We start from the raw sequence: 139,843 nt of genomic DNA, 5'->3' as shown, positions 1-139,843 counted from the left end.
CAGGGAAAAGTTACAACTTGTATTTTATTCTACGAAAATAACTACAGTAGTTTTTATGAAAAATCATTATTTTAGGGATCCGAACCACAATTGCACCCTTATACATAGTACGAAATTTAAGATACAAGGTATGAAACACATTTATAGGGTGATTTCGTTATAATAAAAATAAATCTGATTCAAAATCTCTGGTTAAACCTATTAACGATACCGAGGGCGCTTGGGCTGATTTCTTAAAAAGAAATCGCTATTATTCCTTTCTAGTTTGTAGTGAGTCAGCAGAAGCCAGTTCGATGAAAGCCTCTCACTCAAGGATCCAGGATGCTCCGCCACGCCGGAGCCCTGCCCATATAAGTGTCGATTCATTAAGCGGTTATATATAGCTTATAACGGTTTATCTGCTTCCGAGGTACACTCATTTATACATACCTCTACTTATGCAACTATAAATACATCCTGGAATCGAATAAAAAACTATTTTCTGTTGACATGGGTATAATTTACCAGTATGCCTTTAAATTAGATTACAGAAGCTTTGGTATTGGATTTTATGGCATCTTGACTATTCTCTGGACTAATTCATTATATTATGTATATCTTGATTCTTAAGAGATAATATGTTTGTGCGTGAATGTTGATATCTATGATTTTCCCACCTCTTTATAGTGTAAGGAATTTTCAAAATGAAAATATTGGAATCATACTAAGGTTTACATTGCAGTACTACATGTGGTACCGTAGATAATATAATATCTACTGTATACTAACATAACAGTACATTTGGGACAAATAAAACAATTACCATTTAACTAATAATTACAAACAATGATTGTTTCAGATTGTCGCTTAGTGACCGAAGATTAATTCCAATGTAATTTCCATCAATTTGTCGCGCAGTTCGGGGCGGCCCGCCATTGTTGCCACTTGCCATTAATTTAAATTAAATCTGCGGTTGGAGTCAGCGAGTGTAACCACGGTACACAATGATACGAATTCCCGACGCTAAGTTATTGGGGATCACCAGCGTTAACATCTTCACGGTCGAAGATCACAATGACAGTGGTTTTAACTGAAACTGTACTCTTAACTATGGGTATTTGAAAAATTTTAAATAGTAAAAAATTCGATCATGAGGCTAGATAAGAACGCGCATATTTTCATCATAGGTATTATATTTGTGTTTTGTTAAATAGATAGGTACCTACATGTTATACTAAAACAATAATGCTGAGTAGTTTGTTTGTTTGAACGCGCTAATGTGAATTGAAAAAATTATTTTTGTGTTGGATACTCACTTCATCAGGGAAGGATACAATATATTATGATCACGGTACGACTAATAGAAGGGTAGCAGCAATGAAAATATTCCATAAATATGTGCAGGGGCGGACTTACAAGCGATCTCTACCATTGTGAATGTATCTTATCACCACAGCAGTCACAAGATAATACATGTACTCCAAGTCTTACACCTGATCCACATCAAATAGCATCATGAATCAGCAGTCGCACTCAGCAGTATGAGCGCGTTTCGCAGGAGCGCGCCGCGCATGCCAAGTGCGTGCGATGCTATCGGCAGACAGGCCGCCGCGCTGGGCGGTCGATGCGCACACGCAAATTGCTGACAATATATGCTAACACTAGCAGATTGGATTGTGAATACGTTAATTGTGTACGTAATAACTTCCAGTGCCGTCTTTAGGATCAACGAGGCTATGGGCCAAGGTACTGGCTGGGGCCTATGTAAGGGATGGAAAATCCTTAAATTTTAACTTTATCATTTTTCAGTTTACAATAACGCAATAGGCTAAATCGTAACCCCGTCTCTTAACACCCCACATATGAGAGTGATTTTGATGAACTCATATCTAATTTTGCTGCGAAGAAATCGAGAAAAAAAGTTTTTTAAGCTGTATATAATTACTGTTATTTTAGTGCAAAAATAAATTTTTAAACAAATTTTCTAAATCTTGTTTCTATTTTACCAAGTGTGTGATTTGATATTTTTCTTATTATGTTATAAAATTTGTTGTTGTATATCGAAAATTTTCAGAATTGTGGGGCCCCTGCCTACCTCGGGGCCTCGGGCCAGGGCCCTGCGGGCCCTGCGGGCCCTGCCTTAAAGACGGCACTGATAACTTCATCGATGGCTGAGGAGTGACTCTAGTTAGTTCTGTTTTCTTGGTACGTATTATTGAGCGTGAGGTAGTCACCTTCCAAGTCACCTTCCATAAGTTGACAGGTATCGAAATATGACTCAAATTCAAATATCTATGCAATAGTGCTTTGCAGCATTTTTAACACCTCACAAAACAGGTTCAGAAAGCTCTCTCGTGGCTTCCTTTATGACTCTTGGATGTGAAGCGACTTTAAAATCGCGCCCATACTGCATAATCCGATTATCCATATACAGGGTGTCCCAAAAAGTATGGATGAACTGAAGCCAGGAGGTAGAGGACCTAGAGGGCTATCCGAATCACCCCCATGTATGTTATGCGATTTTTCGTAGTTTCGGAGTTATGACTCTTTTTTCAATTTTTCACTTATCGCCGAGTACGATGAGATTTTGACTCATGGTGACGTCAATTATTGCGGTAGATGCTTGATTTTTTTTTGTGTGCTAAGCTGAAAGCTAGGCCATTTCAGTATGGTAACATTTACTGTCGTAAGATCTTTGAATGGAATAAAAAAAAGAATTAAATGCCAAGAAAGATAAAATCACCCAGTAAGTTCACAACTTCAAGGGCCCGTAAAAAAATAAAATCACATAAAAAAAGTTTTCCGTTTGGCTTTTAAAAACTTGCTCTATCCATCAGGTAGCTACCCTAAAAATTTTATTTTATTATTCAGAAGGCTTCAATCGAAAAATTGAAATCTAAATGTGATAAGTGCAAAAATTTAATTAACATGATGATTAATAAAAACAAATTAAAACCAATAACAAGGTGTTTAATTACCAGAAATTTTTAAAATAACCCCGCTGTTGGTCAATGCAAGTGCGACATCACCGTAAAAAGTGGTATTTTAAATGTCTGAATGCCCTTTTATCATTTTTAATGGTTTCTTTTGCTACTATGAATTTCGGGGTTATTTCGTCCAAATTGTGGCTTTCTCTCGTTTTTGTAGTATTCCCTCGGAAAAAAATCAATGGGATTTATGGGATTTATGTCTGGGGACCGTGTAGGCCAGGCTTTAAGGCAGGCGTCACCGACGCATGCGCAGGCTGCAACGACCAATCCATCTTTCAGGGTATCTTTGCTCTTTAGCCTGGCCTACACGGTCGCCAGACATAAATCCCATTGATTTTTTTCCGAGGGAATACTACAAAAACGAGAGAAAGCCACAATTTGGACGAAATAACCCCGAAATTCATAGTAGCAAAAGAAACCATTAAAAATGATAAAAGGGCATTCAGACATTTTAAATACCACTTTTAACGGTGATATCGCACTTGCATTGACCAACAGCGGGGTTATTTTAAACAATTCTCGTAATTAAACACCTTGTTATTGGTTTTAATTTGTTTTTATTAATCATCATGTTAATTAAATTTTTACACTTACCACATTTAGATTTCAATTTTTCGATTGAAGCCTTCTGAATAATAAAATTAAATTTTTAGGGTAGCTACCTGATGGATAGAGCAAGTTTTTAAAAGCCAAACAGAAAACTTTTTTTATGTGATTTTATTTTTTACGGGCCCTTGAAGTTGTGAACTTACTGGGTGATTTTATCTTTCTTGGCATTTAATTCTTTTTTTTTATTCCATTCAAAGATCTTACGACAGTAAATGTTACCATACTGAATTGGCCTATCTTTCAGCTTAGCACACAAAAAAAATCAAGCATCTACCGCAATAATTGACGTCACCATGAGTCAAAATCTCATCGTACTCGGCGATAAGTGAAAAATTGAAAAAAGAGTCATAACTCCGAAACTACGAAAAATCGCATAACATACATGGGGGTGATTCGGATAGCCCTCTAGGTCCTCTACCTCCTGGCTTCAGTTCATCCATACTTTTTGGGACACCCTGTATAATATATAAATACATCCCACTGCATTAAATTTCACTTGTTATTTGTTAACAACACGCTAGTCCTTATTAAAAACGTCAGTCAGACGGACCCGTGACTTCATTAAGAAATATTAAAAAAATAATAAGATAATTGCAATTGAGTATTTGAATAAAAATTTTTTTTGTGCTAAATGGAAAGATTATATATTAGTTTTATAACAAAAATGTTTTTTTAATTTTTTTTTTTGCAATAATTCAAAAGTTATTTCAAAATAAAAATTAGTCTTTGAATCCAGTACCGAAAACACACCGACAACTCCCGAAGCGTCACCCGAACGCGTGTGACGTCATAATGTTAGTTTTCACTCATTGCAGTTGATAGAAAAACGTATACAACTATAACATTTTGACGTCACATCTATCGTGACCAGTCATGGCGCGTTTATAGTCACGTGACTTTAATTTAAATTTCATCAATTTTTAATTGCTTATAAATTATAATTAATTGAAAAATATTTTTTTCGAGTTTTTTGCATTAAATATCAATATTATTAATAATAAAGTTTTAAAATACATAAAAAAATCAATATTTTTTTATTATTCAAATACTCAATTCTGGCATGTTAGATAAATTGAACCTGATTGATCTGTGAATGAGTGGTGACCGATCTTTAAAAAGTTTAAAGAGAAAAATGATTCAAGATTGAAATGTGTGTTTATTCATAGAGCTTTTAATTCTCCAATCTCCAGTCATCAAGCAAGTTGATTGCTTTTTGTTTGCGCTATATACGGCACAGCTACGTACGATCTTGTACAAGACCCTATATACATATAACGTCATCAATAAGAGGCTCGTCGTCACCCGTGGGATGCAGTGAAAATAGGTCATCCGTGCGAGTTGTCACGTAGACAGTAAAGTCTCTCTGGCACGTAACATGCATTGTGGCCCTACAGCCATAGCTAAATCTCCCGACTGCACGCGTGTTAGCGCTATTGTTGTACATTTACAAACTAATGAGTATTTAAACTAGCAACGCCCGGTGATCGAAATACGACCTTCTCGGTGTGGACTCTCACTCGCGTTCCGATATAAGACCAAAATGAAGTACGGCGCTGTTGTAATATGAAAACATAATGATCTATGTATCATTGCGATATGTAAAGGGACACTAGGTTAAATTTAAAAAAGGAACCGTAGTACGACTTATGGTATGATAGAGACTAGTAAGATTATATTATGGAGATCAATTATTGATTTATTAAATGAGAATAGGTTCCCACTAGACAACTACTTTAGAAGCATTTGTACCTATAATCATATTAGAAATTAGTTTTTCTTCAAAGTTTATACAGGGTTACTTGTAAAACACCAGCAACCTCGCAGGACAAGATAGCTAACATCATAAATAACAACATTTGTTCTACGACTTTTGATAATTTGTTAGATTTTATTTTCATGCAAAAATAAATATAAAATATTCATATAATTTTCCGTTTGAATATTACATATAAACTCTACGCGCATCCAAAAAATTACGTAAACAAGAAGCGAACGAGAGGGGAAAGGAGGCGTCGCGTCGTCCTTTCGATAATGAATAGAACATAGACTTACAAATGTTAGGAGAGTACAATAAAAACTTTAAAAAAATCATTTAAAAATAATGTATTGCGTTATGCCAAAAGTCGTAGAACAAATGTTGTTACTTATGATGTTAGCTATCTTGTCCTGAGAGGTTGCTGGTGTTTTACAAGTAGGTAACCCTGTATATTGCAACTTGAAATATGTAATAAAATGTAATGTAATAAATAATTAAATACCTACGCTAATAACAAAATGTAGTAACAACATAATATGCATAAATTATCTGGGAATTAAATCAATTGGAATCGTAAATTTTGCACAAATAACTTGCAGAGATCGATAATTTATGCAAAATCTTTATAACCTAACAGATGGATAGAAAAAAATAGGTACTACTAATTTTAAATAATTTAGTAACTCTAGGTATTTCAGTATGGACATCAAGCTTCATTAGCTCTATGTCAAAGTATTTGTTATTTTAATGTGAATTTTAGACTAAATGAAGGGACTTATAACACTTTAACGCAAAAGATAATTTAGAATTCAACATTGCTTATTAGAAAATTAGTTGAATGAATTTTTCGTATAAGATTTGTCAAGTTTGAAATTATTAATATTAAATTAATTATTATAATATAATTTTACTGGTCACTGTTCTTCTACCGGTCAAAAGTTCATCATTTTAAATAAAACTACAACTAGAATTAATGTGAGCTTTTGCATTAAAAATTATATTATTATTTAATCTAATAGAATAGTGCTGTAATGAGGAGTAATTAATTATGTGTTCGAGAGACAACTCGTTACGCTGATTTGTTTCACTGTTTGGTTTTGGAGAATTAGATTATATAAGGTGATCACTACTTTAAAATTGATAAAAGCTTAAGTTTTCTGTTCTGGGAATCTGGGATTATTTAACATCTTCGATAAAGAAAATATTGATATGTGAAATTTAAATTAAATATAAACTATTAACCCTTTAAAAAGATATTAATTAACCCACTAGGTTTCCGCCCGCGGCTTCGCCCGCGCAGTCAAAGAAAAGCCCGCATAGTTCCCGTTTCCGTGGGATTTCCGGGATCGCGTCATTTTCCCGGGATAAAAAGTAGCCTATGTCCTTTCTCGGGTATCAAAATATCTCCATACCAAATTTCATGAAAATTGGTTCGGTAGTTTAGGCGTGATTGAGTAACAGACAGACAGACAAGACAGAGTTACTTTCGCATTTATAATATTAGTACGGATTGAATAAATTTCTTCACAAAGCCACATATTACCGTAATATGGTAATAAAATACATATTATCTTTTATTTTCATAACTTCATTCATTACTATTCCACGCCTAACACGATAATATAAATATAATGAAGCGGGAACAATCGAAACCGCAACTGTTTATAAACAAGATTAGGTCAAAGCTCCGCCTGCGTCAAACGGACCGTCTATATCATGCGAGAGGCATGCCCTTCGTTTATTTGTATAGAACCGTAAGGCATGCGCCCGTTTCCGGTGTGTCATGCTCCCACGCCGGCAACCTTCGTCAAACTAACCATACAATGAACCCTCAAAACCGCAATTTACATACATTGAACGAACTTAACCAGCAATGGACAGCGCCCGCAATAAGTTCATCTATGTTTGGCATGTCCGGAATTGCACACGATCGGCCCATGTATTACCAAATACTTGTAACGTCTGGGTTATTGCATCGAACGGCTGCAGCGGGTGCATTGCCTGTTTCGTACACGTGGAATACATCGACGTTGATTAAAGAGCAGCGATGTATTGTAAAGAAGGGCTGCTAACCCTTGTCTCTAAGGTAGCGAGGCTGGCTGTGACCTGATTCGTGTTGAATTGTAGCCGTATCTGGTGAGCGGTGGGCGCGCCGCGGTGACCTCCCGAGCCTTCTTGGAAAACTCGTAGAAACTTTATGCGAAAATTTAAAAAATGCAGCACACGTAGATCTGGGAGTAATTCACACGGTTGCCAAATTTGTTTTACGTGGAAAATGATGTTATCTATAGTTTAAATTGTTAGCAGAAATTGTTAAAATCACAAAATCATGTGATCAGAATTTTTGAAAAGAACTTTAAGTATCATAAAAGCTCATTTAAAGCTTAACTAACTAGTAGGTAATAGGTGCGTACTTTAACACACATTTATACAGAAGATGGTGTTAATGTTCACTAGATCTTAATTCTAAGTTATGTGTTTTAGAATAATTTACATTTAAATATAATTTACTAAAAAGAAACATTAAAATAATTTTTGGTTCAAAGTACAATATGGTACCAATTGTTTACCATAAGCATAACCTGATGAACCGTAGACAGTTTAAATTTTTAGCTATGATGTATTTCTATTGCTTCTACAACAAATAGTGGTCATAAATTATTGAATAGTTGAACATTTGGATTTGCAGACCGTACGGAAGTACGGCTTAAACTTAGCAACATAACATCGAATTTTATTGTAAAAAAACCAACATAGGGGGTGTCAAGGGACACCCGGAGGGAACAGAGATACACACGCACGTCGCAAGGCTTACAGCTATAGCAAAAAGCTACAACTTTTCGTCTTTATTTCTACGAAGTTCCTTAGCGTGTTGCGTTGGGCTCTAGCCCCTTTTCGCAACGCGCTAAGAAAATTCGTTTCAAAAGAAAAATTACATATCCAATCCAAATGAAAACTAAATTAAAACTTCTTTCAGCCGTACGTCGTACATATAAAGACCTTTTCCGAGGTAAGTACATCGTTAAAAATCACTGCTGTAGGTTAACCGATATTGTATTGGCGGGACAGATAATTTAGCGAGACATGTCGGTGCCTTTGACGCGATATTCGCTGCGATTTCCATAGAAGCGATGCGTAAGACACACACACCTGCTTCACTTACGCTATGGGAATGTCCAATGAACGCCCTGGGATGGATCCGCATTGACTCACTCCTCAGGATCGCCTTTCACAGCAATTCGAGTCTGTCAATGTTGGTATAACTAGGGGAACGCTTCACGCCTATACGATTAGTCATAACACGATCGTTTATTTGCAGCTCATTAAGCTTACAAAAGCTTTGACGCGACCGATGATAATATGGTTTGATGTCTTATTCCCTTTTTATTATTTTTATATTCACATATTACACTTTACAGATAATATATAATATCGGTAGTATAATATAGTAATAGAGAAATAATCTACAGCCGTCAGCCTACAACTGCAACGATATTGGGAACAAATAAAGAAATCATGGTAGGTGCCAATTCTGCTTATTTTTTTAGCCATAAGTTAATTTATATGTAGCAAAATGAAAGATTTTCATCAATTAAAATTACATCATCTCGTTTTCTCTTCCACCTGGAGCCAACTCAGTTTATCAATTTAGCGCAATTTCCTCCAGTAATTGATTTCGTAGCCCCAATTTGTTGCAATATTTTCACAACAAAAAGGTTATTTTGGAAAATGTCTTTTATTTCGTGGTTTTAGACCACTAATATTATAAACCTGAAAGTTTGTAAGGATTTCTGCATATATGGACGTTGGTTACTGATTCTCACGGAACGGATTTCGACGACGGTAGTGATGTAGGTAGCTTATGGACCAAAATAACACATAAGCTTTAGAAATACTGGGTGAATAGCGTGGCACAGCTATTCGTTTATACCTAATAGCCTAATAATTCTAAAAGATTAAACCACCTTTAAACCTAATCAATTAGTGCACCAGCTGAAATATTAACAATGCGTTTATTGGTACTAGCTTACCGCCCGCGGCTACGCCCGCTTGGTCTAAAACCTAATAAATTATATACTAAAACCTTCCTCTTAAATCACTCTATCTATTAAAGAATTAAGAATTAAGCATAAAAAGGGACATAGGGACAGAGAAAGCGACTTTGTTTTATTCTATGTAGTGATAGTGAAGCTCGCGCGCGGAATAGCTCCCGCCGCGAAGCGCGTCAAACACACTGATACACAAAATTATAATCCTTATGGCATGATTTCTATACCGATTTACATGATTCTTTTTTTATTGAATAGGTAATAATGTTAACTTTCTTTAATTAGGGATGAGTGAGAGTGTTGTAAACGTAAGAGTAGACAAATAAAATCAGAAAGCTCCGAATTGCTGTAAAGCTATTGAAGTTTCACTTGTTATTGTGAGTCAATTTTAAAAGATAGACATATACTGTCTAGGAATTTATTTTTATATAATAATAATAATTTAAGAACATTTGTGTCGTACATGATTTCTATGTAGCTTTAACCATTAAGGCTGCACACGCGACGGAAGCTTAAAAAATGGAGTAACTTCTCCCGTTTTCCCAATATTTCCCTTCACTGCTTTGGTCATATTGATCGTAGCGTAATAAAAAGTATACTATAACCTGCCCAGTAGTATGAAGAAAAATTGTGCCAAATTTCGTTAAAATCAGTCGTGTAGTTTTTGTTTCTATAACGAATATACAGACAGACAGACAAAAATTTTACTGATTGCATTTTTGGCACCAGTAGCAATCCCTTATCACCCCTTCATAGTTTTTTTTAAATATATTTCATGTACAGAATTGGCCTCTCTACAGATTTATAATAAGTATAGATTAGATAGATTCATTGCAATGTGTGGGTTGCAACAGATTTTTCCCTTTAGACAGTTGATTGTGATTAAGGTCTATGACCTCATTGCTCAACAGGGTTTTTACTTTTTAGGAGTCCGAAAGATTAGTAACTAATACTAATTAACATAGTGAAAATATAATATTAAAGCTATTAATCAGCTTTTAAACTAAAGAAAAGCTATTATATTAGAAAACTTGGCGTTGCCTGGGGCAGTTCATCTGTTGACCAACTCTGACAAAATTAATAGTTTATTATGTTAAAGAGTTAAGATTAATATAAGATTTCAGTTTCTGTAGTGACTAGTGAATCAACCGAAAAAACTACTTACAACGATTTCAAATATTCCTGCAAAGTTCCTGCACTAGCAGATGATGATAGCTGAGTAGGTACATACTTTTAATATAATATATATTGTTGTCTTTGTTTCTATCTCGGATTTACCCGTGAGGATACGGTTCATAATAAGATTAATTATTAGCAATCTAGGTACCTAGTTATACGTATTATCAATCATAGACTGGCGAGCGTTATATTAATTATCTATGCCAGAAAGCATTCCATTTTACGATGCGTTGTAAAACTGCAGTTTATAGATTGCAACTTGTACTTTAAAATTAGGTGACACATCGTCTACGAACGTGTCGACATGTCGCTCATATTTAATTTATTTAATAGTCAAGTATCCTACACATATACAGGTACCTTCATTAAGTAATATTGTAAAGAAGTAGAGCTTGTCAATTCGTGTTTTATTATTTCGCCAGGATGCTACATCATTCTCGAGTTACATATTACAATTATTTACACTATTACTTAATACTTATAGTTTTCAACTGTTGCAAACTCTTTGAGATTGAAATTGGGAGAGATGGACCTGTAGATAGAACATGTGAATTTAGAATTAACTAAGTATTATCTAATTGTGTCTTTAGTCGAACACAGTCGCCATATAAGCTTTTAGTAAGTTATTTGGTAACTTTACAAAATTTTACGCCATTACCGTGACGTTCCTCACAGCTCTAACAACCTACAATTCAAACCACATTATTGAGGTTCAATAATAACATATTAGTGATTAATTTACACCACATTTTGCAAATAGCCACGCGCTTGGTGCGTGCCTTTAGACGAGGTGTGCGCCATTGCAGCCTGACTCAGCGGGGAACCCGAATATTGTTTTCTAATTAATTGCTAAGTGATAATACCGCTACATAATTAGAAAATGTAATGCTTATGTAAATGTCCTTGGATTATAAACATAGTACGAAGTATTATATTTTAGACGAGAGATAATTGATTGGTTTTATAAATAATTGCCAAGTTTTCAGACATAATGCAATTATAATATATCAGAAAATTTTAATAGTGGTCCTGAAAAATGTTAATAATTTTCAATGAAGGTTCGAAACATCATCTGTTATAAAAATTTTAGCACCTATTGACTATTGTATACGGACTTGTTGAAGTAAAGTCATCTCCTTAAATTAAATTAATTTGATGAATGAACATTTTCCCCATTCATTATTTTCTGAAAGTACCTAATTAAACTTTTACTCTAAATAAAACCAGATCTTTTTCATGTACCTACACTTATTTAATGAATTAGATCATAATTATAGCATTTCAAATTTCCTAAAAACAACATTAAAGGTAAAAATTATAGTCGAAACAAGCGGCAGGAACCTATTGATATGAATGAAAAGTACCTAATGAATGATAATAAATGCATCGGTATGTAGGAGTCAATGACTGTGCTCATTGCGATACTTTTGCCCGCGTATTGGTTCACTTACCTACATATACAGTATTGTATGTTCGATACTGACTCATGGGTTTCTTTGTAAATATTATGAAATATTTTGTTAATCTTCGCTATTATAGAACCGTTATGTTTTAGAATAAGATTTTCTTAAGGTTTTTTTCCGGTTATTTTTTTTTTACTGAGAAAAGTAATTGTTATAAGTAATTAAATTGACAAAAATTCATCTATGAAAAAAATAAGGAGCGTGAAGAGGCTTGGTGGTAAAAATGATTACTGATATAATATGATAAGTAGGACTTAGGAGGCCAATATTGAAGTGAAACTTCTTTAGGCGCGTTGAAAGTAAAATTTCAAGGTCGTGTCATGGCAATACCGTCACGTCATGGAGTAAGACGACGGTTTTGAATCTCGCCAAAGAAGTTTCACTTCTGACACGTGCGCTCGATCTTATTTTTTAGATACGGCTTAAAGCTTGAATTTGTTGAGCTTTAATTTTAAGTATAGGTAACCGTGACGAAAAAGCCTTCTATATCATCTATACGGAACGTGATATTTGTTTATCCTTAAATTTTATCCCACGATTTTAGCATTATGTCTCATTTATGACTAATTTGTGACTAATCTATAACTTTTCCGCTTCAATTTTTATGGGGGTAGCCCAAAAAAATGGAAAATTGTTTACAAAATAAAAGTAAGTGGAAATCACTTCACTTCCTGCCAAAAAGAAAGTAAAAACAGTAACTTTTATGATTATGTCAGTTGCCAGTTAGGTCATCAGTCATCTCGATGCTATCACAAGAAAAAATATACTACTGGAGGTCACGAACCCAATACAAAAACACCAATGATAACTTTTTTCCTCATTAGATCAGATCTGTTCAAGGTTGTGCAATCACAGGAGCTTACGCATATTTTGACACCGTTTTTTTGTAAACGTGTTACACACACACACACAGTTACCTTAACTGTGAAAACAAAAAAATTGTTGATATTCGTCAGTTACTCATTGAATTCCAATATTGCATCATGATATTTATGTTATGGTCCGGGAGCCAGCAGCAGATTTTATGACCAAGTTCCTCTCAAGCGGTAATTAGTAAAATGCATCAAAGTATAGTATTATGAAGCCTCGTGAACGTCAGCTGGAGCTCGGTTGGGGGGAAGAGCGGTTGTAGCCTCCCGTATCAGCTGACGGTTTTTCCACCAAGATACAGCCAGCTGACATATATATTTATCCACAGTTACATATAAGCTATCATCAGGTAAATTTTTGTTTGAGAGGAAATAACGGAAAATAAATTTTTCTTTAAATTTAACTTTCATGTTCGAGACACCAGCTGACGTATAATACACCATGTTGTAACCAGCTGACTATTTTTTTTCGTTGAGATATTGGGTTAGCTACAATTTGACAAATTTTTAGCTGAGAGGAAATGAATGAATGAATGTATTTTTTTTCCTATGTGCGTGGGAGGCTACAACCGCTCACCCCCCCAACCGAGCGCCAGCTGACGTTCACGAGGCTTTATAATACTATACTCTCATGCGTCTGACGAATTATCTCTTGAGAGGAAATAGTTAACCAAATTTGCACCTGGCTCCCTAACCATTATAATGGTTGCTCCTCGCGCGGCAGACACCGCGGCGCCGGCGCGTGACGCAACTCAACGCTTGCGATTAACCGCAATAGTCCGAGCCAATTTAACTTTTGTTTTGAATGTATTGAGGTCTAAATTAGTTTAAACTGACCGCATTTTAGGTAAAATATATAAGCCGGAGATAAATAGATAATTATACCATTACAGATCGATTGAACCGATGACAATATTATGTAGCTCAACAAAAGTGTTATGATATGATAAGCGACTTGTTACATAAATAAAAGCGAAGAGCAACTAACTCATCACAAAATCTCAGGAGCAAGCTAGTCGTAAAAAGTTGAAATTTGGTAAGAAGTAATTGTATGAATATTGTAAATTTTGCCAAGCCCCTTCTCTATCAGTTTGTGGTAGTGAAGCTTCTTTAAGCTTTGTAGGCGGGCAATTTTCTTTTCGCAGCGTAAAAATTATGTGTACCGATTTTGAGGGGTTCGCTTTTATTTTCCATCCAGTTCGTGACCGCGTTGTGACCTGTATGTAGAATTTTGGATGTAGCTGCCGGATCCTTACTACTTGCTAGAATAGCTGTGTCATCAGTGAATGTTGCAACTTGCAGTACATGATATTGAAGAAGGTAAATTAACCAAATTTAACTTCACAAAGCCATAATAGCATTTCGGGTTTTGTCGAACAGGTAGTTGGATCAACATGCAAAGCAAAATAAAAAACTATAATGATATAGTAAACAAGGAAAACCGCAATTATATCTTAATAGCGGCGCGTGCGACCATTTGCTGACAATGTCAAGGATCTCCAATCCGCTCGATAAACTGCCATAAACTGGAGGCATTCCTACTGTCACGTGTTGTGGAGATCTGCCTGAGAAATCATAATAAAACAACATATTTCTTTAAAGTATTTGCTAAATTATATGCGTTTATACACCGGTTAAACATTGGAGCAAATTATCTGATCGTCAGGGGAATAACCACTCTTTCATAGTGTATAATGTGTTGGATATAAATATTAAATACCAAGCTGTAACTTAGGAGTACCAAATAATAATACATCAATTTTAAATTTATGTAAATTATCGTCCAATATACCGCAACAAGACCCACTTTAATCTTAATTTTGTCTTATCTATTGCTTGGCCCTTAATCTTCTTTCATTTTTTTTTATAATTCATAAAAAGGACATAAATATTACAAATATAATATGAAGATATTATTTTTATTTCACACATTATAAAACTTTTATTTTTTTTGAAATGTTGAACCTAGTTCCACTTGGATACAACACAATAAGTTTATTATATTTAAAATGTCATGTTATAAATAAAGCTTACGTTCTTCTTTCTAAAATTTCAATTCAAATGATATTGTATAATGAATGGTGTATCTAGATTAATCGAACATAGAGCTAAAGCTAGAGCATGAGCATTATTTCGTGATTTTTTAGTGTAAATGAAAACTCGCATTCAGTGTTGTTCACAATTGCATAGAATCTTTTCGAACGCACTAAGGACAACGAAATAATGCTCTACGCGCCTGCTTACACTAAAATAATTTGCCATAGTTGGGTTAGAACGAGCATTCGCTCGTTTGTTGTAAATGCACCGTAAGATGATTGATGTTTGTATAAAATCTTTGGTAGGTAAAGGTCCCGAAAATATTCACTTCGAAATCTATAGAAAAACTTTAGGATTTAGAATAGTTGAGTTCATGAAAATTCCGATCTAATTTCAAGGTTATTAAAACAATATATTAAAACAGAAGATGTGAAAAAAAACAACCCTTTCGCAACATCAATTTGACACTTAAAATATTTTAATAGTAATAACAACAATATGCCAGACAATATTCATTATCGTTTATCTATATCGTAGTCATCCGCACTCCGCAGAATTTCCGCGCTTGGCGTGTGCTCAATGCATCATTGACCACAAGAACGGAACACACTTCCGAAGCACGCTTTCTCATGACTCATGTTCTTAGAAAACGTTTGCATCATGATCTATGTAATGGTTAATTAGGGAATTAGGTTCTGTTGGTAGGTGAAGGCCGCGATGTCGATGTGTTATGGATTTAATACTTTCCAACAACGGTTTCTTTGCGTGTTTCAGGATTTTCGCAATGAAACTCAAAACTTTGGACTGTTTAAATGTTAACTATATTGCCCTACAAACGTCACAGATCATCGCCAACATTGTATGCAGATATTGAGATACCCAATATATTTTTCCAGGTGAACCTACTAATTTTTTAAAGTAGTTATATCAATGTACACATTGTGTCATATACACTCATTGATTCGTAGGTACTAAATTTCAGATTTCTTTAGCAAGAAATGTCGTTTATTTTTTACTGTGTAGTAAGTGGTAGATTTCTGAACGATTTCGATTTTTTTTATGCAAAACCGACTAAAATAGTTTTTTTTATGTCTAACTATAATAGTAATGCGATTTCGTAGTAGGTACCTACAATACCTATAGGTTGTATTGATCGTAAAATCGAGCAAGTACTTGGTTTTCATTATAAAAGAAGTACCGTTCTCTTAAATCTGCTGTTTTGGGTAATACTCAAACTCAAACTCAAACATTTATTTATTCAATTAGACTTCTTCTAGAAGCACTTTTGAAACGTCATTAAGTACATATTTTTAACATTTAATAAAGCTAAAATGTTAATATGTACATAGAACTTATTTGTTTTCGTTTAACTTGCATATTTCAAAAGCAAACAGCATGTCCTATGTTCAGTGTAACAATATCCATATTCCATTTACATACGATTCACATGGATATAAATGTAAGTAACGTTAGATGACATACGCGTATGTCGTCACACGCGTCACACGGACTCGGGAACTAACCGATGTAGCCTTCAAAGTGAACGATACTTATTACGAACTTTATGGAAAACTTTTTTCAAAAATCTTAAGGATAAGAAGGACATATGGATAAAGTTTAAGCTATATGGTAAGCTATAAAAACATAGTCTGAATCCGTAATTTATAAGATGAATTAATAAAGTTAAATGACTATTTTTATAACTTATTTACTTACCTACTTAACTTTTTTGAATTACCTTTGCTTATGTAAGAAAGAATTTCGTATTTATAATCAATAAAATATGTAATCTTGTAATTTAAGAAGTTAAGAAACAAACCTCATTTTGCCTTACATTACTTACAGCAGATTCGTTTGTTATTAATAGATGTTATTAATAAATCTATCTCTCTATTTATGTTTTATTTTAATTAAAAATAAAATGTTGCCGTTTAACATTTAACATAAGCTGGAAACAAATAATATCTATTCTTAAACATAGACTTTATTGAATCAAGTTCATATTCAGCTTTTTCCAATAAATAATTAACAAAACACATATTTTTGTGAAACCAATGTTTTACAAGTAATATTTATCAAAAAATGATTTTAACCCATTCGTTGTTTTTTTGGAAAAACCGTCAAATTTGACTCTATATTATGACGTGGGCGCACGTGAGATCATTAGCAGGCGCGGCGCGTGCGCAGGTTGCAGCTGCCCATACCAACTCGCTGGGCTGGACTACGTGAGCACTGCAACGCGTTCATCTTCAGCTTTTTGTTGATTAACATTGTACTACGTGATGTTGGAGTGGTTATTTCGTTTTTTTCGTCAATCAACAGCTGGCCAGGGTTTGTGGAGACGTCAGAGGGGCTTGTACATGTTTGTGAATGCCTTACTGATGGGAAATGTTGAGTGATGTACCTACTTACTATTCTGTGGTAATGCTCTCTGTGAAAGCGGTGTAACGGTGACGTAGTGTGTAAAAGGAAGAATATAACGTCGTTTTTCGAATGCAAAGGATTTAGTTTTCATTATCTTGTATCTACATGAAACGATGTTATATTCGCACTGCAATAGTAGGTATCTGTGCCCTTTTCCCTTGTAGTTACTTTGTAACAGATACATTATTTTGTATAGATTGGTCAATAAATACATAACAGAATAAGAATGCAAATTATGGAATAAGTTCGTTTTATTTTTTGACTGAACATTGCATTCATATAAAATAACTTTGAATACCCAATAGGTACCTACATGTCCATAATACATATTCAAACTTCAAACGCAGGTAATATGGATGTTGATGTTATAAGCATATGTAACTAGTTGTAGACTACAAAGTAGGTACATAATTTATAACGTGTTATATATGGTAAGCCCCCAGCCCGTATACGCACTTCAATTACATAGTTCATAGTAGGTACATACATGCTTATGTTTAGTCATATTTCCATGTACCTGACCTACACTATGATATACCTTATTTGTCTACTAGAGATGACATTATGTGATAAAATCTAAGTATGTTGACGCTTTTAAATTCAGCATTTCACATTATTTCCAAATACAATACATAGGTAAGTATTACAATTACCTACATACATTTCGTTAAAACACAAATTATACAAGCATAATGTGTTTCTATACATTAATCGAAATAGCGAAAGTAAAAATACAAATGCAATGAACTAACACGAATAGATATTAGTATTCTTCTACGAAGTGTCCGCAGATCGTAGTTTGAATAGCAAACTAGAATCACACGTCATTATATTTTAGATGCATTACAGATCACCTGATAGATACCTACTAGCACCTAATAGCGAGTATTGAAGCTACGTGTCCTTTGGATTTGCTATGACTAATGTATGGATAAGGTTACCTACGCGAATCGTCCTATTAGAAAAATGACGCGCTACCACAGATTACGTGTATAGTTACAACGTGTAGTAACTCAATGAATTGATAGCGTAAGACCTCATTCGCACGAGAGTTAAAAAAGCGTTGCGTTAAAACCCGGCGTTGGCGCTTTTTAAACGTTCTCTCTGTGGTTGTTCATACTAACGCTTTAAAATCACTCATGTCTCGTCTCTGGCTTCAGTAAGACGTGGAAATGGTTTCTGCTAAAATAATTACGTAATGTCAGTTGCGTAATATCTTTATGATATTTATATTATTATATTTGCTTAGAATTCCTCGGAAAGTTTGTTCTTAATAAACCACTTGTAGGTACCTACTTAGGTATTTGTTCAGACTCGTCATCGATAAACATGTTACTTAAAGGAATATGATAAAAATACCTACTGTTTTAATTTTTATATGTTAGGTATATTTGAAAGAAAGAAAGAAGGAAAGATTGGCACTAGCGATTTGTGTTATTAAAAGACGAAAAAGAAAACAAAAGGCATTCTGGGTACATCCTCTGAATGAACAGAGATACTTAAAAGGGCAGTTTGTGACACTGTACGAAGGGTTAAGGCAATACCCCGGAATTTTTTTAATTATTTTCAAATGTCTATAACGATTTTGAATACAGGAACGGACGAGACTCCACATCTATAATTAATAGTTCGGGATCAACAATCCACGACATCGTATCGATTTTCTGATGATTATAAGCACAACAAACACGTGCTACCGCTGAGCGAGCGTGCGGCATACTGAACGCAGCGCCGGCGCTTTTTTAGCGCTCGTCTGAATAATAGTAAGAAGTTTCCTATGGTCTATTTTATTTAACGCCCAACGCCGAGCGTTGAAAATAGAACACTGCGCGATAAAAAAGCGTCGCGCTTTAAAAGCGCTGACGTGTGAACATATACTTGGGAATGCATTTGTTCTATTTGGACGCTTTTTTAACGGACGTTAAAAAAGCTCTCGTGTGAATGAGGTCTTAATGTGTCTTCATTACCTGTAAATCTAATTAACAACGTTTAAGTGAAGTCCCATGTCCGATCGATTTTCTTGAGGGACAAGTAGGTGATCAACCCTGTGTCCTGCCAGATCGAGGCATTTTTATTCTTCGTCTCCTCGGTGCTACGCTCACGCGTCAACCACTGTACCAAGGAGGCGGTCAATTAACAACGTTTAAAGTAATAAAATATTTATGTAGAGACTGTAGAGAATACATATCCAATTGAAAGAATGCTGCATATTATAATACTAAATCATCACTGGTATTTGAATGTAGACTATGCTATAATAACTTTTGATGCTACGAGTGGCAAATACAATTTAGTGTCTTAATTGACTTTAAATTTACGATTTTACTATCTACTATCCACAAATTCACAAGTTAGTCGATGAAAAACATTGTATTTAATAAAACAAACAATAAATTAGTTGATGAAATTGAAACAATCTATAGAGACACAGATAAATTGGTAAATATTCTGAACATAAATTCGTTTCTCGTTATTAAAAGTATCTTCATGAAAATAAAGACTCGAACGTTAACGGAATTAATCTGTCAATCCCACCCCGACAATATTACATCATTTGTGGCTACGGGACTTTACTGTTTTGTCGCTAAGCAGTAAACACTAGGCATGCACTAGGTAATCCGTAATGCTAAGGACACAGGTACGCACTCGCTTTGCTAATCTAGCTCACACGTGCTAGCCGTATCACTGAGGTTTACGACGCCACTGTATATGGATTAAAACATTCCAATATTTGTTTTACGTGGAATTGTTTGGTTTTTTTAATTTTATATTATTGTCATGAAATGACGATGCTTATCTACATATATTTAAATGAAATAATTTTTTTCATTGATTTTTTTTTGTGTGGTGTCTCTCAATGTTAGCCAGAAGGGCTTCTACATTTTAACGCGGACACGATTTTCATTAATTACCTAGTCAGTAGTTTTTATTTTATTCTCAAGCTAAAAATAATGTTACACACAACATATTGTAAATTATGTGGTTTGACGAGGAACAAGTTTATTTTTACTAAGTTCATCTACATTCTCCATAAAACCTAGACTAGCAACATTCCACGGCAGTTAATGGGACCCGAGCAGGCTCCTCTGACGTCAGCCCTTATTAGGACATCCACATAGGCCCGACGGCCGACACATGACACATCATAACGAATAAAAAATAAGTACCTACCTGTTTGTAATTAATAAAAACAAATGTGGTTAATAAAAACCAATTAAATAATTCAGTTTTGAATTAACGTAGGAATCGACTTATCAATTCTAACCCTGTTTATTTTTAAAACCCTGTTAATTTTGAAAATTATAAATAAGTTCACAAATAAAGCATGTACCCGACTTAGGTTACTAGGTTACTTTTTACTTATTAACAAAATAGATATTTTCACAAAAAAAAAAATAATCAGATGATGCCGCGAGCTAATCTAGCACGTAGGATGTATAAAAGTTAAAACCACACTGTAAAAATTTCACTGAGTTAATCCTCCAGTAAGTATAATTTAGAGTGAATCATTTTCAGTTAACACCGAGGTGAGTCAGCATTGTTTTCACTAAAGCTAAGGGGATTTTCTTCCGCGTACGTCTCATTTTCAACACACAATTTTTTGTGAAGACGAAAAAATATAATATCAAAAGTGTAGTAACGAAAGTGCATAATAGGCACCCGTTACACGCTCAATCTAGAATGTGATCCTTGATCATGATCATTGATCTCAATGCAGATTGACTGTGTAATGTAATTGATTGACGGATCGTAAAATCTGATCAGAAAATATCTAGATTTTTAGAAATCAACGATCTCGATCCTTTGATCGAGATCCAGATTGATCGTGTAATGTAACATGCTGTCAAATTACGTCAGTCTGCGTTCGGAGCGCAATGGTATGGGACGACAACACACAGGTGTAACCATTTTTAACAGATGATCAAAACATGCCTCCTTCATCCTGTAGTAATTTGCGTAATCCTCTTCCTCTTCCGTACTATAAATTTCATCTAACAAGTTCGAATGTGTATAGATGTTCCTTTTTAGTAGCCACGGCGTAGCCAGCGTTTCCTCTTCACGCGTTTTTTCAAATAACAGGCAATAATTATTGCTGCACAAGCTTTGTTCTTATCCAGATCTATTTATTTAGTGGTTGTGAATGCGTGTGCCTTTGACAATGTCGAACAGTGGACTGATATGATCTGGATTGACCATCTAATGTCGCGACGATCCACATAAAGATTCGTCAATCCGTCACCTGACTTGGATAGTGATCTGGATTGAGCGTGTAACGGGTGCCTTAAGAATTTCAAATATCCAATTATCGATATTTGTTACAGTAAATTTTTAGATTTGAAATTTAATGCATAGTGCAAAATGTGTAAATGCATTAAAATTTTCCACGCCTGTGGTCATCAATCTCAGAAGTGAGTCATTAAGCATCGAGCCGCGACGTGGAATGTAGTGACCGGTGCACGCCGCGCCACCCAGGACTCTTCCCAGAAACTCTTAGCTCCGAACTCATTTTATAATAGGTACATTATAAAAGTAACAATTGGTTTCCGCCACTTTCGGCGCTTACAGAACTATGGTATTTGCAATAAAAAATCCGAAAGCCGCCGCCCGGCGCCAGCGCCGCGATCCGACATAAATCTCATATTTTACAGCGCTCCATTCATAAATTCTACAAACTGCATACAAATATTTGGCTTGCATCCGTTCGGACACAGATTAATGGCTGGTTCACACTTTGATTAGTGTGAGTGCAGGTGATTAGTGCGAGTGCAGGTGTGTAGTGCGAGTAGTGTCCAATTGACTGCGAGTGCAGGTGATTAGTGCGAGTGCAGGTGTGTAGTGCGAGTAGTGTCCAATTGACTGCGAGTGCAGGTGATTAGTGCGAGTGCAGGCACGCTGCGAGTGAGGGGGAAGGGAGGGCGCGCGGGACGTGGCTACTCGCAGTCCACTCGCAAAAAAATAGAACACGCTTCTATTCACTTTACTACACAGCTTACTAAACACTCGCACTAAACAGTCGCTGTCCACACGTAGTACTACTCATCACCTGCACTCGCACTAATCAAAGTGTGAACCAGCCATAACTGTGAGGTGAGAAAATCGATACCTGCTTCACAGTTACTTGCGACAATAGTGTTGTGAACTTGTGAGATTTCATTCATTGTTTTTAACTCATTGAGAAGCGGTCACTTTATAGTTTATGACTAAGCGCCGGTACACGTAACTTGACGACTTTGTTAATGAACCTGACTATAGTGACTGATACGTGAAGTTTAGAAATTATGCTTAATTATTTACGATAAGCGTTTCATAGTTTTATTAATGTTTCTAACTGTTACTTTTGTATAGGTAACCTCACACTGAAATGTTGTTCCTTACTCTTATGTAATTATAATATGACGTCTATAGATATAAACGTGTAACAAATTATGATTTAGCCAAATCGATTGAATACACACATTTCGAAATAGCATTGAATGTGTGTTGATATAAACTATCAATGATATAAACTCAGTAATTGGTAAATCATCACACGATATCATTTCCCACGTGATTTGGCGCCAAAAGCCGGGTTGACGAACTAGTTAGCGGTCTATTAATACGTTTATGTGATATGATTATAATGACGTATTATATAATTGGGTGTATATCATAAATAAGATCATAATGTATATGTGCAGTTAGTACACTATAGAGTTTTTAATACTATTAAACTATTTTTTCAATCTTATCTTTTTGAGTAGTATTCGTAGCGCAGTAGGTATTTTTATTTTTGCAAATATAAAGTACTTAACATACTATATATCATACTGAACAAGGATTTTTCTATCAACCGTAATATTTGTAGGTAGGCACGGTTGGAATTTAAATTGTACCTCATTGTATAATCTATATTTAACATCTATGTCATATGTGTAGGTTGGTACAATAGATAAAATATGAAGGACGACGAAAGGCAGTTGTATCCTACAACTTTTGAGTATCTATACCTACATTATTAAATTATCTGACCAGTACCTATCAACAAAAATATATAAATGTAGCGATTATAAAGGATATAAATATGTTTACGACCAACCCAATAATAGTCCTGCCTAAAAACGTATGCACGATATTGCACAACGTCATTTATCAATGCATTTTAATATAAATAATGTAACATTTTAAATAAATAATCTTCAAGATCCTTGTACGTGTACGTTTTGTTAAAAACACAAATGAAATAACACAGTCCATGACTAATTTCATGCTCACATGTGTGTTATTAATTATTATATAGAACTTTTATATATTATTAATCTGCACTTCAAACTGAGTAAAATAATTTTATTAGACTTTCATTTATATAGATATATAATTAAAATGAATATTACTTGTAAAATACTGTTATCTTTATGTTCTGCAATCAATCAAATTATGTGACAAAAAATGTGTTAAAGAAAATGTTTTGAACCAAGAGTTACATAAAATTTTCTTTAAATGTCTGTTAGGTAGATCACAAAATTTTATTTTTATTTATGTTTGTTAGTTGCAAACTGCAAACAATGACAAAGACAAAGGGCTTTAATATGGCGCCAAAATTACTAGAATGACAAAAAATACTGAATGGCCTGGAAAAGGATACGCCACGAATAGAGAACTTTCCGTCGTTTTTGAGGCTTTCGACAAACAAAAATGTTACTTGTTAGCCTTATTAGTTATTATTCTTTCAAATAAAACATACATTACTATGAACAGCTATAGGTTAATATAAATGTGGATATTATAAGAATATTGATACGATAAATAGGATATAAAAATATAAGTGTGTAACGAGACCGCACAACGCGACGTGACGATTGCGTTGCGTTTATGCTTGTAAAAGAAGTGTATGATTGAATAAATAAATGTTTGAATTTGTTTTTCATGTGACAAATCTAGTGACGTTTCATATTTATTGCTTTTAATGTAAAGATAAGTTATTGAAATTATTTAAAAAAATATATTTTACAGTAATAAAACTTCGGAAAAGCCTAATGACTCGTTTTTTCAAATATAAATATGTATAATACTTGTGTAAAATCAAATATAATTAACAGTCTGTCAACATAAACTTCTTTATTGCGTTTTACGTCTTTCACAACTCACTAGTTTCTTGCAACTCGAACAGGAGTTAAAATATTACAGTGTGCTAGTGACGTCAATGTGCAATGTGTTACAATAGGTTCCTCCTGAATTTATTGAGAAGCTGATGAAATCTGAATCACGCGGTCTTTAGTTACGAAAACGATAATGAGCAGTAAGCAGGCATTGACCGACTTCACACACGTCCGGTGTAAAAGTGGTACAGCTGCGCTAGGGGTGAACGCAGCTAATAGGCACATAGTTATGGAATTTATTACAATTTCAATAGATTTAACACGGATACACGTGTAGTTTTTCCATTTCATTATTTCAAATTTTAATCATAAATTTATTTCTATGACTGCACAAAAAAATCAATGAACAGACGAAACGTGTATTCCTTTTATAATTCAATCCTGATAATCAGAAAAATATACAATCTATAACATAAACTTTATACATTGAGTGTGATAAACGAGTTATCACAAGGTAATGTCAATACATCGTATTGGCAGAGATAATATAATTGGCCAGGCCCAGCCCTAGATCCGCGACGCGCTGGGGGCGTGGTGTGACGTCAGCGCGCGTCAGCACACGCGCCTTGCGTCACGCACGCACCGACATCCGCACGGCACGCGGACACACCGCACCGTACATGCCGATGCGACGGATTAAGGCTAGCGGGACAATGAACTTGCCCTCAGGAGATTGTGAACAGCACAGATAATGTAATATGTACTATACTAGCTATAGAGACGCATATAATATGTTGATATACCTCGCTTCTTGACAAGCTTCGACCTACTGTTGTCAAGACTGTAATCTTTGTTTTTCATCGTGTCAAAAAAGTTATGTGGGCATTGGAACTGCAGTTACAATGCAAGACATCAAAAATTATATTGAAAATCACTACATATAGACTACAAGCCGGTATAGGAAAAAAATATGGGTCATTTGAACCACCAGGTGACCTATCTAGAACGATAGAAGAGCATAAAATAAAAGATTCAGCACTATGCCGTCACTTGTAAGCTGTCCAACTGAGTGCAGATGAGAATTCGAAAGTACAGGTAGACACAGTAAATTTTGGTCATATATTTTTGTACGGCATTCTTAACCACCGATAGATCCATTAAAAATAATAAGAAAACGCTCAGTGTCGTACAAAAACGGTGGTCCACACAGTCGGAATTTTTATTTAATTTCCGAGAGTTAATTTGGTCATTTGACCATGTACGGCATCTGTGTCATACTATTTCAATACTGCTTTTAATCCATTATTCCACAATGCCGGACATAAATCATGGGGACAAGGGGAAAAAATCGAGAGTTGCAATCCCCTCTCTTTCCCCACTCCAGGGGGTCATTTGACACAACTCGAAATAAATTTAGATCACCTGGTGATTCAAATGACCCATATTTTTTCCTATACCGGCTTTTAGTCTACCTCTATAATAATAATAGTATAAAACAAAGTCGCTTTCTCTGTCCCTATTTCCCTATGTCCCTTTGTATGCTTAAATATTTAAAACTACTCAACGGATTTTGATGCGGTTTTTTTTATAGATAGAGAGATTCAAGAGGAAGGTTTTAGTATATATGTAATTTATTATGTTTTAGACAATTTATTATGTTTGTAATTTATTATGGAAAGCTTGTACTAAATATAGGATACGATTCAAACACAAAACGTATCAAATATCAATGGTTAAAATATTTGATGTTAGGTACCTAGGTGTATGGAAACTTACTGGATAAAATATGTACTATGAACCGGAATAACAGTATGTCGTGTTCATTTAATTTGATGATCTGTAGCGATAGAAGCATGTGTACTTTTGTTTGTCGCCAAATTTATTCAACAATACGATATGTATAGCATTCAACTTTTCTACTTACACGTTCCAAATATTAAATACATTCTTGAACTTTACGTCTTTTTATCCAGGTCATTCAGACGATATGTGTAGAGTATAATTAATATGTGTACTTTATATATCTATACATAAAATATATGTAAGTTAACCACATAGGCATTAGGCATATGGAAAAGTAAGTACGTATTTTGCACCGTTTGTCACTTGTAATGTAAGAGAGAAATGTTTCCGACCGGGTTTTCCCTTTCTACCGTGGATTACCAACTTTCTTTACTTAGCGTCCTGATTAAGATTTATTATAGCTCTTTTATTAAACTTCTAGATTTATTTGAATGTCGAAGAGCCTTCATATGTACAAAATGTCAAAATGTCATATGAAAAAGAAACACACACTTACGTAGTTACTTACTTACGTAGTTTTCTATATCTATTAATTAATATTAATTATATTTAAATGACCACAATATATATACAATTTCTCTGTATTTCCATCAAGTGTGTCATAAATAGATAGTGTTATAACCTAAGTGGTATGTTCTGCCGTCTGCGCATTAAGTATTTATTAATTAAAAATATTATTACGTACAGACCGTGGTCATTCTTGCATACGAAAATTGTTTTATCTGCTTTATGGCACTGGTATAATTTTGTTTCAATGCTTGATTCCTTAGAGCATTAGTTGGTTTAATGCTCTAAGCTTGATTCAGTCTGAATAAGTAGTTTTATCGAGTGTTTTTCATTTTATGCATAAATTCTTAGTTCTAACTTCTAAGTATGATATTTAGAATTAATATTTTTTGAAGTGAAAACTTCTTTAGTGGCGTTGAGCACTTTTTCTGTAATGGGTATAAAATCTTAAACTCGCGTCAGGACACGTCACCTGCGAAAAAGCGTAAGACAGATGGATATCAAACATGCTCAACGTTAATAATCAACTTTTCACTTCTGCCGGCATTCACGGAGTGCAACCCGCCTTTTTTTGTTAAGTTAAGGCTTTACTTTGCCTTGGTTACATTACCTACTTCTATTAGGTATACTAGGCATATTTTCTATTCCCGGAATAGAATGGGGAATTTAGGTATTATGTAATGAGTAAGTATGTAGATTGTGGATATAATTTCACATTTCAGTATTTTGAGTGCAAGTAAAGATGTAGAGGTTATACCTACTTACGAGAGTGACAGACTAAATTGGACGAAATTTCATATACCTAGGTACCCATAATCTATATTTTTATTCCTAAAAAAGTCTTAAATTAAGGCTAGTGAAACTATTGCCTGAAATAAAAAGTAAAAACAAAATGAAATCATTTTGTTTTGTTTTATTAATTACGTGTGTAATTTATTAACCAACCAATAAACCGCAGCTTTTAATCAAGTGACGCGTCTGCTCCTTTGTTTTAATTAAACATTATGTGGACTTTGTGTGTTTATTTCTTTGTAACTAATGATATACTTTAAATCATGCATTATCGCATCTCTTCGCATAGAGTCAATGGGTTAAAAGGTGTCCATTTAAAATGACGTAGGTATAGCGCTTATAGGACACTAGGAGGGAATATTTAACATTTTTACAAACAACTTTATACGAATAGAAAATACAAAAAAGTACCTATTTCTAGAAAAACGGAGGTTGTGAAGGTAAGTATAATCATTAATGCAATTTCAGTAAGTGTATTCTGTTGAACAAGAGTCTTGACAATGATCATAAAATTATTAAATATTTAAACTTAATAATATTATGATTGGTAACGTAGTAGAATATGGATTTATTCAGTAATAGTGGGGCAGCAAAATAGATTATGTATTTTGTTATGTATGAAACCTTGAATGAAACTTTATCTCTCTATTTTTTATGTTTATCTACCAGATGGCAGATATGAGGATAAAAGCACATTTCTAAACAAATACCTATGTACGTATAAACTCTATGTACATGAAATGTTTATTATTTAGCGTTCTTTTGGTGTAAAGAAGCTTCTCGAAAAGCAAACTAATAGTTAATCTATTTAAACAAACAACTAGTAATGTTATTACAAAATAACATTAAATCTATTCCGAAGATTCGCACAAAGCGCAATGACGCAAATTCTCTGGAACTGCCATAACCGCCGTGTATTACCAATAATGACTTAACTATTGTTACGTTCACGCAAACACAAATAACACTTCCATTTCAAATGGCTAACGAGCAAACAGTTAATAAATAATAAAAAGGAAGCCGCTTCTGAATCATCTGCCAATAATCCGGACTACCTGAGAATGCAAGCGTGTGCGAACTTGTTAGAGGCTTGCAAGCGAGGCGCCGCGGCCGCGGCCGCTTTCCTAAGCATTCTACAGGGTGTCCCACTATTGGTATACTAAGCGCAAAGGGATTTGTAGTTTTGCATACACTGATCACGTATAAAAAATACTTAAACAACAAAATTACGTCAATTTGCTAAATTTTTCCTGAAAATCCATGTATTCTTCTCTAGCTTCGCGCAGCTGGCATATACCGCTTCTCAAATGTGAGCATTTTGTCTTTGAAAACATAATCTTAAACGATAGCTCACGTGCTGGTGGCAAAGTTGGGCGGGTTGCTTGTTATGGGTGTACACATAGAGTTTTAAGAATTCATCTATTTGAAAAAAATGCATCTTAGTCGTCATAATTTTATAAGTATTTTTTACCTACTCAGCGTATGCAAAACTATAACCTCCTTTGAGCTTAGTATACCAACAGTGTGACACCCTGTATAGAAAAGTATAAACACTGGTTGGTGTGAATGGACGGCCTTTCTTGTTGAGGTAGCGCGCATAATACGGAATACCATACATTTTATTGCGCCAATAAATATTTTTCTTAGAAACGTTCACCCTTTTTTTCTCTTTGCTGTTTACTTACACTTGTTATCACAGGATATAGCGTTAGAGCATAATAGAGTATTTTGTGAACGTGATTTTTCATTAACTGGGTTCTTTTAGTTATTCATTCTAATTCAGTATACATATACAGGGTGTCCCACTATCGGTATACTAAGCGCGAAGGGATTTGTAGTTTTGCATACACTGATCACGTAAAAAATACTTAAACAACAAAATTACGTCAAAAATTTTTTGCAAAATTTTTCTTTAAAATCCATGTTTTCTTCTCTAAATTTGCGCAGCCGGCATATACCGCTTCGCTAATATGAGCATTTTGTCTATGAAAATATAATTTTAAACGAGAGCTCACGTGCGGTTGGAAAAGTTAGGCGGGTTGCTTGTTAGGAGTGTACACAAAGAGTTCTAAGAATTCATCTATTTGAAAAAAATATGTGTCTGGAATTTTTTAAGTATTTTTTACGTACTCAGCGTATGCAAAACTATAGCCTCCTTTGAGCTTAGTATACCAACGGTGTGACACCCTGTATACATATTTATTAATTATTAATCGTTTACAATAATTATAGTGGCTTTCAAATTATAGGTGCTATTACTATGCCAGTGAAGCTTTTAATTTAAGGTTTAAATACAGCTATTAACAAAAAAATTGAGGTATAAAATATTATGAATGATATTACAATTCAATTCTGTTAAACGATTTACACGTGTAGGTACACTAGACCTTCATGTGAATTTCAATCACACAATCATTTCATAACATCAAGAGATAACATTTTGATGCTTATCTGAACCGTTTTCACATGATAGCAATATTGCCTTATCAAATAACAAGCTAGTTTATAGTAAACACATTGTTTTACCATTATAGTAACTACTGCTCGGGGAAAAAGTACAGTTTTGTTGGTTATGTGTTGCGACAGGAGCGAGGCTATCCACGCGTCATTGGGGATACCCAGTGAGTCAATGCTCAGCCTCTGACTGCAGCTGACTGCAATCTCTCTTTATTATGAAAGATTGTGTTATCTAGCTATTGTTATATAATGTCAACTGCTATGTAATACAGATTGACATGGGATAACGGATAATTTGAAAGTGTAAACCCCACCCGAGAGTTCAGATAATTTATTGCTTCCGTATTGTCTTTTCGCCTTGGAATTTTAAATTTTGAGAGCATTAGATAGCGATTTTTATAAGGAACGAAAGCTCTCATTCCCTAAGCCTAGATGAATATGTTATTATGTAAACTGAAGCATTACGTGGTTCGAATATCTAATAAAATGTAAATACCCACGGGCGTCAGACGCGTAACATGTTTCAACGCAAGAGGTAAAGGCTCAATAACCTTGACCAACACCGCCTTTTATAAAAAATCATAGTTTTTACCAAAAGCTACAACGTCACTTCGAAAGAGGGTAATAAATAATGTCAAATTATCATAATAAACTAAAATTAAGTATAACTATTTAGTAACCACTTTAAAAGTGGACTTCGATAACTTTTAAGCTTTAATAGTGAAAGTCATCGTTCCAATAATTTTAATCATTCGACCTTGTCACTAAATAGAAATGTAAAACGGAGGTCACATCTTACGGAAATTTTTAAATGTCCTGCGGAATTTTGAATGGTTGCAATTTTCTCCTGATTGAACAAGGGTTTAACTAGTAAATGACGTACAATTTGCAGTTGACTCGTCGTCATATTGGTGACATGTTGGTGACACACGGGGCAACGACACAGCGAGTGAGAGGTCGGGCCAAAGTTTCCGTCACTCGATGAATCAAGCCAACGTCTTACGTATGCTCTCAATTTCGTGTGACCCAGAGATTCCATACACTTGAAAGTGATAATTCTAAAGAATTGTAATAAGTGTAAACGTACAAAGGAAAGCTTTATGCGTTGACAGGTTTAATAGGACCATTTTGAGTACCTATTGGTAAAATAATAATTAATAATTATTATGGTCTGGTAAAATAATTACTAATTATGGTATAAGGCAATTGTTTACTTATAATTGGTCACCTCAAACCAGTAAAGTTTTACCGCAGGAATTACCGATTTATTAAATGCAGATGTTCTATATAATTACGTTCATCTAATGTAGCTAGGAGATCGATCGAGCTTTTAGAGTGTGATCACTGATCATAATAGCCCTACGATCGTTACAGCAATGAAAAAATACAGCTACATATACAACAATCTATTAACCCATTATTTATAGATAAAAACATGCAAACAATATCAATTACACAAAAGCGGAACGGCTTATGCAAGCTTCACCGTTTTTTGCGTGAACTCATCGCCTTGCGCTGGCCACGTGCTCAGAAACGGTAATTTTAAGATCACTGTGACGTATTCACACAGAGGCGGCTACTTGCTGTGCTTCTGTGAGACACTCAATATTAACAATATTAACCTTAACACGATACAATTGGGCAGCATGACTAAATAACTCGGGTTTATACGCTGCTCATTCGAATGGTATGTAGGCGTTAAAGCCTATGCAATTTAAGAGAATATTGGTTATTTTCTCTTCTGCTCAATATGAGCATGTACAAAAATCGATTATAGAACCTATGACAAATGTCTTAAGTTTTCGCTCTAGGGTATTTCCGTGTCTGAGACCCATAACGTAACTATTAAGTAATACCTGCAGTATATAAATAGCTCATACTAATTATCATCAAAGACAACACAGAAACCCGTTACTACTCCAAAACTATTATACCTATATTTATTCTAGGTCCAAATAACCCGCATTTATATCTAAGGAATAAACGTGTAATTTGCAAGCGATTACCATAATTGAGTTGTGTGATGATAATCGTCTGGGTTTCGCGGTATGTGTGTGTGGTGTGTGCGTGTGTGGGTGTGTAGTAACGTGAGATTGTCGCTGTGTGCGCGTGTACGGACGGGCGCGTGTGTATGCGTGCGGTTATTTCCCGCGCGTGGCTGCCCGCGCGCCGGACGGCACGCGACATTCAACACAAACCTGTTTAATCTATCTAGTACTTTACGATAACACGTTGTTTACAAGATTTATAATTGATGTCAAATCGTTTTTGCATATTTGCCATCACTTTGATCGCTTCCTGAATTGATTTGAACTTTTGGTCTCGAAGGATCAAATTTATCCTTGCGTAGTCACAATGTATCATAAATCTTTTTAGGAAATTATAAGTATAAAAGTATAGTTATTTTTAATAGCATGATGTTTTTTTATCATCAATAAACTAATAAAACTCAAGCAAGCTTTAATTATTCAATTTATTAATTAAGAAAAAAGAACCATCATCTCCGCCCAAAATCACACTATTTTAATGAGATTTTTTTGTAAAAGCTATTATAGAAAATCCCCTTAATCGATGTGAACTACTCTACAAAACTCTACTAAATGTAAAAACAACTAGTTTTAAATAAAATGAGTAATACGACTATCAAAATTTACATAACTGATTAGAGATAGAGCTGATTATTCTCACGCATATATCAATGGATCAAATCTTGGATCAAATGTTTATCTATGTCAATGAAAATATAAATCGGAAGTAACTTGAGGTGGGAAATAACCAATGATAAAAAAGGTGTGATTATTGATAGGTAGATGAAGTTGGATCACGTTGGCGCGCATGCTGCTAGGCGCACGCGATACAATGCCGCTGACCTGATATTGTATTGTTTCTTGTTACTGAACCATAAAATTATTCATATAAATTATTTTCTTGTGTACAATATTATTCAATAGACTGACTTACTATACTATAGCAATATATCATGATATTTTATAATGAAAACGACTTAAATAAGGAAATTTTAAATACTTTTTTTCTCGTGGGATTATCAGTTTTTAAATATGTCGTGAAAATGGACATCCAAATAAAATTATAAATGGATATTTGTATCTACATATAGATTAGTTCAGCTTACTTCGTGCATAGAGATAACCGACTTCAAAAATAACGTAATTTTAGGCTGATTTCAGTTACACGTGCCTCCATCTTACCTCGATATTTAAACTAAAATAAACGTGATAAGATAAAACTTTGATTTGTATATCTAGGTTTAATATCTTCATTCCTACGTGATTGAGCACCAGCGTTACCTCCATCAATATAAAAATATACATGGGTTTTTTTTAAGAATGATAAATATTAAAATATCTTAAGGACCTTTATATGGTTTGTGTAAACTTTAAATAGTGAAAAGTCTCAGCATCAGGGAAATCGTGGAAACCTTTGCATAAATGTTTTTATGTAACCATAGCAATACCAAACTATTTGTATAAAATCGTGTAGGTACGTTTAGTTTATTCTAATAAATATTGTTACATTTTATCGCAAATAAAAGCTCTATTATTTTTCTGTTATGAATTTTTATTTCTATCAACGTATCCTGCAGGGTACATTGATAAACCATGCATGGTTTAATTAATAAACTTGATAATATAAATTTTATGAGGCTGAAAATATATAAAGCTTTCTAGCCCTTCAATATCTCGAGTTATATTATGTTACTTGAAGATTATACTGTTCTGAACTATTTCGTGTTGGCTGCAGGCCTTAAATTATGATATAATATATAAACTTATAAGCACTAAATAATCTTATTTAAAAACTTAAAAATGGGACTTGAAACAAATTAAAATTGTAAGATTTAACCTTTATAAATAAATTAAAGTATTAAATATTCATGAAAAATTCGCAGAAAAACGAAAAAACTTTAGAACTATTATTATGGGAAATAATTTGCCCAATTCACCACAACCACAAGCCACATCAATTATTACAAGAAATCTAGCAAGGTGTAAGTTGACGTACAGCATTGAAGTATGTTTTCCTTCCACCCACATAGGATGACGGCTCAAACAAATATTACAGCAAGTACAACAATTTATCTCTGATGATGTCAACAACCCTGCTTACGTAGCTGGAAAAGCATATAAAAAACACATACGTAGGTATTGTGATGACATCAAAATACTCAACTAATTTCCTTGCTTCAATATCTAACGGTCAAGATAAGGATATTTAGCTGATCTGTTACTAATGCCTCTTAGAAAAATCCATCTTGAATCATGTAGCAGCTTGTCTTTGGAGTAATTTCTTTTTGGGCAGTTTTCCGCAAGCCGCCTGCGCGCGGGAAATCCGACACTCTGTGGAAGTAATTGCCAACGCGATCGGCATAATTACATAACATTTGTTATGGGAAATTCATTATGGAAAGTTCATCCATTGTTCTATGGTGGGTCAGATTTTGTGAAAATTTTAGTGCAAATTAAAGTATTTTGGGATCAAATTATGTATAAATTAAGATTGAATGAATTTTCTATAATTTTAATTGTAAAGTTATGAAACAATTATGAAACTGTTGTGTAATTATAATGCAATAATATTGTGGTTTCGATCGTAGTTGGCTGTATTCGTGTAAATAAAAGCATAATTATTTATTTGAATTGTGATAGAGCTTTACATATTATGTTATAACATACCGTTATATTGGCATGTAAATATTAATATTATAAAAAATTGTTAATTGGTACCATTTTTTATTTAAATAAAGATAATGGTCAGACACGTCTACCGATGCCTGATGGGAAGTGATAAATGTCGCCCATAATATACCAGCAAAAGAGACATTAAAAATACAATTTAAATGGGAATAAAGTCTATTCTTGAAGGTCCATTGATCATAAAGGTTTGGAAACGATTAACAATTGAAATAACAATAATGTTGATTTTTAATATATTTTATCATTCCGACCATTAAAATTCTTAAATTTATGGAAAGTCAAAATCAAAATCAGTCAAAATCTATTCAGAAGTAACATAGGACTTTATTTATCCCTGCTCTACGAGCTTATTCCAAGAAATTAGGTGTAAAATGAAAAATCATCCAGAAAAAATACTTCGTAGACCCTTATGTGTTGTCGTAGAGGTTTCGTAGCTGCGACAAAATGTTATGCTACGAGTTATTTAAGTTATTATTCGTAGATTGTATTATGCCTTATTTTACTAAATGGTTATTTAGCTTGTCTTTTGAACCAAAGGTAGTTGGTAAAATACTTTTCATAATCAGTAACAAAATCTAACATGACTGGTGATAAACACAATTGTCTACTAATGTGTAAATATTTGAGAATAGATGATTTATAAGAGTTTCGGGTATCATGTTATTTAAATATCAATATTTTATGTATCATGTTCGTTTTATTGAGACCTTAATTTTTTCCTACCGTAAATTTTTTTTAGTAGGTATTTATTTCGATTGTGTGCAATCATCAGTTGTCTTTTCCAGTTAAATCTTAATTGGACATTTTGTCATAATCAATAAAATAAAATTATAGCTAAATCATGAATCAGTTGAGTATCAATACTTTAATAGAATATAAACAATGAAAATGTAGCGCGTGCGCAATGTTTACTGTGAACTCTGCGGTTTGCGCGAGTCACGACCGCATTCCAGCTAAGCTTATAGTACAAGATCCCATTTCAATTATAGATATTTATAGATACTTTTTTACAAGCAACCTATCGCTAATCCAGTACATACTCCCTCAAAATTGATTAAAAATTAATTTTTTCATCTAAAAAAACAAATATCTGAAGAATAAGTAGAGCAGTGGGATTGTAGGCCAAAATAATGTTGTAAGAAGCTTTAGGTTTTGTTACCTAAAGATAAGACGACAACTAACTGCAGTTAATACTGTTGAAAAATTCATAATTTAAATATTCATGTTTTTAAAACATGTCTCTACTCTTTATCTATCTTAATAACTTGAATTTATTTGCTTTTTACTGCAAATGGTAGGTACATGAATTTAATATCATAGCATTTAAGTACTATCTATTGTATGTTAGTACGACACCAAAATGTTTAGATAGATGTGTAATGTGTTTCAAAGCACATTTTTTACTTTATCGGCAAGTGTCCAAAATGATTTAGTTTGATCGTTTGGTGTGTTTAGGAAAAAATATGTTAAAATAAACAAACATTTCATTCATCATAATCGATAGAGATGATAAAGGCTCTATTGTACATTTATAATTATAAGTAGTACATATTTTCTCCTTTTAACTGTAATAATTAATAAATAAACGTTAGTATAGTAAATAAAACTGCATCATTATTCGTGGTATTGTTTATTAAATAAATTAACAAGTTATTACAAAACACTGACAAATTACACAGCTACATCATTGACAACATATAACGTGCTACATAAAGTAAACATGTGGAACAGGATGCTCCTAGCATCTGCTCTATAACAATTAAATTTGACATCTTAACAACGAACATAAATCTTTTCAACATTTCAATTAACATGATCAATTTGTTTTAATCAAAGGCATATGGTTCATAAATTACTCAGGTACTAGGTATGATAATGCGTTATTTATTTAACTTAAGTATAAATCAATTTTAATTCAAATCCATTCATTGAAAATTATACAATTAAAAAAAGTTTTACAAAAGGTCACATATGAAAATAATTCGCTACATAAATTCGGCTTTCACTCTCAAACTTTCAATTAAACCTTGAACTTCAATATTTTTTTTACTAATATTTACACAAGTATCTCTACATTTTGTATCGTGTAACTCAGTCCTTATACTGATATCTAAGTTTTTACATATAATATTATCTAAGAAATACTCATTTGAACAGAAGTATACAAACATAATGTCTACACGGAGAGATGACACTAAACAAATTAATAGCCGTAAATCGTAATAGTATAGGTATTACAAAATTACCGTATCTATTACAAAATTGAGTAGAAATAGTGCTATTATATTGCCTGCATAATGGTTTATTAATTGTAGTTGCATTAAGTATCTAAGCATTATATTATATAATAAATATAAGGATAATAAGATGCTCTTAAGCACATGTTCTACCGGTCCGTCGTAACGGGAATCTCGAAGGACGCCGTGACGTCACATGACGTAGCCTGACGTCGACCATTACGTATACAAAATTTTGCCAACGAATAACCCCTTACAAGGATAACTAATCGCAGACATGTAGAAACACGCGTTGAGGAAAAGCTTTTCGATGTCATAATTGAAGTAACAAAATATGATTATGAATTAATAGATACACAAATGACGACGAGTTTTGAGGACAAAATCCTTATAAGGATACAAATAACGAGTCCCAACAGGTCAGCCTGACTTGTAGTTTTTAACATTTATGTAACAAATATAGGGAGACTAAATTCTGTGAAAATAATCACCAAAAATATTAAGCAAGGTCACCATCTAGCTAATGTTCCGTAGTTGAAACCCGTTTTACATTAACATATCGATTATAACCATTTATTAGCTTTTTAAATGTCGTGTTTTGTGAAATCCAAAACTAACAAAATTACCGACATCGGGGTTTTTACAAAATTTCATTTGAGACACATTTTTGTTATTGTTTTTTTTATGGTTGTTTTATTATGTTAATTTAATATGCAAATACATATAGGTAGCATAACTTACTTATGTTACAAATTATCTACGTTTAATTCATAATCTATGTAATTAATGTTAGTACTTTAGGAATGGCACGTGGCACGTGGCACGTGCTGTACGTACGAACCGCACGTGCCATTCTCTAAAGCCACATGCCGCATACAGTAACATGCTTGTTTTAGTCTTCGCGTAGTAGCGAGATCAAAAAGTTCAACACCATGAATAAATAACTAACTTATTGTATACTTATATTATTCTAACTTACTAATTGTAGGTTTTCTTAATTCACAGATTTATTATGACAATAAATAAACATAATAGCCAAATTGCGAAGAATACCTACACATGACTGCAGGTAGACTAGAATTATTTATCTTTTATTTTTATATTGAAATAATAAACTAATTATAATTATAATCACCTAGTATGACGTTTACCACACATAATCATTATTCAATTCTATTTTTAATTCCATTGATCTGCTATAAATAGATGCAGGAAAACAGTAAACACAATGCAAACAGGGTTAACCAATTAGAACATACAAACATTCCTTATACCTCATTTCGCAATTACCTAAAATGACTAGAAAATCACATTACTTAAATTAGTACTTTTACTGAAATAGAAAGTTGTCTATGCACATTTTCTATTTAATATTTCAGAGCTAGAAATACTTACCTACCTCAAAGAATATTCAGACGTGCAAGATACGGTTATATTTCCATAATAAATTTGGGGCAAAAATAATCTTATACCTACAACATTTCACTAAGTTTCTCGTAAGAGATACCAACAGTTCGCCCAACGTACATAATATGTATTAACGCCTGTAAAAATAAACAAAATTCGCTTAAACTCGATTTACTCATTATAGCGAATATTCAATACAAATAGAGACTAGAGGCAGTGAACACCGCCCATGGGCCGCGACCAATCGGTGATCTCTTATCGCGATCCAGGCGCGACCATTGGCCGGCGCTACGCAACTTCATACGCCTAATCTTAACCGGCGATAAAAGCAGCGAATGTTTACTCTACATCGCTACGCACCGCGCTAGCATGGCTCCGAGAGGCACTACACAGGCACAAGCACAGACACAGGCACACGGCACTCGCGGCGCAGAGCGGAGCAGACAGGTGGACGCGCCGCGCGCGGCGGAGCGCGACTGCGGACTGGCGGCCGGCGGGCGCGCCGCCGCCGCGCTCGCATCGCACGCCCCCGCCGGCCGCTGCCGACAGAGGTTACTGCCGTATTTAAGACCCCCATTGGGCTACACCTGTTATTCGCAATTTAGACTTATTCAGAGTGCACGCAACCGAGCGACATGTCGAACGCGCTCCTCGTCCTGTCGATGTTAGCCGCCGTGCTTGCCGGCGCCCTGGCCAGACCCAACGGGAGGCCCAAGTCGGTTGACCTAGCCGACGCTATGAACAAAACCGTGTGCCCGATCGTAGTCGACTACGACGTGAACGAGAACAGAATACCGCAGAGGATCAAAGTGCTGAAGTGCGCGCAGGAACCGAACCGGTGGTGCGCGCAGCAGCGCATCCCGCCGCACGAGTGCTGCCAGCACAGCCACAACAACCACGTGATGGAGTGCGTGGAGATCCGCGACACCGTGCTGGTGTTCCTCGTGGACCAGAACCGCACCGTGACGCACGACGTGTCGGTGGGCTGCACGTGCATGATCGAGCAGAGCTCGCAGGCGCCCGAGCTGTCGCTGTCGCCGACGTGACCGCGCACCGCTTGCCGCCGCGCTGCCCACTGAAGTTCCTACTGCCACCGCCCGCTGCCCGGCCCGCCCTAAGCGCCCCGGGCCCCGGCCCCGTGCTGCGACTGAAGTTATTTATTTAATTATTTATTGTGAAATGGTTGTGACGGGCCGACGGAAATGCTCAATGCCGTGTGATCGACTCTACATTCCTAATTTAAGTATTTATTATGTAAATATAAGATAACTGACTGATAAAATAATTTAATATAACAAGTGATTTGTAAATAAAAGAGCTTTAATTTTTTAAACTTTGGTTTAATTGATAAATCACCCAACACCCTTATTTAAAAACATCTACATAAGATTAATTAAACACAATTTACTAAAATAATACGAATTACCATCCATTATTCAATTTAATTTAATATCCATACGTCGAAGCTTCAAATAAATATTCTTGTAAAAAGCAACCAACGTATAAATCAATTCAATTATTATTCTCTTGATTTATATTATTTTTGTAATAAGTGGTCTGAATTTTTTTTGTAAAAATGGGAACCTACTGAAAAGTTTAATTACAAATGAAATACGTGCATAATTTATTAGTGATTCATGAATTAAATAAATGAAAATTTTACGTAAACGTAGAAAAATACAAAAAGTTTTAGAGAACATTGAGTAAAGTTTAGATAGATTTTCCAAACAAAAGCGACGTTGTTGTATTGAAACAATTTCGTAAAGTTTAATTTAGTGGAACCATTAAAATGTTATAAGAATTTTTATGATATCCGAGATAATTCCATCTAAAGTCTGACATAACGACAGTACACCTAGAACTATCTCTTAGTTCTAAAGATTAGGCTATTCCTTATTGAAGTACACTTTTAGTAATTTTGACATCTCGGTTAGTAGTAGGTACGTAAACCTATAAAAATCATATAAAACGTAATACACTTAGCAAAGATTACTACTAACACGTGTCATAAATTACAATACTGTCTTTATAAAATAAAACATGGTAAAAAGATTAAAAATCTTTTCGTTCCGTTTCGTTCGTTCCGTTAGTATGACGATAGATAGCTATAGGGACTAAATCAACAAATCGAAATCAGTGAAATAGTCTGAAGGAAAAAATAATGGAATGATTTCTACATAATATTATTATTTTTAGTATAATTTATAATTTGTTTAGTATAGGTAATTACTAACTCATTACTAAATAGATATAAATTCAGTAAAAAGAACTGTAAAACATATTACAGTTCTTTTTACTGAATCTTTCATACTACAATAGTATTGAAATTATCATTATAATATAGTTTTGAAATAAAAATGAATTGAACTTACCGATATGCCGACTCTATATTTTTCACTCACATAACTAGATATTTTTATAATAAGGTTAAACGAAAAAACACGAAACGCAATTACGGGCTTATCTTATGTAAAATATAATAGGTATACCATTATATTTTAATCTACATCTGTATCTATATATAAAAATAAAAATGAATAGCACTCTATGTTGCTACGCGCAAGACTCATGAACGCCTTTACCGATTCGGCATTTTTTCATATTCTCGTTAGAAATGGAAGGTTTTGGTGGAGAAAAAACGTAAAATTACGAGGAAAATAGTTAAAACAACTCTTTTCTTTTCCCGTGGAAATAACTATATTCCTATTTGTCAAACATGTGAAGAATTTACAACCAACGTGAAGATTTTCATTGTAAAGACCTACATTTTCAGTAACATGGTTGTGGTAACATTAGTATTTTTAAACAGACAAATTAAGTATTTTAAAATAATTAAAAATTTTATGTATTTTGGGCGGTCCAAAAACTTTAATTTTAAAATACCTATAAAAGTAGTGGCTGTATTATTAAAAATACTTTTCCTGACGTACACTATTCATCCTTTTCTTTCTATATTCGTGTATGGAAGTTATGTGAATGTATTTGGAATGTATTCATGATCACTCTTTTTTTCATCGAAATCGGTTTTCACAATTGCATAGACACTGATATGCAAAGAGCATCTCTACCATGTGGAACATTTTTTTAATTTTACAATTATTAATTCTAAAAATAACTATTAATTACATATCCATCCAAAAATCCATATTTTCAATTAAAATGGCTTCGAAACGCCGGGTAAAAGTAAATGGATAATATTAAAATAAAGGCATAAGAATGATTTTAGGGCACAAAATTCGTAAGTCAATTTCAAAACTGTATTTCAGACTTATCTAAAAATAGTTTTAAATTACACTTACCTGCATAACACAAGATCGAAAAACATGTTACGCACTGCATTTAAAATATTTACAATGATAATCCGAAAGAGAATATTATTATATCTATACGCAAATTATACTGAAAACGACACCAGGCGGTTAACACCGTCGTCTCACACGTTTATGGTAGCCCACTTGAGTCTATGGCTTTTATACCCTAACTTTAATTGTAATCACGACTCACGTGGCTAATAATCCAAATAATTATTATATTAGTATACGACCTTATCACATTACTGCTTCATTACTGTATGATACGAGTATTTCGTATACTTTAAATTTTTCGTATACTTCGCAAGTTCGAACGAAGGGTCTCTATGAAGTACAGCGCAGGCCGCGGCCTCTCGTGACTCAGCGGCCCAACAATCTCACTGAATTTAATATTCAGCACGTCTTAGTATGAAATATGCGTTCGCACAATGGTTGGTGACACTTTTATGGTCCATTTTATTGTGGCTCTATTCGCGAAAACCACGTTAGAGATGTTTCGTCATTTATTGACGGTGGTTTTGCGTTGATAAGTGATAACACTGATAAATCTTTTTGGTTTTTCTGACTGTGGTTTTTTGCGAATTTATTAAATTGACACAAAGCCTTAATTTCGAAACGAGACTGCACTGATAAGACAGTAATGGCTCGTACTTGATAAAGACATTAGCACTTTTGGCTGGATGTACCTAGGTAGCTCTGTCTTGTCCGACGACACGGGTCTTATTGACACACAAACACCGTCTCAGCGGGAACCGTGCCGACTTGGGATTTCACATGTTGATATTTTGAATTTACCACTCACGTAAGGCAATTGTCGTTGCGCTAATTTCTCGTGCAAGCAGGATCGTAGGTTGTGTAGGTACAGAGCGAGCCCACGCCGCGCCCGCAGAGTCATGCCTTCAGATCATCTGCGTATAAACACGCTTGTCAATCAATAGATTAAACGTTATACATAATGTACAGGATGTATTTTTCGCAAGTGTCCCCAGGGTCACGTTACGTTTGTTAACAAATGAGCTTACAAATAAACAGTATTTTCGGAAACTCCAATTTATTTTCTGTTTATAATGTGCTAGCTAAAGATTTGTCACATGACTGAGCGAATATTATTATTCCTTCTCACTTTAATTTGAGAGGAAGTTCAACTCGATTAATTATTTTAACAATGAATTTTTCTCCAGTAAATAATGGTATTTACTAGAGAAATATTCATTGTTAAAATAATTAATCGAATTAATCAAGTTTCTTGATGAATACAAGCACTTTACATACCTATATCATGTAGGTTTATATCTGTACATTCCTAGTTAAGTCCTGTCTCTTCATTGAAAATTCAAAATATGTTATTATTGGTGGTCGATAGAGTCCGTACAAATCCATACATGCATTATCCTGTTTATTTACTTCGTGCTCGTCCTCTGTAATTCCCCAACTTTAGTTTACAAATAAACAGTTTTATTAACGATTACGAGAGAAGAGTGGTGGAAGTCTTCTTCTATTCTTTACTATATTTTCTTTTAATTGGAAATTGTACTGCAATTATTATTCGCGTGTACCTATAAACAATTTGTGTAGACTATTTATTGATCAAAATCAACAATTTCACAAAAGTTCAGTTCATTTAATTATAGGTCCCACTTACTATAATATAAAAACTGTTCTACTGTTAGACAAAAAATATTGCATTTGAATTTGGTATCTGTCAATCATAGATCATTCATTGTTGATATTAAATGGGGAGGAGGACATATGTTGGAAAAAAAATGATGAATGTTATTAACCACCGAGTTCTTTTTCCAAAGATTAATAAAAGCTTCTCAATCAAAACGTGTAGCTTTGTTGTTGCAAAGACGGCATTTAAAATATTATAAGTAGATAATAGAACTGTATCTACTAATTTCGCGAACATCCATTTTATAATTATTCAGAATTTATATACATCACCGAAAATTAATTTCTTTTTTGCACTCCTGTCAACGAAATAAGAGCAAATGAACATATCGTGGTTTTTCAAAATTCCAAACTGAATGATAGGAATGAATATTCAAAATATGTAAATATTAAATTCGTTTATTTCAAAAGATGTGAATAAAAATATTGAAATCTGGTAGATCTTTTTTCTAAGCATCATAAAAACTTTCAGCAAGGACGTATTAGGTATATATCTTTAGTCGTCTTGAATCTAAGCTACCATCTAACATAAAAACCATGACAGAAACAAGTACACGTACGAACACAAACTTAAATGACGAATGCTTTTAGGATTTTTTGTGATTTTTCTAAAGCAATTGACTGCGTAGAACATTAACCCTTAAATTGATTTCGTCCGTTTTAAAGAACATAGTAGGGTGATTGCGCTGGTTTTCGTCCAGTTATGGGAGTTGCCAACTTTGTGATGCGAAATAAATATTTTGGAGCACCCTTCCTTAAACATATAATATTTTTATTTAGTCCTTATATAGTCTTCTTTAAGAGAATATTAAGTGAAAATAAATCATTTTGACGTATCTTTTTATTTAAATTATTTTCTGCAAAAGTAGGGTAAATGCTAGTTTTCGTCCAAAAAAACTGGTTTTCGTCCTAGTGTAAGCTAGTTTTCGACCACCGTGTAGAAAAAGGAGGGTAGGTCAACTATTAAGTTAAAAACCAATTACAGGTAAATATATACTTTTATTTAATCAACATCACAATTTCTCACTACCTTACAGGTTTAGTTTTACTAATAATAATCAATATAACTAGTCAACACTGGGATCTATGTAGCACTTGGCAGTCTTTATATGCGTTAGTGATGACTGTTTAATCATTCGTAATAAAGAAAGGAATGCGTTACTTACAATGTAAATGAATAAAGTAATAATTATAGGACTGAGAAATTACATCAAAAAACAGAAATATTCATGCTAATACTTTGTTTATCAAATGAAACGTACTATATTAAACACAGCCATAATAATACGCTTTAGCTACTAAAATAAACTATACTATACCTTACTGAACTATGCATTATTGTCTTACTGATGCCTTTATTAAAGATTCTTCAGTGTACGTAGCGTTTTTTTTTCTAGCTTTCTTAGACTCCTTCGAGGCCATCTAAAAACAATAAGATCTTTCTTAGGATACGTTGAGTAAGTAGAATAAAAAAATATTGCATTGGCAAAACAGACCTAGAATAAAAGATGATACTCAAGTGAATGATAATCAAGAAAAATACAGTGTATTATGTCTGACCTACCCCCATTTATGCCATGAATAATTGACTCTACTTCACATAAGGAGAATGATACATGACTGAATGAATGACAATATTAGGTACCTACAACACTCTGGCCCTCACCAATTATTTATAAGGAAGATACTGAATAGAAAACTTTTCAATACGTAAAAAAGACGAAAAGTACTGCAAAAGAATAGCCATTTTTAATTTTTGTCCACTCCAATACTCATTCATGGACGAAAACTAAAACGTTTAAAGCTAAATTTAGTTTTCGTCCACTTCTTTAAATATTTTTTTATTTTGGCAGCACTGACAAAGCAGTGGACGGAAACCAAAAAATCTAAACTAATAGCAATAAAGATCACTTCGGGAGAAACTATTCAGTATTTTAAAGGACCGATACAGTAAAAAGAACCTAACAAATATTCACGTAGCTGTTTGAGTTTTCGTCCACTTGGACGAAAACCAAATATTTTGAGAATTTGGTAACCTAGTATCCGTCCACTTAATTTTTCGAAGAATATTATAAAAAAAGTATGATAAACACTTCTAATTGCGTTTAATAGGCTTATAACTAAACATACGTACCAAAAACATTACGTTAACTAGCTAAAACAGTGATTTAACTTACCATGAACTTTTCTCGCCGGCAAATTTTTCTCTCGCGCGATGACATCTGCAAGGCACGGATGGGAAGCGGCCACTTTTACGTTAATTTTTTGAACTCTCTTCTTGTCAAATCAAATTTTGATGTTGATAGTACTGTTGCTTACACATTAAGGACCGTAAAAAGTGCAAACTTGCGCGGGAAGGTAGGTTTGTATTCAAGTTTTACGCACGTGATTGTAGCAGGTCAGTCAAATGGACGAAAACCGAAACTGGACGGCAAACCAGCGCAATTACCCTATTTATACACATGCTGGCTCTGTTTCAGTAGACCTAGGCATTGCCAATTGGTATATTATGAAGGTACTAGCTATGTCCTTCGCGTACATGCAAGTTTCGTTAGCGAAGCGAAGTTCAGTCGAAAATGGTGACCATTTGAAATTTGCAAAAAACGGATCTTTTGACTCTCCTGATAAAATTGGTTATAACTGTAAGTATTTTGGCTATTTTGCTTATAATGTTATATTATTAGTTAGAATACGATTGTAAGTATAGTATTTTGACATAATTTTTACATATTTTACAATATTTGTAATAAAAATCTTAGTTTGTTTATGATGTCCCATAAAACGGACGTTGACAACTTGGAGTATACACTAGGGAATTCTTCACATGTCCTATGTAACGGACGTTGCCAATAAGGCCCTCTATTTTCAACGTCATCATTTTGATATATTTAATTTCTCTATTTTTATTATATTTTACAGGAGCATGACTTGGCACTCAATAAAAAATTCCCTCACTACCTCTGGCGGAAGCTGAAGAGTCTGGCGTAGAGTTGAGATGACGATTTCGAAGGAAATGTAGACCTACGGTAGTGATTTCACTATGATAACAGTGTTAACCATTTACTCCCAGCACCATACCTCCGGAATTATACGACATATTGATTTGAGACACAATGAAGACCCAAAAAGTCAGAATTTTTACCATCAACAAAATATTATTGCTGCAGAATTACAGCCATTACATGCGGTGCGAGATGAATCTTCCCTACTTCTCAGTAGTTCTTCAGCCACAGCATCATGTTACTTACCAGAAATACCACCCAATATTTGAAAATTTAAATAATAATACCTTACAAATTAAAAAACTGGCAGCAAATGGATATAATATATGCCAAAGAATCCAAAAAAAGCGATTTAAATTTCCTGTTTGTTTTGGTACTTCAGGCATGGTATACGACTTCTTTGCATACGATGAAGCAAACACATTACAATCTGTACAATTTAGTGAATGGGAAGAGAACTTTCTTGGTGTATTAGAATAAGTTCTCAGGCTATGTAATACTATTTTTATTCCAATTCTTAGCATATTCTTATGGCTGTGACTTTTGATAGTGTCGTTTTTTAAAATCCATTATTTTTGACGATATCGTTAAAGTTTTAACCAATATTTTAAGACAGATGTTTGAAAAGCTTATACTAGATCGTCCATAATTATAATTTGATAATAATTTTGAATTACAGAGTTGAAAATGTGCATTGTATATATGTACCACGGTTGCAGGAATAATGTGCAATGTCCGTTATATGTGACGGTTCGAACATGTACATATAATTGGCAATGTCCGTTTTATGTGACATAGTGAAAACAATAGAAAAAATTAAAATTTTTAAATTTTTTTTTCATTTTCCTCTTTTCTATCCTAATTACAACACATCCTCCAAATTTGGACATTATACACACAAGTTATCTAGGGGTGACAATTTAAGGGTTAATTCCATAGTAATTGAGTTTTCTCAATAGAGTGGCTATTGAGAAAACTCAATTACTATGGAATTAATGGTTTGGTACGAAACTTCATGTCTTCATATCTTCTGAATAGGATACATAACAATGGCGTTAACGGCGAAATAATAATAATAGTTTAATAAAACTAAAAAATCACGCTTTTTATAGAAAACCGAACTAAAAAATAGAAAATTTTATCAAATTAGTGTATTGTCATCGGTCCTCAATAAATCTACAAAGTTTGAACGAAATCTGGCCGTTTAAAGTGGGTCAAAATCGCGCCCAAAGAAGTCGGTTACAAATATACAAACATATAGGTGAAGCTAATATAAAGCGTGTAAAAAGAGACGCCGCGCGGTGCGGCAATTGACATTGGTGTTCCACAGGGATCTATTTAAGATCTCTTTTTGTTCTTAGTATAATATATTATGTGAGTTTATTTGTAGATGCTTGAGTTTGAAGTGGGACACCATCGCCGAGAGATCAGAAACCGTTAATGTTTTAACGATAAGAATATCCCTATTCAAAATGTTCGCAGCAGTGTTATAGATACATAATGTTATTATGATCTTCGAAATTGTCAATGAACTAATACGTCACACAATTTAATTAACCTTCCTGTTGTTATATTATACAATATCTTTATCCGTAATCCTTAACGTAAAACATAATATGTTCTGGAGGAAAATCTGTAAAGGATTGCAGATATATATCTATTGTATGGAACGAACATTAATTTCATACGCATTTGAAATTTAAGGATAGACTGATTATTATTAGAATTTATGAATTCGATTCTTCGCCATATATACCTAATATAATTGGACAACAAACTAATTATTTTATTTTGAACATGTTATTTCGGCTGTTACTATAAATGGATGAGTCTTCATACCCTTATTTGGTCATTTCCGTTCAACTAATTTAATTATATTTGTTTACGACGTTTGTTTTCGACCTGCCGTCACTTTATGTTATTTTTTTTTGTTCACATGAATTGCAATTTGCATTGTCATTACTCATTATCATTTGTGTCATCTTAACGTTTTGTTGGAAGGAATTAAATTGAAAGCGATACATAAAAAGGGAGTTTTTGTTCATGGTCCTTACGATTGCCGGATATAAGATATAATAATATATAATATATAACGATACTGGAGAATACTGGCTTTGGAGTTACGACAATATCGATGAAATTATTATTGGTGGATTACGATTTACGACTAATAGTCTAATAGTACGTACATACAACTATAACGGTCAGCGTAACATCGAGTTGGGTGTTCTATCATCGCGTCTTCACATCTGCATCTGGAGGTTATTTTGTGTATAAGTGCTGTGAGTGAGTAAATAAGTGGACAAACCGTGAGTACATTCGAGATATCATAATACATAATTGGACTTTATATATTGGGACTTTAAGTAAATCGTATATAAAACTTGCTAATTGCTATTACAAAATAAATTGATTTGTACTTTAAAGAATGACGTGTTAAATAGGTCAAGGTTACGTGTTTCGCGGAAACTTAAAACGTAATAACCTACTTATTATATTCTGTGAATGCGTATCAGTTTATGAATATTGTATTTTAAATCTTTGTCGGATTTCTTATAGTTAATAATTAACATCAAGTTAATGTATAAATTAATTTATAAGATTACGTATTTCAAATATTTAACCTATAAATTTTTATAAAGTTTTTTGTATATTCATTTTGTTTAATGTGTTTGTGTATTCATTTTGTTTGTTAGTTTTTGTATTTGAAAGATGGAATCTTATATTAAAGTGCAAAACAATATATATGATCGAATTACAAAAGCTAGATCTAATTTTAAGAAATCGCCTAAAGAACGTTTAGCGAATGATGCGTATTTATCGACAAGATTAGATGCGCTTGAAGAACTTTGGTCTCAGTTTTTGCAAACTCACACGCAAATTATTCAAGTTTCAGAAAGTGATAAATTGAATGCTACTACTTATGTCAAGGCTGATACATATGGCAATTGCGAAGAACAATACATCGATTATAAGTATGAGTTGCGGGAAGCTCGAGCTAATTTAGCGGTTAAATCAACCACTGTACATCATGCGCCAGATGGCAGCACCACAGCTACAGATTCGAATCAACAAGGTTTTAAATTACCAAAGATTACTATTCCACATTTCTCCGGGAAATATGCAGAATGGACGAGCTTTCGAGACCTGTTTTTGTCACTGGTACATAGTAACCCTACATTGGATGATGTTCAACGTTTACATTATTTAAAATGTCAACTCACTGGAGAAGCGGAACAGTTCTTGCGACACATACCAATAACTGCAGAAAATTATAATTTATGTTGGAAACAGCTTGAAGATCGGTACAGCAACAAAAAGACGTATCTTGCCAATTGTATCTTAAAGAAATTTATGAATCAAAAAACTGTAACAACTGAATCAGCTACAGCGTTACGCGAAATATTAGATACTACTAATGAATGTATGTTCGCACTTAAAAATTTGTCAATAGATGTAAGTACTTGGGACACTATTGTTATTTATATTGTAAGCTTAAAATTAGATTCCGAGTCCCGTAAGCAGTGGGAACTGCAAAGTAGTAAAAATTGTAATTTATTACCAACATATAAAGAATTTATAGAATTTTTAGAAATCCGCTCACGTTCATTAGAATTTATTGATCCTAAGGTAGCTAAACAAAATAGTCAACAATATAGAACTAATGTTACTCCGAAAGCGTTTCATATTTCAAATTTAAAATGTATTTATTGTTCTAATGATCATCATTTGCGAAATTGTAAAAGTTTTTCAAGGGAAATGACTGACACTCGACGGAATTTTGTCCAATCACATAATCTTTGTTTTAATTGTCTTGGTGCAGGTCACAATGTATATTCGTGTCGCCAGTCTTCCAGGTGTCGTATTTGCAAGAAGAAACATCATTCTTTACTACATCCCAAAAATGTATCGCTTCCGTCGGAGCTTCAAATGAGTGAGGCAGAATCAGATGCTAAGGAAGCAACAGCATCTACATCAACACAGGTAAAAAATATTAATAATATCAGAGCCTGCTTTTCACGTTTCAGTGGACAAGTTTTACTTGCCACCGCATTAGTTAATGCCAGGTCACACACAGGCTCATTGATCACGTTAAGATGTCTCATTGATCAAGGATCACAGGCTTCATTTTTGACTGAAGCCGCAGTTCAACTTCTTGGGCTAAGAAAGATTCCACACAAAAGCTCCATTATTGGTTTGGGTAGTGACCACTCAAGTTCTGTTGCCTCTAAAGCGAGGGTAGAAATTGAGATTGAATCACGCCATTGCAACTTTAAAATTTGCGTCCAAGCTTTTGTGCTCAATAAGCTCACCTCAGTACTTCCGGAAAGGAATGCTGTTGTTAATCTTAGTCCTGAAGTTTCTAAATTAGTTTTAGCAGATCCTTTCTTTGCAACACCAAATAAAATTGACATGCTCCTTGGAGCAGATGTTTATGGTCAGATTTTGCTTGAAGGTCTGATCAAGGATTCACCCAGTGCATTAATCGCGCAAAATACACAGCTGGGTTGGATTCTATCGGGTCCAATTCAATCCAGATCGAGCTCCAGCACTATTTGGTGCAATCATATTCATCAAAATGATGAATACGAACTTATGAAGAAGTTTTGGGAGCTTGAATCGGATCAATTCGCCTCTGATAAATCACTTCTTACAGAGGAGGAAATTAAATGTGAGAGTATATACACATCAACTACTAGGAGAGATAGTTCAGGACGCTATATAGTTAATTTACCATTTCGAACCGATGATCCAAATTGCAAATATGGTAATTCAAAGGCTATTGCAATAAAACAATTTAATCGGCTTGAGAATAATTTATTAAAAAATCCCAAACTTAAGGCTGAGTATGCTGCTGTCATAAAAGAATATAAAAATTTAGGTCACGTGGAATCTGTGCCATCACATGAAGAGGATTCAGCTGATGCTGTATACTTACCTCACCATGCAGTGATCCGAGAGGATAAGGATACTACCAAGGTCCGAGTTGTCTTCAACGCTTCTTGTCCAGGAACCAATGGCATCACATTGAATGACGAACTCATGGTAGGCCCATCGCTACAACCTGACTTACGTCACATTATAATGCGTTGGCGTCAATATCCAATTTGTCTTGTCGCTGACATTATAAAAATGTATAGACAGGTAAAAATATCTGAATTACATACAGATTTTCAACGTTTTGTGTGGCGCGAAGATCCAGATCAAAGACTGCAGCATCTGCGCCTCTTACGAGTTTTTTTTTTTTTTTTTTTTTTTTATGCAATAGGGGGCAACAGAGCAGACGCGTCACCTGGTGGTAAGTGCTCCACGTCGCCCATATGTACGCACAGTGTCAGAGACATTGTGAGTATGTTGCCGGCCTTTCAAGTAGGAATATGCTCTTTTCTTGAAGGTCCCCAGTTCATAGCCGTTTGGAAAAGCCGCATGAGGGAGTTTGTTCCAGATTTCTGTAGTGCGCGGGAAGAAAGATCTTTTAAAGCGCACAGTTGTAGATTGCCAACAGTCAAGGTGGTGAGGGTGGTATTGTTGACGATGTCGTGCTGTACGGTGATGGAACTCGGCGGCGGGTAATGTTCCAAACAACTCTTCAGAGCACTCCCCATAGTAAATGCGATAGAGAACGCATAAGGAAGCGACATCTCTTCGCAGCGCCAAAGTATCAAGCCGATCGGTGAGACTTGGCTCGTTAACAAGTCGTACAGCTCTCCTTTGAATACGGTCAAATGGAAGGAGGTATTGTTGGGGTGCCCCGGCCCAGATGTGGGAGCAGTATTCCATGTGCGGCCTGACTTGCGCCTTATATAACTTGAGGCGATGGTGCGACGTGAAATACTGCCCCGCTCTACAGAGCACACCAAGTTTTTGTGAAGCCAACTTGGCTTTTCCTTCCAAGTGACAAGAAAACTGTACGTTACTCGAGATTTCGAGACCAAGGATTCCGATACTGGCTGCGGCTGAGAGAGGAGTACCCTGAAAAGTAGGAGCTATGACGAAGGGGAGCTTTTTAGCGGTAAAGGCGCATACCTGTGTCTTTTTGGGGTTAAATTGGACTAGGTTTAGTCGGCCCCATTCTGAAACCTCTTGTAAAGAAGTTTCAATCTCAGACACGAGGTTGTTCCGGCACTCGATGATGCGCTCCTGAGAAATATTGCTGCGGCCGGTATATACTGCATCACCAGTACTGTCATCTGCATAGCAATGAATGCTGCCGTTGAGCAGCATATCATTGATATGCAGAAGGAACAGAGTGGGAGACAAGACACAGCCTTGTGGGACACCAGCATTCACAAGCTTAGGATCAGAGCAGGAACCGTCGACTACGACACTCATGCTACGCTCTGTGAGGAAACTGGCGACCCACTGGCAAAGTTTCTCAGGAAGCCCATAGGAAGGAAGCTTCGCAAGAAGCGCTTTGTGCCATACCCGGTCAAAGGCTTTCGCTATGTCCAAGCTGACTGCTAAGCCTTCACCCTTGCTCTCGATCGCCGTTGCCCATCGATGAGTTAAATATACAAGAAGATCACCAGCTGAGCGACCGCGACGGAAACCGTACTGTCGGTCACTGATCAGCTGGTGCTCCTCCAGATAATTCAACAGCTGGCGATTGATAACGGTTTCCATTATCTTGGAGAGCAAGGAAGTGATGGCTATGGGTCGATAGTTGGACGGATCCGAGCGATCGCCCTTTTTCGGGATGGGATGCACTAATGCTTTCTTCCATGAATTCGGGAAAACGCATGTGGAGTAGGAGTGCCGGAAAAGGCGCACGAGGACCGGTGCCAACTCTGGTGCACACATCTTCAGCACAATTGGAGGAATACCGTCGGGGCCACTCGACTTGTGGACATCTAGAGCGAACAGTGCCTTACGCACAGCACTCTGGGTAAATCGGATGTCCGGCATAGAGCCCTCAAGCCGTGGGATGATAGGTGGTGAGTTCCCCATGTCATCTAAAGTCGAGTTTGCGGCGAAGAGGGAGCTAAGGAGATCAGCTTTCTCTTTTGCCGTGTGGGCCAACTGGTCATTCTCCATGCGCAGAGATGGTAGGGACGGCTGACAGAAGTTCCCTTGCACAGCTTTGGCGAGTGCCCAAAAAGCTCGTGTTCCCGAAGGAAGTCGGGCAAGTTTCTCACCAAGCTTAGCAATATGCTCTGACTTTGCTTTCGCTATTGCTCTTTTGAGAGACCTAGAGGCTGAGTTTAGTTCTCTCTTGAGTGTACAGGCGTTTGGATCACTAGACACGAGCGCATTGGCCCAGGCCTGGTAACAGTCTTGTTTTCGGCGCGACGCCGTTTTACAAGAGCTACCAAACCAAGGCTGGGACTTGCCACCGACGGGCACAACAGAGTTTGGAATAAAAAGCTCCATCCCCTGAAGTATCACATCAGCAACAGAGTCTGCACACGTGCTAGGATCATCTGCCGAGAAGCAAACACGGCCCCAGGGATAGGATGAAAAGAATGTACGCATCCCATCCCAGTCTGCTGACTTGTAGTGCCAAACGCGACGGCGGCCATTACACTGAGGTCGTGGATATCGCAGGATTGGCACCACACTCCGTATTAGGCAGTGGTCAGATGAACCTAAAGGAGCATCAACATTGACCTGATAGCCATCCGGATGAGAAGTCAGCAGAAGGTCCAACAGTGAAGGCGTATGATCCTCTACATCTGGAATTCGCGTGGGCGATGCTACCAGTTGAGTAAGACCATATGCAAGAGCAAAGTCGTGGACAGACTTACCCGCATGATCAGTGGTACGAGACTGGAGCCATTCAACATGATGAGCGTTGAAATCACCAAGGACCACAATTTCAGCGGAAGGAATCTGTAGGAGCATGGTATCAGCAGCGGATTGTATATGTTCAAAGAGTCGGTCGGTTTCATCATTACCGCTGTGGGATCTGTAGAGGCACGCATAGACGCGGGGGTGGTCATCGCAATCTACGCGTAACCAAAGGATGGATAGATCCCTACCTTCAAGATAACCGAGGCGCCGAAAGCAGATATCGTTCCGGATGAATGCGCAAACACCAGCGCGGGGTATAAAATTGTGCTCCAGGTTGTATCCTGGGTAATTGAGATATGATGTATTAGAAGGGGAAGATATCTGCGTTTCGGTTAAAAAGAGCATGGCCGGTTTCGCCGTCTCAAGATGGTGATGGACGGCGTTGATGTTAGAGTGTAAACCCCTTACATTACAGAAATTCACGCAGTGCGTGTAAAGGGGTGCAGCGGTCTTTTTTCTCTTGTTGCCCCGGGTATGAGTAACGAGCGGGATTTTGCCCTCCCCAGAATACGCAGGGCAGCCTGAACGTGAGTGCTCAGGGAGGGATTCTCCAGCACTAAAAGTGTTGGTACCCTCCTGGGGTAGTAATATTTGTAATTCCGCTGCCATATTAGAAAAGGGGATGGGGGGAAGTGGGCTTCCGGTATGTCTCACTCACCAATGCGAAACGCTAGACGCTTTACGCCGGTTTTCCGTGAGATAGTGGTATCGCGCCGGACGGACTACAGCCCATTCGTGCTACATACAAAAGAGGACTATTATATGTAGCTGTAGTCCTACCACTCTAGAAAATTTTTCGCCAGAGCCTCGTCCGTTGATCGGCAGGGTGCACCACGAGCAGGTGAGGTTGGCTTTGGCCGTTAGATGGTATACGGCCATTGCACCCCAAAAGTTACCTTTGGAACGGCTTCAGCACCTTATCTCACTGTGAAATCATTACAGCAAGTTGCACACGACGATGGAGTAAAGTATCCGCTGGCTGCTGAAAGGGTACTTCATGATTTTTACATGGATGATTTTATGTCAGGCTGCTTTTCTGTGGAAGAAGGTAAGCAAATTTATAAGGAAATAACACAACTTCTCCAAGGAGGTGGATTTGTTTTGCAAAAATGGAGCAGTAATAGCGAAGAAATACTTAAAGAGATTAATGAAGATGTTGAAGATCAAGCAGAAAACCTGAAACTAAAAATAGATGAAATCATGAAAATTTTAGGACTTACCTGGAACAGAAGAACTGATGAATTTGAATACTTAGTACACCTTCCACCGCTCTCTCCTCCTGTAACAAAAAGAAAAGTTATTTCAGAAATTTCTAGATTATTTGATCCTGTTGGTTGGCTTGCGCCAGTAATAATTTCAGCCAAAGTTTTTATACAAAAATTATGGCTCTCGGGAATTGAGTGGGATGATGAACTTCCTGCACAATTACTGAAGGACTGGCTCAAGTATAGAAGTGAATTAGATACACTTACCAAATTTAGTATCCCACGCTGGATTAACATCAATAATGATGATACAGTTCGCGAATTGCATGGCTTCTGCGATGCTTCAAATGTTGCATTTGCGGCAGTTGTGTACTTGCGAGTGGTTAACTCCAATGGGGAAATTAATGTTGCATTAATCGCTTCCAAAACAAAGGTAGCGCCCATTAAACAAGTTTCGATTCCGAGATTGGAGCTTTGTGGAGCTGTACTACTCACAAGACTGCTACTAGAAGTGTCTCAAGCCATGGGTATGGAGAAATCTTCTATTCATGCGTGGACCGACTCACAAATTGTGCTTGCTTGGCTTCAAGGACAACCTAGTCGTTGGAAAACCTTTGTCGCCAACCGTGTGTCGGAGATTATTACTTCGTTGGAACCGCAGCAATGGCAGCACGTATCTACCAAGGATAATCCTGCAGATTGTGCATCGCGTGGCAGTACGCAATGGGATGTTCAACTCTGGAAGGAAGGGCCGAAGTGGCTGCAAGAAAAGGATATAAATTTTACAAGAGGTCAAATAGAAGAAACACATCTAGAAGAAAGAAAAATGAAAATTTGTTTAATAAATACTCACGATGATGAAGCAGATCCCGAAGAAGAAATATACTCACGGTTTTCATCTTTGAGAAGACTGCTCCGGGTTACTGCACTCTGTAAAAGACTAATTAAAAGGATGAGAAAAAAGGAAGTAGAAGATCAGAAGGATTGGATAACAAGTTTTGAAATAAGAGAAAGTTTAAAAGTATGTATAAAAATATGCCAAGAAAAACATTTCGATGAAGAGCTTGCAGATTTAAGAAATAAAAAAGAAATAAATAAAAAAAGTAAACTTACCTCACTTAATCCAATAATTGACGAAGACGGTATTCTACGAGTAGGTGGCAGACTGCAGCAGGCAATCCTTAGTGATGAGAGAAAACATCCTATCATTCTTCCTCGCAAATCACAGTTTACAACTTTGATTATTGCGGATGCTCATGAGAGAACATTTCACGGCGGTCCCCAATTGATGCAAAATTATTTGCAATCAAAATACTGGATTCTAGGTGCGAAGGATTTAGTACGACTGTGTGTTCGTAAATGCGTTCGTTGTGTACGATATGCCGCTCGCACAAGACACCAGTTGATGGGACAACTACCGGTTGAAAGATCTACTGCTTGTCGACCTTTCTTAAAGAGTGGAGTAGACTATGCAGGGCCTATTAATATAAGAACCTCTAAAGGCAGAGGTAATCGGTCATTCAAGGGATATATTTGCTTATTCATTTGTATGGCCACACGCGCTATCCATCTCGAAGCAGTAAGTGACCTTACAGCTCAGGGATTTCTAGCAGCGTTTAAGCGTTTTACAGCACGCCGTGGTCATTGCGCTGAAGTCTGGAGCGATAATGGGACAAATTTTGTGGGTGCAGCACGAGAACTCAAATCTTTATATGCTCATGAGAGGTCCAGTATAATGAAGGAAATTGCAGATCAACTGGCTACAAATGGGACTGAATGGCATTTTATCCCTCCCCATTCCCCAAATTTTGGAGGACTATGGGAGGCAGGGGTAAAATCGACGAAACATCATTTAAGACGCATTGTTGGGAATTCAACTTTAACATTCGAAGAAATGACAACATTACTTGTCAAATAGAATCTTGTCTGAATTCTCGGCCTATTTCTAAAATTACTGAGAATCCAGACAATCCAATCCCACTGACACCAGGACACTTTTTGGTGGGAGAACCTCTGGTTTTACCCCCTGATGTCAATTACGAAACATCCAATATGACAAATCTCAGACGGTGGCAAATGACTCAAAAAATGACACAAGATTTTTGGCGTCGTTGGTCAAATGAATATTTGACTCAGTTCTACCATCGTTATAAATGGAACAATATTGTTCCTGAACCTACAATTGGAGATTTAGTGTTAGTAGTGGAGGATGATCTTCCACCTGGAAGATGGTTATATGGTATTATAGTTGAAAAACATCCCGGATTGGACGGAATTACGCGAGTTGTCAGTCTTAAATGTAAAAACAATGTAATTAAACGTCCTGTTTCTAAATTGTGTTTTTTGCCAATTACCAACTGATGTTGATTTTTTTTGTTGGCTTTCGAGCCTCATATTATGTTCGTATTAGCACGTATTAGTAAGAAAGCATGCAATATTGTAATATTTTATTTTGTATTTTTTCTGTATTTGATGTTAAATTCGTGTAAAGACTTTCGTTAGTATTCATGTTTTGATCGGTTAATTGTATTAAGGAAAATTTTGAAAATTTGTCCTTGGTGGGCTGTATGTTTACGACGTTTGTTTTCGACCTACCGTCACTTTATGTTATTTTTTTTTGTTCACATGAATTGCAATTTGCATTGTCATTACTCATTATCATTTGTGTCATCTTAACGTTTTGTTGGAAGGAATTAAATTGAAAGCGATACATAAAAAGGGAGTTTTTGTTCAATATTTATTTCAAATATCTATCCTCTTATTTTACAAATATGGTTTGTTTAACTTATACACGATTATAGAAAACTATTGTTACCTCTACAATAGATACACCTATTTACGTAAAATCGAGTGCGGAGAAGGTAGAGTGCTATAAATACCTACAATAAAAAATGTTTCTGTTTGGTAACTTGGCAAGGCATCCTTACGTATATGTAAGAGAAATAAAGACTATTAGACAAACATATAGATAATATACATAATTAATTGTTTTATAACCACTTTTAAAATCTTAATTTGTATAATAAAGTATACGTATACTTACTATATACCTTAATCCAGTAAATATACGAGCCTTGATATTATTCGTATGAATCATCTTTTTGCACAGTGGATTAGTTTTTCATCCTTATATGGTATCTTAAAGTTAATTATGTATTAAACTATTTAACATGTGACGACGCTAAGTACGTGTTATAATCATTCTAAGCTTTACAAATAGATTTTTACCCTGAATTATTTTATTTCGCTTATTGGCACCGAGGTAGGTACTAGGTATTATGAAATCATAAAGAAACGATTTTTTATCTGACTATCAGATATGACAAAGAGATAAAGTTTCTAACGTTGTTTGTGTATGTTTATTTGTGGGGGTTAATTTTCGGAAGGACTAATCCGATCATGAAAATTCTTTTACATAGAGAAAGCTAATAGTAGAGCTTTTTGACAGGAACTGGGTATTTACAGTGGGCTTTTATCTTTATGTTTTTAATGAATGTTTAAACAATTCTGTAAAAATTGTTAGGTAGTACAGATTTATGTAAGTACCTATATTTAAATATAAATTAAGCCGGAGAATAGTGGGCCAGTTATGAGTCTCTATCTATGATAGAGCATTATAATAATTGGTAATGCTCTAGCCTCTATGATCTATCTACTAAAGGAGATAGATCATAGAGGCGTTTACTATTTAAAGTATTTTTTCATGAACCAAACATGAATCTTTATCAGAATATTATTAAGTATTTGCCAACCGAAATAGGCACGGGTCAACTAGAAGGTAAATTGTAATACATAATACCTACCACATGAATTCATTGTTCTTTTGACGTTGTTAAAATTCTTTGTCACGATACTACAAATGTATGCATTTTCAGCTGTTTCCTGACACTTTACATGGCAAGGAGTAAACATGATATTTACTTCTGGTGAACTAGCATATCTCTTGCTACATTGCGTCAGACCACGTCACTAAGAGTCGTGGTAACGTCACATAACATTGTCATAAGATTGTTTGGACACTATCCTCCAAAAATGACTTCGAGTAAATTGGAATGTGGCCAATCGTCTTGAGCCTGTTTACGTAGTGACTACGTCAGAGATAGTTGCTATAGTACTACGTAACAACTAGGTACAATGTGTTTTCACTTGTCATTGTTTGCAGTCACTAATTGGTTGTAAAGCAGTGGCAATTAGGAAAAGAAACAAAGATAACACTCAGTTAAAAGTTGATTCAGAAGGAAGAGTTGATATAGAGTAGAGACAATGCTCATTTCTACTAGGTATACCTAGGTTTATACCTATTATTATACTATTATTATTTTATAGATATTATTATAAACCTAGTACAGAACGGTACAGAATCTACTATGGGGAGTGCTCTGAGGAATTGTTACCTACACCTTTTACCAGCCGCACAGTTCCACCACTGGACCACACGCCGTAAAAACCAGTTCCATCCGCACCACCTGGATGGTTGGCGCTCCACCACTGTCCGCTTCACCCGCAACTTCCTTCCGCGTACGGTGAAACTGTGGAACGATTTGCCACCTGCGGTGTTCCCGAACAACTACGACATTGGGGCCTTCAATAAAAGAGCTTATTTGTCCATAAAAGGCCGGCAAAGCACCTGTAACACTCTAGTGTTACAAGTGTTTATGGGCGGTGGTGACCACTTAACACCAGGTGGCCCACCTGCTCCTTTGCTTGCTCTGACATAAAAAAAAACCTTCTTTCCTCAACACTAGTATTTTTAAAAATAATCAAATGAAAATTTGGAGGATACCTATTGTTCAACAAATAAAATTATTATCTATAATTTAACGTCATACTAGAATTATAATTAGCTATGGTCTGTGATCTGTCTCTATCTCGAGTACCTACATAAGTAGGTACCTTCAAACAGGGTAAAAGTGGCCAGTTTAAATACTTTTATATACCTACCTATGGTATAAATATAGGTAGGTGTACGTAACTAACTATTTATTTATAGTGTAGGTACCTAGTACCTACCTACGCATCGATAATTTTTCTCAGATTATGTAAGAAAAATAATAAGGAATGACTTTCATTCTCTACGTCATATTACGATCAGTTTCTGTAACCTTTTAAACTTAAATACCTGGGCTTAACACTATCTACTTAAATAAAGTGTTTACGACTATGTAATCACAGTTGCCAACTGAGTTTTATATGTACCTACATTGTTTGAAAAGAAAGTCCTTGAATTTAATTCGGAGATATGTTGACAAGGCTATGGAAGTAATGCTATTTACTTGGCACTTATAGTTTTATGTAAAATCGTTGTAATGTGAAAGTAAACATGGAATTACAAGCATGCGCGGGCGCTGGGAGGCGTGGAGGCGCCGCCCACCGGTCTCCACGCCTACCGCCCTCTAGCAGGCACTTTTAAACCTTTTCTCCATAATTACGTGTAAGATAATGCAACTCCTATTGCTCACTCAACTGACCTTCCCCTACCTCAAAGTAATTAACATTCAGTTGCTCGTTTGCTAAGGTAAAATACCTAAATAGTTATTTTACAAAAAAACTAAAACCCGCCTTCAAATTTTGAAAAGAATTATTAAAATCGATTCTCCCAGTCGCAAGTTCCGTGGTAACAAATCCAAAAAAATACGGTCGAATACCTCCTCCTTTTTTGAAGTCGGTTAAAAATTATTACCTGTTAAAATTAATTACCTGTACGTGTCCCATTTTACATTTTTTTTGAAACATAACGGGTATATGGTAATAAGAATAAAATTAGAAATTTCCTCATTTTAAAATTATAGCTCCGCAGTGTCAGTTTTTAAAGTTACGATGCAATATTAGCGGAAGGAAATAAAAATATGATATTTTTAATGACGTAATAGAAATAATGGGTAGTAGTAATGAAGATTTTTTCGCTGATAGCCACGTCAGTAGAAACATTTCCTTGTTGCCGGCAGGCGCGTGCGTCACGGCAAGTGGCATAGCTTTATGGTGTAAGTTATGGTACCTACTTATGAGTTAAGGAGGCCATTAATTAATCTACTTACTAGTTTACTCCAACTACTGCAAGAAGAGATTGTATTTTAAAGCAAGAAAAATAATTTGAATTTGAAAATTAAATTTTAACTTAATTTTAGGTTGTAATGTAGAGATAGTAGAGTTTTTGCAAATTATCAGAATTTTTCTTGGAATAGGTAAGTATTAAATTGTTATGCAATTTTATTTGCTGATTCAGACGTTTCTTCTATACCTAACAGTTAAGTCAAAATGGTTCTAGAATGAATCATCAAATTAAAAAATATGAATGATTAAAAAAATATTCACAGCTTCAAACGTTGAAAAATGATATATTTTATCTTATTATGATCTGTAATACCTAATATAAAATTCCATGTCATAAGATCAGTCAGATGATTTTACAAAAAATGAGAATAGCGTTTTTAGAGCAAGAGTTGTAGGTACCAGTACCTAAATAAATGGAAAGTGGAAATTACTGCGAGCTCTCGTACCTGCTATACCTAAGTGAATAGTAAAATTATTACCCATAGAAGGATCTTACACCTACGTCACTGATGAGCGCCAACTGTCAACAATCTGTATGTTTGTTTACAGCTGCCTTGACACGTCGGTAAAATGGTTAGCAAGTAGGTATTCCATTGAGAGCTAGGTAGTAGGTTCAATAATCATACCTTTGAGTTTAATATTTTACCTACTATTGTTTTAAAAATTATCTCATAGATCTAGAACAACTAGATATGTAGATAACAGATTGATACAAAAACAATTGCGAAATGTATCTTAACATGATCTTAACCATACCCCATCTATGTGCCCTATATAGGATTCAAATAAGGAGGCTCTGTTGTTCTGTTGTTTTACTAAATTAGTACCTAAATGTTAGTACCTAATCGCTTCGCAAAAGGAAAACCAACATTGCATTACCTATACTTAAGTATTTATAATTAATTCACAAATATGGATTTTTTTTCGTAGAAATAAAAGCTAGGTAAGTAAGTCTAAATAATTTATTATATTAGGTACACATTACTCTATGTGATTGGTGAGATTATACCTGAAAGAAAAGTAGTTATTCATCTAACTGAAAAACGGGCTCATATATAGGTACCTAAATCATAAATCGTTGTCAACACATACCTACATACAACTAAAATATCACTGGAAATAAATAATTCCTATTAATACAAACGAAATGATATAGACCGGGAGATAGTGACAAAAATTATTAGGTCATTTGTAGGGGCAATAACAATCATTTTTCTTTTTGTCATTGCTTACTAAACGAAGGATTACAGATATTGATTGGCATACTGGATGATTTCAATCTAAGTAATTGTCTTGTGCTGACTAAGCATTTTCATTGTTTTGTTTTTACAATAATTGTAATTGTGTAATTAACATTAAGGTACGACGAGGTTGATGTGCCCTTAATTGGGACAAACGCCTTATAATTTAACAGATTTGAACATAAACCAAATTAACTTATCTATTATAGATAAGTTGCGGATTATTCCGAATGCGATATTTTTAGTTTTTACTTGTAAGGCACCCATTTAGTGGAATTATAAAATGGCGTTCCAAAATTGGTTTCACCCGAGAAGTCAAGAGAAATTCCTGTAGGAATGGACTGTTAGGTACAAAGCGTTAAAAATAAATAGCCTGTCACTCTTCAGCCCAACTCTAGAGAAAAATCATATCATCATAAAATCCACATAAAATCGCTCCGATACGACGTGAAATAAAAAAAACAAGAGTTGTTAATGTCGTTAGCGATGCTAACTAAGGAATAGCAGCTCTTTTTATTGACACAAAAAACCTACAAACCTACACACTAGTAAAATTGTATCTAAGTATACCAATTATTGTTCAATAATGTCATACTGAATTCATAAAGACTTTTCCTATGCTGGGTAGAGCCCTGTGGTAGAGCCATTAAAAAAATGCATCTAGTGGTGATTGGCAAAAACGGACGATAAAATAAGATCAATTTAAACTGAAAATTGCACGAAGCTTCAAATAAATTTAATACTCGTACGAATAAATATACATGTCTGTGCGTACGAAGCTCGACATTAGTCTCTATTTGAAAATGTAATTAAAATGGACCTTTGATTAAACTATATTTACCTAAAAACTGTATAATTATTATTTACGGATTTACCATCCTGAAACACGTATCGTCCTATTTTAGAATACCTAACATATTGACGTTAAACGCACAAACAATGCATACTTCTGACATGACGTGTGTTGCGCAACTTTTCAATGATGCAATATTATTCTATATTTTATTCATTTATAATTGAAATATTGTAAAAATTATACCCAAGGAAAATTAAAATAAAACAACAACTTAGTTAGTATAGAAATTTTGTTTATTTCTTTAAATAACAACAAAAATAACATTTCAACACTAATTTAGTTATTAACTAATGTTATGTTACCATGTTTGGAGGGAAGTCAAAATAACAACAATATGATAGCAATACAATACATGGCCACAGAATGCGGTCGATAATTTGGGTTATTTGAGCTAATAATTTATAACATGTCTATTGAACAACAAATCTAAGTTTATTTCCTCCTTTCATAATTGTAAATTGGCGATAGTAAAATTCATAAATAAGCTCACACGAAAATATTTTTATTCGAAAAATAATCTGGCATTTTTTAATCAATATGTAGACATAAAAATAAAAAAAATCTTTAACATCTTTAAGTACTTCCTTCAACGTATTACGATAATTATCTGACGCTTTTCGTTAAAATATCGTTAAATTAGGTATGTCTATTTATATTAGGTACTAGCTTCCGCCCGCGACTCCGTCCGCAAGGATGTCGGTCTTCGCGTGGATGCAAGGGCGTCGCCAAGGGGGGGCAGGGAGGGGCAGCTGCCCCCCCCCTAGAGATTCTAAAAAAGTTAAAAATTTTGATCGCTCTTCCATGCACGACGTGTACGGTAGAGCGATCGTTTAGCAGCCTCAGGAGACTAAAAACCTGGCTAAGAAGCACTATTATATAGTGAAAATCGCCTCAATGGTTTGGCCATGATGAATGTGCATCGAAAACTTATACATGGAAACTTACAAGATTTTAATAATAAAGTGGTCGAGAAGTTTACAATGAATCCCCGAAAATTATGTTTTAATTAACCTAATACAAACAACGACCCCTATAATATTAAAATCTGGTAATTAAAAAAAAAATACGCTGTACGCTGTACATTTATTCAAATTCAAACTCCTTTTTTTATTCTATTTTTCTAATAAATGTTATTATAACTTATAATTACAAGTTTTTTATTGCATAGTCAAGAGCTCGTGCTCGTGTAGCTTTACACATTGGACTCTGTACTGTCACAGAATATATACAGGATAGAGCAAGTTTTTAAAAACCAAACGGAAAACTTATTTTATGTGATTTTATTTTTTTACGGGCTCGGCTCACAAAAAAAATCAAGCATCTACCGCAATAATTGACGTCACCATGAGTAAAAATCTCATCGTACTCGGCGATAGGTGAAAATTGAAAAAGTCATAACTCCGAAACTACGAAAAATCGCATAACATACATGGGGGTGATTCGGATAGCCCTCTAGGTCCTCTACCTCCTGGCTTCAGTATATCCATACTTCTTGGGACACCCCACAGACATGTATATGTATATTATTATATGTATAGTTATTACAATCGCTGTAGATGTAAGGCTCGTAGTACAAGTGGAAAACTTCATGGGCTGTCGATTTTACCTACAATTCATACCTACTTTTCTCATTCATACAGAATGAGAAAAGTGTATGAATTGTAGTAGGTAAAGTCAACTTGCCCCCCCCCTGCGCCATCGGCTGGCGACGCCCTTGCGTGGATGGTTTATTTCTCCATTTTGAGTAACTCTGACAATGACATCTTATAAATATCTATTGTAAAGACCAAATACGGCTCGACCTATAATAATACGCAACGTGTGTTCGCGATTCTACAGAACAACGTCTATGGATAAAACTGAAAAATGAAGATAATTTTTTTTCTACGTATTTTTCCAGGATAAAAAGTATCCTATTTTACGCCCAGGATAATAAGGTATAATTATACCAAGTTTCATCGAAATCGAACCGTTAGTTTTCACGTGATGTCTTCACATACAGACAGACAGACAGACAAAAAATTTTTTAATCACATATTTGGGTTTGGTCTCGATCCAGTAACACCCCCTGCTATTTATTTTTTCAATATTTTCAATGTACAGAATTGACCCTTCTACAGATTTATTATATGTATAGATTTGCTATCTATCGACCGAACTTATTACACGCAACACAATATTTTGGGGAACGTTACTGATCATCAAAATCAATTTGACGATACAACATTTATTTATAAACTGCACATTCGTACGCAAAGTTTCGCGATCCTTACCCACACATCTTTGCTCCACAACCATACGGGGTAAAAAAGATGAAACAACATGTTTTCTATATTTTTTAATAAATCAACAAACTTAATTAGTATTAGACGTGTTATTATCCGAGGACATGTCGAGTCGCGTGGGTTTGGGCTTCTTCTTGGGCCGGTCGTCGTTGGACTCGTCGGTGTGAGCGGCGGTCGCGCTGGAGCCGCTGGACGCGCGCCGCGTGCGGTGTGAGCGGCGGAGCACGCGTGACGTGCGACAACTGTAATATTATAGATAGATTTTTAACCATTATCTTACGTTCTTTATTGACGTGATAACGTCTTATAATTCGATAAAGCCGGCTGCACGCACGAAAAACATGACTCATGCGGCGTTACCTCGCTCTGAGGCGTTCCATGTAAGGCTTGAAGTGCAAGCGAGAGCGCGGAACGAGCGACAAAGAAGCACAATCGGACGTTGTCACGTTCAACTATCGTCAGTAAACCGACTTTACAGACAACCAATTTTTTTTATAGTTGCCTGGAATTTGTACACTTGCCATGTTCATGCTTTTCATATTATTGCTGGTACTGTATGATCTGTCCTTAATAATATAAAGTTGAAGAGTTGGTTTATTCGTTTGAACGCGCTAATCTCGGGAACTACTGGTCCGATTTGAAAAATTCTTTCGGTGTTAGATAGCACATTCATCGAGAAATGCTATAGGCTAGATATCATCACGCTAAGACCAACAGGAGCGGAGCACTGCGGGTAAAACCGAGTAGCACAGCTAGTAAATGAATAGATTTTTCAATTGTTTGAGATATTATTATCACTACATAGTATAAAACAAAGTCGCGTTCACTGTCCCTATGTCCCTTTGTACGCTTAAATCTTTGAAACTACGCAACGGATTTTGATGCGGTTTCTTTTAATAGATAGAGTGATTCAAGAGGAAGGTTTATATGTATAATAACATCCATTAAATAGTGGAGAAGTACTGTTATTTTTGAGGTTTCTAATGTGATGTCGTAAATAATTACATTTTTTCCGCTTACATTGCAAACGCAGGCTGAACCCTACGAGTTTTATCAAAACAATTCACTAAGTATTGTACACATTGAAAAGGTCTACAGAAAAGTCCGCGGTGGTATATGTGGATAACCCACAATAACTTTTTTTTGTCATTTACTTTTTACGACAAATAATGGCTAATTTTCGAAGCGATTTTAACCAATACAGCATTAATTCTTAACCAATTAAATACCTTGAATACATTGTTCATTTAATATAGATCTATATGGCCCTTTACACCGTATGATTTAAGTGAATATTTTCGAAGATATTACAGATTTAAAAATTGCGGGACGTAGCGTTTGCGGTGGTACCGGCCGGCCGCCATTGCACCCGTGCGAAGCCGGGGCGGGTCGCTAGTATTACTATAATATCTTGTCCACTCTGATTGGTTATAGACGTCCGGTACTCGATTTAAGAAATAATCAAAGTGTAAAAGTGTTGTTTGGGTCCAGTAACATCCATTTATAAAGTTAAAAAATTTCTACACAATTAGAAAAAAATCGATCATGAAGCGGGATTCGAACCCGCGTCCCTAGAAAATGCTTTCCGAACTCATGCAAATTATTTTTCTCAATTTTTTACGAATTAAAAGCGCTTCTAAACGAAGTCTAGTTGAATAAATAAATGTTCAACTTCGAGTTTGCTGGTGTATGAGCGTAAGTTTTGAATTAATAATGAAGTCGGTTAAAAATGAAAATTTTACGTTGTACCATATGGCAGCATTATCGCCATAATAACAATTTCTACCAGGCAAGACGTACAGTGCAACACGAACATGCATGCGTGCACTAGTGTACTTTTTAAAAACAAGATAACATCAAGACATCGATATGAGCGAATAAAACACGAATTGCATGAATAAGCATTCCTTGTTTTTATTAATCATGATAGAAACGATTTCATACCTGCTTCACTGATCAATTATCTTCAGTAAATAGACTGGGAATCGAACCCATATATTTTGTAATGTTCAAATGCTAACTACTTTACCGCGCATATACATCTTAATAATCATCATCTTGAACACTTTAAACTACATTAGATTAGAATTAAGTCATGCAACAATTACACAAACATAACAAAACAATTAACATATACTATTACTCATTGAATGTAAAACTTCACCAAAGTACTTACCTTCACCAAAGTACGACCAACAAAACTTTTTTAATATTTCATAGACTATACCTTACCTTCACACGTACAGGTTACACACATCCTGCTAAAATAGAACATCCATACAAAATAAATTACACTCATACAGTCACGCTATAATTGTACTAACACGAATAGTACACGCACACACGCACACGCGCTCACGTACACACACACACACGCACACGTTATTTCACTCACACATACGCACAACTAAGATCGTATACATCACTCACACTCGCAAGATTCCACACGCACACACACGTATGGGGTATGGGGTAAATAAATTACAACAATTATAAAAAAATCTATTTATTATAAAAAATATAATTCTAACAATATCTGTCTACAACACAACTAATGCTACACTACACTACAACTTACACATAACAACATTTATTATAATAATACATATTATAGATGTAATTATATTCATTTTAGGGCTGATTTTTCAATCGTTGGTAAACTTATTCATCGAATAACGTATTAAACTACCATTTTAAAAATGTATTCTAATTGTCCGTATTTGACAGTTTACGTGACATTTTAATATTATCTTGTAATACTTTATTGGACGGATAAGTTTTAATCAAGCATTGAAAAATCGGCCCTTAGAGGAATATGTTGGCATATATGTGTGTCTTTGATATAAATTATCCCTATAGTTAAGAAAACTACATACAAATAAAAAATAAGGAATTATATATTATAATTCTGGATCTTAACTTAATTTGAACAACATTTTTGTCAGAGAAAATGTATTTTTAAGATTTCCTTCGAAATCCAAATCTTTGATTGAACGAGTCCATCATATTCCCGCAAAAACGTTCATATTCGTGAAAGTAAAATATAATAGTGAATAATAATAATGAATGTAAATTATTAAATAATTATAAAGTAATTAAAATAATCTAACTCCTTCACCATCCACATTCTAACTACAACGAAGGCACGGGCGGTAAACTTTTTATACAGCAAATTGAGACACTATTAAAAGCAACATATAATTCATTATTTAATGAATTAAATATACAATGCTTTTAATTATATTTAGTTTTATAGCATTCAAATGGTTTATAAATGAGAAATTTATTTAAAAAATAGTAAAAAAAAAACATGATGCTTTATAAACATTGGCGTAAAAACTAGACTCACAATCACGATCAAAATTGTCCGAAGCAAAAGTCTGCCTAGCTGTTTATTAGGCAGAGTTTTCGAATGATGAATGATACTATCGTATCGACAAGAAATAAGCTTTAATTTTAAGTGGCGATTGTAAGTCAAGTTCTTTATAGTATGTCAATGTTTATAAATTAAAACTTTGAACGGATTCTGAATGCTTTAAAAGTCTATAAGTTATAATGTACTATCGTAAAATCAAACACAAAACCGTTCTTGTTATAAATACTATAGTATTTTGAAAGAAAAGAAAACCAGCTGAATAGATTTCGATTAAATTGTTTATATTGACTTATTTAACATTTCGAGTACATATTAAATAATTGATTTAAGAACTTAGAAGACAAAAAGTTTCCCCCCGTGCCTGTATACATGACACATCTAGAGCACAGATAAGGCTCACCCCTCTTGCTCCGAGTCTGCGTTTTCTTCGCCCTCCTCCTCCTCTGTTTGGCCCTCTGTAATGTGTGAAATAATTATATTTTAATGTAAAGATGTAATATTTGATCCATAGATCGATTGTATGGATTAATGATTATTTAGCTTATCTATACCAATCTATCTATATCTTATATATAAAATTCTCGTGTCACAATGTTAGTCTGCATACTCCTCCGAAACGGGTGGACCGATTCTCATGAAATTTTCTGTGCATATCGGGTAAGTCTGAGAATCGGTCAACATCTATTTTTCATATGTACCACGGGCGAAACCGGGGCGGACCGCTAGTATATATATAAATGAATTGCTGTTCGTTAGTCTCGCTAAAACTCGAGAACGGCTGGGCCGATTGAGCTGATTTTGGTTTTAAAATGTTTGTCGTAGTCCAGGGTAGACCTAAACGGTGAGCAAATAAGGAAAAATTGCGAGTAAGATAGAGTAAGACGACAATTCCATTTTCCCATGTAAAAGTTGAGCACTTCTTTCTGTCAAACATTTGACGGTATTTGTATTCTCAGTTCCACTCGAATTGAAGAACACATTAAATAAAGACTTTTGAATCGACAACATAATATCAACTTTGCTCATAACATCGTGTATTTAAATTTCAAAATATAAAAATAATTTTGATTTTCGTACTTGTCAAACATTAGTAGTCAATCCTGTCAAATACGCTAAATATTGTTTGACATTCATGCGTTCAAAAATGTATTTTGTGTAAAATAATTAAAAAGTAAAAAGGGTGAATAAACTTTTGTCTGTATTTTTTTTAAATCAATTATTGAAAAGTGCAATTAAAGTAGATACATAAAAATTCCTCAAATATTTGTGTTTACGCGTGCTTTCAGAAATTGATAAGGTATTTTCGGTGACGAAACTAACCAAGAAGGATAGTTCGATTAAGTATTTTAAAAAAATCTTTAAAAATGTAAAGATTCTGACAATTATTTGTTGCGATTTCGTCGACTGCTTCAAAAATATTGCGTTGATATAATAACATCTAAGATAATAACTTATTTAGGTGCTTAGGTGCTATTTTATCGGCGACCTACGCAGGTAGCCCAAGTCATACGCTTGAATATGCGCAAGATGCAATGACATAATGATATGTTCGTCATTATGGTCGCCCTGGATCTATCCATTACATTTACATGAAATCCAAAATGGATGGAAATTATTCTACTGCTGCTTAAAAAAAAAGAAAAGATTAAATTAAATTAAATTTCTATACCTCAGGAAAATTTTTATAAGCCAGGAAAATATCTATACGTCAGGAAAAATTCTAAAAGCCAGGAAAATTTGTATACGTGAGGAAAATTTCTCTTTGCCGCAAAAATTTCTATAAGTCATGCCCATGCATCGAGGAAGGCCATAAGCTACATATGATTCTGCTAAGAGCTAGCGGTGTGTACTCACTGTGCCTGCGCGCGTAGTGGCGGCGGGCGGGCGGCGCGCGCTCGTCGGGCGCGTCCGTCACCAGCGCCGTGCGGTACGCGAGCAGCGCCGGCCACTCCTCCGCCCACTGCGCGCCGAACTTGCTGTCCACGAACTGCGGACAGAGGAGGTATTATAAAACTTTCGATCAATTGGAATGACAATCGCTAATCACTACTTGTTATCATCAGTACGCGTTATAGTGTATTATATAGTTCGTCGTGTCACGATGCTCCGGATGCTGTGCTACTGTAACACTGCGCTCACCTTGAGCACCTGCCGCTTGTCCTGGCGCAGCAGCTTGGCGCAGAACTCGGCGAGCGGCTCCAGGAACAGCAGGTTGGGGGGCGGCACGTGCGGCTGCAGCTCGAGCGCGGCGAAGGCGATGCCGGCGCGGTGCAGCGCCACTAACGCCTCGCGGTTCTTCACCGCGTCCAGACCGAACATCATCGAGAAACGCTTCGCCAACTCCTGCGCACACAATCGACACAAACATTATGCAGCAATGTGACAAAAAAGCTTCTAAATGGAAAAATTGTGAAGTTAACACGCTTGAATCATAAAAAATAGCGTGTGCTGAGCACACGTGTCAGAAGTGAAACTTCTTTGACAAGATTCAAAGATACCAAAATCGTTGCGTTATTCCATTACGTGACGGTACTACCATGTCGCTTAATTTTACTCCCAACGCGCCTAAAAAAAGATCCATTTCAAAAAGCTGTTTACAATTCTATTAAAGGAAGATACCCATATTAGCTGAACTATATATTTTTTTTTTAGTAAAAATAAAATATAAACCTTGATCTCAGTGAACTCGGTCATATTTCGCTGCACGTTGGGGTGCTTGTTGCGCAGTTCAGTGAACAGCGCCTGCATCGCCAGCTCCATGGTGAGCGCGCAGTTCAGCTTGTTGATCTCGCGCGCCTTGCTGAGGGTCGCCTTTATTATGTCGCCGTAGTCATTGTAGCACTGAAAAATGACACATATTGTTATAAAAATACAGGTGGTTTCAGTTTGTCACAGATAATGTCATGGACATTGAAAACGATGACAAATAAACACAATACAACATGCAAATTTATACTAATTGCGGTACAATAATGTTTTTCACTTCGCCAGAACCAATCTATATCATCATCATCATCAATACATATAATAAAATTCTAGAAAAGTGGTGTCTGTACAATGAAAATATGTAAAAAAAAATTAGCAGGGGTTATTATTAAATCGATCCCAAACCCAAAACTGTAGTTAAAAAATTTTTTGTCTGTTTGTCTGTTTGTCTGTATGTTTGAACACGCTAATCTCAGAAACGGCTTATCCGATTTCGATGCGGTTTTCACTAATATATTGTGGTAATCTTCATTTAACATTTAGTGTTTATTTCATGTCAATCGGTTCATAAATAAAAAAGTTATGACCATTTAAGTACTCACGGCGAACATTTGCTAAGGATTCTATGGTACACATATCGGTCAATTAAGGAAAGCTGGCATGTTCACAGTACTCACACTTATGCAATTTCACTTACAGTATGTTCAAAAATAAATGCGACTCTAGTTTCATTTTAGACTTGAATTGTAAAATGGTGCGTTGTAGATAAATATATGCAAATATAATTACATACTTATGAAAGCTCTCATAATTTACCTGTAAAATTATAATTTAAAAGTAAGTAAATCAATTGATGAAGTTAATTATTTATTCTAATAATAATCAATTGGATAAAAGTATTAATAATCATTCAATTATCAAATAATAATTAAATTTCAGGTCATAAAAACAATACAAATAACACGTGCGCTTACTCCCAACACACGGATGGTTGTTTTGATAATGATTTAAATAACGGGCGTTTTTTTAATAATGTGATAACTCTGATTATTAATTAGTAATTTGATTTTTGAAAAAAAAAATGCCGATTTTAGTCAAAATTTATATTTTTCTAACAAGATCCTTATCATCCAAATTTCCACCTTAGTGAGAAAAATTGACATTTCTAATGAAAATGAACAAAAAATTAAATGATTTTATTAAATACTGTAAATAGTCTATAATTCTTCCATTTACTGTATCACAAAATTCTTCATAGATTTTTAGATATTCGTACTACACCAATTACATCACCCTGTATTTATAAACAATTGCAAAATATGACACATACATAGGCCGGGAGATACTGACACAAAATTTCGGGTCATTTGTAACAGGATGGCGGTCTAGAGGGGTCTTAGTACGCAATGACAAAAAGAAAAATGATGGTCAGAACGCTGGTACCGGCGGACTAGTCGCGTGGGCGTTAGTCACACTCGTCGGATAAATAGCGAAAGTTCAACGATTTGTAACACAAAAATTTTAGAATTCACCGATAGCCCATAAAAAAGATGTAGGCGGTAGTGTCATGCCATACTTTTCCGGTGTAACTTACAGCCCCCCATACCGATGCGATGCGTTGATTAAAAAAAAAAACAATTCAAACATTTGTACCAGGCTAACTTTTGCACAGGTAATCATCATCGTGCAGACATTTACGAAAATCGCCATGCCATACTTTTCGGACGATTCCAAATGGCAAGCATACCGCCGAAAATCTGCAAAAAAAAAAATTTTTTTCGCCAAACAATTTGTACCAGTAGGTATTGCATTTGGATTTTTGGAGAGTATTTGATAAAATGTGACCATTATTATATTTGCCATACTTCTAGTAGGGGGAAAAAGTGCTGCCATACTTGAAAATTAATTTATTCGTCACGTTTCAAAAATACGACTGTACAATACGTAAAATAATTTTTTACAGTATGGGATTATTATATTCTGTTTGTTTGTATACAATTCTACCTAGAAAAAAATATCGCAGATTGCAAACATGGGGCGGATGATTGTAAGACTTAAGCCAAAACGTAAAAAAAATTAAAAGAATTGGCGATTTGTACCAGTACGGCATTTTTGGAAAGTATATGATGCAACGTGACCATTATTATACATATTTGCCATACTTTTAATAGAGGGAAAAATTAGTGCCATACTGCTACAAATCGTTCAAACTACGAATAAAATCTTACAATAAGAAAAAAATCTTATACACATTCGCCACCTCCCACAGGTATGGCATTATCACACTTCTATTTATAATCATTCAGGAGTTGTTGAAAAAAAATGTAGGGTGGTACAAATCGTTTGGCGAGAAAAAAAAATTCAAAAATTTGCTAATTTTCCGCGGTATGGCGACCATTTGGAATCGTCCGAAAAGTATGGCTTGGCGATTTTAGTAAATGGCTGCACGACGATGGTTACCTGTGCAAAAGTGAGCCCGGTACAAATGGTTGAATTGTTTTTTTTAAATCAACGCATTCACGTCGGTATGGCGGACTGTAAGTCACATCGTAAAAGTATGGCATGACACTACCGCCTACATCTTTTATAAGGGCTATCGGTAAATTCTAAAATTTTTGTGTTACAAATCGTTGGACTTTCGCTATTTATCCGACGAGTGTGACTAACGCCCACGCGACTAGTCCGCCGGTACCAGCGTTCTGACCATCATTTTTCTTTTTGTCATTGCGTACTAAGACCCCTCTAGACCGCCATCCTGTTACAAATGACCCGAAATTTTGTGTCAGTATCTCCCGGCCTAACATGTGCAATGTGTAAATGTGTTGACGTTCCAGCTCTTCTTAATATACCTATACAGTGTACGATAAAACGTAAGTTATCTGTTATACGCTACAGTTATGTCCAAGTGATCATAATATCGAAAGTCCCCAAGGGTGGGGGGGTAAGCTGAGGTAGTAGAGGGGAGGGGTCAAATTAAAATTATACTTATTTCTAGGTAAATTTTATACATAAAATGTCCTTTTTAAATTATGTATTATATTATATTTTTAACCCAACCTAACCGCTGTGTGTGTGTTTGTGCCACCGTAGCTCGCTAGCAGGTAATCCGAATTAGATGATGTTTTTTTGTTAGGCAGGTATATAGTTGTAAAAGTGGGAATGAAAATAACTAAAGTTGTCGAATATACTTTAGTGATATATTAAATGAAAGTGAACGACCTATCAGTAAAAATAAGTCAAATTTTACCAAAATCGGTTCATCCATTTATTTGATATAGGTATAAAAGTGGTAGATAATAAAAAAAGTGAATTTTGACTCAAGTGACATATGAAATGAAAGGGCATGACGTGTAAAGTATAATTAGACATATTTAATCAAAATCGGTTCATCCATTTACTATACCTATATACAGGGTGTAATCGTTAAGTGTGCACAGGTGATTTTTCCGTAAGTATTACAGATAACAAAAAACTTTAAACTGATATCGAAAGTACTTAACCTAATGAGTAAAATGGCCGTAATAAATTTTTAAAACTAAATCGAGAAATATCAAAAAAATTATTATCTTTAAACCCTCCCATACATTAAGTATGAAATATGAATATCCCGTATACATTTAATATGAAAGATTTTAGCTTTCTTTTTCTTTTTTGGTTTTCTGCTTTAATTACTTCGCAAATTTGAAGTGGCATTTTCCACGCTTTTTCCGGACATTTTCACGCATTTTCCGGATATTTTCCGGGGATTTTCCGGGCATTTTCCAGGCATTTTCCCCGCTTTTTCCCGACATTTCCACGCATTTTCCGGATATTTTCCAGACATTTCCCTGCCATTTTCCGGTTATTTTCCGGGATTTTCCAGACATTTTCCGGGAATTTCCCAGGCATTTTCCGGGGATTTTCCGAGCATTTCCCGGGGATTTTCCGGATGTTACCCAGACATTTTCCGGACATTTCCCTGGCATTTTCCGGGGATTTTCCACGCATTTCCCAGGCATTTTCCGGACATTTTTCAGGCATTTTCCGGGGATTTTCCAGGCATTTTCCGGATATTCTCCGGACATTTTCACGCATTTACCGGATATTTTCCGGACATTTTCACGCATTTTCCGGATATTTTCCTGGCATTTTCCGGTTATTTTCCGGGATTTTCCCAGGATTTTTCCGGGGATTTTCCGAGCATTTCCCGGGGATTTTCCGGATGTTTTCCAGACATTTTTTGGACATTTCCCTGGCATTTCCCGGGGATTTTCCTGACATTTTCCGGGGATTTTCCAGACATTTACAGGCTATGTCAGGGAAATGTCCGGAAAATGCCTGGAAAATTCCCGGAAAATATCCGGAAAATGCCTGGAAAATCCCCGGAAAATGCCTGAGAAATGTCCGGAAAATGCCTGGGAAATGCGTGGAAAATTCCCGGAAAATGCCAGGGAACTGTCCGGAAAATGTCTGGGAAACATCCGGAAAATCCCCGGGAAATGCTAAGAAAATCCCCGGAAAATGCCTGGGAAATTCCCGGAAAATGTCTGGAAAATCCCGGAAAATAACCGGAAAATGCCAGGGAAATTTCTGGAAAATATCCGGAAAATGCGTGGAAATGTCCGGAAAAAGCGTGGAAAATGCCACTTCAAATTTGCGAAGTAATTAAAGCAGAAAACCAAAAAAGAAAAAGAAAGCTAAAAATCTTTCATATTAAATGTATACGGGATATTTATATTTCATACTTAATGTATGGGAGGGTTTAAGGATAATTTTTTTGATATTTCTCGATTTATTTTTAAAAATTTATTACGGCCATTTTACTCATTAGGTTAAGTACTTTCGATATCAGTTTAAAGTTTTTTGTTATCTGTAATACTTACGGAAAAATCGCCTGTGCACACTTAACGATTACACCCTGTATTTGATTAAATATGTCTAATTATACTTTACACGTCATGCCCTTTCATTTCATATGTCACTTGAGTCAAAATTCACTTTTTTTATTATCTACCACTTTTATACCTATATCAAATAAATGGATGAACCGATTTTGATAAAATTTTACTACTTTTTTTACTTTACTGTATAGGTATAAGTGGGAATGAAAGAAACGAATGTTGTCAAATATTGTGATAGTACCTACCTAAGTGATATTATATCAAATGAATGTGCATAACGGGTGAATTACAATTAGTAATGTTTTATCGAAATCGGTTCATCCGTTTATTACATATAGGGCACTTTAGGGGTGACAGTGGTTAGATAAATAAACCAAATGAAGCATCAAACGATAGGATATAACGTAGGTACATATAGGTACAATTAGATAATATTATTTACATCAAAATCGGTTCTGCCATTTTCTAGGGATGGAAAGGGAAGGGTTGAAAGGCTGTGAAAGAAGAGGGGGACATGGGAGCGAGAGGATAGCCACACCCTGGAAATTTTGAACTCTTCTGTAACAAAGTTTTATAGCTCAGTTTAGTTTTAATTTTACTAACAGTTATTTTGTATTATTTATTTTATTTCTTAACTGTAAAATAATCTGTAAGTACTTATAATTTAGTTGTTTATGGTAGTACGTGTTTCAAGACGTGTTTACTCAATAATTGTGTGTTAAGTAGTAACTACTATGCAGTCACTATTCCACGCGGACGAAGTCGCGGGCACAGCTAGTATGTATATAAAAATGAATTGCTGTTCGTTAGTCTCGCTAAAACTCGAGAACGGCTGGGCCGATTGACCTGTTTTTGGTTTTAAAATGTTTGTCGTAGTCCAGGGTAGGTCTAAACGGTGATAAAATAAGGAAAAATTGCGAGTAAGATAGAGTAAGACGACAATTCCATTTTCCCATATAAAAGTTGAGCACTTCTTTCTGTCAAACATTTGACGGTATTTGTACTCTCCGTTTCACTCGAATTGAAGAACGCAATAAATAAAGACTTTTAAATCGACATAAGTCCGGAAAATTTCTAAACGTCAGGAAAATTTGTATACGCCAGGAAAATTTATATACGTCAGGAAAATTTCTATAAGTCAGGAAAATTTCTATACGTGGGGAAAATTTATATAGATGAGGAAAATTCATTTAAGTCAGGAAAAATTTTCCAAGTCCGGAAAATTTCCATACGAAAGGAAAAATTCTATAAGCCAGGAAAATTTCTATACGTCAAGGAAATTTCTGTGTCGGGAAAATTTCTATAAGCCAGCAAAATTTCTATAAGGAAGGGAAATTTCTATACGTTAGGAAAATTTCTATACGCCAGGAAAATTTTGATAAGACAGGAAAATTTCTATACGTCCGGAAAAATACTACTGAACCGATTACAATGAAATTTAGCACACATATAGAAGGTAACTTGGATTAACACATAGGGTAGGTTTTATCCCGGAAATCCCACGGGAACGGGAACTATGCGGGTTTTCCTTTGAAAACGCGGGGCGAAGCCGCGGGCGGAAATCTAGTTAATAGATAAAATTGTGAAATGTTACCATTTCTCCAAAAATAACGACACTTCATTACCCAAAGTTGAAGAATTGCTTGGAATAAATATGCTTTCGAAAGAAATTACTACTTCAAAAATTATTTTTCTTAACAAAAGTTTCAAAACAGGGAAAAAATATTCCTTTTTAGTACTTCCATCAGCTTACCTTAATATAATGCTTGAACACGTCCACAGCGCGTCGTATCGGCGCCACGTTGTACACAATGAGCTTGCAGTACGCGGCGAGGAAGTTGCGCCGCTTGTGCAGCTCCTCTATGCGTCTCTCGTCTTGACCGTCTAAAATTCGAGATTTAATTGTCAGTTTTTTTTTTAACATTGAGCAAACTAAGATTATAAACCTATTAACGTATTTATCTCCAGTCAGTCAAGATATTCAATTCACAATAATTACAAAAGTTTTCAAACTTCGGTCAAGTGAATGGTTCATTGGGACGACAATATACCTCATTTTGCAACCTTGTCGCAGTCCGGAACTGCAATTAAATTATTTTTTGCTGTATGGTCGTGAAAAAAATTCCAAAAGTTCTGCAAACTTGGGGAAGTTTTCGATATAATATTTCATATCACAAGTGTACGGAACATCTTTTAATATTGAATATTAATGTTTTTTTTTTTTTTTAATTAAACTGAATGAGGTGGCAAATTTGTAAATGCATCAGAATAGATGTTTTCGAAGTTCGCAACCAAGTTCCAAAACTTTCCGAGACCACCTTACTCGAAAAAATGACCACGAATTAAAAATAATTATAAAAATAAACATGTTCCGGTCAACGAAAAAGGTTGCAAATTTATACAACCGTTCGGTATATATTTCCGATATCTGTGTCAAGTTTGCAGAACTTTTGGAATTTTTTTCACGACCATAGAGCAAAAAATAATTTAATTGCAATTTGAACAATGTTCCGTACACTAGATTGATTGCAAATTTAATACGTGATATGAAATATTATATCGAAACCTCCCCCAAGTTTGCAGAACTTTTGGAATTTTTTTCACGACCATACAGCAAAAAAATAATTTAATTGCAATTTTAACAATGTTCCGGACTGCGGACAAGGTTGCAAAATGAGATTTATTGTCGTCCCAATGAACCATTCACTTGACCGAAGTTTGAAAACTTTTGGAATTATTGTTAAATTTTCGATTTCGAATGTCGATTCTGACTGTAACGTGGGGAAATATAATATAAGGATATGTTGATATGTGATCAATTGAAATGTTGTAAAGAATGGTCAAAAGGAATAAAGTGCTGTCAAAAGATTGTAATTTAGTTGTGTCTCAATCCCAAGATCTTGTACAACAGTACAGTTCATATTTTTATTCTAGCTGATAATTTGGTAGCAAAATTTAATTCTGCAGAAAATGACAGCGCCAAATTTTAAAAATTTAATTACACACAACTCAGACCTTGAGATTGAGATATTTTTTAAAACTGCTGGCATAATATGAATGAATCGATTGTTTGTATTTGAACAAAACAATTTAACCAACTTCTACTTTACAATCTTGTTTTCGTTTAACAAAAAGAAGTATGCAAAACCAGTTTGTCATTTGATGAGATGAACGGTACAGGGCAATTAAAGTCACTGAAACATCGTCGTAATTGTTTAATTTATTATAATCAATAGTTCAAATCTGATGAATCAGGCTCAATCATTTTCATTATGAACATGCATGATGCATGCACTGTCCGAAACAATATAAGCTCAATTCGTTAATTAACCAAATTGTGAAATGGATTGTGTCATCGATGATGTTCTTGAGTCACCAAGTTTGATATCGTGCAGGCGACAAAGCGGATACGCAAATTGGTAAGATTTTAAAATGATCATTGCATCGTAATTGCTAAGGATATATCTGCGTGTTGATCTCGAAACGATACTGCAAGCGACTTCAAGAAAGTAACAATTTATTTTCGACGATCTTATTGTATCAGACTCTACCATAATTAAGGCATAACTCTGGTCTTTAGTTCCGGAAATTATTTCAATTTCTCATGAACGCTTGAAATAACAAAAAAAAATCTTAAAGTAATGTTATTGAACACCGCCGTCAGTATCGTGTCGCGAGCAGCGGGCGAATTTTCCCTTAGTAATGTTAGAACAAAACGCATCCGCTAAGTCGGGGTAAAAATATGCATTATTAAAAATATTGCACAGGAAACTGCCCTCATTTTAATTTTTAATGTTGTCACAGTCCGAGACAAGACGAAGCTATGATTGGTCGTCGTCATTATGGGACGAAGTACAGAAGTTAGGGACAGGAGAAAAGCTCCGTAAATATAATTATTCGTTTCGATAGAATAAGAGATATTAACAAGACACTTTGACTACTATCATATATCTTTAGACCAGTTAAAAACTTTCAATTTTTTTCAATTCAGAGACAAGAATTCGACAGATTGTTACAGTACACGGCATTACTAAGGCAAAATCCGTGAATGTGATACAGCTAGCGGGAAGCTTGTGCTTACCGGCACCGCCGCGCCGCGCCGCACATGCAACAGACAGCTCCGTTAGCCCTACACCACCAAAAACAACTTCACCAATACCATCAAGCCTTCATTTTTACCCAAAAATAATCCAAGCCCATATATTCTTAGACCTATAAATTCTTAAGCTCAAACATTTATTTATTTATCTCAATAGAAACTGCTTTCCGAATGGTGGTAAATGTAAAAAATATGTAATGACGATTCAAAAGTGCTTCTAGAAGAAGTCTAATGGAATAAATAAATGTTTAAGTTTGAGTTAACGAAAGTTTGTTTAGAAGTGCTTTTAAATAATTAGAGCGGCCGCACACGGCCCGCTTCACGCAGTTAAGACCGACAGCTTGAAGCCGCGACATTGCGGTGAACTATAGGCATTAATTCATTGCCGTACACATGACCGTTTGAGCGTCGCTACGTCGCTCAGTCGATAACTGCTCAAGCTGCCCGTGTACGGCCGCCCTTAGAATACAGAAATAAATTATTTTCTCTGGAGAAGATCAGACATTTTTTTGGAATCAACAAATTGTATATTCTATAAAAAGGGTAAAATAACTATAAAGAAAAAATACCCTTTTAATGATATCATATGTTGGACAATAAAAATCACTAACCTAAAATTAATTAGCGGAACGGGAAGAGACTACGTAATAAAAAGTCACCGTATATTCCCAAATCTGCGCTTTTCAAGAATAATGCATATTTTTCCTCATTTTCGATTTAATTATCACAAACATCATCAATAGTCTATATTTTTAGACTTAAATAGAATAACGATCACAAATTATTATCAAAGTTTACGAAACTACATTTACAATGTAATAATAGTGTTTTGTCGCGTGTTATTGCGTGTTGTGTCGTGATATTGCGGGCTGTGGTCTGTTATGGTGTGTTGTGGTGTGTGTAATGTGACGCAGCCTACGATAATTTATTACAGTATTTTGTGGCGTGTTATTGCATTTACTGCCATATTACTGCATGTTGTGACGTGTTATCTCGTGTTGTGGCGTCCCGTACCGTAGTTCTGGTGCGTGAAGACGAAGTCCTGCACGGCGGCGTTGAGCAGGTCGGCGAGCGGCGCGTCGGGCTCCAGCACGAGCGGCCGCAGCGCGGGCTGGCCCTGCGTCGCCGGCTCCGCGAAGAACAGCAGCAGGTCGCACAGGCTCACGTACGCCTAACACGAGATATTACATCGTGACGTGATTATAATCAATACTTTAACGGCATACGTTTTAAGTTTACAAATTATTGCATTGAACACGTAATAACGAGAATGCTTGCGCGATTCTCAAAAAAAATTTTCTTTTATTTGCCAATAAGGACAACCAACATTACATTCTAAATTTTTTGATCATAAAAATTTATAAAGAATAGAAAAAATTCGATCATGAAGCGGGACTCGAACCCGCATCCTTTCACGCCAGCTCAGGGCGGATACCTAATCAACTCAGCCATCCGTGATCCCTATCTGATCATTTTACCTAATTTTCATAACAAATTTTGCTGATATTTTATTTATTTACTTCATAACATTCATATTATCGATCATTTTACTCAATTTCAATCGAATTTCGTGCTGTTTCCGCCACCCACCTCCTCCCGCAGCTCCGTGTCCCGGCCGAGCTCCACGATCTGCTTGCAGAGCGCCACGTACGAGTGCAGCCGCTCCCTCAGCGCCGCCACTCCCTCCGCCGTCACACCGCGCTCCTCCAGCTCGTGGAGCGACCATAGCAGCGAGTAGAATAGACAGCGGACCACGTATACTAGCGCCTGGAATTGTATGGATTTTTTGTAGAAACTAGCTGTAAACCGCACTAATTATAACACATAGCTTTCCGTGATAAATGAACTGTTAACAACAGAAAAAGTATTTTTCAATTTGAACTAGAAGATCCTGATATTAACGCAGTAAACCTAACAAACTTCACAAATTATTGAAAAAAAAATTTATGGAAATCCATTGCAAGCTCTCATAAATTGATTATATATCATAAAAAAAATAGAATATAATTCTTCCATATAAAATATTTCAAATTGCATAAAAATGTAAATAAATAGATAAAATAAAAAGTCAAGATGCAGCATCTTTCCTGTAACTGTTAAAGTGAACCCTACACCCGGCGCTGGACTTTACAAACGAACCAAACACGCCAATAAACATTATTTAACGTTGTATCCTTACAACCAACATAGTTTTTGATATATTTTCAATAAAATAAAATATTTGATATTTCTACATGAAAACCACATACCTATTATTATATTAAAGTTAAAACTATTTACCTGTGTAGGCATCTGCGAATCGTTATCTTTAAGGCACTTGGGTAGATCTTCAAAAAGCGAGTCCCAAATATTAGTATCGTTCAGATTGTGACACATGTACATAATGGACACCTTCCGGAGTGAGTTAACCACGTTGAACACCTCATCTGCATCTGGTGTTTCACCCTACAAATGTATTAAAATATTGTTAGACGTAACTTTTGATTTAATATTTTTGTGGATGAATAGTTGTCACTATTTCCTGTCAAAACATGTTTATATATATATACATATATATATATATACAAACTATAAATTGCCGCTTTCCTTTGAATCGTGGCGCATTCGTACGAATCGTGGTTTGACCCAACTACCCTCACTTTATTAATAGTCGTTTACTTGCTGTGATTTGTTATCAACTACCTACATCCATTAGGTAGCTGTGTAGAATCGCAGTACATTCTGATTACATTTCAAACTAATATTTTACCCGGCCTCACGTTTAATTTACTAACTAACTGCAACAATAAATGAAAGTGTAAAATATTGCTTGAAAATATTCTAGTTCGGTAATCATATAATTTTATGTCAAAAAACACATTTTAATCAATAGTTATTAATTTTTACTACAAATTTTATTCCTCACTCGCTTTGACTGGAAATTGAAATCCAAACCTATGCCAAGGAAAAAAATCACTACAAATTCAAGAATAAATCTTCAATACAAAATGACTCACCCCCTCAATAAGGCTCCTATAATCATCAATCGCCTCCTTATATCGATTCACGCACATATCCGTAACAGTGGCTCGGGCCACATTGCACCTCGTGTACACCGCGCACTGTTCACTACACAACACTTCTAACGTTCTGCCGCACGTTTCTATCACCTCCGCTTCTGTGTGAGCGGAGACGATATCCTTTATTTTATTCAGTAGAAGAGTCAAGTTCCCTTCCTGCCGTTGAGTCGTGTAGAGTTCCAGGTCAAAGTATTGCGGTATTGAGAGCAGATTGGTCAATTTTTCTGGGTCAGCGCTGAACTTGTCGAGCAGCGCTGGGAGGGAAACCATGAAATGTGCTGTCATTTTTGTGCGGTCGTCGCTGACTTGCTGTAAAGTATTTGTTAGTTTAATGTTTTGATTTTTGTGTTTAATCTACTGTACTTTATATTTTATCATGAGAAATGATAATGGATGTATTATTTATTAAATTCGTATTTCAATGCAGATATATGGCATAAATGATTTATTAAGAAATACAGGTACAGAATTAACATAAGATGAAAGCTTGTTACCATTGATTCAATAAAATTCAATTCGTAGCACTGCAAAAACTTTACAATGTTATTGCTGACAAAAAGAACATGACAATATTTTTTTGTAACTCATATAAATAAAAATAATAAGCATTGACAACTTTTTTTTTTTTACTTAAGATAGGGATTATTAGATTTGACAACTAACCTTGGCCTGTTCCTTAGACAGCATATGATGGTGCCGCCGCACCGGCCCTCTGCCAACCGGCGGCTCCCCAGTAGACGCCTGTCTCACACAGCATACCATAAGCTCAATGAGCGACGACTCCTGTCTATTATCCAGGGCTTCTTCCCCGGGACCGGCTTCCTCAAGGAGCAGGTCCGACATGCACTCCCAGTCTTTCATCATTGGGTTGGACTCGATTAGAGAGTCCACGAGGTATGCCCCGTGCTCGTGCAACTGTAACGGTTTAATATAAGCATTTTATCCATACTAATATTATAAATAGAAAGAAAGAAAGAAAGAAAAAAAGCTTTATTGCCAACAAAAACTTAGACTAACTTAACTTAAAAGTAAACACGTATTAGGCAATCGGAACAGACTCAGCCATGCTGTGGGCTAACACCCGAACAGCGCTGATTTTCAGTCTGCCCGCGTATTTCCGAGGTCCTACATTTATATAAATACTAATAATAAAATAAAATTACATCTATAACTGTTCCTATCAATAAAGGTAAAAATTTATAAATACGTCTACATATTGTGTACATGATATAATATGCATATATATATTATAAAACAAAATAAACAGTATTATTATACTTACATAGATATTTAAATAAATCAGATAGATAGGGCGTATATATTATATATGAATGAAAATATATATGTATGTGTATATGGATGGGAATATTTGTAATAAGAATTGTTTTACCTGCGTGTTGATTCTGCTGTCTGTTTGTTCAAGAGCATCCTTTTGTATTTATACTTGAATGATACATAAGACATACTAAGCTTTAAGGGTGGTGGAAGGTCGTTCCAGATCTTTGAAGCAGAATACTTGAATCCACCCTTAAAACCTGACGTGTGGTGTTTCGGTATGATTAAGGCATTGTTGCTTCTACCTCGTGTATCTTTCGTATGGTACTCTTGAGTCCATGTTAGTTTTTTATAGAGGTAGACAGGAGCCCCCGTGTGCACCAGCCTATGTACCAGACCTGCTAAATGTAACTGCCTACGACCCGCCATCTTGAGGATTTTTTGACTATTCAGGTAAGGTGTGATATGCGCACGTTTTGGTATGGCGAAGCAGAAACGAGCGCATGCGTTCTGCACTCGCTGAATTGCTCGCTCGGTTTTGGCGTATAGGCGGGGGCCATAGACGGTATCGCAGTAGTTAAAATGTGACAAAACTAATGATTCTGTCAGCATTACTTTAACGCTCTCTGATAGATCCTGCCTAAGACCATACAGTACTTTCAGTCTGTAGAAGGCATTTCTGATTGTGATGTTTATGTGATCCTCATATTTAAGCTGCCCATCCAAAATCAAGCCGAGATTCCTTACCTTATCCACTCCAACTAATGGTGCATTATTAATTTTTATATTAAAATTGAGATTTTTTATTTTTTGAATTTGATTTTTTGTACCTAGGATTATGTATTGAGATTTGGACGCGTTAAGTACCAGGGCGTTTTGTTTAGACCATAACGACACTTGTTCTAAATCCTCGTTAATGTGGCGTTCTGTGACTGTAGAATTATTGGAATCTATAGGATAATATAGCTGTGTATCGTCGGCATATAAGTGTACCTTACCGTATTTAATGTGTTCAATGAGATCGGCAGTATACAACGTGAACAAAACCGGGCTGAGTATAGAACCCTGAGGACAACCACGCGGAGTCGGTTCCGTTCGCGAGTATTTCAAACAACCCTCATTTTCGGTAACGACAAACTGTTTCCTCTCCGACAGATACGATTTGAACCAATCACAAGAATTTGAATTGACCCCGTAGTATTTTAATTTAGCTAATAAAAGTTCTTTATCGATGGAGTCAAACGCACGAGTGAAATCCAGTAAAATCATAATATTACCCATTCCGTTGTCACTATCTGATATGATGTCATCCGTTACGTGTGCCAAAGCTGTAGCTGTGCCATGCTTCGCTCGAAAACCAGACTGAACATTTGGTAAAATTTTTTCACACTCTATAAATTTGACTAATTGGTTACATACAACTCGCTCAATTATTTTTGATAGTACAGGTAGTATACTGACTGCGCGTAAATCTTTCAGTTCCTTAACCACAGATTTTTTTGGCAGAGGTTTTATTTTAGCGATCTTCCAAGCATCCGGAAATGTTTGGGTAAAAATAGAAGTGTTCACCATTAGCGTAATAATTGGAAGAGTTACCGATAGAGTCATCTGTATCATATCAACAGTAATTGTGTCATGACCAGCCGCGTTAGTTTGAATACCTGCTATTATTTTTTTAACTTGATCTATTGTACATGGTTTAATATCAAATTTATTGAGGCCAAAACTATTATGTTCATAAAATTTTATTAAATTTTTATCTATAGTTGGATTTCCGGGTACTTCTAGAAAGAAATTATTGATTGCATTGGCGTCGTTTAGATGTTGCGGCACATTATCTGCTTCCCTATTTTTACCAGTAATCGAAATTTGACGAAGGAAATTCCACATTGCTTGTGGATTACGTTTATTATTATTTACATACTCAGTGAAGAAAGCCGTTTTTTCTCGTCTCATTGCGCTAATGACGGAATTACGTAAATCTTGGTAATAGCGATAGTGTGCGGGATTTTTTGTCTTTCGCGCTTTTATTAGAGCTCTGTCTCGCAGTAACATCATTGACCTGACCGTATTTGTGACCCAAGGACGCGGCGATGAATTTATCTTAAGTTTCTTCAATGGAGCATGTTTATCGAACAACCTATTTAACAGTTGGTTAAATATGTTTGTCATATCGTTCACATCTTTCGCATATTGTACAGAGTTCCAAGGTAAAGTAACTAGATCTTTATTAAAATCATCTAAATTTATATTTTTTAACAATCTCGTATATTTATATTTGATTGGCGGTTTCATTTTTTTTATTTTACATTTAAAGAAAATGAAAGCATGGTCACTGAGGTCCTGATTGTGTACAATGTTAATACTTTCACAGATGTCTGGGCTGTCGGTAATAATGAGGTCCAAGAGGGTTTGAGAAGTTTTTGAAATCCGAGTGGGTTCCTTAACTAGTTGATATAAGTTTTGCTGTGTCAAAAAAGAGAGGAACTCATTCGCTGCTCCCTTATCTATTCTCGCTAAATCAACATTAAAGTCGGTCAGCAAAAAAATGTGAGTGCAATATCCAAAAGAGCTCACAGATTCACTCAGAGCATCGATAGCAGCTGCAACTCTCACGCTCTCAGGTCTGTAAGCAGTACCAATTGCGATTCGCCCCACGCCAGCTACCGTCAGCTCGACCCACATCTGTTCCAACACAGCCGGAGGGTGTGCTCGAGTTCGTACACGCAAGCCTTCACGGATATAGAAACCCACCCCTCCCCCTCGGCCTCCGAGGGGACGGGGTGTGTTTAAGAATTTGTATCCAGGCATGGTGGGAGCAAACTTCTCCATTCCCTCCTTGGTCCATGTCTCATTGAGAGCTAAGATGTCCAGACCATGAGCTTCGAGCATCACCTGTAATTCCTCACAGCCGGTAAAAAGAGACTGCACATTCAGTAGTCCCAAGATCAAATTAGTGTTCCGTTTATTATTCATAATAACAATAAATCATAAACAAGCGAATAATAGTGAGAAGAAAACAAGACCGGGGTTCTTGGAGTGTATATTATATAAAATGCATTATTATTATTATTATTTTTTATTTTAACAGCAACCGAATTAAAGCTTTGTTTGGTAGCAAGCGTGTGGATGCGAAAATCATTAAAAAGCATAATATGATGTGGTGACTCATGTGATTTGATGAATTGCAAAAAGTTAAAAATGTTATAATAAAATATGTAAAAAAACTTAATATTATTGCGTTTAAGTAAAAAGTTGCTATGGCGGTTATTTGCTAGGAATAGGAACTTATGTTTTGTCGATACTATTCGAATAAAATGAATGTACATGGCAATGTAATACATAAAATAAATACACATATATAGAATAAATAATAATAGAATATAATATTTTAAATTGAAAATAAATAAGGTTCTATACAAACTGCTACGTGAAATTATCATTATCATAATAAAAACAAAAGCTGTGAAACTGACCCAAATGTAACATAATAATATCTTAACCAGGCTACAAAAGAAACATTCTACATTATTATTTAGACGATTTCTGACAGTAAGAACATAATTATATAATAATTCTACTAAACAATAATCAGTATAAGTTAAAAGTTTACATAAAAAGAAAAACAAAATGTAACACCATATCATAACAACCAAAGCACAATAAAAACATTCTGTATTATTATTTAAACGATTTCTGGCAGTAAGAACATAATTATATAATAATTCTACTAAACAATAATCAGTATAAGTTAAAAGTTTACATAAAAAGAAAAACAAAATGTAACACCATATCATAACAACCAAAGCACAATAAAAACATTCTGTATTATTATTTAAACGATTTCTGGCAGTAAGAACATAATTACATAGTAGTTCTACTAAACAATAATCAGTATAAGTTAAAAGTTTACATAAAAAGAAAAACAAAATGTAACACAATATCGTAACAACTAAAGCACAATAAAAACATTCTGTATTATTATTTAGAAGATTTCCGACAGTAAAAACATGATTACATAAAATTCCTGTCAAAAAACAATCAGCATAAGTTATAAGTTTACATAGGATCACATTAAGATAAAAAACATTTAGCATAATTAAATTGTAATTGGTAAATTCAATATTACAACTTAGAACAAGCTTACTTTTTAACCGTATATAATTTATTATGTGGTATATAACGTATTCGCTTATAGAATGCAAGTTGTATTTATATCTCAAACGACATCCGACCGAAAAATTTGGTCTATATCTTTTTCAGTTTGAATGCAGTACGACTTTGTATTACTGTCGCGACGGGCATATATACGGCCACCTCGTGTCCAAGTGTAACGCCAATTCATCATTGAGCCCTTCTGGCGAGCCAAATAAAAAAGTTTGCGATTATAACGAGTTAAATGTTCATTTATGTAAAAACGGCGGGGCTCCCCGCTGAGGTTAGTACCGGAGGTGTCGGCCCCGCGGTGTACACGTGCGGCCCGCAGTAAATCATCCCGTAGTGATCGTCGCGATAAGCGTAGTACGACAGGGCGCGGGCGGGGGGGGCTATTAGAAGTATTGGATAAAACATCCTCCCGAGTACGACGCGTCCCAATTCGCTGCGCACTGACAATGTCGCGTTCCTCCAAAGTAAGGCCGATTTTACGTGCGAGTGTCATAGAAACGTGTATGAGATTTTCACCACCCTGTTCTGGAAGACCTGTTATTTCTAGATCATTGAGTAGGTTAGCCTGTTCGGCTTCATTGGTGCGTCTTTCGAGCTGCGCAACCGTTTCAAGCAAGGTGTTATAGTTTTCAGTGTGGTTTTGCATTGTTACCATCCGATCTTCTAAACTTGAAATTCGGTTCTCTGCCTCATCGAGCCTTCTATTAATTTGTAAAATCGCGGAGGACAGTTGTGACATATCCCGGCGAAAATTGGATAAATCTGAGCGCAAAAGTTTAATTTCTTGCATCAGCGATGGTGTGTTTTGGTGTGTATCTGCGTCCATAAAAGGATCATCATCCTGAGAGCATAAAGTGTCGGCAGGTTTTGTAAGTGTTACTTTGCAATTATTACAGTGCCATTTCGGATTAAGTCGCGATTTAGGACTCAAACACTGTTTATGATGTACAATACCGCATTTATTGCATTTGACGCCATCTGTTGCCGCGTAGAACTTTCCGCAAGTAGAACACTTATTAGCCATTATTGATATCTTTCACTGATAGTTACGTTGCAGTCCGTTAGATGGTAGTGATACAATGCTGACTTCTTAGATAATTGTATTTTATTATTTATTGTAAAACTATATCCCCAGATGATTATAAAAGTTTTTTTAAAACTATAAGGAATATAATAAACTCGGCGTTAGTCTGCTTTGGGAAAGTTCAATCAAAACAAACAAATAGTTGCGGGCGTAACGGCTTGTCAAAATCAGCTGAACGAACAGATGATTTGAAAATACACTTATGAAGCACAAATCACTGCACACATTTAGTAATTAACTCAGTATACTTAAGTCGGTACCCAGTAACACCAAATTCGGCACTTTATTTTACTTGTAATGTCCAAAATATATTTTTTTCAAATAAGAAAACACAGAGACGTACTGTCACTCAAACCGTCAAAATGTCAATCCAAATGCGAAAGTAACTCTGTCTGTCTGTCTGTTACTCAATCACGCCTAAACTACTGAACCAATTTGCATGAGGTATTTGGTATGGAAATATTTTGATACCCGAGAAAGGACATAGGCTACCTTTTATTGCGAAATATGTACCACGTGCGAAGCCGGGGCGGACCTCTAGTAATATTATAAATGCGAAAGTGTGTTTATTCGTTTTAATGTGACATTGCCATGGGTAACTTTTGACAGCGGTGAAACGACTCATACTAATGCGAAAAATGGGCAAAGAAAAATATATGAATATTGTTTTCAATAAAAATGATGATGATGATATTGTTCATGAAATTAATAATAATTCCATAATTCCAGGTCCCTGGTGAAAGCGCCCAATGACCAGGCGAGTTAATAAGTTCGCTAACTATGCAGATACTGAGCCATTCTGCGCACGCGCGGCCTGTGGATAGAGAGCATAGCGTACGGGATGTTGGTGGGTATAGGTATAATATAATATTAATCAGTCGTAAAAATTTCCAATTTTAGGAAGATTAGAAAAATGATTTTAACAATAGTTAGGGAAATTTAGATTGACAGAAAAATTACGATAAGTCAGGAAAAATTTCTATGTCAGGAAAATTTCCATAAGTCGGGAAAATTTCTATACGCTAGGAAAATTTCAAGTCCGGAAAATTTATATAGTCAGGAAAATTTCTATAGTCGGAAAATTTCTATACGCCAGGAAAATTTCGATAAGACAGAGAAATTTCTTTACGTCAGGAAAATTTCTATAAGCCAGGAAAATTTCCATACGTCAGGAAAATTTCCATACGCCAGGAAAATTTCGATAAGACAGGAAAATTTCGATAAGCCAGGAAAATTTCTATACGTCAGGAAAATTTCTATAAGCCAGGAAAATTTCTATACGTCAGGAAAATTTGTATAAGACAGGAAAAATTATATACGCAAAGAAAATTTCTATACGTGAGGAAAATTTGTATGAGTCAGGAAAAATTATATACGCCAGGAAAATTTCTATAGATGAGGAAAATTTCTCTTCGCCGCAAAAATTTCCATACGTCGGGAAAATTTCCATACGCCAGGAAAATTTCGATAAGACAGGAAAATTTCGATAAGTCCGGAAAATTTCTATAGTCAGGAAAATTTCTAGAGTCGGAAAATTTCTATACGCCAGGAAAATTTCGATAAAACAGAAATTTCTATACGTCAGGAAAATTTCTATAAGCCAGGAAAAAATCCATACGTCAGGAAAATTTCCAAATTAAATACGCCAGGAAAATTTCTATACGTGAGGAAAATTTCTATACGCCAGGAAAATTTCGATAAGACAGAGAAATTTCTATACGTCAGGGAAATTTCTCTGTGCCAGCAATATTTCTATAAGCCAGGAAAATTTCTATACGTGAGGAAAATTTGTATAAGTCAGGAAAAATTATATACGCCAGGAAAATTTCTATACGTGAGGAACGGGGCACGCTCACCTCGGACTCGATGAAGAACTGCACGAGGTCGCGCACGTGCGGCGTGTTGGGCAGGCGCTGCTTGCCGCGGCGCGAGCGCGCGGGCGGCGCGGGCGGCTCGCTGCGGAACAGGCGCCAGTTGAGGAACTCGCCCGCGGCCGCCGCCACGTTGCGCCACGACGAGTACACCAGCTCGTACACGTTCTCGCAGTCCTTGTCCGTCAGCACGTCGGGGTGCATCCTGGACATGTAGCGGTCAACGGACCGTGAGAACGGCTCACACGGATAACATACACGAGGACATGCAATTCATGAGCTATCAGATATAACCCATGAAGTTTGATACACATTTCATATGTTAACTTTTTTACACACACATTTAATTACACGCTTTTATTTAGACACATGCATTAAAAATTTCAAACAAATCATTCTTTCATATTTTAACTATTTTTACAGCTATCGAGAAATGTGTTAGTAAGCTCCATCACCAGGTTGTATCATGTTAGCCCATGTCTCCTATTTCATTAAATAGTTACTTGAGGATGGCGATGACCAGTCTGACAGCATGTACGGCAACCTCACTCTCTTTATCCAAAGTCATGGACACAATGCGGTCTTTAAATTTTGATGTGAAAAGTTCCAATTTGCTTTTTAATTCTTCACACTCATAAAGTGGATGTAGTGCTTGCAGACAACGTAGGCGTACCTCGCCAACCTGAGATGATAAAAAAAAAGCATTTAATGTAGTTTAATAATCATAAAAATAAAATTTATACTATAATAAGTATAAATAAGGCTATTCAAAAGAAAGTAAGTAATAAAGTTATGAAAACTTATGAAGAAAAATTATGTACAAAAATGAGAAAATAATTTTACTTTATCATGAAGTGTCCAACCAATATATTTCAAATACAGATCATCCAAGAAATGCGCAGGAAACTTCTCCATCCATATTCCTATCTCGGACATTGTTATTGCGCGAATATCTGGTAGTGTGTCCCTGCAAACATAACAATTAGTTTTTGAGTAAAATCTTTAGACAAGAAAATTTTATAGATTTTGCTATTTATACTAGAAAATGATGGTGATGCTTGACATAGCAGCATTTAATATTATCAAAATGGATAAACCACAAGGTTTTAAAACACTCTTGAGTTTGGAAAAAATAGATCTGATCAAAATCACAAACAATACGAAATAAAAAAAAATAAGAAAAGCCTGTAAAGTAAAATTTTATGTCTCAATACATTAACAATACACACCTGTATCTATGCACGAACACAGATTTAAACATATATGAAAGCATATTCTTGATTTCCTCCATATTTTCCTCTAACTCCTGCCTCTTAGCGACAAGCACTTCGAGACGATCACTTGCTCGCTTGTCACGAGCTTTCAGACGTTCAGCTTCATATTGACGTAAGCAGTTGTCGCAGTTCACGCTTGTAAGTAGGGCAACATCTACAAGTGCTGTCATTAGCTTCATCACTGAAATGGAAATTTTTACTTCAAATTTCGAGAAACATTTTTTTATTCTTTCCACTAACTGGACGTTGCAAATATTAAGTAAAATGATGATAATACAAGGATACTGTGTGCGTTGTTTAGTTGAACGGCTTTTTAAGAGCGAACACAATGCAAAATATTGTATGCCTTCACTTGTAAGAACTAACTGAAATTAATAATAAAATTAATATTAGTAAGGAATTTTTTTTTAATTTTAAGACTTGACAAACATGATGATAAGTTTTAAAAGATGAAGAAAACAAAATACTGACAGATTAATATCTTAATTACTTAGATTGATTAGTTTACCTGCTAGTGTAGCTGTGTGTCTGAACGCTCTGACTTGTGAATCAGACAGTCCAGTGAGGAGCGAGATGATATTGTCCATGAGGTACTGATCGTAGATGATGCTGTACTGGCACATCTTCACAAGCGTCTGAATGAACTCACAGAAGTTAGCACGGAACTTCTTCCATGTCTGTCCTGACATTATGAGCGGGTACTCGCCACTTTCCTAAAATATATTATAAAGTATTATTTATTGCGATATACAATGAAAAGCTTTTTAAGTGAACGATTTTCATCACATTATCAGACAGGATGAAATTGTACAATCCTAGCAATTTTTAACACATTAAATCAGAAAATTAAAATAAATTGATTAAGTTGTGTGTTTGAAACACATTTGATGATTCGTTTTCAGTTTTGCAGTTTTAACAAAATGAAAAATCATCTAAAATGATGATATTATTCTCCAAATATGAATAACAATACATTAACCAATTTTAATGATTTTAAACAAAAGAAAATTTCTTAATATTGAATAACCTCATCAAACTCCTGTGTCATTTTCTTGATAATAAGTGTGTGGTCCATTTGTGCCATGTCAGGTGTGACCTTGCCTCTACACCCTGATGAGTTGATGAAGAACTGCATCAGCTGCACCAGTGCACTCTCCTTGCTGTTCTTGTATTCTTCTATCCACATGTCTACTACTTGCTGTTGGTTGAAAATAATATCACATAGTCAATTGGTAAAAATATATACTTGAGTATATTACTATCTTCATATGATTTATCATAATAAAACATGGTAACCTATAATAATTAAAGTTTTCTTAAACTTAGCAGTAAAAATTACTTATATTAATTTTCTTAAGCACTGTGTGACCTTTAATTTCAACTATGTCAATATAGATAAACATAACAGGAGCATTTGTGAAACAGGTCGAAATTAAGCCACATATCAGCAAGATATATCTAATTCATCAGAACTAATAATTGAAATTACATAATATAAAGTATCAAGTTATAAAAATTATAATACTTACATTGATAGCTGTTTTATTGAACCTCAACAGGTTGTAGAGACTGTTTTCATCATCACCAGGTAACAATATAGGTGGTGGTGAATATGCTGGCGGTGGCGGCGCACCTCGGCCTCTGCCCCTGCCTCTACCGCCGCGACCACGGCGCGGGCGCAGCGGTGGAGGCGGCGGCGACTCTGCTAACCGCCCAACATAACCAACATCACCACCACGACCGCGACTACGTGTAATACGCTTAGTCGGCGCCGGTGACGGTGATCTGGCTTCTTCTTCATGATCCTCATGTTCCTCACGAGGAGCTTCTACTGCCGTAGAGTTAACAACCGCCCCCGCATTAAAGCCAGAATAATTAACATGAGAATCAGGTTCATGCACTGATTGCCCGCCATAATCAGTCATAGGAGTGGCGGGAGTCATAGGATTCACATACTCGGGTGGAGGATCATCCATACGGATGCGTTTCCCTCCACGTCGATGCATTTTGCTTGTAATAAAATAGAACTTTTGGTTTGAGAAAACTAGAAACAGCAGTAACACCACGGATAGTGTCAATATGAATTACACAGACATAATAACATTATCACATATTGTTTTTAATAAAAACACACTCTAATGATAAATTAACACGAATGAATACTATAGTTCGCTTATTTTACGAATTTGTACATTGAAGAAAAGTGGAAATAGGTCTTGAAAAGCAATAAATATCAATAACTGAGCGAGACCGAAAATGAGAACGCGTCGCGGCGCGCAATTTCACCAAAACAAATTACAGATAACAAATGACGTAGACACTACGACACTAGACGTTTACAATTTGACGCTGACAGATAATAAAACTTCTCTAGAAATTTCTTTCATAGATTATATTTTTTTAATTTAAGTGTAGGTTTTAATTAACATTAAAAATGTGTTTAAAATAGTGTTTTAGCATATTTTAAAATAGTACTGTAAACCATCACTAAAAATAGTATAATCTGAAGGTTCGTCTTTTACGCGATAAGCGTTCATATAGGCGGAGAAAAAAAGTTTAAAAATTATGTAATTATTGTTCTAGATCTAGAATAATCTAGAAATCATAGACACAGCTCTGATCAGATTATTATTTAAAAGGTGGGTTGATTATATATTTGTTATTGATTATGTTACGGTTTTATAGTTTTACAGCGACATATACAAATAGAGGTAGGATAAGAAAATAAAACACAAAAGTTCACATAATGATTTATTTTTTATACATAGTTTTACAAAAAGAAAAAAAAAACATTAAGCACAACACTAGTTACTACTGGAAGCCGCCATACCACAGATACAGATCTGAGTTTGTAAATAAAATAAAAAAAAAAAACAAATTAATTATGTTTAATCGTGAATATTTCATAGTCGCGTACAGTGAAACTATAGTCTGGTGCGAGCGAGGCAGGGGATAGGGAGTCTCCATATGAGTGCAGGTTGCTGTAGCTATCAGTGTTGCTGTTGCAGTTGTTGGAGATCAGCAGATCTGCGCCCGCGCCGAATATTGGACCGCAGCTGTCAAAATACAATATATTAATTATAAAAAAACGACAAAAGACAAAACTTGTTCTTCTAAGCGAAATAAATGTTATTTTTTTTACATCTGCCAATTTTTTGGCCAAGGTACTTACTAACTTTATTTAAACTAATGCGGTGGTGTACTGAATGATACAATTTTATGTTTGTCTCATAGGATAAGATTTATGACCATAAGCAATGATTTACTGAACCAAATTGATGTTATAGTGATTTATATACTGGATGTTAGCGGAGGCCGGAGACCGTCTGCTCAGTGGAGCCCATTAAAAAGAGAAGAATATATTATTATCATCTAATGATGATAGTTAATATATTATTATCATCTAATGATGATAGTTAATATATTATTATCATCTAATGATGATAGTTAATATTATATTCTTCTCTTTTTTTGCATTATATGCATTGATATCATTATAAGCCACCGCCACACACTCACTCAGGATGATAACACAACGCAAAGGCTTTCTTGCTAAGCGTATACAATGCGGGCGGTTCTGTAAGCGCGAACAATAACCCACGCTCAGCCGACACGTATCCCCCCGCACCACCACTCCCGCCCGCTGACCAGCCGGATTCACACCAACCACCTATTATCTCGCCGCGGGATAACTGTGGTAAATAAAAAATATATAATCTGACGTTAAAAAAAGCGGGAATGTTAAAGAAACTCACACCAAAGAGATATTAATGCTTACTATTAAAATTTAACAATGTACTGACAAAAAGTTACAATTTAATTTATACTTGAAATTGTGTATGATGGCAATACTTTGCCAGCTTCAAGAAAAGTGGATGATGCTAAGAGACAGGACAAAACTTTATTGAATTAATACATAATGTAAAGATACTATAAAAATCACAAGTATAGTACCTGTACAAGTAACAATACAGGTGATATTCCATCACAGTGAGAATGGAACGCCTGCGCAGAAAAGCCATGCGTCGATGCGCGAAATACAAGCCGCCATGATTGTTTTGGAGTGCCACACCTAGACAAAATTACTTATATTTTAATATAGTCAAGTTACTAGTAATTTTTGCTTGAATTTTATTTTTTATAGTAGATGGTACATACCAGCTATTGATGACTGACTGGAACGCACTTTTCTCTTGTTGTAATATCACAGAACCAGCAAACATATTAACTGCTAATCTGAAATCAAATTGATTTATTACATCAAATATTAGAGTTATTATAAGGCATTTAAGAATTTACACAATTTTATTATTCTGCTATTTTATCTATTGTTAATGATAGATAATATCTTGAAACATGATATATGTTTCAAAATTTTATCTATTTTTTTTCATATTTTTCATCCATGTTCGGTTCGAAGCCCGCCTCCTGATCAATTATTTTTCTTTTTTTAGTAATTTCAAAAATCAGTGCAGTGTTAATGTAGTGATGTATTGTAGAGTAGTGTGTACCTAGGCTGCGTGCGTTTGTCAGGATCTGGTCGCGCCTTGTGCAGCGCGGCTCGGCGGTAGCGCTCTAGTGACAGCTCCATCGGCACTGCGCCTGTTGGCTCCACCTCCTCCGCGAATACTGCACTATCTAGAGATAAGAATAATGGTAAATGTTTAGGAGGGTAGTTTTAGACTATTAGATACATATTTTATAATAATATTAGTGAATATTTGTAGCAAAGCGGATTTTTACTTTTTCTTTGGAAAAACATCACCATTATCAGCTGCAATGCAAATAAGCAATCAGTGACCTGATTGTTATTTGTTATTTGTAAGAAAATCAAGTGGATGTACACTTGATTTTCTTTAGATAGGAAAGCGCTTGACCACAATCTCACCTGATTGAAAGCTAGGATGCGGTCTAAAATGGTACGCGCTTCCCTAGTAGGTACCGGTTCACTCTTCGCTTGAAGACCCCCATATTGTACTCGTCGGGGAACAAAAACTTGAACTTTGGTGGGCAGTGTCACGCCCTCTTCTTGAAGACAGTTATATAGTTTACCAATGAGCAACAATCGTATATGATGCATGAGCGGCGCCAAGTGGTGGCAGACCCGAGCGCGCTCCTCCTCCGTCCAGTGCGCGGTGGGCTGCGTCACGCCCGCGCGCTGCTTCGCCCACGCGAGCGCACAACGCCATACTTCCTCTTCTTCCAGACATAGCTACGGAGGTATATAGTGGTTTTACATATAGTATATACTAATATTATAAACCCGAAGAGTTTGTTTGCTTGAACGTGCTAATCTGAAAAATTATTTCAGTGTTAGATAGCCCATTTATCGAGGAAGGCTATAGGCTATATAATATCATCTCGCTAAGACCAACAGGAGCGAAGCACTGCGGGTAAAACCGCAGAGCACAGCTTAAAGTTTAAATGAACATTAAAAATTATCAGTAACTTGGTTTTGTATGGCAAAATGTTTGTTATATTAACATTAACCTAAATGAAGACAGGTGTAGAAAGAATTTGTATGAAATGTGGTAAGTTTTTAACAAGATTTAATTATCATGGCCAAAACCAAGATTGCATTCCTTTTTATCTACTGCCTGTTTTAATATGTTTTTATTTCATCATTCATGTAGTTATTATTTCTTATATGGTTTAAGTTGATTTTGTAGCATGAATGTAGATAGGGCTAGGCTTGGGCTTTTTTTCTTGTTCACCTATAACATGGTCATAGTTATGTTTCCTGTAGTAAATAGAAAATTTATAACTTTTGTAACAAACTTACAAAATCAGAAGATATAAGCTTTATGAGGGCTTCTTTGGGCAGATTTAGAAATGCATTAGACTTGACACACTCCGCTGCGTTGTCACCAATGAAAGTGATGCAGCGCTCCATGAAGGATGATGCACTTTTGCCACCTGTTCAGAATTATTAATGTTATTTATGATATTATGAGAAAGGAAACTATATCAAAATATTTGAACACTTACCATAAGCTACATATTATTTTTCTTAATATCAAGCTTTACCATGACAGCGCTCAAATAAATAAAATAACAATTATGTCTAAAAATATTGATTTTTATTACATCCGTCTCAATTATTTGGACATTGAACTCAAACTATACCTGACTCATTACAAAATCTCTTTTGAGTAAGTAAATGAATTTGGTTTACTGAATTGCTGATTTTTTAGATTACATTTTTTTAGGTTTAGCATATAGATTTGATATCATAATGCTATTATACATACAAAATATGAAAACTTAAAATTGTCATGTTTTGTTTAGTTACTTGCTGACTGTTCGCTGTAGAAATTTCTTTCAGAACAGATGGTAAATAATAAAACTATGGAGGATTCTACATGATACTTTTAAAATTTAATTTTCAACATGACATATAGAGTGAGATATAGTTAACTGCGTGACTACACATTTCTGAATTCGAGATTCATCTGCAATTTAATATGACTAGCTAGTACATATTACTTAGACTAAACAAGTTTGTCTCTATGTTGATATTATTTGGAATTAAATGAAAGCCAATTTGGGTAACTTATATTTAATGACAGAATCACTGGTGTTTTGTGAATAGCACACAATACTTTAGAAACCGCCGCACTTATTAGCTAGGAATGTTCATTTTCGTATAACCTAACTTCACACTGACGCGTTCGGGTTAACGTTCTGTATGAGAGTAATATTGTCCCCTTTCATCATTATGCGACCAATTTGTTTGCGATTCTTGGTCTTCATATGCACTTCCTCGGCTTCGTCCAAAACAATATTCATGTATTCATCGAATCCAACAATGTGACCCTCGATCCTAAGATTTACGTTCTCGTACAGCCAGATTTGTACACGACTTCTGTTTTGAAGATATCTGAAGATAAGGTTGATGGGTTGCACCATCACCTTTTGAACTTTTGGTGGTCCTTTGTATGCCATTTTGATGATTTATTATTATTTTAAACACTAAATTCACAGCTAAACTCAACCCGCCACAACCGGCGTCGATTTTGGTTGTCTTTGGATAGAATAGAAATGTCAAATTGTCAAACAGTCAAACATTCAACTTGACTGTGCGCTGTGCGTCACTATCTCAGAACAAAGAATCCTATGGAACTGCCGTAATTGTTCAATTTGACGCAGAAATAATAATGATATACCCATCTCTTTCTCACAACAGTGGTTTTACCTTAGAAAAAGCATCTACACTCTTTTTATTAGCGCCCTCTTCATTGGCATCGATGTACCTTTGCTGCCACGGACGCCATCTTAGTATACGGTTTTGTTTACATGTGAGAAGATGTCATTGTGAAATTTTTATGATTTTCCAGTGTATTTCAACCATATTCGAGTGTAATAAGTATAATTGAAAATAATAATAGGTACCATGAAGTGTTCTATAGTAGGTTGTGGCCTATGCCAAAGCAAAAACAGGCCGAATCTAACCTTTCAACGGTAAGTGGCTAACATTTTGTTAAATTGTTGCTTATATTAAAGTGTATTTATTATCAAGTGTATAGAAATCTTTTAATCATTTTACATTTAATTATCTTAGTTATTATGAGCTGTAGAAACCCGCAATATTCTCCTTATTTCATTTGCATTGAAAAAATAAACATGAGTGCTAGTGTCGAACATCATCGCATAAACACCTTATCGATAAATTATTAATTTGTTAATTAATTACGTGCGAAGTTATATATTGTTGTATATTTTCTCGTTTTAGTTTACCAAGTAACGAATCCCGGCGAAAGGCATGGTTGGAAAAGATTGGCATAGAAAATATCCGGCCAGGAACTAAAAACATTAATGTGTGCTCATTGCACTTTGAAGAGAGCGCATTTAATAAGACTTTAAACATCGTTTGATTGAGAGATGATGCTATCCCAACAGTATTTGCAAAGGTAAATAATTCATCAATCTTTTTATTAAACAACTAGCTGCTCCACGCGGTTTCACCCCCGTGGCTCCAATACTGTTGGTCGAAGCGTGGTGATATATATTATATACCCTATAGCCTTCCTCGATGAATGAGCTACCGAAATAATTTTTCAAATCGGACCAGTAGTTCCCTAGACTAACGCGTTCAAACAAACAAACAAACTCTTCAGCTTTATAATATTATAGTATAGATTTTATTTAGCTCATCCTGTTTGTTTTTTTTAGGTACAAGGTAGTAATAGAAATTGTACCCCCTTACTGTTGACCGATTAATCTAATTGCTATATGCTTCACAATATATTTTTTGACTTAAATGCTCTAGAGACCTAGAGTGTCATGAGACAAGAGACACGAGTTATTAATAATAACATGAGTTATTTTTTAGTTTTTAAGATATTACCTACATTATTAAAATCTTTTAAAGTGAAACTTTTATTACATCGTCTCAAACTTTTTCTATACTTAATATTGTAAAAAAGAAAGATTTGATTGTTTATGCACAAAAAGACCTCAAAACTACTGGTCCATTTTTTTTAATTCTTTCGTTGTTGGAAGCTACACTTTCCATAAGTATATAATACACTATGTTTGTTCAATAAATTATTTTAATAAAAAAAAAAATACTAAAAGTTTTACAATTTACCAAACATTGAGTCCATGTTTCTAAGCAATCTATTTATTATTACTTGGGACCATATCTAATGTAACATTTTTATCTCTTTCAGGCAGACCATCCATCTCAATTTGCTTTAATTGACATATCAAATACTACTGATCAACCATCATGCTCAGGTTATCCACATCCACAAGATGCCAAGGATCTTGAATTGGTAAGAGCAGTTCTTGAATAGAAAACCTATATGAAATAATTCTTGTTTAAAAAAAAGGGAACTTCAATACGTAACTTTTTCATAGTCTTAGTCATACATGCTCAGATTCATGTGTATAATTATGAGAACTGTTATCAATAATTAAAATTTCTTTAATGTTTTAGGCTTCAGCACTCGAAGAATTAAAAAAATAGAAGAAAAAGTGGAGAAACAGAAAAAGAAAATGAAATGTTTAAATGAAGTGGTCCGTCAACAAATTTCCACACTGTATATGGCCAAGCTCATTTGCCGCATCTGTGACTACTGTCGCATGTACCTAAACATATATGGTAACCACTATAACTTAAATAAATTATTTTATGAAAAAATTGTGTTTGTTATTTAACTATACTTGTCCTTGAACATCTGCTTGAGTCACTCACATGTATTTTAGTCAGCGGCTCTGCTCTTTTTTATTTTCGTACATGCGAACGAAGTCGCGGGTAAAGAATGCTGTTATGATCGAATGGGTTGCTTGGAAGAAATTGCTTGGAGCAATAAAGCCGCCTTTTGACTAAATATGTCCTATTATGTAAAAATTGTATTTTCTGTTTGTGTGCAATAAAGCTTATAAATAAATAAATAAAGTACCCTATGGATGGCTCCATGGTCAAATAAAACCCGATGTTAAATTTCATCAAAATTGGCTTATCCGTTTTAGCGTGAAAACGGAATATACATACATACACACTTTCGCATTTATAATATTATAAAACCTATCTTATGTGTTAATTCAAGTTACCCTCAATATGTGTGCTAAATTTCATTGTGATCGGTTCAGTAGTATTTGCGTGAAAGAGTAACAAACTTACACATCCATCTTCACAAACTTTCGCATTTATAATATTAGTAGGAAGTATGATAGGATAGGATTAGTGAGGATACATCCATACTAATATTATAAATGCGAAAGTAACTCTGTCTGTCTGTTACTCAATCACGCCTTAACTACTGAACCAATTTGCATGAAATTTGGTATAGAGATATTTTGGTACCCGAGAAAGGACATAGGCTACTTTTTACCCCGGTAAATAGGATAGGTTTTATCCCGGAAATGCCACGGGAACGGGAACTATGCGGGTTTTTCTTTGACTGCGTGGGCGAAGCTGCGGGTGGAAAGCTAGTAGGTATATAAAGAAAACCCTGTCAATCGCGAAAAAAATCAGCTGTTTCATATAAAACTGCAGAACGAAAATATCAAAATGTATTGATTACACACTACAGCTATCCCTAGTAGGTAGGTACAATTATTGCAAAATGGTTAATCCGAAATCCGAATAACGAATTACCGAGTAACGATTGCCCGATAGAAGTAGTTATCTTTTTTTATTTTGTTGAAAGAAGTACCTCTTACTAGGTAAGCACCTACTGCATACTTATCATTCAAAAAGACAAAATTCTTATTACCTGAATTACCCATTCTTAACTCTATCATCAATCGATACAATATTATCGACTAGACGAACAAGTGAACGTCCCTAGCCCGCCATGTTTGTTTCCCGATTTGTTTACTTAGGTATGCAGGAAAAGTACATGCATATGGCAGTTCCATATGATCGTTGTTCAGAGGTCACTATGCAATCCACAGATTATAATTTGCGTTGTCTATGAATAATTTATATATAAAAGGGTAGTATTTAAACGAGTGACTGTAAATTAAAGTTTTAGTTAACAAAAATAATAAATTGGGGCAACAGAATTACTAAGTGAGCGACTGACTGCGAGCGATGAAAAATTAATAGATCAGCAACTAACAAACATTCATTTGCGTTACATAAAATACAAAATGAGCAGCTTCATAATATTTGAGCGACCTAATATTAATTGTTTGAATGACAAAATTACGTCTTGTATTATATTCATTACTAGCTGTTGCCCGCGACTTCGTCCGCGATTACGTCGCTTTTCGTCATTCGTCGTTTAAAAAAAATACGTGACACTTTAATTTTGAATGTTCTTAATTGTCTCTTATAAAAATAAACTACATTAAAATTGAATACTCTGATAAGAAAATCTTAAAATCGGAGGACATCGAAAATCTGAGGAAAACATGAGTGAATTTGATTTAAATTCTACATTACTTAGGAATTCAAATAATAATCTAAATTAAATGTAGATTAACAGTTTGAGCGCATCATTATATAATATGTACCTAAGTATTAAATTACGTTAGTTTACATAGTAATTTTACTAAAAACACGATGACTTTCTTTCGCGCTCGGTACAACAAACTAAGCATGTTTGTGGTACGTGGCCCGCGTCACTTGACCCCCCGCGAGTTCCCCTCCGTTACTATGCGAAAATACATTCGTCGCCCTACTGTAGGAAAAATTGTAATATTTTAAATTCGAGAAATATTGATTTCTTGTATTCGACTATTCGTTGTAGTCGAATACAAAATATATTTGAAGAAACTTAGGTTGGCGTTCAGGCAAAAGGGATCCTATCAAATGATAAACTTGACCTTGTATCTTAAAAGTAAGCATGAAAGGATCCTCTGATAATTGTTGAGCACCAAAGGATAATTTAAAACGCACTACTATAAGAGCGAATATTGTCTAAGAACTGTTTAGATTGCACATGTTCCTCTAAAAGTAGTGATTTCAAAGGTTCTGGTGTATCAGCATGGGCGTAGCCACGGTGGGGCTGGGTGGGGCGCTTACCCTGGCTTTGATCTGGTAGGTACCAATTGTGAAGGGGAGTGGGCGTGGGCGTTGGCGTGGGCCTGGGAGTGGGCGTGGGAGTGGAAGCATGAAAATAAAAACAATTATTGTTGCCCCACCCTGAGCCCATGGTCATAGGTCCCATAGTCACTATTCCACGCGGACGAAGTCGCGGGCACAGCTAGTATAATAATATGGAGAACATTTCTTTCATACTTGATTTCTGTGTAGCTTTAACCCTTAAGGTTGCACACGCGACGAAAGCTTAAAATGGAGTTACTGCTCACGAATATGAAAAATAATTGTACCAAGTTTCGTTTAAATCCGTCGAGTAGTTTTTGTTTCTATAACGGTTATACAGACAGACAGACGGACAAAAATTTTTGGCGTCAGTGTCGATCCCTAATCACCTCGTGATAGTTATTTAGGAAATATATTTCATGTACAGAATTGACCTCTACAGATTTAATATAAGTATTATACATATAATTAGATGCCAATTTCCATGTAACGTTAAATTCGACTATACAATAACTAACAGACAACGCAGGTTACTCTCGTTTCCGTAAGTTGAGGCGGCTACATATTCGGTCCTCATAACTTCACTTTTTGTGAACGAAACGACAGCGCGGTTTAATTCGATGCCAACACCATCAAAAAAAAAATTTATATTATTTATTGTGAAAAAATATTATGATTTACACTATTAATACTATTTTAACATTAACACAAAATATAAGACTGAGTGTGTAAAAATAAATCCAGCTAGTTTCACATCAAACTTATGTTTTTAATTAGGTATACGACATGAAAATATATTAATTACCAAGCAATAATCATACAGGTAAATACTGAACAAAAGTATTAACAGTCAAAGTATATTTTTACTTACAACATGTAAATGATGAAGGAATAATAATTATCAACGAACTAACCTTTTTGTATTATTGTTTATAAATATAAATTCATAAACAATAAATTTATAAAGAATAGAAATTTTCGACCACTAAAGAATGCTGGTTCGAGTCCCGCCTCGTTATCGAATTTTTAAAACACGAAGATTTTTAAAAATGTAACCAATGAACACAATCAATATTAGATTAACTGTAATGGTGTCTAGCAAAGAGTACTATAATAATATGGTGTCTAGTTTGACTTAACATAATAAACATCTACCCTCACTTTTAAAAATGTAGTATATTCACACGAATTATAAACGCACCTTATAGGGAAGGGAAGATATGAGTTAAAGAGATAAATAAATAAATAACATAATTATATTTAAATTATTAATTTTTAACATTGTGTTCAGTAGTGTTATCATGTAAATTGATTTGATTTTTACGAAATCTCATAGATGGCGCTGTTTCAAATTTGTATACTAATAAATTCATTAAACTGATTCTCTGCCCAAATTACGTAAATGACATAGTTTTTATTGTGTAAAGCTAGATAATAGCATGGCTTACCCGAAACCAACATTTAAACATGAGTCTTTAGATTGTACGCTGTCGTAATTCACGGAATACGTAAGAAAAAAAAATGTTCACAGCTCCTCCCCCGGAGGTGATAGCATGATAATATGTTTAAAAAAGCCTCACCCAACCTGTTAGTAATATTCATGCAAAATTTGAAGTCAATCTATGCAGTACTTTTCGAGATTAGCCTGGACAAACATACAGACAAACAGACAAACAGACAAACAGACAAACAGACAAAAATTCTAAAAACTATGTTTTTGGCTTCTATATCGATTATAGATCATGGATTATGTATTCTTTTAAAAAAATATTCAATGTACAGTTTTGACTTTCCTACGATTTTATTATATGTATAGATTTGGCATATGATTTATTTATACTGAGTGGCATTTTATCTTAATCGAGGTATTTCGAATAGAAAAATCACTTTGAAAAATACTATAATGGACAGAGTAGTTACTATCAGTTCAATTTGATTTTGAAAGTTTTATAAAATAACTATTTGAACAATTTATTTTAGTGTTTTAAGTCGCTCTAGATGAGCGTAATTTAGTCGCTCACTTAGTAATCTATTCGCTCAACTAGTAATTTAGTCGCTCAGATAGTAATGTAATCACACAGTTAGAATTCTAATATATCAAATGGATTAATCACAATCCTCCTTTAGTACGCTCAATCTGTATTTTATTATCAACTAATTTTCGTTGCTTGTTTAGTTTATTTGTTGATTACTGAAATTCATACCGCTCAAGTTATTAAATCAGTATCTCATAATCAGTCGCTCACTTTATTTTCAGTCGCTCGTTTTATTATTCCCCTATATAAAATGTGTATAAAATATTGTAAATATAAAATAAACTATAAAGAAAAGTTCATATACCTACGCGTGGCACAAACATAATAAAAACGGAAAAAATTATTAATACCATAAAAATTAAACATACATAAAAATAGCAAAAGTGTGCGATGGCCGGGAATCGAACCCGGATCAACTGCTTGGAAGGCAACTATGCTGACCATTACACCACCATCGCTGTTGAAGTCGACGACGAAATAGTGAAATGGAAACGACGTATTACATTATTTTAGAATACAAATAAAATTACCCGGTCTGTCTTGTATTTCCATAGCAGCAGCTAGTAAAGTACATGCGCTCTCCACGCTCAGTGTGGATGTAACGTGATCTTCGCAAGCTGCCCGCAAATCTTCTACCCCAAGATCCGCAGCTAATGTCATCATTTCAAATACACCCGAGTCTTGTAAAAGAAGCTAGAAACATAATATTAAAACCAAAACATACATATTGACATATTGATAATATTATTTATAAAATTATCTTCATAAACTTCATAATTTGAATGTTCTCTAGTTTTTCATTCAATTGATTTTTTTTTTATAAGCAAAACATGTATTTAATTTTTATTTAACACAGGTTTAATAATTATTTGTAATAAATTATTACAGTTATGGTCATATTGTCATGCTTTTTTCTACTAATTTTATAAAGATTTAGCTATTCGACACAAGATGGCGCAATATTCAAAACTGTATCAGTTCAATGAAAAGTAAATTTTATTTAATAACGCATATATAACTAATATAGTTTCTAAATATTTTCCATTCATTTTAATATAGATTACCTTTCCAGTATAAACATATTGGATAAATAGCCGAAATGTTTCTGGTTGAACGTGCGGCATGCGTATCGGTGTTGGCTGCGCGCCAACAGATGGCGTCACCGTGCAGCCCGGGATGCGACACACCTCGCCGCGCTTTGTGTTCTGAAAACTTCTGCATCTGTACAAAAAAAACAAAAGTTAATGAAAACGGAGTTGAGTACTTTTAATTATTGCTTTACTTTAATAGAACTTGCGAACATGGCAGCAGTATACCATTGTTATCGCTTCAGAATTATACGACTAGAAATTCTAAAACTACCCATGTCGGTACAGAATGTAGGACGGTTGTGGAATTGTATTCAATGTGCTTGTTTTCTGACAGTTTTGTTATAATAATTGCGATGTAATAATGACTAATCATATTGCTACTGTAAATACATTTTTTTTCTACTACCTGCGACGATTGAATAATAGGCATGACGACAGTATCCATAAATGATCGTATTAGTGTTTTTAAGGGAAAATGTATAATAGATAAATTACATATAGTGACTTAGAAATCTTAAAAACATTAAGATTAATGAGATTATCAATAAAATAAAACATTGAAATACTGCAGTTGGCCATTTTGACTAAAACACGCGTGACGTCACGCTTAAGTAAACAACTCACGTCAGATGTTTTTTGTTGTTATGAATATGTTGAGAATACGCATTTTTATTTATGTATTTTCTATTGTTTCACGTATGCTTTATCGACTCAGAACAGAAATATAATTGCGAATTCACGAATACTTGGTTCGGGGTTCTCCGCGCCAACTTTATACAATCATTTCTTATTATTTTCTCGCTTAAAATAATTACTAACACATTTTTGTTTTGAGCATTATTTTTATGTGGATTCACACTGCAATACTGCACACCACTTATAAACTTTGAAATTCGTTTCTATAACACATATTAAATAAATATTTTTTTAATTTTCTTCGCAATGCGTACAAATAATTACGTATTTACCAAAGTATGACGTCACGCCTACGCCATGACACCTGCGAGCTGTTTTGGCACAGTTAATAAATATTTTTTGGAAAATGGCTTTTATCTTCGTTAAATCACTACATAGTATAAAACAAAGTCGCTTTCTCTGTCCCTATGTCCCTTTGTACGCTTAAATCTTTGAAAACGCAACGGATTTTGATGCGGTTTTTTTTAATAGATAGAGTGATTCAAGAGGAAGGTTTATATGTATAATAACATCCATTAAATAGTGGAGAAGTACTGTTATTTTGCACGACTCATGATGCGAAGCATCAGAGATTGCTTTACGATCGAAAAATTTTTTTCGCCTCATTTTTGCAGCTATTCTTATTATTATAGCCTTGTTAGTTCACGGAATCAAGATATTTTGCATACTATTGTCGAGATAATTTAATGGAGATTAATCCCATACTTTTTAAAAATTGATTTACTTCAATAGAATTGGAAAAAAACACCGAAATAGGTCAAAAAATTTTCCTGTCCGTCATGTGTGAAACCTGAAAACACTATAACTTGTGAAAAAATCCATCATTTGAGTTAAATTTTTTTTTAAATATTCTAATCGACGATTGTAGGTCACTGAATGCGAATGACTAATTAATTCAGTGTCGTTTAATTGCAATTAATAAAAAACGAAAACTACAATAATTTATTTTTATTTTTATATTTCATAATTAAATGAGCATTATGAGTCGTGCACTTTTGGATTTTCCAAACTTAATTTGAGGTTTCTAATGTGATGTCGTAAATAGTTACATTTTTTCCGCTTACATTGCAAACGCAGGCTGAACCGTGAACCCTACGAGTTTTATCAAAATATTGTACTAAGTATTGTACACATTGAAAAGGTCTGCAGAAAAATCCACGATAGTATATGTCTATCTCTTATGGATAACCCGCAATAACTTTTTTTTGTCATTTACTTTTTACGACAAATAATGGCTAATTTTCGAAGCGATTTTAACCAATACAGCATTAATTCTTAACCAATTAAATACCTTGAATACATTGTTCATTTAATATAGATCTATATGGCCCTTTACCCCGTATGATTTAAGTGAATATTTTCGAAGATATTACAGATTTAAAAATTGCGGGACGTAGCATTTGCGGTGGTACCGGCCGGCCGCCCAGCTATATATTATTTTATACCCGTGCGAAGCCGGAGCGGGCCGCTGTTTTTATATATATGTACAACGTTCACAGTTTTTCTGTAGCGTATTTAGTATCAGCATTGCACCCGTGCGAAGCCGTGAGTTGACTGTGACTCCCAAATGTTAATGTTTGCTAATTTTTGTCAATTATGTTAATCATTTTTTTTTAGAAGGGGGTGTATGTAGTGTGTGTTATTATTCACAGTAATCGAATATCGTAAATTCAGCAGTTTGTGGCGCGGCGAATGGCGACACTCCTGCGAGAACCAGTCGCCTGCCAATCGCCTACCTAAGTCACCTAAGTGTAATAAAGTATAAATTTATAAATGCAATAAAGTAGTTCAGCATATCCGGTATTTAATTTGAAGACCCCAGCCTCTGTACACTAAATATCGATCGATCAATCGATCAATCGATCGATCGATCAATCAATCAATCAATCGATCAATCATTCAATCAATCAATCAATCGATCAATCATTCAATCAATCAATCAATCAATCAATAATCGATCAATCAATAATCGATCAATCAATAATTGATCAATCGATATATCGATCGATAAATTGATCAATCGATCGATCGATCAATCAATCAATCAATCAATCGATCGATCAATAATCGTTCAATCAATAATTTATCAATCAATAATTGATCAATCGATATATCGATCGATCAATCAATCAATCGATCAATCAATCGATCAATCGATCAATCGATGATTCAATCAATTAATCAATCAATCGATCAATCGATGTATCGATCGATCAATCGATCAATCAATCAATAATCGATCTATCAATAATCGATCAATCAATAATTGATCAATCGATCAATCGATCAATCGATATATCGATCGATCAATCAAATCAATCAATCAATCAATCGATCAATCGATCAATCGATGCATCGATCGATCAATAGATGTATCGATCGATCAATCAATCAATAATCGATCAATCAATCAATCGATGTATCGACTATCGATCGATCAATCAAGTAATCAATCAATAATCGATCAATCAATCGAATAATCGATCAATCGATCAATCAATCGGTCAATCAATCAATCGATCATTCAATTAATCAATCAATCGATCAATCAATCGATCAATCGATCTTTCAATCAATCAATCAATCAATCAATCTACCAATCGATCAATCGATCAATCATTCAATCAATCAATCAATCAATCAATAATCGATCAATCAATAATCGATCAATCGATCGATCAATAATCGATCAATTCGATAAATTGATCGATCAATCGATCAATCGATCATTCAATCAATCAATCGATCAATCAATAATTGATCAATCGATCAATCGATGTATCGACTATCGATCGATCAATCAATAAATCAATCAATAATCGATCAATCAATCGATTAATCGATCAATCGATCAATCAATCGGTCAATCGATCAATCGATCATTCAATTAATCAATCAATCGATCAATCCATCAATCGATCAATCGATCAATCGATCTATCAATCGATCATTCAATCAATCAATCAATCAATCAATCGATCGATAATCGATAGTTATTAAATATATTTATTGAATAACTACTAGATAAGTAGGTAATAGCTTGGAAAACTCTTTTCAATCAGGACATCCTTTATAACAGTTTACAACCTATTCTTTGACCTACGGAATATATGTACCCTTTAAAATTTAATAAAGAAATCGATCCTTATCCGATTATTTCATTATATTAAAGAACTTTATAATATTAAAGTAAATATATTGTTTACAATATTTAATAGTGAATGGATATGAATGTGATTGTTGCAATTTCACGCAAAATCTACACAGTCGTTTTGAATAAAATTTGCTATGCAGATTGATTGGAATGAAATAACCATTGACCGTAAATAGATAACACGTTCCGTTCTAAATTTCTGATTCAATGGTTATTTTATAATTATGTAATATTATGCTCATCTATCTATACTTTCTATAATCATATTATAAAGCTGAAGAGTTTGCATATATGTACATATATAGCCTAAAGCGCGATGATATTATCATCGCGCTATAAGACCAACAGGAGCGGAGCCACGCGGGTGAAACCGCGGGGCGCAGCAAGTTTAAGTATATTACCGAAATATAGGGTTTTTCTTGTATAGTAAACGTATACACACATTATGGAAGAGGATTTCAAAATCTTTCGTCATGCCTATTCTATCTTGCAAATAAAAAATCCTTGGTGGATTTGTGTTAAGTTTTTTTTTTATTGTACGCTTGGCCACAATCTCGCCTGATGGTAAGCTGAGATGTGGCCTAAGACGGAGCGCGCTTCCCTAGAATGTACCTGTTCACTCTCCTCTTGAAGACCTCCAAATTGTACTCATCGGTTTATAGTTATTATTACCTACGAATTGTTCTGTTGTTGTACTTAAATATCTTAAGCGAGTACGAGTTGTGTAACAAGGGAGAAATCTCTTTTATGATTATATTTTTATACAGCGCATTAAGTATTTACATATTGTCCCAGGGTATCGCACATTAATTATAAACTATAAAAACTTGAAGCATCTTGAAAGCTCTCAAGTTTAAGTTAAAGTTGGATCGTGTAATTAAAAACCGATAATCGCGCAAGCGGAGCCGAGCGCTTTGTGCGAACTTATTAAGAATTTGTTAAGTTTCAAGTTATGCGGGGCGCAGTGCAGCGCTGATAAAGAAACAATAATTAAATTCCGCTAATTATTGTTTTTGCACGCTTTTAACACGTTTGTGTAGCTTTTTTTAGTAGTCTGGTTCTGGTTAGATAAGAAGAAAGTAATACGAAAATCTTCATAAAAGTTATAATGTAAGAATATTATTACTACGTACTGAATTAAAGATAATAAGTGCATTTCTGAAGAAGTGTTTTTCTCACTCTCTAATTTATTAAAAAAAAAATAAGTGTGTATCGCTGACATTTCAAATTAAATCCCCAAAATTGATTCATATATGATGACTTTTTATTTCTTACTTTGGCTGAACAGGATAATTGTCAGTTTCCTAAGAAATTATACCTTAATCTAATAATAACGTTTGATGTATTTATTTCCAGTTAATCGCACGCATCAATATACATCAATATCTATTAACGGACTAAGAGAAAGCAGTTGCCCGTTTGTCCACCAAAGCTTTGTAGTTAAATTGACGGTTTCTATGTTCTCAATAGAACGGAATAAGATTAATGATATTATCGGATGGGCTCGGTGGCGACGGGAATTAATTACAAGCCTGAGATGTGATTAATAGACTGGATGTAATCATGGCGTCTAATCTGCACCACCATTCATTAGATAGCCACCGCTTGACTTGTATTTGACTTTCCTGAATGTACGCAATTTGTGTGCTTTATAGTGAGATCCTCCGCTAGTCTGTGGTACGGGAATGTTATCATTTCGTCAATGGTTTCATCGTGTTTATTTGATGGTTTTAGTTGTGTCTATGGTTCTTGTGTTGATCGTAATAAAAACTCTCCAGGGTTCTGTTACAGTATACGTAAATGCATGAAGATTACCAGAGATTTTAGTGTATTTTTTAAAGTTATTCGGTACTGAACAAACTTCTTCTTCGAACTTTTTTTTACTGGACTAAATTTTTTGTATCCTAAGTAGGTACATAACAATGTGTCCATAAAAAAGTTAGCCGAATTTTGCTACAGCAACCCTATTCCTTATTCTCATAATATCTTAGATCATTAAGTATAATGATCTAAGCATAATATCAACGCACGGGCGCACGGCTCCACTTTCCTTTTTATAATGTACCTTAACGATATCTTATAATGTTTAATGTAACACTCACGTATGTTGTAGTCTCAATTCTAAAATACACTCAACGCAAGTAAGCGCTGTTAAAACTTTAAATGCGACACTTTGTCTCATTAATGAAACTGTCGCGGTAAATCCCCAAGAAGCGAATGTCAAAGTAACAAAGTTCAGTGGCAACACCGACACACGGTACAAATGATGTGGCTTTGTTTGTTTAACTGAAAGTTTAATGGTAATATCGGTATTGTTTATGTTTGTACACGCTACACTACACTGTACCTAATTCTACTTAAAACAAGCGTGTTTTGTAAGTACAAGGTCTTTTATTATTAAAAAAAAGGCCAGTCTTTTGTTGTATTTGATAGGTAGGTAGGTACTTGGTAGGAAGGGACAAATCGATTATGTTCCCACTTATTTCGGTTCATCAATATAATAATCAAATCAAAAATATAACAAACGAATAAAAGCGGGAATTTTCGAATTCTAACAATGAATTTCCTAAAATCTCACTAAAAGCAAAGCAAATATTGAAAAAATGTCAATTACGATAATTGCTTCTGAGTACACAAATTTCAGTGTACCGAAAGCAATAACTCAAGGATGCTCAAACACAATTTGTATCGGCGTCATGATAGATGACGTCACATCCGCGTCGTTCGGAAGTGTCGCACCGTTCAACGATTAATGCCACGCTATAGTCTGTGGTACAGTTTGACGTCTCCACTATTAATCAAAATCATAATTTAATTCATAATTTTTGTGTAGAGGTTGGAGTGATTTTGAATTCAGATAAATAAGGTTGGGTCGCCTAAGATCGGACGCATATGCCGAAAATTTTATACGTACTGTATTTTTTATTTTATTTCTCATGATTCGATGTCGTTTTTCTGTTGCGATCAACTGTAAATTGATGACAAGAAAATATTGTTTAACCCCTAATTTTTTGGTTTGCGTAGATGCTATCTATATAAGCAAATTTAGAGCCTAAAAAGCAGACTTTTTTCGACTTACCATAGTGAAGAAAATAACAGTTCGGCCGAAGATCGGACTATGTAGTATCTTCACTTCTATGCGTTTAATAATAATGTTAACATTAGGAAAACATCCGGACTTACGTCCATACATTGAGCATCAATGATTGAGTCAGGAAATTCCTCAAAAAATTTGACAAAGAAGTTTTGTTTTTTATTGCGTTTTTTTAGTCCGGTCTTCCCTCCTCATCCTAATTAAGTTTCTCAAACTTTTATCCTCCGTGTTCTAGGACTAAATAATGAAAATGTACCTAAGGTCTGATAGTCATAGCGTCATTGGATAGTTAAATATATTAAAAGTTAATAATTATTGCGCATTATTGCATAAGGCGCAGTCAAGAGCTAAACTTCGGTCCGATCTTCGGCATTGGGAGGGAAGATCGGATCTTGGGTTGTGAACGTCCTAGGCGTAATCAAAGTATACAGATGGAAAGAGGATTCGCTAATTCTGCCCCAAAATAATTAATTACATTATTTCAATGAAAGTACTCTCCACAATGAGCCATCAAAATTTTGTAGGTAAGATCGGATCGACGATTTTCGCCACAAAATACACCTTTTCTGCTGAATCACCTGTGTACACGTCCCGTCTGGTCGCTGGCCGGCCGCAGAGTGAAGAGAGGGGCAGAACAAAATGGCGGATCTAGTAGTGTTGGTAGCAGTAGAGAATATTGCCTAGTTTGCGAGTTATTCCATGCATCCGATCTTATGTCACATCCGATCTTAGGCGACCCAACCTTAGTTGAGTAGCGAAATGTGTGGTGAAATTTTTGTTCTTAGTTAGGTGATTGTAGAATTATTAATTATTATTACTGTGAAAAATCACGATATTTTGAGTAATGATATTATCGTTATAGCTTCATTTTTGTAATTATAATTTCCATTAATAAGTTTTTTACGAGCTAAAAGGGTGATAAGAGTCAAGTAAAATTCATTTTAGCAAATTTATCTATCCCTACAAAATGAAACAAAGAGTCGCTAACACCAAATAAAAGTATTTGGGGTTAGTTAGATCCCACTAATGTATAGTGTATGCCGGGCTCAATGTGAGCTGCCAACATTGTAATTTAGCATTGAAGCTTTACAAATTACAGGCGGAGTAATGAACGTTCCTTCGGTTTTCAGTCGAATACTGCTGAAGTAATGATGATTGATGTTTCTATCCTAATTATAGGAGACGAGGCAATCAGTATGCGACTTTTGCGCTTGTCTCCGTTTTTAAATATACAGACAGACATGTTTTTATAGCGACAACGTCTATGTCGCATTTTATTTTTGATTTTCTGAAGATAGAAATTTGGATATTCTTTCTTTGTACTGTGTTATGTTTTTTTTTTAAATAAATTTTCTGGATAGGTAGGGCTTCATTACCTAAACTGAACGAGGTTTTACCTTTTAAGGGTTTTACAGTTTATCTTTGAAATCCCCTTGAAATCCCTTAAAATGCCGTTAAATTTTATGAAACTTTGAAAAAGTTGTAAAATAGATAAAATCTCCAGCGCGAAGTTAACCATTTCTGGCTGCCAGCGATTTAGGTATGTAAATTGTAGCCCGTTGTAACTACTCGGTTATCAAGAAATGCTTATGCAAATACAGCGAGGAACTACTTTTTGTTGATTCGGTAATTGTTTTTGAATTCGCTTGCGTTTTGGTTTTGCCGTGATTGTTTATGAAGCACGAAATACATAAACGTGTAGAATGTATATTATTCACCAACCTTTTAACATCCTGTATGAAATTATGGATCTAACGTGATTTTACTGTAGATGATAATTCGATCAATGTACCGAATAAAGAATATTCATAACAGCATAATATCTCCGAAAATATAAGGGGAAGTTATCCACTCAAGTGCGGGACGACCGGGAGCCGGTCGATCCACATTCAGGGGCTTGTGCGTTGCGACCGGCTCCCGGTCGATCAACAGTCGTGGGTTTTGCGTTCGCTTTATAAAACGGTCTAATAACCTTCCTCTTTCTAACTTATATGACATGTTAAGGAAAGAACAGGCTAGCTATAAATCAAGATAACAACATAACCACATGATTTAAGTGGCCCACTTTTCATGACACATTGAGTAGGTAGTTTTTTGTACAAAAAAATAAACAAGGAATGTGTAAAAAAAATGTATGGGAGGGTATGATGTTTTTATTTTCTCGTAAGAAGAGTGTAACAAAGGATCAATAAATATTAAAATCTCACTGAACAGCTGTTTTAATTTTTTATTAGCAGACAAAATGTAACAAAAATTACAAGGGTACATTTGCTTTGACTTACAAGTTGTTTTTATTTATTTATATGTTACCATGTTTTGACAAGGCATAGACTATTTTATTATCTATGAATATACATACTTGCAAATGTGCTATTGATAAAGGAATCTGAGATAATCGACTTTAAAAAAATATTGGACCGCCAAAAACCCCAACTGCGGCGGCACCGGGAGCCGGTTTCGCACAAGACCCGATTTTTGCAAAATGGCTCCCGCACTTGAGTGGTTATCAGAAATTAAAAAGGAACTCAGATAACATTATTTTTTAACAATAATCTAAATCTACGTTGCACTACTTTTAATAGAGAATTGCCTAACTGATTTGATGATTCGACTGTTGGGATTAGTAAATAATAATATTAATAGAGGTTAAAAATTTGAAAAGTTCTAAACGGGCTGAACTCAGGAGAGCATGATAATAACATTTATAAAGTTAATTATTTTGTATTGAGTTGTGCTAAAGCCCAAACCCAATCAGCGCGTGTAGTATGTACCTACCAGGCGACCAGGAACACGTAGCAATTTCGATTCACGCAAACCGCTCGTTTGGACAATTCACTAGATCAGTAATTTAATTAATTTAATGCGCTTAATTATTTATGTTAAACGTGAGTTATTTAAAGAAGAGTGTTTTTTAATTAAGTAGACCAAGTTTTTGACCAAAAATCTATTACTTACGGGTTTTTTGTTGTTTCTTCTATCGTTGTTGTCGTTTCAGCCTGTATCTTCCACAGATAAGCAAATATATTACATAAGTATCATTTTTTTCTAATCGTCCAGGTAAGGCGTTCAGGAGTGGCCTTAATCACAACTGGGAAAATATTATATGTATGGTAGTTGAACACTTGTACACTTAAACTTTGGTTGTACTCATGTTGTACATCGGTATTCGGTACCGGTAATACTATAGCACGTATCGAGACCATCGTTTTGTTTATTTTGTAATTGTATCATGTATGGTTGTGAAATAAAGATATTTTTTAAACTATGGCAATCTGTGCTTATAAATTTCCTGGTGAAAAAATATAGTAGTTATACCCTTATAAGACATTATATTGTATTTTCCCAAAGTTCAGGTACTTACATAATTTATTAACCTATTATCCAAATCTGCACTTAAATCACAGGATAATAAAAGCGTCCATAAACAAATTATATTCACGTAAAGTTGTGGTTTTTGCTTAATTACTCTTTTGGAGCGCTGGGCGGGACGTGGGGGGAGAGGGGCAATGATTGATGACGTCACAGTGTACGCTTTCAGTACATTTACAAGAAAATTCGCTAATAAAACCTTTTTGTTGGATATAAGTTTGATAATTAAGCGTCTATCTACTTGTAAAGGAAAAATAACACTAATTTGATGGGCACATAAGAAACGTTCATTTAGGTTGTTTTGAATTATGAATAAGTATAAGTAGGTACTTATATGATGAAATTGAAATTGACCTCAAATCTGACCATGTAATATTTTTACATTGCGAGCAAATAGTTCCTACAGCTTAACATATTATGTTGAAGAAATCTCAAATATATTATGTATAAGTAGTTAAGTACCTAATGTTCTTATTTATGTAAGTATCGTCATTATTTATACACTTTGTACATAACAAATACCATTAGTACCTAAACATTTCCAACATCAGATAAACATGGTCATTAATAAAACCGGACAAAAAGAAAACTTATTCCAATAAATTATAACATAGTTGCAGACATCACCGCTGTGTATAGCATTTAGTTATTCTCCGATATCTTTCACAAATACGGGGATACTAAAGTTTTCGCATAACTTTACCGAGTTGGAAACTTCTTTCGCCACATGTTACGGGCCATTTTTATGCAAATTGTATTCGAGCGCTTTTGCGAGACCATCTCGGACCCTATTTTTTGGTAGTCGGAATAATTCTATAACAGGGGATCTTAACTTAACATATTTTCCGCCTTGAAACGAAAAATGTTTGTGGAAGTTATTGTTACTGATATTACTTCCATCCATTTTTATAAAGTCATTTCTTTTCACTTTAGCTCTTTTTTATAATAGATTACCTATTCCTATATTTGTTTGTTTTGTTATTGAAATTTTTATCTACAGTATTTAATTAGGTAACTAGGTACTTAATAATGTAACCATTATAAAAGATTTTTGTGAATTGTACTGAAAGTAAATGAGTTTAAAAAGTATATTTTTATAATAAATGAGTGAACTTGGCTTTATATATTTTTATAATTAGATTTTCATTTATCAAAAAAATATCATTGAAAAAAATAATGAATACAGTCATTGATTTTACCGCCATCTTGCGGGCGGAACCAACGTTCGATTAGAACGGGAAAACAAGATGGCGCACGTGTAATTAGAATTTGAGCCTCGGCAAGCTGCAGCCAGTAAGTGAGCTCATTCGGGCGCAAACAAAGCGCTGAATAATAAATTATCAAGATGAATACATAATTAATAAATGTACCTCTTATATAATTAGTGAAGTTGAGGTGCGCTTCATTAGGCAAATTATAAGTTTCGCCGTCACCGAGTCGATTCATTTGCATGAGAAACACCATGCCGCCAAATTAATGTGCATTCATAAAGGTGATAATTTGTTACCATTAAGTTCCGCGTAATTTAAATATTTAAAGTTTACTGCATTTCATGAAACTCGGCGTTGCCGGCGGGATTTTGATATGTTAAACGGTAAAACTTTATCTATAATGATAACCAAAGTTGGTTTCTTGAAATATTTTCGCTTTTAGCTTACCAACGAGACGAACTTCGTCTTAATAGTTAATACTGACTTATTAATTTTCTTCATTTGTATATTTTTTTGCGTTTGGCTAGTTTTATATGACAGTTCTAGGCACCTATAGTGATTCGGTTGTAATGTTCAGCCTCGTTAATATTAAAAAAATATTAACGTAGGTAATGCATATTATGGCCTATACAAAATGAAATAATCAACGAAACTAAAATAGCTCACCCCAACGCCCCATCGCCCCAACTAGACTCCGCTCCTGCTCCGGGTCGTATTACCTAGGACTTAGGCTTATTTTTTTTACATTTTTTTTTAAATAAATAGTAAATACGTTCCTATACCTATTCCTGAAAATATTAAATGACCAAATATGAGAAAGATTTATATTTTCCAGTAAATATGTAATCAAAATAAATTATAATTGTACAGGTTGCCTATGACTCAAGATCGGCTTTATATCTGTTTGATTTAAAATTTAAATCAATTATGATGAATCGTTTTCGCTTGGATTAGTATAAGTTTGAAAAATAAAGTCCGCCCGGGCGGAGCCGGACTAAACAACTAGTATGTTGGTAATAACTTGTAAAATAATAACATAACAGTTCGATTAGTATTTAAAAATTCAACTCAGTCAATAACTCCCGTATGGTCTAGTGGCTAGGATACCTGGCTTTCACCCAGGAGGCTCGGGTTCGATTCCCGGTACGGGAAAATCCTTTTTTTATTTTTTTTACCTTGCTATGAGAATTATTTTGTGTGCGAAGACTTTTTCCTCGGCGGTCCCTAAAATGAATACAATGTCTGCCGAATCTTGATCTTCTGATAATCTTTGTAAATCGCGAAGTAAACCAGGTAAACCGGCTCGTTCCACGGATGCAGTACAGCAAGTACTAGATACTCGATTTGCCATTTCACAAATGCACTTAATAATTCATTAAAAACAACGATTTATTTTGTTTTGTTGTGTTTTTATTTTATCTCTTAGAAAATGACACAAAAACAAATTATACTATCATTCGTTGTTTTGTCACTGAAACCATAATTAAAACACATTCACAACTACACAATTATCACCATACACACTCATTGATAACTTAAAATCGCTTATTTACTTAATTTACAATAGCAACATAACTTGTCAACATAACCTCAAACGCATAACTTAGCTTCCTTCAAAGTTCAAACAACTCTGTATGTTACTAAGCCCATTTTCCAACAATACACTGTGTCTTTAAATTTCTAAGGAACTTTGCAACACAGTTTTAGTTTTTTTAATGTGTGCTGAGATTGAGCGTGTTCATAAAAGCTTGAAACAGGTTTAGGTGAGACAGAATGAACTTAATTTTATAACTTTCCTTTTCTTACGTAGTGAATTAGTTGAGACGTAATCTGATTTATAATTTCAAAACAACCATCACGTGCCTCCGTGGCGCAATCGGCTAGCGCGTTCGGCTGTTAACCGAAAGGTTGGTGGTTCGAGCCCACCCGGGGGCGGTCTTTTTTATTTTTATTTTTTTAATATATGCGGTTATTTTTGAAAGATAAATGAATTTTCAAAGAGATATTAAGAATCAAGTAACTAGTCATCTTTCTTTATGACGTCGGATGAATTTATGAGAAAAATACAGAAATAGAGAAAGCAGTATCAAATGAAATCATTAAAAAAACAGCTGGACAAAAAGTTCTCAAGTAAAAGGAAACTAAAAAATAATTTGATCAATCCCATCGCAAATTAAAATAGATTTTCGCAGTATCAAGATTCAAATTCCATTTTGAAATAGTAGGCTCAAATGTGGCTTGAGATAGATTTGACAATACGTGCAACATGCTCAAGCGAATTGAATTCAACCCAAACGGTGATAAGAACTAATATCACTTGCACTGCACTGTATGAAGATGTATGGATAATTCCAAATGTACAATTTGACATGGTCGCCCGATCTCAGGAAGTGCGGAGTGACAGTTCGGAAATTGCAGGCCGTCAACGGTCCTTCGAACATGCTATCTGCAAGAATGCTATACAGAGTATCCGAACGGAACGCTGACGCCATATTGTGTTAATTTTCACCAACATGGCGGCAGGCGGTAACGGGTTTTAGCGATGCAGAAATGCACTTCGAAAGCAATAACAGTTGAAATTAATGCAGATCGTTAGATTTTGCGTCCATTTAGTGGAAATTATTTTGAATATTAAAATTTAATAAACTCCTCTGATGTTGTTTTCATTTTTTCAGCAACTATTATTACTCATTACGAAATCAAAAACGCTTGCATTTTACGAGATTGAATGCCCTAATTTTTATTGAAGATTTTCTATAGTCTGGATTAGCATATTTTTATATACCTATATACATATATTCTAGAATATGTGAACACAGAGATTTGTGAGATAATTAATACCTTTTCTGGAAAATATGTTTAAGTAGATACTGCAGTTCATAAAATTATTGTAGGTAGGTACCTACCTAAACTTAATTTAATTTTGTTCTATATACGTAAACATAAACATCACTACTAGAATATCGACAGGCGTGTATTGATGAAAATTTTGGATACACATAATTATTTCAAGTAAATAAACTCAATATGAAATACAATTTTCCATATTACAATCTACAAAATTGATAATCTAACATATTACATCTCAGAACGTTTTCTTAATATCTAAATAACGTTGTTGTTTATAATAATTCGTGAAGAAAGTGGCGCAAAGCTATTAAAACACTTCTGAATTGGCTAATATCAGGTTAATGGTCAATTTACCTGCGCTCAATGAGGTACAGTGTAGTGGTGGTAAGGGCTCGTCCTCATGGGAACTGGCTTTATTATAAAGTTTGATGATCTGTTGATAGTGGTTAAACTATAGGAAATGAAGTACATATTAGTTATTGCCTATTGGTAATGTGGAAACTATTATGTGACCGCGGTTTTACTTGGAATCATGAAAAGTAATTATTAACTCATGATGTCTCTACTTTAATTATTTTTTTATTACAATTTTACAATTTAATTAATGAATCTCAATATGTATAAAATTTTGTTAAGTACATAAATTACATGAACATAATATACGATTTGAACATGAAAATGTCTCTACATTATATGTTTTTACTGTGAAAAGAAAAACCAAAACTATTTAGTTTCACTTCTATTACGAGCACTTACTTACATGCAGTTTCATTTTATTAATATAAAACAATACAGTTAAAAATGTAGAGACAGACAGAGCTAATTAGTTTCATTTTTATCATGTGTACTTAGTTACGTTTCTTCATAATAATTGTAAACATACACTAAGATTTTACCTTCTTACGTGCAGTTTTTATTGCTAGTACGATATAATGCAGAATACAAATACAAATGTAGAGACAAGGAGAGTAAGTACGTTCCTTCATCACGTTTCTGAATCTCTGTTAATACAATTAGATTTTCAATTGAGCATGTTAAACGCATCCTAACGTAAAGCAATCATAATTTAAGTGCGTGTTTGTTTGTTCAGTTGTATTCACAGGCCGCTGATAGTTATAGGCGCTTCTGGTTTCCTGCACGTCACCCAACAGGCAACAACCGTAAGATAATAATTCTCTCCATTTAGTCCATTTGTTGATCGCACGATGATGGCTTTACGGCGTCCCGTTTGTGTTTATTGGAAAATTAATGGTTCAAGGTTAATATGGACCTTGTTGCAGTGGAATTGTTTAGGCGTTTGATAATTTATTGAATGCACGTAGAGTGCTATGGCGTGTTTTTCAGCGCGTGATGTATAGCATGTTCTGTGCCTCTCCGCAGTCTCTGATTTAATTGAATTTCGTTATTGGTTCCAGAAATTTATTCGGAGTAAGTTTAAGGATTTCAGTCAAATTTTTAAGGAGAAAAAAATAATTATAAGTTCTTAGGTGTAATAAAATTACTTTTTTCGACAAAGAAGGTAAGATGAGTTAAATATAACAATCATGTTTTATCTACATGTGATTATAATAAGTACTATATTTAGTACACCTACGACAAAATATTTTCGAGAATCTAGGTACCAATAAAAGTTTTATTGAGTATAAATCAGGCATATTGTGATAATATCCAACATAGATGCTTATATTACGCTTATCAGCCCCATAAAATCTGATTTAAAAACGTAAAAGGAAGTTGATTCAAGCAAAATTTGTACAAGATAATGACCGTTGGTTATCGAAACACGTGTAAGCAAATACGCAGTATCTATAAAGGAAATAATCCAGGTATTGAGTACGGGATTATCGCGAGCAAACACACGCTGTATCGCTAGTGCGGACAGTGATTGATTCGATGTTTACTCGTAACTGAAATGTTACTGTTTGAATAAGCGGTTATTATAACTGGGAACTGGGATGTGTATCGTCATTTCTGCTGTAGGTATGGAATTCTGTGTGGTGTAGGAAATATAGACAAAAATTGGAAAGCACAATATTGTCTCGTATGGACTAATACAAATATGTCATAACCTCCTCCTTTTTTTGAAGTCGGTTAAAAATATAGGTAAAACAGTTTTGGTTTTGTAGTTTCTATACATGACCAAATCAACAAAATATTTGATCTATCAGATGCTACATTTTCAGCAAGTTTCCAATATTTTATACTGACTTAACCCGTAACAGCCGGGGTACGACTAGTATAATTTAATTTCAAAAATAATAGCTTTACTAATAAAATTACAAGCATACCTAATTACCTACGTATCTGTATCATGTATGTCTCGTGTTTCAAATTACCGTAAATTGTCCTTTAAATAGATCTAGGTTATTGATGCAAAATCAATATTTGTTATTCACTTTCCAGATTTTATGTGAATAGAGATTGTTCGAGGATTTAATACATTGGTAATTAATAAATAATAATGTAGTTTTAACCGGCGGTTTCGGTTGATTTGTTTCTGAAGAGTGTAGTTAGTTTATATTTTGCATTATGTTATTCCAGGACACAATATTTCTGTAAGAAAAGGGTCAATCAAGAAAGCAGTTATTCAGTAGGTATTATAATAAATATATATATTTTTTAAATTATTAGTAGCACAGATTATTGAATACCTACTTACAACTATCATTGTTTTATTATTTAAGTATTAAGTACCTAACGTATTTGATATGAATTATCTACATACTAGATTTCCGCCCGCGGCTTCGCCCGCGTTTTCAAAGGAAAACCCGCATAGTTCCCGTTCCCGTGGGATTTCCGGGATAAAACCTATCCTATGTGTTAATCCAAGTTACCCTCTATATGTGTGCTAAATTTCATTGTAATCGATTCAGTAGTTTTTACGTGAAAGAGTAACAAACATCCATACATCCATACTTACAAACTTTTGCCTTTATTATATTATAGGGTAACGGCACCAGTGGTCAGCCAGGCACCAGTGATCAGCCTATTGCGTTGTTTATTGGCCATAAATATCGCTGTAATCAAAATAACCAAATCACGCGCACTTAAATAGAAGCTCTGTTTCGTTATTGGTTCATGCATCACGGAATAGGAGCAGCAGGGGGTCAGGGGAGAGAAGTAAACACGTTCGTACAGGTGCTGTCCGCCGACAAGAGCAGAAGTGTCATGTCTGCAATATTTTTTGTTTCACGTGGTGCTCTTTTGAAAGGTGAGAAATAACATATTTTAGTATGAAATGTGATTGTGTTTTATAGATAATAACTTTATAGATTACTTAGAGCATTTAATTTTATGAAATTTGATAAAAAATATTGTTTTTTTACTTAAAAATTTGAGGGGCTGACCATTGGATACTGATTTTTTATGAAAGATCCAATGGACAGCCCCTGGGGCTGATAACTGGGATTATTCCTAATTGTTAGAAAACCCAGTGGTCAGCCGCATTTCAAAATATTTTTTTCAAGCGGCTGACCACTGGGTCTCAATCTGTGGTCTCAATGATCCAGTATTCAGCCACGATGTTATTGAAATAATATTTTAAGTATAAATGCGAATGTTTGTGTTTAAATCTATAAGTAATACTTCATGTTAGTTAAGTTTTACCTGAAATAATGGTATTATGTGTATTCATATCCAGAAGTTATTATTGTTCCCTTTTTTTCTAGCTAAAAATGCCGCCAAGACAACAGTATCCTCCAGAGAAATCCTCCGAAAGAGATCCTCCTGTGGTTGATTATAATTATATATATTGTGGATTATAGATACATCAATAATATTATAAACTAATATCGCTGATTTCTTTAAAATGTTTTTATGATAAATAACAAGAAGTTCCTAGAAAATAAGAAGACACAAAGAGATTGTAATAGTATGTTTAAAATAATATTTGTATTATGTGCGATATACATTTTTTTGTGCTAAGTGAATCGTTGCTATAAAAATGTGATTAATATAGTTGATTTTGATATACCATTGTTTATTTTGATCTCATAATTAGTTATACTTACTAAAGGCTGAACACTGGGTTCAACAAGGCTGTTTATTGGTTTTTAGAGGCTGTTCACTGGGACACTGGGCCATTTTTTGTTTAAAATTAATTATATATTTTACTAAGAGAATTATTGTTTTTGATAAACGCTGATTCGAAACTACAATAAACAATAAATCCATACATGTTGTACGTTTTTTTATTCGACGATTGTTGTAGAAATGGCAATTGTCAAAACTTCAAAAAGCTGTTATGAGGCTGACCACTGGTGCCGTTACCCTATTAAGATTTTTTCTTTATTATATTATATATTTATTGTATTAAGATTAAGATTAAGATAACAAATTTATAATAGGTGATCCTTCTGAGTTTCATGATTCATTTTGTATTTATCTCTATACTATTATTTTTCATCAAACCAATTATCTCCCTACTTTTAATTAAGCATCGCCCGTCATTCCCAACGCCGTTTTGTTTGTCCACGAAATTACCAAATAATTGTCGAACACAATTCCATTAATAGAATGCCAACAATAAATCCAATTAAAGTGAAATACCTAACCGTTGTACACGAACGGTGGGTCGGAAGGACCGATCTGCTCACAAAAGAATCTATTACGCGGCGAGGCGGCGGCGCGGATGACGCGGGTGACGGCGGTGACGCGGCGGCGCGGTGACGCGGAACTCAGAAAGAAAACAATTGCACCGCGACGCTTATGCTCTTCAACTTTTGCAGGGCACCTTTAGATGTAATGGCTGGTTCACACTTTGATTAGTGCGAGTGCAGGTGATGAGTAGTACTACGTGTGGACAGCGACTGTTTAGTGCGAGTGTTTAGTAGGCTGTGTAGTAAAGTGAATAGAAGCGTATTCTATTTTTTTGCGAGTGGACTGCGAGTAGCCACGTCCCGCGCGCCCTCCCTTCCCCCTCACTCGCAGTGTGCCTGCCTAAACACGTCTGGACAGGAGTGTTTATGGCTGGTTCACACTTTGATTAGTGTGAGTGCAGGTGATTAGTGCGAGTGCAGGTGTGTAGTGCGAGTAGTGTCCAATTGACTGCGAGTGCAGGTGATTAGTGCGAGTGCAGGTGTGTAGTGCGAGTAGTGTCCAATTGACTGCGAGTGCAGGTGATTAGTGCGAGTGCAGGCACGCTGCGAGTGAGGGGGAAGGGAGGGCGCGCGGGACGTGGCTACTCGCAGTCCACTCGCAAAAAAATAGAACACGCTTCTATTCACTTTACTACACAGCCTACTAAACACTCGCACTAAACAGTCGCTGTCCACACGTAGTACTACTCATCACCTGCACTCGCACTAATCAAAGTGTGAACCAGCCATTAGTGTTTAGTGTTTAGCGTAGTGTGTAGCGTCGCGAATTTCACCATTGTCCTGCACTCGCACTAATCACCTGCACTCGCAGTTGAATTGGACACTACTCGCACTACACACCTGCACTCGCAGTTGAATTGGACACTACTCGCACTACACACCTGCACTCGCACTAATCAAAGTGTGAACCAGCCATAAGGCTGGTTTACTGTAGAACGAGCTTTTTTTAATAAATGAAAAATAATAAATATATCTTACTATGCTTTCTTGAAATTTTCTCTCAAAATTTGTCTATTTTGTAGGTATGTGTTATATTAATTTATAAATCACACAATATGAATGCTCTCTTATAAAAATGATTTGAGCGCCTATGTTATAAATAAGGGATTCTCTGATTTTAAACCCTATAATGTACATGACGAATGTCCCTAATACCACAAAACAACTTTAACTGAGAGAAACATATTTACATATTAAATCCTTACTAATATTATAAATGCGAAAGTAACTCTGTCTGTCTGTCTGTTACTCAATCACGCCTAAACTACTGAACCAATTTGCATGAAATTTGGTATGGAGATATTTTGATACCCGAGAAAGGACATAGGCTACCTTTTATTGCAAAATATGTACCACGGGCGAAGCCAGGGCGGACCACTAGTTTACTATAAATTTATAAAATCACTTCGTCCACACCTAAAAATATATAAGCCAATAACCTATTCACATCAAAAAATATGCTACAAAAAGTCCGTCGCCAGCCGCGGCGCGCCGTGTCGTGTCTCAAGCCTCCCTTTGAAGCGACATCAAAGCTTCTATTAGCTCTGATTACGGCGCACTCCAGATGTGAGGTATTGTCTGCAGCGGCCGCGGGTTAAGACTTGCAACATTAATTAGCCCGCTATTTACTGACATATGAACTTTCGCTGTATTGTATTTTAGAGTGTTCTTACTTTGATGCATTGGGAGGTTGTGTTATCACTCGTTTGTTTTGTAGAGTCGATTGAATCGCGTTGGAGAAAAAAAACTGCATTTTCATTTTTATATTTTGCATTAACAATTCTTTTGTCCTGATACATAGCTATCTATTAGGTAGGTACGGTACATCTGTATTAACATTTAAAAAATGTGTTTCGGATACGACAGCTTATAGAAATAGTACTTTCCAGTAAGGTATGTAACTATAATCCATACTAATATTATAAATGCGACGGTAACTCTGTCTGTCTGTTACTCAATCACGCCTAAATTACTGAACCAATTTTCATAAAATTTGGTATCGAGATATTTTGATACTCGAGAAAGGAGGCTTCTTTTTAAACCGGGAATATGACGCAATCCCGGAAATCCCACAGGAACGGGAACTATGCGGGTTTTTCTTTGAATGCGCGGGCGAAGCCGCGGGCAGAAACCTAGTATTATATACTTAGTACCATTAGTATGTATTAGAATGTAATATGCGGATATGATCATTAATTTCGAAACGTCACTCAACGGCGTCGGTGGTGTAATGGTCAGCATAGTTGCCTTCCAAGCAGTTGATCCGGGTTCGATTCCCGGCCGACGCACACTTTTGCTACTTTTTAATTTTTTTGTTCTTACTTGTCTTTTCATTTATAATTATTTTTTTTAATTTAATTTTGGCATAATGCTCATTACATAATTATTTTTTACTGTTTGGAAAATAAAAAATTATGTTTAGTAAAATTTATTTAATACGTTTACTCGACACTAGATGGCGGGAGCAGTACGCTCATGTATGTAGTAGTTGCTCTTTTTTTTCTATAACTGTGATGCGATAAAAATATCAATATAACTAAACAGAGAAATCTTAAACGTCAAAAATAATAATATTTAACATATTGTAAAAAATCGTTTTTGCACAAATTAAAAATCCTCTATAAATGGCAAGAGACCTTTATTGTATGAAATGAATTATTGAAAAACGTGTTAGGTATATAGATAGGGATTCAGCATTTCATATATTATATTATATCGGATATCTGAACATACATTATACATATTAATATTATTGTATTTGATTTTAGTTTTTTACAGTCAATTTCCCAAAAATAATAAGAAAACACTGAAGCAATTTTTAAGCACAGTGTAACGATGCTCAATTTTAGCACTAACACCCTTTAAATACCATCCGTACAGTCCCCATGCCTATTGAATCGCTTTCAGAGGGTTTTGGCTAATATTGAGTGAAAACAATTTCCGAACGATACGACCCGATTCCGCGCAATTTGCGACTAATTGCAGCATTGTGTACTTTTGCCTTAAGATATTAGGTATACGCTTCATGTATTTGTGTATTTATTTGATGATGTAGTTAATAATGTATTGGGAAAAAATGAATTTAAGTGAAAATATTTTGTTTTATATAGAGTCTGCTAGCTTGTGAACGCGACTTACCTCGCGTGGTAATAGAAAAATAACAGTTGCCATACATACACATCACATTTTTTAACAGGTAAATATTTGTTTTGTAATACATATTATAATATAAAATTTATGTGTAAAATTGTTACTGCTTGTGAATAACATTTGCATAACTTTACGTTTTATTTTGTTCATTAAAAGTTCGCATCAATCTGCGTCGATCGTGATTAGGTATTGAATTAAATCAAGAAATATACAGTGTGTCCGGACATGACATACCGATATTTGAAGGGGCTATTCTACAGGTATTTTTATCGACAATTCAACCCCTCTACAGTCCCCTACCTCACCCCCCTCAAAATGGCAAACCTATCAATTCGGATAGTGAATTTATGAAAATTGTAATAACTTCGAAAGTGAGTGTCACTAAATACTAAATTTGGTTTTATTTGAACAATAACAAGTTATTCTAGGGACCACTAAATAAATTTAATTGGTATGAGTGATGAAACATACTTTAAAAAATTCGAAAACCATTTTGAGGGGGGTGAGGTAGGGGACTGTAGAGCGGTTGAATTGTCGATAAAAATACCTGGAGAATAGCCCCTTCAAATATCGGTATGTCATATTGTCCGGACACACTGTATAGTAGTTAGAAGTAAGTTATAGCAAGAAATATTTATCGAGATTGCGTTAGGAAGTGGGCAATGTTTTCTGTTACTTCGTTCATAAAAAAAAAGTAGAAACAAAGTTTTATTCTTTTTAGTTACTTTTCCTAAAAATATACACGATGCAAATCCCATCTAAAGCCTAGGTCCTAAACTATCCTTAAACGCCTGCACCATCGCTAGCTACAATCAATTCTGCAGCCACACCATTTATCATGCTGTGGAGTGTGGACATATTATGCCCGGACACCAACAAATGGCCGAGCTTCGTCATACAGGGGCGCGAGGTTGCGAAATACTGGACATTTTTCATGTTTAGTGACGCCGTTTGGACGGTAGAGTAACACGTGCAGGTTATTTTGCAAATACACGATTTTAGGAGACAGTTATGCATAATATCCTGAATAATATTTGTTACAAAACAAGATAAACCCTCGAGCTAGGTATATTTAGTCTGTGTAACAAGAATCAGTGATTCTTACTTTCGGGAAGTGCGAAAGACAATGTAGTTTACTTATTATTAAACAAATAATCAGTTTATGTATATAATATGTTATTTATCTCGTGGGTTCATATCTACAAATTCGATTGCTATGTCAATTTATTTCAATAAATTTCTCATATTTTCCCAGATGTCTTGTTTATTCAATACGCATGTTTTGCAGCTTTTATATCCATGCATAACAAGTTCATTAAACTTTCTTTCAACCATAATATCATCATATTGTCAACTCCATAGCTGATTTTATAGCGGAGAAAAGTTTCAAAGATGTCGGATGGTATCTCCAACATTGCGACTGCAAATAGAGATAGTGTAAATGAGCTGAAAGGATGTGGGTCGCGTGATGCCTGAGAGAATATTCTGGATGTATTTTTGTGCCTTTGAATATTTGTTATGGGTTGTTGTGAACAGTACATGGTGTTCATAGTATAATAGACTGCAAATAGACTGCAATACTTTGATGAGTGTTTTTATTATCTGCGCATCATATTTGAAACAACAAAAGTGCCAAAATATTTATGATAATGTCATATACAAAATTGTTTTCTTTTGTGTGTATATTTTGTATACAAATATAAAGTAAATGCATTTAATGTTGTATACACCAACTAACGAAAACGCATCCACCTACTGGGATTATCGACAAAATTCCAATTCCCTCAAAATAATGTGATCGAATTAATCGAATGACGTCGATACCGTCACGAACAAATTAACATTATTGTTCCGTCGAAACTAAGTGAATTAAACGAGTATTCCGACACAAAAATGTATCTGGCAAAGCAGCATAGTCTTTTAATATTTCTGATTGCATTCAATGGCCACAATCGTCTGAGTGCAATAAAAATATCGAGGATTTAACTTTTAAATCGAATATCCCAAATAATATGGCCGGAGCGCAGACGGTTTTGACAATTATCGAGTTTTCGATACGAAATGATAATAAGAATCACGTCCAATTAATAATTTCGAACCAATCGACGCTCTTCAGATTCAAATAGTTATAATTGGATGGGTTTTAAATCTTTGGACCAATGTTGTTTTCAGTTATTTACGCACTTTTAAACATTGCTGCTTCCAATGAGTTGGTGTTAATTAATTCTTAATTATTTATATACGTTGAGCCTCTTGTATAGCTATGGATAATTATTGAAACTAATCATTTTTTTTCCTTTATTTTACGGACTTTTTTTGTACGGACTACTGGTTGAACTAATTAAGTCCACATTATTATTCTGTATAGTTGCGGAGTTTGCAAATATTATAACACAATATAGCTCTACTTTTTGAAGAAACATTAAAATTAACTCATCTCTTTTTTCGAAGTACATTGCTGAGATTATTAAAATAAAAATAAGGTGATGGTTATAACTAATTTCGTATCATAAATTGTATCAAACTTGTCTTCATTTTAAAATTTAATCAGCTATAAAATTTTTAAGTGAAGTTTTCAACTAAAAATGATATTATACTCAAGATAACCAGAATAAGTACGAATGTCTTGAAAGTTAATTTCTTCTCGCAAACAACTCGTAGGCTTCAGGGAGGTCATTGTGAGCTGTGTCGCTTTGATTTCACAAAACTCGACTTTTTATTATAAGTAATACTTGTGTTTACGAGTTTAGAATTTTTTCAGAAGTGGATAAATCAGGTTGGACTTTATTAAACGCGTTGTAGAACTATTCTTTGATAATATTAAAGTTATAAAAGATTTGATTGTTTGTTATTAGTTTTTTCTGTATTGTTAAGAAATAAGAAATGATCTTTTTGCAATATTGAATGTTTCTAAAGTATAGAAATGGAATCACTACAGGATTGATTTAAAACTATTTCATTATTAGAACTACTAAATTATCAAGGGACAAAAAAAATAATTTTATTCCTGAAAAATCAACTTTGATCCCTTGAATCTTTATATTGAGATTCGGTAAAAACTGTTTAATGTTAAGTATAATGTATACATAATATAAAATACTGTTTTTGCGACTTGCATCAAAATGTAACCATTAATTAGGCTTAGCATTATGACTATACGTTTACTATTCATATAAATTTCACGAAAATATGTTCAGCATATACGCTACATAACATAAAACTTCTAGTCTCTTCATTTGCATATAAATGCAATACAGCTAGATTAAAATGTGTACGTAGCATGTAGCATTTGATACATATTTTTGAAGTACAATGTTCTATTATTTTGTGTTCATTTGATTTTGTTTTTTTAGCTTAGTTTGATGATTTTGAAGAAACTTATGAGCGAGAGGTGGCTTATATACGCAAAATCAATATTAAATTCTGAAATGAATAAAATAAAAAACAATAAAACGGTTAACTTTCATACTCTACCTTTTTTTTCTTACTCTACTTCTTATGAAAATAGCATATATAATTTATTTTAGACACCAATACATGTTGTCCTAATGACTATGACATGATGACTATACTATATTTGTATTTAATTTCGTAAATATTGATTTTGCATTGTATTGTTACTTTGTTAGTTGTTGTATACTTTTACGGCTTTAGTTCGTTCTAAACAATTTTATGTCAGTGTATCTGACATTGCTGAATATAAACCGTCAGGTAAGAAAGAATACATCGGTATGAGTAAGCTCCTCCCGGCAGCGCGTTTGTGCCGTGACGTATCGGCACTGAGAACTCCAGCTAACGACGTCGCCCCGGTGCCGCCCGCACACGCTCACGGCCGATAGCTAGTCTTTGAGAACTGCACAAGTGACTTTCATTAGACAACGAGGCCGAAACAAAAACGAGTGTACGCAACAATTCGCCCCTGCCACTCCAACCCCCTCGCCTCCCCGCTTAAAAGCCATTACCAGACCTTTGATGTGCCGCTCCCGTTTTGATTGCGATGCTTCGGCTGCCCACTTAAAACTATTGCCCGTTCGAGCTTAGAGTTACATTTAAAAAATATTTCCCTCCGCCCTTTTTCAATCCTAAATATTTTTTCACTGATAGTTCAATTTTGTAAAAGGATCCGGCCACGTAATAGAACGGTTTTCACTTATACTTGTATTGCAGCGAATCGGCGAATTTATCAAAAAACGTTTTTCGTTTTTATGTTTATTCCGTCAATGAGTGCGTTCTGTGTGAAATTGGAATATTTTTATTCAGGATTCGGTTCGGGCTTTGCTGAAGCAATTTGCGAGTGGACGCACTCGATACTTGTGTTTGGCAATGTACTGTAAACGGGAGCTGCTTGGGAAGGCGGAGTGGCCGCCTCGCGCCTCGTGCCTCGGGTTCACTACACAAGTAGACATAGCTTGAAAGAGCTCCGCAATTGATTTGTTGACTGGTTCTACCGCTGGAGTAGCTTTGCAGATATTGTTTCTAACTACATTGAGTATAGATATATATACATAGTAGTAGTATAGTCTCATAGATGACATTCAAACTTATCAAACGACTTATATATTTTACTGAAAATAACGCTTTAAATAGCTAGTACTAAAAAGTACGTATAGTTGCATTGTTTCTAGTTCTATTCAAGTTTGATCATCGATTTAATTCAGAGTTTTTTAAATATTAAAAACATAACTTTTTTTCTAAAACACGTTTTTATTTTCCTTACTTTCCGTGTACAATAATGCGAGTACGCCATAATTTATACCGCCTCTACCAAAGCATAGCAATTAATGACTCGGATACAAAACAAAGCTGCGATTTTTCATACTAACGTTAACATTCCATTTAACTGAAATTATTATTAAAAGACTAACTAGCCTCGAGGGACAGACAGACAGACAGACGTTACAAGTTGCTTATTGAGTTGGAAAGCTTCTGGCGTCTAAATTCAAAGAGGATAATATCGACATTTCTGTTCTTACCGAGTCTTTTGATTTTGTTAAATATCGTTTGTTGGTTTAGATTTAGTTCTGCCATTTTTTACGTACAGTCTTTTAAAGTAAAAAAAAATGCTTTTATTTTAGTTTCTACAAAATAGTCTGCATCCTATGACTATTTTAATATTAGAATCGTTTTATACTATTTTTTGTTTATTTGACTTATACAAAATATAGAGAAGTACAGCATTCAGAATGTATTTTTTAATTGATTATAGAAAATTATAGTTTCATTAATTCAACACTAGCTGCCTCAGCGGACTTGCTCTGCCCTACTGCTCCTTTTTTGTGTTTTCCGTAACCTCTTTGAGTTTTAATAAAAACGTTAAACCTTTTAAACATATAGCCGAATATGTTTACCCGTCATCAAGATTTACGCTCGCATTTGGCCATTCATTTAAATAATACATAGGTTTTCTTATGAGCGCTTTTGAAGCATCGTACACAAAACATAGTTCCACAAACAATATAGCAACTAATTCGTCCACATCCTCTAATGCCATCGACATCAAAAGCGCGGTGTGACAGCCTCAGAGGCGGGTCGTTCAGGCAGATACTTCAACCCACTGAGAGAAGCTTTGTGAAGGAAAAACGTTAAGTGTAGGCTCGGGGGTTGTGCCGCGTACTTTTTGTAACTATTTTTTTAATAGATAATAGCATGGTTTGGATGAATGACTTTTTGGGGATAAATCTAGTTTTTATAGGTGGCAATGATCGACTTGTGCAAGACATTTTTAGGATAGTTTAAGAAGCTAGTTTGTTATTAACTGAAAAATATGGATTCGTGTTTTATACAAACAATTATGTATTTACATTGTTTTGTCTTTAAAATTGATAGCGATTATGTTATCAGTTTATGCAGTATTGAACATTGCACATTTAACAAAATGCATTATAAATCGAACATTTATCTGCAATTTCACATTTCAGAGAGAATTTTTAACAATAAAATTACCTATAATCAATAAGCTTTAAATATTAATAAATACATTATGCCATAGACCACATTTTGTTTATTAAAATTAGGGTTTTACTAGCCACTATCTATCGTATAGGTCACTTTAATTGGGAACTAGGCTAAGCCCGTTATCGCTGAAACACAGGTCCTCTATCTATAAGTACATACAGACACGAGGTCAGGGAGAACACCCTTTAATCAACGTTATATGCGACCTTTCGAAAATCTGGATGCACCGCTTTACGTAAATATAAAGATGTTTTAGTTATTGGTAAAACTTTATTGATATGTATAACATGATTACCTAGATAGCAGAAAATCTGATATATAAAACTTATGGTTATTAATTCATTTTTTGTTACTATTACGACGAATTTGTTTACGATTATGACGAAAACAATAGAGAACGAAAATTTGTATAAACAACATTCAATAATAATTAATAAGTCTAGGAAATAAATTCTTGTCCCCATTGACCACCGAGCGGCCCGATCGGGCCGAGACACAATAGATTTTCTATTGTGTCTGTGATCCGAGGACTGACGGATTAATATAATAAACATTTATTTAGGTTAATTATTTCAACTGAACTGTCTCCAGACACCATCTTCCAAGATAAATAAAAAAAATATTTATTATTTATTCTCGCTCAAACATTAATGTCAACTGGATCACTAATTATAAACCTTTTGTATACATATATACAAGGATTATCACTAGTTAGAAAATATATAAAAAATGAATTATAATTTTTCACAGCACACATCCCTTCTAGAGCATTCCAATTAACCCAAAAACCTGGATCTATGGCTCTTCATTTATTTCCGAGTAAGGCGCTTTGATAACAACTTGACTATTGCTTAGGAATCGGGAATGACGTCATAAGAAGGCTCATATTTGAGTGGAGACGCTCGCGCTCGCGAATCGAAAGTTGAGGCGGTGGTACACCTGTGCCTAAACTGCAATATAAATTGTTCTAAATGTTAAATCTGTTTGATTCTTTCTTATGATTTCACAAATGTGAGAATACCGATTTGCGAACTTTTAAAATATACGGATTTGAAACAAATTTGATTAGTAGATTTTTGGAATTTTGGAGGAGAGTTTTGGTACGATACTGAAATTAATACGAGGATATCTATAGAGCATAGAGCAAATTGCCATTTTGTCTAACCAGACTAAAAGGCCTATATATCCAGATATACATATTATGAATATAAATGCAAGTAAATTGGTCAATTTAATATTTTTATATGAAAGTATAAAAATACGGATACCTTATGAATTGAAAAACACATAATTTCAAGTGAAGTCAATTCAAGCCATGAATAAGTTAAAATAATACTTTTATATAATCCTTAATATTCAATATGTATATCTTTTCCTCAAAAATCATAATCAGAATATCCCAGTGTGCCCCCAGGCTAGTTAGTGGGTGTCGGCGCGGCAAAGGGAATGCCTTATGAACCCGCGTCGCTCAGATAACTTTCCGTCCACTGAACCAACATAGTGCCAAATGTCGCTTTTTACGTATATTTTGCTGTTAAAAAACGTACGATTTCTATACCGAAACATGAGCGTATTACAAGATTTAAACAATTTACAATATTTACTATCTATTTTGATTATAAGGCCTTCATAACATTATTTAGTAATAACTAACTCTATCAATGACTCTACATACTAAAAAATCATAGTGTTGTCAGTTTTTTATATCATAAAAACAGGTGTGAGTTATAACGGTTGAATATTGTTTAATTTCAGGGTCACGATAAAATTAACAGAAAGATTGAAGGCTTGCAAAACTAATACATTAACTAGTAAAGCATGCATTTTTTTCGTATCTTATACTTTTAATTAGACGTACGACGCAAGGGCATCTTATATAATTCAATTTCATACTAATGAATTTGAAACACGTTTCGTAAATGAGTTTCTTTATTTACTCAACTCTTCAACAGTCTGTAAAGGATCTCAATTGCAATAGCGCCTCTTTAATATAATACAAAAGCAATATTATTACCATTCCTGTAAAACGTTTTGAATATGTAAATTTATTGCATATCTCACTTAAGGAAGCATTGCAATACGCTGCGCAAATAAATAGAGAATTTTTCAAGAGCCAATTTTTATTCCATTGAAAACGTTTGGAAAGCAAAGTTTAAATTGTGAAAATACAACAAATTTCCGGCGTCTTCCACATCGATTCTTTATAACCTGACGTTTCAGACGAAAATGCACCCCTAGTATTACCTTCCCTAGGGAACATGCGTCTCTCTCCCACTCACTCTCCTCTGCATATGCGCTCTCTCTCGAAACGTCATTGCGTGGCGCATTGTCTGATATTCACAGTTATTGCAATTTAAATTCTATTCCAATGCTAGTGAAGTCGAAAATAATGCGCTCCCGAAAGTTATAAAGGAAATTGGCATTTACATCTAGAGTAGAAAAGCTAGTTTTCCGCGGCAGAATTTGAAAATGAAATTCGTGTATACGCGGATACAAGGTTAGATTTTACTTTTGTGTGTTTCTAATGTCGCAATTGCTGTAGCATTAGGGTCTATAATGGCGTGCTTAGCTTTGTTTAGAGTTTGTATGTTTGTCAGCTTGTACGTTTGTAACACGGTGGTCGCATTCGTTGGTATGTGCCGGTTGGCGAATGTTTTTGTTTCGCTTTTTATATTGTTTACGAAATGTGACGTGTGATACGGTGACAGTGCATTGTACAGTTATTGAGAATAATATTGTGGCTCCTTTCGTTGAATAAGTTTTGACGAAGTTTATTGGTGGTGCAAGTTTATTTGTAAGGTAAGTAACACTACTTTAATATTACGTCTGTACTATATGTTAACAAGTGCATTTAATAAGTAGCACTAAATAATTTATTAATACGAAAAAGTTCGTAAAGTTTAAGTCTACGTCATATTAAGATAATTTATGTAAAATTCCGAGCAAATAAAATATTTTTGTTGAAGATACTCTTGGTTTAATTAAATTGCCTTTTAAACACGGCATAAATGTTATTTGTTGACCGACCTATTTTACGGAAATTGTTATCGCTATAATCTTAATAAGCTTTCTCTGCTTATCTGCTTTATAATCTGTGTTTAATTGTATAATATTAAGGTATTAATGAAATATACCTCTCCCGTAAATTTTACTTACTTCATTAATTATTTTACAACAATCTGGCGAGAGAGCGGCAATTCTTACGGATTCAAATGTTGTAAAAGAAATATATTTCAAAAAATGATAATCTTAAAATAATTATTTACAAATTATTAATAATTTTAATTTATTGATATGGAAATAAACAAGCAACTCTACATCATCCAAAATACAGCCTTTACAAAACCCTATTGAAAATATGAAATAATTTCAAAATAGATTAAGCACTTCGAAGCAGGGCGCGTGGGTCATCGACCCCGTCGTCATGGTAACGGCTACCATGTGCAAGCAGGCTTCGGGTCCTGAAAAGGGGTCTTCATTTTGGGGTGCAACGTATTTGTGCAATTTTGTACTCAAGTAGCCAACTTACTGTAATCGTTTATACGACTGAGAGGCAATCTTTTAGCCGAGCGTTGGAGAGCACTTG

At 34.8% G+C, this 139,843-nt stretch overlaps 5 protein-coding genes, 1 long non-coding RNA gene and 4 other non-coding genes across 13 annotated transcripts; 6 read left to right on the top strand and 4 right to left on the bottom strand.

The window, feature by feature from the left end:
• Window positions 1–48,899: 48,899 nt before the first annotated feature.
• On the top strand, window positions 48,900–51,562 carry LOC149484296 (uncharacterized; the record flags this gene model as incomplete). The annotated part of the gene is made up of 1 exon (XM_089701920.1): window positions 48,900–51,562. A coding segment is annotated over exon 1 (2,517 nt), but the record flags the coding sequence as incomplete, so codon positions are not given.
• Window positions 51,563–54,988: 3,426 nt separating this feature from the next.
• Window positions 54,989–57,247, top strand: LOC149484295 (uncharacterized). The gene has a single exon (XM_089701919.1). The coding sequence runs from the start codon at window positions 54,989–54,991 to the stop codon at window positions 57,245–57,247; it is 2,259 nt and encodes a 752-aa protein (XP_089558045.1).
• An 8,547-nt stretch (window positions 57,248–65,794) lies between these two features.
• SA1 (stromal antigen) lies at window positions 65,795–95,848 on the bottom strand. Of its 3 annotated transcripts, none has more exons than XM_089701771.1 (18): window positions 95,083–95,848; window positions 94,581–94,751; window positions 94,062–94,266; window positions 93,509–93,734; window positions 93,123–93,246; window positions 92,783–92,961; window positions 92,265–92,490; window positions 84,546–84,797; window positions 83,820–84,191; window positions 83,104–83,268; window positions 82,414–82,590; window positions 81,838–81,994; window positions 78,478–78,608; window positions 71,809–71,979; window positions 71,278–71,481; window positions 70,993–71,125; window positions 69,539–69,593; window positions 65,795–66,004 (listed from the first exon to the last, which is right to left on the bottom strand). In XM_089701771.1, exons 1-18 carry the CDS (start codon window positions 95,557–95,559, stop codon window positions 65,833–65,835), a joined length of 3,597 nt encoding a protein of 1,198 aa, XP_089557897.1. In that variant the 5' UTR covers window positions 95,560–95,848; the 3' UTR covers window positions 65,795–65,832. The 3 variants fall into 3 exon arrangements, with proteins under 3 accessions (XP_089557897.1, XP_089557899.1, XP_089557900.1); XM_089701773.1 differs by having other exon boundaries at window positions 65,796–66,004; window positions 92,265–92,484; XM_089701774.1 differs by lacking the exon at window positions 65,795–66,004 and having other exon boundaries at window positions 68,257–69,593.
• Window positions 95,849–96,300: 452 nt separating this feature from the next.
• On the bottom strand, window positions 96,301–121,298 carry LOC149484289 (BTB/POZ domain-containing protein 19). Of its 2 annotated transcripts, XM_089701821.1 has the most exons (10): window positions 120,880–121,298; window positions 108,154–108,310; window positions 107,620–107,782; window positions 99,336–99,469; window positions 98,606–98,765; window positions 98,065–98,191; window positions 97,712–97,789; window positions 97,508–97,625; window positions 97,073–97,245; window positions 96,301–96,609 (listed from the first exon to the last, which is right to left on the bottom strand). In XM_089701821.1, the coding sequence occupies exons 1-10, from the start codon at window positions 121,053–121,055 to the stop codon at window positions 96,432–96,434; spliced, it is 1,464 nt and encodes a 487-aa protein (XP_089557947.1). In that variant the 5' UTR covers window positions 121,056–121,298; the 3' UTR covers window positions 96,301–96,431. The 2 variants fall into 2 exon arrangements, with proteins under 2 accessions (XP_089557947.1, XP_089557948.1); XM_089701822.1 differs by lacking the exon at window positions 97,073–97,245 and having other exon boundaries at window positions 96,325–96,609.
• On the bottom strand, window positions 100,097–100,588 carry SmE (Small ribonucleoprotein particle protein SmE). Its single transcript, XM_089701861.1, has one exon. It carries the CDS (start codon window positions 100,496–100,498, stop codon window positions 100,211–100,213), a length of 288 nt encoding a protein of 95 aa, XP_089557987.1. The 5' UTR covers window positions 100,499–100,588; the 3' UTR covers window positions 100,097–100,210.
• LOC149484292 (uncharacterized) lies at window positions 100,785–102,652 on the top strand. The gene is made up of 4 exons (XR_016316343.1): window positions 100,785–101,014; window positions 101,286–101,463; window positions 102,226–102,330; window positions 102,495–102,652. It is a non-coding gene; the product is annotated as an uncharacterized LOC149484292 (long non-coding RNA).
• TRNAG-UCC (transfer RNA glycine (anticodon UCC)) lies at window positions 107,476–107,547 on the bottom strand. Its single transcript has one exon. It is a non-coding gene; the product is annotated as a tRNA-Gly (tRNA).
• TRNAE-UUC (transfer RNA glutamic acid (anticodon UUC)) lies at window positions 120,785–120,856 on the top strand. The gene has a single exon. It is a non-coding gene; the product is annotated as a tRNA-Glu (tRNA).
• A 267-nt stretch (window positions 121,299–121,565) lies between the features above and the next one.
• Window positions 121,566–121,639, top strand: TRNAN-GUU (transfer RNA asparagine (anticodon GUU)). The gene has a single exon. It is a non-coding gene; the product is annotated as a tRNA-Asn (tRNA).
• Window positions 121,640–129,368: 7,729 nt separating this feature from the next.
• On the top strand, window positions 129,369–129,440 carry TRNAG-UCC (transfer RNA glycine (anticodon UCC)). The gene has a single exon. It is a non-coding gene; the product is annotated as a tRNA-Gly (tRNA).
• Window positions 129,441–139,843: the final 10,403 nt, after the last annotated feature.

The sequence above is a fragment of the Colias philodice genome, chromosome 12, assembly GCF_061535455.1.
Source record: "Colias philodice isolate Cphi_HAF_F1 chromosome 12, ilColPhil1 Martin Lab GWU primary, whole genome shotgun sequence".
NCBI classification, from domain to species: domain Eukaryota; kingdom Metazoa; phylum Arthropoda; class Insecta; order Lepidoptera; family Pieridae; genus Colias; species Colias philodice.
Note: the sequence above shows the minus strand (reverse complement) of the source record. Positions and strands in the feature narration are given on the sequence as shown.

Bases quoted from the DNA above. Each gene is read 5' to 3' on its own strand.
- LOC149484289 (XM_089701821.1), bottom strand. From the start codon at position 121,055: ATGGCAAATCGAGTATCTAGTACTTGCTGTACTGCATCCGTGGAACGA. The intron at 98,766-99,335 runs GTAAGTTTGTTA...ATACCTCCGTAG, and splicing joins AGCTTATATCTTCTGATTTT to CTATGTCTGGAAGAAGAGGA. The intron at 97,246-97,507 runs GTACTATACTTG...TATTTACCACAG, and splicing joins CTGTATTGTTACTTGTACAG to TTATCCCGCGGCGAGATAAT.
- SmE (XM_089701861.1), bottom strand. From the start codon at position 100,498: ATGGCATACAAAGGACCACCAAAAGTTCAAAAGGTGATGGTGCAACCC.
- SA1 (XM_089701771.1), bottom strand. From the start codon at position 95,559: ATGCATCGACGTGGAGGGAAACGCATCCGTATGGATGATCCTCCACCC. The intron at 92,962-93,122 runs GTAAAATTATTT...TTATCATCTCAG, and splicing joins GTTGGACACTTCATGATAAA to GTTGGCGAGGTACGCCTACG. The intron at 66,005-69,538 runs GTGAGCCTTATC...ATAATATTACAG, and splicing joins GCAGACTCGGAGCAAGAGGG to TTGTCGCACGTCACGCGTGC.
- LOC149484295 (XM_089701919.1), top strand. From the start codon at position 54,989: ATGGTATACGGCCATTGCACCCCAAAAGTTACCTTTGGAACGGCTTCA.